Raw genomic sequence first — 144,179 nt, 5'->3', positions numbered from 1 at the left:
ATGAAGTGGTGAGATGATTTTGGGTCAAGTAGAGCAGCACAATGCACACAGAAGGCAGCTGCTGAGACAAGTGAAGCACTGCAATGCAACTACACCATTTATGGGGGAAAGGGCAAGTAATGAGGGTGAGAGAAGACAATTTCTGTGGCATTAAACCTGCAAATTAGGGGGAAATAGGGCTCACACCATATAATTCCTTCCTAAAGCTCTCATTTTTGTATCAAAGTCTGGAGCTCACGGGCAGAGAGCCTGGTAATGAGGAGGTAATGATGATCATCTTTAAATTTACCACTGGACTTGAATGGCACAGACAAGCTGAGACCTACAGCCTATCCTTTCGAAAGATAGGCTCTGTTATTGCAGAATTGAAGGAAACTGAATATTTGCTCTTATTTTTAAATACTTCTTCCCCCAAGCCCATAAGACATTAAAACCTTTAATTTTTATTATTTTTTTACATATTTTTTTCCTGCATGCAGGAGGTTCTTAGTCCAACCCCTTCAGTTATGGAAAGCTTTTAATATATTAGAGGCCTGATTCAGTAAATCATTTAAATAGTTGTTTTATTGTAAGTGCACCATGATATATACAACTCTGGGTTCCACATTCAGGGGCAAGGTAGCCTTGGACCTTTAAAATAAATAATGGGGCATTAGAAAAATTAATCTCCATTAAAAGATGCCCTGTTCCTTCATCCTGTGAGGCAGTGCAGAGAGAATTGCAGGAGGCTGGGTGTGCAGCCTGTAGTTACTGCCTGTTGTAGATATATATTATTATATTGGCTTTTTGCAAATACTAAAATGGATTCTTTATGTGTGGTGTTAAAGCAACTTTGCTATAAAGATATAATTTTTATTTCTGTTGATAACTAAGCTTAGACATAGTAGTGAAATAGCTGATATAATAGCTATAATATATATGTTATATATTATATATTATTGTAATGTAATACCATATAATTTATATTATATTATATTATATTATATTATATTATATTATATTATATTATATTATTCTTGTAAGCAATTCACTGACCTAAATGCAGTGTGTCTGCATAAACAAAATCTCTGATTTCATGCCATTAATACTGATGAAAAGGAGTGAGGAGAAAGCATCAGCTGTAGCTCAGTGAAGGCTGGGGCCACCTCAGCCACAGTGCATGGACTCCATTCTGCAGAGAGCAGCAATTTGAATACTATTTTAGAGATGCTCCAATTCCTTATGAACCCACATCTCTGATATTACACTTGAATGTACAATATTTGCATTCCACTTGCTAATTTATGTTGCTTATTCTCTCTAATCTTGACATCACAGCACAAATCCTTTTCATGCTCTATTTCCCATGCAGTGCAGCTTCTGTGGTTTGTAAGCAACATTGTTTTCCCCATTAAAGGTAATTTTCATAGTAGACCATGGAGTGGCTCTAACTTTCTCTCATGCCCTCCACTTTCCAGGAGGAGCCACACAAACAAAAAGCCAAAGGAATTTTTATGGATTACTGAAAAGGTGCTGGTAAATCCTGCTCTTCTTTTTCTAAGTTGGTGGGAGTTGTTACATTTACAGGATTGTGGATAAAACCACTCCTGACCAGTGGACACTCAAAGCAGGCATTAATGCATCATATTAGAATGTGAACATACCAAGGAATCCACTGAGGAAGAGGAGAGAAAGCAGCTGCTGAAGGCAGCCATACTCCTTCATGGATAAAATCAATGCAGAGGAAGTGAATCCTGGAGGTGATCTGGGAGCAAAAACAGGTCCATGAGGAAACCAGAATGAGTCTGTGAAGAACCACAGAGGGTGGCACGGATTTTGCAAGGAACTTTTCAATATCTGTAGTGTCCTCAGAAAAAGCCTTGCAATTCCTCAGACTCCTGGCTTCATGTAGCTGCAATGCAGGCCCATTTTTTCCAAAACAAAACTTAATGTACCTGACCTAAATCAGCACATCTGTCTCAGTGAAAAGCTGTCAGCTCATCCTGATGGACACTGACCAATATATCCACTCCTCCAGTGTGTGTTTGTTTGTTTTCTGTGATATCTGCAATGTCACATCAGAACTGGTAGATCTTAGCTTGTCCTGGCATAAGGTCTGGTTTGGCACCCAGAGAAAGCCATGTTGAGCCAAGGTTCATTCACTAGTTTTATATTTGCTGACTTTGCACTAAGAAATCATTTCAGGATCCATCTCCCAGTTCTATAGCCGGGAATTCAGGATAGACAACCTGCAAAATGCTGTAGAAGAAAACAGTCTGTGCTCTGTGGTACAATTTAGACCATCTGTGAAGACAAATCCTTCCAAGCTGTATTTTTGTTGCTGCTCTCTGACATCTTTCTGTGCTGGGATATGAGTTATGCAACAATGATTTTCAACAGATATCAACAAAAGTGACCTCAGATTCAGCAACCCCATAGCTCTTTATGCCTTGTCAGTGTGCATAGGCACAGGCAATGGTTGTTCCTATAAATCTACTTTTATCCCTTCAGTGTTTGCTTTCCCCTCATACAGGAAACAGCATGGGTTTTCCTTTTGGCTGTGGGGCAAAAAGTTTTATTTCTCTTTCATTTCCTTCTGAAGAAATCCTTCTAAACATATAATGAGACAGCAGCAATGCATTTTTGCAGGGCTTCTAATGAAAGACTCTTCATGAACTTTACTTTTTGTGGCATGCAGGGGAAGGAAATTTCCAGTGTTACTGTTCAAGTAAATATGTTTATAATACATCCTTAAGAGCTGCTGCATGGGTAGAGCTGCCTTAACAGCAGCACCTGTTTGGGTGGTGTTTGCAGGGGTCTTAGGATGAGGGAAGAAATGAGAATGTTGACTCCATGTTTCAGAAGGCTGATTTATTATTTTATGTTATATATTATATTAAAACTATACTAAAAGAATAGAAGAAAGGATTTCATCTGAAGGCTGGCTAAGGATAGAATAGGAATGATAATAAAATCTTGTGATTGACCCAGACAGTCCAGACAGCTGGGCTGTGATTGGCCATTAATTAGAAACAACCACATGAGCCCAATCCCAGATGCACCTGTTGCATTCCACAGCAGCAGATAACCATTGGTTACATTTTGTTCCTGAGGCCTCTCAGCTTCTCAGGAGGAAAAATCCTAAAGAAAGAAATTTCAGAAAATATCATGGCTACACCTGCTTTAAATGGCTGCTCATTTCTTCTGTGCTGTCTCTCGTGTGCTCAGGAGTGGTTCAAACAACAGAAACTGCTTCTGGCTTGTGTGAGAATTCCTGCAGATTCCTGCTGAGGCTGGTGGAGGTGCAGAACATTGGATTAGACCTCAGGGAACAGGGGTTGTATCTGTAACCTGTCAACTCATGAAATCAGGTTTGAAAGTTTAACTCTCCATCTGCTGAGGGAAAAATAAAGGGCCCAATACAAGGCTGGGACTCAGCTGCACAAATGTCACCCCTGACATTCCTTCAGCTGCCATTTCACACCAGCACAGCTCTGTCACAGGTCCTGTGATCCATCACAGCCTCTTCTGGATAGTTCTGGGTTTTAAGCAATTGAAGTTCAACTTTCAGGCCTTTGTACTGAGTTTCTGCCCCAAGCCCATCTGAGATTGACAGCAAATCTCTTGATTCCTGTACAAGACACAGGCAATGATCCTTTCTGTAAAGAGCAGGAGGCTCAGAGAAGAGCAGGAACTTCTCCATGTCCAGCTGGATCCCAGCACAGCAGGGTCAGTCCCAGCTGAGGATGATCCTCATCCTCATCCTCATCCTCATCCTCATCCTCATCCTCACTGAAAGCTCTCCCCTCTCTCTGTCCAGGCTGCCCTCACACTTTGGCCAACAGAACACCCTGGAGGCACTCCAGGGGTGCAGACAGGTATTTCTGCTCTAGGCTAAGAAACTTCAACCATTCTGGGATAAATTATTTGCATGCTGAGATTACTCCACTCCATGGCAGCAAGGTTAGTGTTCATTCAGAGCTCATACAGATGTTTTTCTCAAAATTGCCAAACTTTCCATTTGTTCACATCTTGTTCTCTGAGGTAGCACCATCTGTGTACCAAGTGGTTTGTAGTAGACAGCCATGGGTTTTCTCTTCTGGAAAAAGATGAATAAAAGATGGTGAAATTGTCCTATGATGGGTTAAATTGCCCTGTGATGGGTTAAATTTCTCTATTCCCTAGACTGAAACACTTCCTGCACAATGGTGAGCTTCAGATGGTTTTGTCTTACTTGACTTCAATATTGTATCCTGACTTGCAAACCAGAGCCCCAAAACATACAGACATTTATAGACAATATAGGCATATAAACATTATAGACAATATAGACATTTAAAGAATACCTCTCATCTGTGCCCTGAAAAGATAACTACACTAATTTTGCCTTTTTACCTTTATGTCACTAATTCAGAATTATAAAATGCCCAATTATACTGCACAGATTTCCATTCTTTCCTGCACAGCACTTAAAATGTTTTGTTCTCTTACCAGAAGATTATTTTTCAATATTTATAGTCTAGATGCTTTTTATGTGTCTTGGAATCCACAGACTCTCCAATAATTCCTTTCAAGAGTCCTTATTTCTAAAACCACCTTTGTGTGATTGCATTTCACACTGCACTCCAGAGTGCATCTTCACATCTTCCACATCTTCACACAGTTATCAGCTTTTGGGTTTTTTAATTTTATTTTTATCAACAGCAGCGCTTAGAGTTTAACAAACTCAGCTTGTAGTTTAGTGGGGAGCACACAATATGAGCTGCAACCAAGCCATTAGAACACTCTGGGGAGGAGGGTGTGTGACACAAATGTGAAGAGCTGGGACAACAAGGGCATTTTGGGGTCTGCAGGATTTAGAGCTTTGTGTTCCTTTGATCACTGAGCTGCAGCCAGTGCAGGACAGCTGATCTTCCCAAGAGCATTCAATTTAAAAAATGAGCTGGGAGATCACGGTCCAACACAAGGTTAAACTATTCCACTGAAAATGGACAGATGCAAACTTATCTGCCAGGTCTGGCTGACAACCCTGAGCACTGCCCCAGGGAGCTGGGTGCCTTTAATTCAGGCACAGACAGGGCATGGAGGCTTTGGGGGCTGTAATGGGAGAGCAGACAAAAAGGAAGGGTTATTTTACTGTGATATTCCCTGAAAAATCCCTTTGCCAGGATTTCTTCTCCTAGGAAGATGAGAAGCCTCAGCTTTGCTCCTCTAGAATGTGGTCTGAAGATCGTTTATCCAAACATGTAAATTGTTTTTCATTAATGGCCAATCACAGCCAGCTGTGCTGGACTCTCTGAGTCAGTCACAGGTTTTCATTTTCATTCTTTTCTAACCTTCTGATGTATCCTTCTCTTTCTTTAGTGTAGTTTTAGTATACTATATAATATAATATAACATAACATAACATAACGTAACATAACATAACATAACATAATATAATATAACATATATCATAATATATCAACCTTCTAAAAACATAGAGTCCAATTCTCATCTCTCACCTCGTCCTAGAAACCTCACAACACCCCATGTTATTCTCTACTGCTTCTTCCTGTGAAAAGAAACCAATGCAGGAGAGGAATTATCCCCTAAATGTGATGACCATGGACAAATTCGAGGTCAGGACACCAGGCTGGGCTGCAGCACCCCTGGAGCAGGCAGAGCCTGGCTGGTGGCTGTGAGAGCTCTGGTGATCATCAGGAAGGATGGACCTGTGCTGGAAACAGGACAGGAAAAAGGATTTTTCACAGGAAATATTTGTGGCTTGCAATTTAGCACAAAGCCTGTTAAAGCACAGCAGCAGTGTGTGACAGCCCAGAAACACTGTGCACAGCAACTTTGGGTGTTTATTTATGAAAACAATACAGTGTGGATCCAAGGGGAACCGATCAAGTTGCATAAAAGATTTATGAGTCCATTCTGTAGCTGTAATAATGCTTTTAGCACTTTCTCAGATCCTTTCTTATATTCCAACAGAGCAGCTTGTGCTGGTTTATCTTCTGGACTATAAACCATTTTATGCCTTCAGTATTTTGGAAGTGATAGCATGATAAAACAGATTTAAGTCACAAAATAATACACACATTTTCTGTTTGGAAATGTGTTAAATCTGTTTTTGAGAAACTAACTGCTTGTGAAGCTATTAGCAGAGTACTAGTAATACCCTAGAATGTCACTCTAAAAGTGATGGCAGGTTCTTGTTAACAAGTAATCTTCTTTTAATACAACTCTGTTGAAAAATTCATTATTGAAAAATCATGTTCAAGAAAAAAAGGTATTCCTCTCAGTTTAAGCAATTTTATTTTGTTTTTAATAATTAAATTAAAAGAGTTCCTTAAGTTTTAATAAAAAGAAAACCAAGGATCTGGGGATAGCTTTATTTTATTCTTCTTTAAAAATATACCTAAACCAAGGCTTTTCTAAATATTCAGCAGGTAAATATGCTAAAATTAACAACTCAAATTCAACATTTAAAATAATAATAATAATGGATCAGGGTGGTGCCATCCTGAGTTCCTGTTGGACCTGCCCTCAGATGGGCAATGTCAGTGCAGCTCTCCTGGGGAGGGAATTCAGGCACTGCAGCTGCTGGGGAGCCTTGGCAGAGGTGCCCAGGCTTTAACAGGTACATGAGCAATAATTCCTTCTGCAGTGCTTAGGAGAAAGCAATTTCATTTGTGACTACATAAATTTTCAGCTCGTTAATTAGGTTAAGAGAGGAAAAATGACATTAGGAACTTTGAGTGGAGCTGCAGCAGCTTCAAAATTGCAAAGAAATTGAAAGAATATTTATTTTATCCAGTAACTTTAGCAATCAGCTCTACTTCCAAACCAGAGCCCCGAAATACAGAGACATGTGTTCTTTCTTTTTTTTCTGACTTTAAATCATTTGTTTTCCATTTAGATTTATCAAACAGCTTGTGAAGTAGTTATCCAAATATATAACTTAGAATTATTTTGAAATCTGCCATTTTAGGAAGCATTTATCAGAGTGGCTGTACTCAGTACAGGTATCCCAGATCACGTACAGGAATTACCTCAGAGAAATCCCAAGTAGTTTAAGTCTTTTTGGAAAATGCCAGGTCCCAGTTCAGAGCTGCTTGTGCATGTCCAGTCATCCTGGCAGCTTTGGCGGGACCTGGGAACTGCCCTCAGCAGGGTCTGCCAAGGACTGGTGAGAGCCACTGCATCTCCCTGAAAGACTCCAGGAGTGTGGGGCATCCACCAGGAGTGGTTTTGATAATGCAGACAGGAGCTGAATGTAAATCAGAAATCAACTTCTCTCATGAATCTTTATCAGGTTCAATAGAGATTAATCCACTCCAAAACACACTCACACCCCCACACACAGAGAGACAAGGAAAGCCCTGACAAGTGGCCTTTGAATTCTCACCTGAGGTTCCTGACCAAGACAAGGAGAAAGTGAATGTTGCTGAGAATCCCTTTTAGCTTTCAACTGTGCACAGGTGATAATACCTCTGTTCATCTATTCCTACCTGGAATTTAAAGGATTTGGATCACCTCTGAAAGTAGTCAAGAGTTTTAGCTCAATACCTGGGGAAAGAAGGACCCCACCCTTGAATCCAAACCCACTGAAGCAACAAAGCTGGCAGGTGGCTTGACCTGTCCCTTGCTGATGAACATTGACAGCTGCTCTTTAAAATGCTTTCAGACCCAGGTAGCTGAACTTGTCCAAAGTATTCACCACATGCCAGGCAAACAGAAGTTTGGATGAAGCATCAAAGACCTCAAACACAACTCTAAATCATTCCTAGCAGCTAGGTTTTATATCTCAGCATGTTTCTGTAGGCACTCCCCCTCTTTCTGAGGCTTCTCCTTCCAGAAACCCAGCTTTAGGGGTTTAAATGTTTGCAGTAGATGAGCAAAGAAATAGTTTGTCTCAAATGCAGGCCAAGGCAAAAGAAATACACCAGCCTTGGTGCAATCCCTGTCCCCTTGCCCTTTGCTGGCAGCTCTCAGGTTTGTTACCTAGCCAGGGACCAGGCAGAGCTTGGAACTTTTGAACCAATGGCTCTGGGCAGTCTCAAACCAGAGCAGGAAGGGTTTGCTTGAGGACAGGCAGGACAAATAGTGACCTAGAACAGAGGCTGGACAGAGCTAAGGAATAAAGTAGGGATTTATTGAAAGGCCTCAATGGATCCACCTTGGGCAGCACAAGAGCCCAGCCAGGGCTGCACCCCAGGTGAACCCAAAATGGTCACAAAATGCACGACCAGGCACAGGGTCTCTCACTTTGATCAGTTCTGCTCCATTTGCAGATTGGAGTTCATTGTCCCATTCCAGCTTTAGCCCATGAAGTCCCACCCTGCTTGTTTTTCTCTCTTCAGCCCATGGTGTTTGTGCTCCTGGGCCTGAGATTTGGATCATTTGTCCTTGGTCCCCAGCTGGAGCAGGAATTGTTTTGTTTCCCTGCTCTGTGCAGAGAGCCCACCATCCCCTCATATGAAGCTCAGAAATACACACTAAAGCAGCACAGAATGTGAAAAATATAAAAGCTAAAACCTGAGGCATCAACAGGAGCAAGGAACATCCTGGTGTGCATAAACAGCTCCACTTATCTGACAGGGCTGTCACAAGTGCGGGGTGTGCCACACCAGTGTCAAGTAATTCCCAGCACACATATGGTGGGCACAACAGCCTCCAGCTGTATTTACCTTTTCCTTCTGCCCCTGGCCCTGCTTTCCCCCAGCAGCCAAGGGCTGGAGAGAGCAGTGGGGAAGCAGCCCCAGTGTTTGCTGCCCTGGCAGGGGGTTCCAGCTGCTGCCTGATGCAGCTCTGTGTTCCCACAGGAGCTGCTGCAGTCACTCAATGATTCTGCATGTAGAGCCAGCATCTGATCAGACTTTTAACCTGGAGGGGGAAGCAAAGGAAGATTCTGGTGAATTAAATTACCTTCTGCTGCATACAATCATCTGGCAGAACAGGGCTCAGCAGTAGCATTCATGTCGCCATTAATGGAAAACACTTCACATTGCACTCCAGAGATTTTGTTGTTGTTGTTTCCTTTGGTAAGGAAGTGATCCATTCAGATTGGAGCTGCCTGAACAAAGCCTAGGGGCTCAGACACCACCAGCAGCAGCTCTCTAAGTATCTCTGTCTTACTGTGTAATCTCTCACTGACTTGAAGGAAATGTGCCAATTGCTGCTGCTATAGGGCTCTGTGTTTATAAAACACATGCTCAGCTGAGTGGCCCTATGGGGCAACATGATTTATTTGCTGATTTACCTCAAGTAAATCATGATAATGCTTCAACGGCATTGTCTTGGCTTCAACAAAATGTGTCAAAAGCATTTTTAAATAGAACATTTAATCCATGCCTCACTCCCTCAAGTCATGAAGAAAAGAATTAAAAACATGACTATGTAATACATGGGTAGGAGTCAGAAAATTCTCATGAGAGAATTCCAAGAATCCAAGAATCCCCCACTTGCGAGGGAAAGTGAGGCATTTTCCAAATGCCTAAAGATATCTCAGGGTTTCTAATTAAGAGAAATTAAAGCTTGCCTTGGAAACTTTTGGTCATCTTGAAAAGTAAACTGAGACTACATAATAAAAATGATAATAATGATATCAGAGGACCCAAATCAACAATTCATCCTATCATTACAAACAGAATTGTCCTAGGGTGATGTTATGATGCTTGTATCCCCATTTGTGTGTTCTGTTTGTGCTGGATATCATGTTCTGTGCCTTTAAGACTGGCTCTGAAGAGCGAATGTTTTGTTTGGGTTTTCTTATCAGCCGCTCCCCCACGGCTGGCGGGACACACACACAGGGCAGTGCATGGTGCTGCTTTTGCTTTTTGCTTTGCTCTCTCGCTCTTGCTTCTGCTTTGCTCCTGCCTTGCTCTTGCTCCTGTTCGTTAGTTAGTTTGGCTAAGCAGCCCAAATTTTCCCTGGACTGTTTCTCCTTTCCCTTTTTTGGAACCACTTGAACCTGCTCCACACTGGGGCCTGGGAACACCGAGAGTTTGCACCTTGTGGCTGCAGCAGCTGCCCCAGCACAGGAGGGACTGAGAACAGAGCGAGCACCCCCAGAGAGACTTTCTGAATTTGTCATCTTTGTCAGAGCAGTGACAGAGTGGTGTCACCTGGAATTGTTCATTCTGTGTGCTGGGGGTGCTGTGCCTGGTACATAAACAGGTTCTTTCCACTTCTCTCCAAGGAATCCTTCCCAAACTGGTTGTGGGGAGGAGCCCCCCTTTGGAGATTCTCTCCCAAATTTGCCCTAAACCAGGACAAGACTGCTTCCCTCAAGCTGACAGGTGCAGGACACCTCTGAGGTAAAGATGGTTGTAGTGCTGACAGCAGAATGGTGACACCTGACTGACAGCCAGCAGAGCTGCCAGGCAGCTTGGACCCAGCTGGAGGAGCAAGCTGGGCTTCCAGAGGCTGCAGTCTGCTGGATGTGGAATTACATTTTCTGAGATGTGACACTGTTTCATGCCCTTGGTCCCTAAAATGTTCAAAGGGTAGTTTTACCCCTGGCTGAACAAGACTACCCCTTGAGCTATTTTATTAATGTTTCTTTATTGTTTAATGATAGCTTGCATAGCTTAAGGCTGCCTGCTCTGTTCAAATTAGCAGGCACACTTTGTGATGGAAAAAGTCATCTGCTTTTCTCACTGGAATCATTCACAAACCAAGGAGGGATGCTGCAGCCAGCCCTTAATTGAATTTTGTGGCATTCTGAATGATAATGAATGGGTCTCCTCTCCAAATCAGGAATGAGGAATTATTACACAGAAGAATAAACAGGATAAAAATGAAAATTAATGCTCTTGGAAAACAAATCAAGCACTTCTGCAAATCTGTTTACTGGCATTTCTGTTCATAGACTCATAGGTTAGAAGTCTCTGTTATTGAACCCAGACCCATCAAAGATGATCATTCCCTAATTCCAATGCCTTTTTTACTCCTGGTAAAAGACCATGAAGTTGCATAGAGCATTAAAAGCATCATTTTAAGAGATATGGTAAATAGACTGAGCTTATTAACTTTGGTATAAAGCAGGAACGTAGAAGGTGGATTATGGAGGGGAAGGCTCATGTTTACAGGTGTTTATCTAAGGTAATTAAACATTTGCTGGGGGACAGGAGTGTAAACCAAAAGTACAAGAAAATTGATTCATTCTCTAAAACTCTCACTTTTACAGTGAGATCTAAAAGTAGATCCTATCAAATTTGCTGTCTTTACAACATTTAGAGATGAAAATAGCAATTACCAGCGTTCTTTACATGTCAAAGGTTGCTAGACAAGGTTGGCTCAGCATTTTCACAACACAGAGCACTCAGGTCTTTCAAAATTCAGATCTTCGTCTTCATGGGGCATCAGAGGAGGCCTTCATAAAATCAGCAGAAACAACACAGGCAATGTAGTTTTGGACAGGTCTTTCTTTGGCAATGTTATGGAAGATGAAGGGTGGGAGACTTGCTTATTTTACAGTGTAGAATCTTCCCTAAGGTTATGAATTTGGAAAAACTTAATTTTTGTTGTTTTTCCTGGGAGAAAAAAAAACAAGTAAAGGATTCAATGCAGAAATTTCCTGATGTAGATCTACTGTACTACTTACTTACCACTTAGAATGTTACAAGAAGTCAATATTAGCAGCCCTGATGAGATTCAATGAGCTATGACACATTGTTCATGATTTAAGTCTCTTTTCAGAAGAACCTGTTCTTAACTATTGATTTTTTTCTTTGTTAATTAGTTGTCTTCACTATTAAGATTGGGAGCTATTTATTTCTTTTAAAAAACCATTCTTCTTAGAGTTTGTGGATGGAATATGTTAAAAGAGCTCCAGGTGACCTGAGGAAATATATTTTTTCCCTTGTCCCATTCTCACTTGCCACATCAACTGTCCTGTCTGAAACTGAGCTATCAAGTCCATTCTTTGAAAACTTTAGCTTGTAGTCTCTTGTAATAGTAAATTTACCTGAGTTTCAGAGACTTCACAAGTCTTTTTGTCCTAGCTGAAAACAAGCATCAGCAAAACTTCAGAAAACAAAACTAGAGTTAACACCTGCAGAACTGCAAAAAGAAAGCAATTGAATGGCTTTAAATTAGAAAAACACTTTCACCTCATTAAAAACCATAAAATGGATGAAGCATAGAGGATCACCCCAGCTGAAAGGTGAGGAATGTCTGTGAAATGCTAAAAAAAAAAGTTGGAGAGGCTTTTGCTTTTCCCAGAAAAGCTATTTTTGTGCACACCTGATGACTCAGGAGTCTGCAGGAATGCAGGAGCAGCTGATTCCCTCCTGGGTGCCAAAGACCCAGGTCTGTGGGATGTTTATTTTTATCATTTACAGTCCTTCATGTGTGTCTTTGATCCTCATGTCTGAGAGCACAGAAATGGGAAGGGCTGTTTTACCCTACCCATAATCTGCTTTATAGACAGCAGTCTGGCACATCTGCATCAGTGAAAAGGCTGTCAAAATACAACTTTCTCTCATGTCATGTAGAATTTGAAGCCAAATGCTTATATAGGAAGCACTGACTTGTGCTGTTGCAATTTCATCCCATAGAAGATTTGTCCTGAAGGGCATTTTGGTCCTCTCTGGTGTTTGTTAAGCACCTGCTTGGACTTTCCATTAGCAAACATCACCATCTAAAACCTTATGTTTTGCCAAAAGTTGTCTAGGAGCTGATTCAGGACAAGTGTCCTGGATTGCCAAGCAGATTGTATCTGTTTGCCATCTGTAGGGCAGTTATCTTCTGTTCAGTGAGCAGTTTCCTTTTCTCTTCCACACCCACTCCTCCCTCTGGAGAGACACCTGCTGATAACAGCTACTGAATGTCCCTGCATGGCTGATGAGAACTACAGCATCCCATTGGGAGATGTGAGCCCAGAGGGAGGAGCCAAGCATTCCTACCTGGATAGAATCTGGAGATTCTGGAACACCAGCACAGCTCCTGCACTGGATTCCCCAGAGGAGCAGCAGCTGCCTCTCCTTCCCCTGGATCTTCAGAGGCAGAGACTCCACCTTTCTCCAGGATCCCTGCTCCAGCAGAACCAGCCCTGACACTGCAGGAGGGCTGAGCCACAATTCCAATGGTTCTGCTGCCAACACCCTGACCCACAGGGTGTCAGGCTGGGTTCTGACTCTGGCAGTGTTGGTTTGGTTTACTGCATTGTTTATTTTATCTTTTTTTTTCCTTTCCCTATTAAAGAACTGTTATTTCCTGTTCCCATATTTTTTGCCAAAAGCCCCTTAATTTAAGATTTATAGCAATTCAGAGGGAGGGGGTTTGCATTTTCCATTTCAAGGGAGGCTCCTGCCTTCCTTAGCAGACTCCTGGCTTTCCAAACCAAGACAGATTCTGGCGCCCAACATGACAAGGGGCAAATCTCACCTGTACTGATTGTTGGGTACACTCAACAGAGAGATGCTCCTGTATAGCTCCCTGCTCATAGTGTGAGCACTGTCTGCAATAAACATATCTGAAAACCAGGCTGTGAACTAAATTAAGAAACTTAAAAGAGCTGGGACCTGCCCTAAGAGAAAAGACCACTTGTTTTGAAGAGGGTCATGGGGCCACAGACACTCAGCCCTGCCAGTACATCCTGGGGAATGTGGGGGATTCCTTCTAGCCTGGTACAAGGGTGAAAAAATTGGTTTGAAGGCCAAGGAATCAAAGGTCCTTACGTTTGGGAAGTTGCAAGCACTTGCATTGTCCCAGAACTGACTGTGCCCTGCTCTAAACCCTAGGATAAAGCAAGGACTGTTTGTGCCAGGGCCCATCCCCATGTGAGCAAGGGCAGGAAATTCTGATTCAGGGCATGTTCACACTTACCTGATAGATTTTTTTTTGTTTTTCTCTCCCTCTGTTGTCATCCTATTCTTAAACACAATGAGAGTGGTCGTATTAAATAATATCAGTACAAAACCATTTCAGAATTCACTGGAATTTATCTTTCTTTTTCCTCCCTTAAAAGAACTACTATCAAGTTCACATTTCACAATAAACATGTTTGAGCTTTTTCATAATCATGAGGAAAATTATTTTGGCCCATCAGGAGAGTATCAGCTTTGCATTAGCAAGTTGGCTTGAACACAAAATGATCTTTTTACATTCCATGTATCCATCTCTCTAGAATTAATCATCCATTCAGCTGGTAGTTTATTCAAAAATAAACACACAAACAAGGTGCAGTAGCAGTGTTTTCAGAATCCAAATATTTGCTTTCTACCTCTTTAAACCACCTACCCACCACAAGGGTGAAAGCTGCCAAGTGGCAGCTGAAAGCAACATTTTGTCTTCGATTAGTCATATCTGCAGCTATTTTTAAATGTTTGCTGCCTGTGAAATTGTGCTGCTGAGACAGACCTGTAACAACAGAGGGCAAACGAGGTCACTGCAAACCTGGGGCATGGCTGGCGTGTGAATGAGTTTGAATTCTGTTAGGAGCTCCCATTCTCCTGCTGAGATTCCATTTCCTGCTGGAGACAGATCACATTTGCTGAGCCAACTTCTGCCCCTGGGCCAGCAGGAGGGAGCTGTGCCCCAAGCTCTCACCCTGGGGGTACCATGGGGGAGCCCCCTCAGTATCACTTACTCACCTCCACCCCAAGTGCTGCAGAAGCCCTTTGTGCCCTCAGGTGTCACTGTCCCTGCTAATAATGAAGGGATGGGATTATTCTGGGGCTAAGAATGATTTATTGCTCAGGCAAACATCAGTCTCAGAGGCTTTGAGATTCTAGAGGAGCAAGCAGTCACCCATAGCTCCAGAGCAGTCACAAGTTCTCTGTTACAAGGCAATACAGAACTTTCTAACCCAATGGACAGTTACCACAGGGTTTATTTTGCTGTTCTCAGCTATCACCTTTCCTCACTTCTGTGCACTGTGGATACTTTTGTCCAATGGCTTCTCTCTCACATGCACACATATACTTCTGTTATAACCTCTAAACTCTTAGCTTGTTCTATACAACCACACCCCTACATTATAAACCCTTCACCATCTCATCAATGCACTTTCTCACTTAAGGCATATTCTTACTTACAACTATAGAAACAGAAGTTTATGATTTTTCTGCCTAATGTCTGTGTATTGTATTTTTACATCAATCCAAGCTTCTCCCAAGGCTGCAGATCAAACCCTTCCAAGTTTGTGGAAGTTTCTATTTTTCTGACTCCCACACTCGGGTGTCTGCCCCAAAGGCAGGGATTGGGGGGAAGGTTTCATTTCTCTCACCCTATAAGAAATTCATTTAGTGCTTATTAATGTGAGTCACTTGGGCTGGGGCTGGGCCAAGGGTGCCCAGAACAGCACCAATTAGAGAGTTTACAGACACCAAAGGACAAGATTGCTTATTGAGGCAGAGGCCAATTCATTAGTGAAGTGTTTATGCCACAGCTCCCTGTGAGTTCCAGGAGGAGTGGGGGAACTCTCCATGGTGAGAACTGACAAAAGCAATGCACAGAAATGTGCTAATCCTGGTTTGGGAGCTGGGTGTTGGTGGGTTTGCATGGGGCAGAGCAGGAGAATCATTCCCAGTGGGGCCTGATGAGCCTTGGCTTCACATCTGTCTTTAGGAACTCTCGAAAGCTCCCTGGAAATATTCCCAGTGAAAGGCACTGGAGGTGACAGACATCCCCAGCTGTTTTTTCAAGGTGGTGAATCCTCACGGGCTGTGTTATAAAAATGGCCTGGCCAAGAGAAGAGAGCACATCCCCTTCAATGGCATGCTCAGAATTAAGAGACTTGAGTGTTACAGTTGTGAATCATTTCCCCAGCACTCAAATAACTTCTACAACTATGTAAAAGGATTTCTAAAAATAGGGTCTTTGTCCAAAAGGAGGAAACAAGGTAAAGTATCCTCAAAAGCCTACTTAAGCTCTGCTTTCTATGTCACAGCACTGGCTTGCATTTGACATAGGGTTAAACAAATAGAAAGCTTTATTCTGTGCTGCAGATTTATTTCAAAGCTGGGAGTTTTTTAAGCACAGAATGACTCAGAACTGTAGGAGACTGACTGCTCTGTAACTAATATAATAGTTGTAAAACTTCCTTGCCAGAACCAGAATCTGTAAGGTAACTGCTGCTCAGCATTTCTTACCATACCAAATTTGCTTTGCTATCCAAATTTGTGACCCATTTATTATGATTTCATCTGGCAACAAAGAAAGTAAGGGTGGTCACAAATTCAACTTTCTTTATGACCTCAGAGGTGAATCAGCACAAAATCCACAGGTATTTCTGCTGGGGTTGCTTTTGGGACTGTCTGGAGAGCCTGCAATGCTTTTCATATTCTTTGGCAAATGCCATAGGGCTGTTGCTATGAAATGGGAAGTTTTTCTACTGGCTACCGGAGCTTCCTGTTGGTAGCCACAGGAGAGCAGAGTTCAGACACAATTGGCCACAGGCAGATAAGCCACAGATACACAAAATCTGTAGGTCGGACACTGCAACCTAATTAATACCTTGATTAACACCATTAGCACAAGGAGAAAGGTTTATCACAGAACTGAGAATTTATCTTTAGGTCCAAATCTGCTAAATTGAAGGCTACTTACTCAAAGTCAAATTTTCTTTTCTTTAAGTCCTCACATGAGCATGTTAAACTGATGTGTGCATAACTGACAATTGTACAAAATATCATATACTCCCAAAACAGCACTTCTGTACAAAAAGAAATTAGGATAGAATGGGATAATTAGAGTTGGAATTGGACCAACATCAATTTTCTGGTCCCAACACCTGACTATTGGGATATGTCAGCTGGCAGTCACGAGATTCTGGGCAGTTGAGTTGAGTTGGGTTCTTGTGCAGATTCAGTTTAGATGTAATGTAATATAATGTAATGTATTATAGAATAATATAGTATAATAAAGTAATTAATTAGCTTTCTGATATCCAGAGTCAGATGCATCATTCCTCCTGGGTGTTGGCCAAAAATATTACCAATAGGGATTGGTAATATAATAATAATAATAATAATAATAATAATAATAATAATAATAATAATAATAATAATAATAATAAATTCTATAATATAAATATATTATATGATAAATATAATAATATAATAAATAAAATAAAATAAATAAAATAATATATTATATAATAAATATATAAATATAAAAATATAATAATAATAATAATAATAATAATAATAATAATAATAATAATAATAATAATAATAATAATAAACAATAACACAAGACAGAAGATGGAGTTTGGACCTGGTCAGTATAAGAGATTTGATAACAGGATGCCTTGGCAAGAGCAAACAGAACTTTGAGGATTAAATCAAGATTGCAAGAAGATTCAATCAGACTGACTTACCAGAAACAGAAATGACACCAGACTTCTGCAAGCAAGAGATGTTTAAAATGTGTAAGTTTGTTTATGTGATCTTTAACCCAATCATTGTAGTAAGACATTACTAGTCTTCCTAAAATAAGGATATAAGCAGCTGTACTTCACAATAAATTCAGAGTCTTTGACCATCACACCAAGTCCCCATCTCTCTCATTTCATCTCTGACACCTGAGCTCTTCAGGCTGACCAAGACAAGTTCCAGCATGCACTAAACAAACCTCTCTTCCTTGTCTCACCTGCACACCTGAGAGCTCCCAGACAGAACACTGGTTAGGCAGAAAAATCATTCCTTGAAGTTAGAAGCTAGAAGAGGGTTAGAAGAATGAATTGCTAAAGTTTGCAAGATGGATCACAAAGGGAATGTGAGTCCCAATATAGGACTGCTCTCCTGCTGGTAAAGGAAGCACAGACTAAGGAACACAGGCCAGTACAGGATGTCAGAGCTGCCAATGAAATAGTGTGAGACTCAGACCCAGTCTCAAGTCCTTATACAAGTCCTTTTGACCCCAGTTAAGGAATCTGGTGAGTCCAGTGTTGTGGATGTGGGAGCTCTCTCTGCAGGCCTGCCCGGGGTACCTGGGGCTCGTGGGGGCTGCTGGAGTGGCCTCTTCCCCAAGCTGGTTCATCTCATGAACACCATCAGAGAGAAGGCAGCTTCTGTAAGAGAAATGGGATTAATTCCTCTTTCCCAGCCTCCTCTCCACCCTTAGTTGTGAGAACTTAAACAATTAGATCTATCCACCTTTCAATTCTCAGTTCATCCACATTTCTGAATGTGTGGATAGCCTCTCTGAGGGAAGCTTGAGAAAGCTCTAGAACAACTTAAATAGTCTTATTTATTGCAGAGTTCCCAAAGGTTGTCAAATTTAAACTGAATTCCTGTTTGGAAAGGAAATGAAAATAGGGAGGAAGGGGTTTGCTAGAATCAGAGGGTTTTTAATTAGTTTGTGGTGGAGGCAGTGGAATTAAGTGCTGTAATATCCCAGTGCCTCTCTGCACATTGTTCTCTCCAGGGTCAGCTCTGTGAATCTGCTGAGTGACAGAAGGAAAAGGTAACTTTATTTCTCTCCTCTCCCACATTCTAGTCTCCAATCAGCACACCACTGCTGGATTCTACTCTTACCTCTCCCTCTTGTTAGCTTTACAAGATCTCTATCCCCAGACAGAAGGGAAATGGCACTTGAGCAGTGCACCTCTCACTTCTGGGCTCTTTCACTGTAGCTACCAGACCAGTTTGCTCTGGTTGGTTCAGTATTTAACTCAGCAGTGACCTGCTCTATCTTTTGTATAAGAGAAACCACCTGGACCTCAGCAGCTTTTCTGTGTTCCCCCCTGACATCCAGCTGGATGTGGCTCCTGCAGCACTGGCTGCAGGGCTGGACACAGATGCTCCTTTTCCTTAAATGAAACATGGCCCAGTGTGGCATTCACATTCTCTGAAAAAATTCCTTTGCCCAGGGTTTTTCTCCTGGGAAGCTGAAAGGCAGCAAGAGAGGCCTCAGAGAAAAGGAAAACAATTCTTGTCTCATTTGCTTCTCCTGTGTTGTGCTCATGTGGAATGTGTTTGGAGATTGTTTACCCACAGGTGATTGTTTCATTTGTTCATAGACATTTCACTGCAGATATAAATATTTTTTTTCTGGCATTCACATTCTCTGAAAAATCCCTTCGCCCAGGATTTTTCTCCTGGGAAGCTGAGAAGCCTCAGAGAAAAGGAAAACAATTCTGATCTCATTTGCTTTTCCTGTGTTGTGCTCACATGTGGAATGTGTTTGGAGATTGTTTACCCACAGGTGATTGTTCCATTGCATTCTGCTGGGAGTTGTTTTCACTCTTTGGCCAATCAGGGCCAAGCTGTGTTGGGACTCTGGAGAGTCAAGAGTTTTCATTATTATCTTTTTAGCTTTGAGTAAAAGTATCCTTTCAGTATTCCTTAGTATAGTATTCTTTAATATAATATAGTATCATAAAATAATAAATTAACCTTCTGATGAGATGGAGCTGTCCTCATCATTCTCTTCCCTTGTCATGGACCTGCATTTGCAATAGCACAGTTAGTTTTTAGCTCTTGCACAGAGAATGGGCTAAAGAACAGTAATTGATGGCAAACTTTCCATCACCTTAATGCCAGGCATTTAAAAAAATGATTTGACCTAGTTCTTGAATAGGACTATCAAGTAATGTCATGTAGGTTAATATGTGGGAAAAAAAAATCAGTTAAAGAATTGTGTAGCCACACACTCTCCTTCCTTACAATCTCATACTTGTATCATGCTGTGCATGCTGCTAATTCAAAAGGCTGATATGGTCACAGACAACCCAGCTTCTAGGATTTACCATTCAAACACACTTGAAGTGGCATGAAAAATGCAATAAAATAATTCTTTTGGACAAGTTTAGAGAGAGGTATTCCCAAAAGACAGAATTCTGGCTCCCAGCCACATAAAGCTTACTTTGTCAATAACACAGTGAAGGAAGGCATGAATGAATTTTATTTCATTGGACAAGTGACTTGGAATACAGATAAGGCAGGGTGAGCATATAAACCTTTAAATAAATGTTTTAGCACTATCTGGAAGGGAGGAATGCAATTGATTCCAATCTTTTCTGACAGAAAATCAGTTCCTCTAAAGCTCTTGGGGCAACAAACACTAACTAAAAGTGTCTGTTACTAATAAAATCTTTAAGTACAACAAAACAAGATGTTGTCCTTTGCAATTAATAAGCTACAATTAATGCAAATTATTACTCTGCCGTTTTATTGAAATATTAAACTGTGATATTAGCTCTTTGTTTTACTATGATCTTAAGAGCCATGTAACTTTGAGGAGGGATCTTTAAAGAGCTCAAGGAAAACCCAGCAGAGCAACAGCTGATAAAGCCCCTAACAAAACACAGTGTAAACAGCAGCAGGAGGAATTCAAAACACTCTGTGCTGGGGTTTCTCTCTAATGAGCACTGCCATGGTACCTGGAACTGCTACAAACTGCTCGTAATAGAAAACACTCATCTGTGATGCCCAACAACATTCTCCTGTTTTGTGGAGGTTACTTCAGACAAAGTGGTTTTGAGGAAAATGTTGACCTTTTCCTTCTTCTCTGCCTGGTTAACATGAGCCCTGTGATATTCTCTGCAGCAGGAGAGCAAGCTGGAGCAGTACAAACTGCTGTTCTAATGCTGGTTTTGCTTTGCAAATACATGTTATGGGTTGGAATGAAAGGGTGGGGGGTATTTAGTGTTTTAGGAGAGCCATGTTTGGAATTTCTATAAGAGAAATTCACTCTAAGTGGCAATTTCTTTATACTATAAATCTAACTCAAACCAGTACACAAAATTGGAGTTGTATTTGCAAAACCACAGGTTTTTAAAATTTACAAATCAAACAACATTATTATCTTGGGGGCTTGAGGATGAATGGTATGGCTGGAAGAGGGGATTGTAGTCAGTCACAACATGAATTTCAAATAAAATGGAACTTCATTCCCACTACCAATCCCACATGAGCTCAAAGGAGTCACTATATTTTTAGCACTAAATATTCTTTTCCAAATGTCTTCCATAATGGAAACAAAAATTGCAGAATAGAAAAAAACCCTGATGTTCCTATAAATACACTCAGTATTTGCAATAATGATTTTAGCCTAAAATCTGTAGTACCAGTAGAATTGCTTCAGTAGTAATCTGTTTATTAGTTGGTAGAAAACACTCTTTGCACTGAATTTGCTTTCAGGTTACTACTTATTGAAAGAGACCCCTTCAGATTAGGTGAGCTAATGTGGTTAAAAGAAAGAAAAAAGTCACACAACTCCAAGTACATGTGCTTGCAATTCTTATTACCTAATAAAGAGCACTCAGGGTCTGTTTCTGTGCCTTTCCAGCCCACAAATTACAGAATATCAGGATTTTAAATTCTGCCTTCCCATCTTAATTGTTCTTTTTGTAAAACTATTCAACCTTCAGACATTGGTGTGACCAGGCTTTGGCACCATACACATGAAGAACACAAGTGGTGAGTTCAATATTTAGGAACAGAAAATTGTATCTCTGTTTTCATATTTCTACAGTGAGAGAGGCAATAGAATCTATTTCACAATCTTGTTGCAGAATCAAACCTCCAGCACTCAGGGTAGCTTTTCTGAAGGGGCTGGCTTTTAGTTTTGCCTAAAAAAGCATTCAGCAATTGCATGGGGGAAAAAAATCAAGTTTTAAACGATGGCCAACATCTCCTTGCATCTGATGGATGAGTCTGTTTGGTAATCTATGTTCCTGCACTACTTAACCCAAAATAATTGCATAAAATCACCAGGAATCCAGACTTCTCTCAGAAACCTCTAAGAAATACATCTGAGAACTCTAAACACCAGCAAAGGGTGGGACACAGAAGCACAACCCTTCTGCACTCTCCTCTCTGAGCTGCTTATTTCTGGCAACAGGTTCTACTTATATATGTGTGTGTATGAATATATATATATATATACATATATATATGTTTCTTTTTTTGTTTCTTCATTTTTTTTCCAAAGAAATTTCTGGTTTTGAATGCCACTACAAAGTCAAGTTTACATTTGGCAGTGAGAGTATCTGATAGTAATATCTGTAAAAGAAACACTCTTGTACTTAGGAAGCATTTTTAATCAAGACTTTTAACATTCCATCAGCATGAGCAGAATTTCCTGCCTTGTGACAAAGTGCTTCAAATTTTAGGTCCCAAAAATGTTTTCAGATAATTTCTTTTATCTTTTCTGCCTTTTTACCTTCCAAAAGTTTTTCTTGATTACAAAACCAGAGACTTCCCTAACTAATTTTCATCCATCTCTCTTGTCTGCAGATCCCATCAGTGGCCAGGGGGATCTTTGGTTTTATACAAAGCTGTTCAACAAAGGAGTGATTCTACAGGCAGTGTACATCCTTAAAATCTCATACCTTCTAGGAATTCCTTAAATAATGAGAGATTACTGATTGACATACCATGGAAAGCTTTCAATAGAATAATTTGACAAGTGTTTCCATCTTCACCTGAAGGATACTTCCGTTAAAAATAATTTTTTTAATCAAGTTCTCCTTAGTGCTGAAGAGTAGGCTAGTTGTGCTTTGGTAAAGAGCTGGCTGAGACAAATGACTGGATGAAGGAGTAATCTCAAATATGACTTGAGTAAACAATTAAATAAAAAAGGTATTGATTAATTATAAACAGAAAAATATTACTTTCTCCATATGCCAGAACATAAAACACTTATGTGTTTATGAATAATAATAATAATATTATAAATTTTATGAATAATAATAATAATAATAATAATAATAATAAAAACTCCTTTAAAGTGCTTTTAAGCATTTAAGTGCTCTTTTAAAGAACTCCCTTAGTAGAAAAACATGCAGCCTGGAACTCCAGGTTAGGGCATGTGTTTGGCAGCTGCCAGCAGCTCCTGTGAGCTCTGGGTCCTGCCAGCACAGGGTGTGCACAGGTCTTGTATTTGTGGGGTGCCCCATGGCAGGAAGGAATGATGAATCTGACCCCATGTTCTCAGAAGGCTAATTTGTTATTTATGATACTATATTATATTAAAGAATGCTGTACTAAAGCATACAGAAAGGATACTTACAGAAGGCTAAAAACATAATAATGAAAAGTCCTGACTCTTTCCAGAGTCCTGACACAGCTTGACCATAATTGGCCAATGAGTCAAAACAATTCACAGAATCCAATGAAACAATCACCTGTGGGTAAACAATCTCCAAACACATTCCAAAGCAGCAAAACACAGGAGAAGCAAATGAGATAAGAATTGTTTTCCTTTTTCTCTGAGACTTCTCAGCTTCCCAGGAGCAGAATCTTGGGCAAAGGGATTTTTCCAGAAAATATGACTGCCACACACAGGGAGCACACTCAGCTGATGCCTGGTGCCATCAGACAGTGAGCAACTAACGTGGGATGGAAGCAAAGAACTCTCCTGGGTGGAGGAGCCAGGGTAGTGTTGGATATATCCAGAGTGGGTGGAGTCCATAACCAACTCCCTTTACAACAGGATTCTGTTTCCTCTAGGACCTATTTTGGTGCTATGATGCCAGACAGGTGGGAAGAATGATGTGCAGAACTCCATGATATCAGAATCTCGGGTTTGGTGTTGCTGAAATGGCTCCTGAGGCATTAAAGAGTCTTTTTTCCCAGCACCGAGACCAAAGAAGTCAAGATTCCTCGGCTCTGCTTTTCAAGGTTGTTTATTTTCTCTTATCTGTTCCATTCTTTCTCTGACCTGCTGAGATCTGTCCAGCAGGTCGGGTTGTGGCACAGTCCCTGCCCTTGGGGTGCTGTTGGCTTTTTATACTGAGAACTGTGTGTGCTTTATTTACAATAATTTCCCAATACCCATCACCTATGTTAGACAGTCTGGCTCTGCTCTAAACCAATCCAGAAGTGTCACCATCACAGCAGAAGATGGAGGACAAGAAGAAGAAGAAGGATAGGACATCCCCAAATTCCTCCATCTTGCCTCATGGACCCCCATTCTAAATCCCCAAAATTCTACATTTTCACCCTGTGACAAATTCACTATTATTCTACTCAAACTCTTGTGGCTTGTAACTCTTCACACAGAGTTGGTAATTGTTTCCATGGGCTAAAATCAAAGGCACAGGTGTTTGTGACTCTGTGCCAAGGTCTCTGAGCCCCCTGCCAGGATCTCAAGTCCTCCGGGGCAGTCAGAGCAATGTCCTGGGTTCTGACATCAGAAGGTTAATTAATTACTTTATTTTACTATATTATACTATAACTATATTACACTATATTACACAAACAAGAACAATTACTAACTAACTAACTAACCAGAAAACTTGTGACTCTCTGAGTCCTGACACACACACGTGGATCCAATCGGTCCATGAATCTAAAACACCATCACCAGATTCCAATTAAGCAATCACTTTGGGCAAACAATTTCTAGAACACATTCTACATGGGTATAAACATAGGAGCAGTAAATGAGATAAGAATTTTTTTTATCATTCTTTTCTCTGCTTCTCTCACAGCTTCTCTCAGGAGAATCTCGAGAAAGTTAAATCTCTCTCTGTTCAGAGGGCATGTGAATACCACAAGGAGCAGCTGGGCTCACTCCAGAAGGCAGCATGGAAGGACACTCGTGCTTGCAGTATGGAAAGCTGTCCTACACCAAATCAGGGAGGTGAGTAAGATTTCTTCCACTGGAGGCATCTTCCTGGACTTGATGGAGCAACTCTTTCATTTCACATCCCTGAAGTGCTGCCTCTGATTCCCTGCCATCCTCCTGCTCTGCTGCACTCCTTCACTAACAAGGAAGCTTGTGATAATGATTTTTCCAAATATAGCTAGTTGAAATATTAAATGAATGCAAATCAAGTATTTGTGCATACACAGAGGGAGGGATTTGGTTTTGATCAACTGAAGCTTTTTTCCAAATGTTAAGTCTCGAGACATTTCTGCTCACTTCATAAAATAATTAAAGCTTGTGGTGAGGGAGTTTTATTGTTTGAGGTTTTTTTTACTAGCTGTATCAAATAATAAGGAAAAGCACCATTAAGATTTCAACATATGCAGTTGAGCATGCTTTCCTAACAACTAAGCCAAACTGTTACATTTTTTGTCAGCAGGCAGTGATTTACGTGGATGACCCTGACTCCCTGCTCCTGTGAGTCTTTAAACAGCTCCACTTTCAGCTGCAGCAGATTCCAGAAGTAAGTAATCAATCTTGAACATGTTGTTTCACAAAAATGACTGGGTGATTCCAGAGCTGTGCTTTCCCCACAGTGAGAACAGCAGGCTCCTGCTGCATGGAGCCAGTTGTCATTGCTGACTGCCTTTGTGGAGCCAGTGGGACACAGCACTGCAGCCTGCAAGGACATCCCTCTGTGTCCCCTGCAGCTGGGGAATGGCACTAAATCAGCAGCCCAGTGGGGCTGGGAGGAAGGATTCTCAGAGCACAATCTGTTCCCAGGCAGATCATTTGGGATGATTTTAGTGTGTGATCCACACTGGCAGCCCTTGGGTGCCCAAAACACCAGGCTGAGGCAGCTCAGAGCAAGCACTGCTCCCACTGCTCACCCTCCCTGCCCAGCAGAGCTGAACCCCTGCCTGGCACAGGGCAGTGGCACTGAATTCACCTGCAATTTACTCCAACTCAGGGAGTGAAGTCAAATCCATGAGCAGTTTCACCATGTGCAGAAGCATACTGTAGCACAGCTTTGGGCAGACAGGTGGTGTTGATGCCTCAGGTTTTAGCTTTTATATTTAGTTAACAAATTTGAGGCATTTGATACTAAATCAGTGAGGTCTCATTTACTTCTAGTCTTAATTCCAGCATCCTCACAAGGATCCAATAAATGTAAAACCTGGCTTAGCTGTAGTAACTTATTCTACCAGTTGCAAAGTCTTACAACAGAGTGTGACTGTTATTCCAATACTGAAAGAGAAAAGTAATTACATACCTTAAGAACGAAAACTTCTTGTCCTTTAGAAGCATTTCCTTCTACCTGATATTTGCTATCTCATGATTTACTACTGAAGAGAGTTTAAATTAATATTAAATATAATTCTGTGTTTAGCAAAGTGGCATCAAGGCATTAAGAAAAGGCATTGCTGAGTAAGAAAAATCCATCTGAAGAAAATAGGCTACAGATAAAAATCTGTCATGGTTTCCACACCACAGGGATTTTTTGTATTTTTTTGGTCAGCTGAACTGACTATTTGAACAGGTCTCCTGTTTTAACCCCTCATCACATCAACAACATTAACTAACAAATAAAAGGATATTTTGTTCTCAAAGCCACTCTCACTGGCTGACACTAGGATATTTTATTTTATAACAGGAACAGTTTTACAGTAAACATTGGGACATTAGCATACAGCTACTTTAATTTCCAGGAGAAACTTGGAAGGATGCACAGCATTTGACATGGTTTTGGGATATTGCTCTGCATCTGCAACACTGCTCTGACACAGGACAGGACACTGTGTGATTAAAATTAAAGCCTCAAAATACAGAATCCACGTGTGTTACCACAGGAACAAAATGCTAGCAAGTTGAGGTTGCTTTGTAAAAAGTCATCATTTTTGTTTACTGTATCTGTTAAATTATTTAGGAAACCTCTGCATAATTTATTTCTTTCAACAAGATACTTTCATGCACAAATAATGTTAAATGTGAGTGTGTGGATTTGGGGACTTGGAATGCTGGTTTTTAAGGGAAAAAGTTTCAGGATTTTTGAATAGGTAACTTTGTAGAAACTAACACTGAGCAGCAGCAATAATCTGAGCAGACAGCATTGCTTGTTTTTCAAAAGGGCTTGTTCATAACCTGAATGTGGTTATTGTAGGTAATTACATTTGAAAATCAGATTGGTTGCATCCTTGAAGCATCCAGAATAAAAATTTGTGAAAGGTTAAGAAGAGAAATGAAGACAAGGTATTTCCTCTAGTTACAACAGCATCACTAAAGTCAGCAGAGCCAGGACCCTGGCTTTGAGCACTGCCACACATTCATCCTTTACAATTCTCCTCAGAGTTTCATAACACACTCCCTGAGAGAGCTCTTGGCTGTACCAACACATTTCCAGAGTGTCCATGCTCACTTCAAAGCTACCCTGATCAGGACCTATTTCTGATATGTGCACAGACAAGACCGCCTGCTTTGGGGTACAAAATGTTTGACTATTGGGACACAAGCTCTACTTGCTCCTAATTTCAAGTATTAGAGACCTTGCCCATTTTCTTTATTTCATTTATTTATTTATTTATTGAGGTGCCAATCAGGTACATCAGTGAGCTCTACCCAACTCAGTGCAGGGCCCCCCTCTCGTGTCTTGCTGTTCCTGTGCAGCCAGAGCAAAGCCTGTGGTGGTGGGAGAAGGAGCTGGCCCTTCCTCTCCATCCTTTTGTCAACACAGTGCCATCCTTGTACCTGATAGCCTGGGCCCTGCCTCCAGCTCTGCCAAATAACCTCCCTGACAGATAGCTCAGGAAATATCTCAGGAAATATCTCAGGAAATCTCTCCCCAGTCCCAATTCCTTTGATGTAGTGATTGAGCAACAGGAGATCCTCTGGGCTGCTTGGATCAACCAAGACAGGAATATCTTTTTGCTGTGGTTGGATTTGAAACTTCCCAGAGAACTTTGCCCATAGAAGTCAAGTGAAGAAATGTAGCTGAAATGGAAGAACAGCCATGTGAGGGAGCAGCTTGGAGAGGCTGCAGATCACAGCTCAGAACTAACTTTGTGTATAAATCCCAATCTAAACTGGGTTCTGGTTTGGATCTGGCCAGAGCAGTTCAGCAAGTACCAGAAGATGTGGGATTCAACACAAGTTCATGTAATTTCAGCTCAGACTTGTGTCTTACTGACACATCACTGACTGCACACACTGGGGGAGAAGGTCCACAGAGTATGGGAGATGTAATGAGAATTAAGTGTGGGCAGCTATAACCAAAGATAATGAAGTTCCAAACACTGGCCACAGCCATTCAAGAGAAAAGACTCAAACCATGAAGAAATGTAGAGTTAAACACCTGCAGTTTAAAAGCTATACTTTCATTTACAAATTACTTTATATGTCCCATTTTCATTAGATACTCATCTTTCCTCTTTATGTACAACACTTGGACAAATGGCTGTAGAATAAAATGGGTTCTCTTTAAAAAGAGCACCTCTGAGGGCTGAATTTACAACTGCCTTTTCTCAGGTTGCCACTAAAACTTTTTTATCCTCCTAAACCTAGTATTGCCCTCTTCTGTGAAGAGAACTAAGGAAGGAAAGGCAGCATCCCTGCTCTGGCTCAGCTCCATGCAGCCACTGAAAATGCAGGAAGGCACCAGTGGCCCAGCATCCCTCTCCCCTCCCAGGCACACTCAGCCCTCTCATTTGTGAAGTTAATTTAGTGAGGTTAAATGACACCATTTTCCTGACTGCATTTTCTCACCTCCAGCTGGAGCCCTGTCAGGGTTCCCAGGTAGGGCAAGGAACTCTCTCCCTGCCTTGTTTTCATACATGCTACAAAAGGGATTGCATTGCCCTCCCCCCCCAACCCCAATTACCAGGCTGTGAAAATAACTCCAATTAAGTGGTTAGCCATAATAGCATGGCAGCTCTTCAGGAAACTGCCTGTCTAAATAGAGATGTAGGGAAGGCAGTTTTCCCTCTAATAGTGATGCATTTTCAATTTATGCAATACAAAGTGCATTGGTCTGCAGTGTCCCTGGCTACTGATGATTAATAGCCCATACACTGCAAGGGGCTACAAAGAAAAGTGCCAAGGGAAGCAGATGCAGCAGGTTTTATATTATCATGACTGCAACAAACTCATTCAGTGGTGTCAGCTCTGACTGCAGGATTCTGATTATGAAATATGATGCGTGTTGAATTTAATGGCTTTCTCTGCCCTTCTGGTGAGTTCACTGCTTTCCAATGTCATTTTGTGTTCTCATCTGAGTGGTAATAAAAGGAATATCATTGACTGTGCTAGCTCTGTAACCACTGTGTGTTTTACAATAAATTGTGTTTCAGGACCCTTCTACCCAGGAGAGTGTGCAGGGCCAGAAAGTAATATCCCCCAGTTCTCCAATATGAAGGGTTTCTCTGAGAGAACAGGAAATTATGCAGGACTGCCCTTCTCTTGAGGCATCCCTTATGTGAGCAGGACATCTCTTTTTCAAGTGGTTATGTAGCAAAAAGGTCAGTTTGAATTATAAATATTATCCAAGAAAGAAAAAAAATTTCCAAATAAGCAGCTACTACTATGAAGAAGAAATTATGACACCTTGATAAAAAGAGGATAAAAGTTGTTTAAAAATAAAATGTAAATAAAGAACACATGTAGGAATATAAAGTCAGGGGAGACATCTAAAGAGAGGCTTTTTTATCCAGAAACTCATTATTCCATCCAACCTGTCAGTGTGGCCTGCACCAAGTTAAGACTTTACCTGCTGGAGAGCAGCAAGTGTAGCTATGAAACCCCTAATGCCTGCAAATTCAATATATTGCTTTCTCAGCCAAAATAAGCCTCCCAAAAATGCATTGTGCCACTATCAGTGTTGATGTGTGCACACACCAGACTGCTCCACACTGACCAACACTGTCCCAAGATGGGGTGGCTCCATCCCTGCAGGTACAGAGCAGATCTGTGAGGGGAGAAAAGACTCAAAGCTGAGATAGTTTGCATCACCTAGAAGGATTGCAGAGTTTCCATCATCTCTGCCCACGTGCATTTCCTGCCTGCAACATCAGGGGCTCAGTCACTCCCACAGCTGCATTGGTCAGAGAAGAGCAATCTAATAGAGAAATTATATATACAGATATAATATTTATTATATAATATATATTATATAATGTATTAAATTACATCTAATCAAACATAATTATGTATTATTTATATGTATGTATGTATGTATAAAATTATATAATAATATATAATTAAGAGAGAAGTCTCTTGCAAGATTCCTGGATCAATCCCCCAGTCCTATCTTCCCCCTTGGAATCTGCTGCAGCCAGCATGGAGCCCTGCAGCAGCAGGCAGAGCAGTGACTGAGGGAGCTGGAACACCAGCCCCATCATGTAGGCAGGATGAGACACAAGCACATTGTTCCTCTTTCTCCCAGGAAAAGGCACAAACTGAAGTTTACTCACTTCTGCACTTCACAGTTTCATGGCTGGCCAGCTCTAGAGAGCAGCAATGGAACAGCAAGAGCAGCTTCTCACACCAAGCAGAGCCAAACCCACCGAGGCACCAAGTGCTTGAAACACAAAAAGCTTTTTCTCTTTGTAAATGCACGTTCCTGTGTTCACCTGTGCTGTTTTCTTAACTACAGCCCCCTCTGATGGAGTATTGCTGTTTCTAGAAATGTAGGGAATGTTCTTCAAAGCAGGAGGGCAGAAAATCATCCCTGCACATTTTGGTACTGAATCCAGGCCTGAGGCTTTATTTTTAAAGTGATTGAACCAAACTGCAGAGGTTGTCCCTGAGAATTTACAGTTAAGGTGGAAGCTTTACTTTACAGAAGTAAATCTGTACATTTGTCTGTTTTTTGGAAGAGAAAGAGCACCAACAAACCAGGACACAGTGCCCCAACACCATGGAGAGGTGCACACAACTGCATTCAGCCCACCTGAATTCTCCTTAAACTTGGTACATTTGTATTCAGCAATTCAATTGTATTGCACACCACTTCATTTATTAGGTTTCATAAAGAACCTAGGAATGAAACTTCCACTTTTAGGACAATCCAGAATGTTTTTAACCTTGTTTTTGTCTCAAGTTGAAATGTCACTGGTATGCTCAATCAGATTTTATATATGAACACTTTAAAACCTTTGCCTAAAGGACAAATGAGAGTTGTCTTTTGTCTTTTCAGATTATACTTCATATATTTTCACATAAAAATGTATTGGAACAAGATTTAAAACTGTTATACATTTTATTGAACTCTACCTCCAGAGGGAGAAGAAAAGCATGTTAACATTTAACATGGTGGTTTTGTCTTTCTCCCTTCCCTCCACTGTTTGCTGAAAAACTTGCAACAGTTGAAAGGTAAAAATGTCAGGCAGAAATCTGTGATCTGCCTCAAAATTAAGTCATATATTGCTGCAATACTACAGAGGCTTTGTCCTCTCTGGGATTCTCAGGCTCAGTTAAAGAACAATCAAACAGGGTAAGAATATCCCCAGAGGAAGGGAACATAGAGAACAAGGGCCCTGAGAGCATTCAGGGCCCTTGACAAGCCCATGGTGCTGTTACCTTCTGCAATCATGACCTGCCATGTACAGAGGACCCCCAACAAAGGAAATGATTGGCAGCTGACTCCATTGATCCAGAATGCTGAACAATTGCTTTATTAAACTATATTACATTATACTGCACTATATTAAAGAATACTGTACTGCAAAGAATACTAAAGAAAAACCTGTGACTGTCTGAGACAGCCAGGACATAGCTTTGAGCCAACTGGCCAAGGAAACAAAACAATCCTGAGAATCCAGCTGACAAATCACTTCAGGTGAACAATCTCCATAACACATTCCACATGTGCAAAAAAACAGGAGCAGCAAGCAGAGATAAGAATTGTTTTACTCCTCTTGTCTCTGTGCTTCTCCAGGAGAAAACCCTGAGAGAGAGAATTATCTGTCTCTGTTTAGAGAACGTGAATGCTACAAAAACCTTGTGCTTTGGTTTACTTTGGAGCTCCAGGACAATCCTGCCTGTCCTGGGCAGGGCACAGGGACACCAGATCCAGCCCCTGCACCACTGGCTGCAAATGCTGAGCACCAAGCAGAGGTGAGCAAGGCAGGGCACAGGGACACCAGATCCAGCCCCTGCACCACTGGCTGCAGGGACTGAGCACCAAGCAGAGCTCCCCCAGGATGCAACCCATGCTCCTCCTGTGTGTTTAGGGGCTGGTATCTGTGGGAAATTCAGGATTCCTGGACAACTGACCAATATGAATCAGCAGAAGCTGTTTATTGTTTGCATTAAACACTTATTTATACATTCTAACCTCACTGCACACTCTGGTCACTCATTTCTTATTGGTGCCTTTGCTTGTCCACGTGTTCTGCATGCACCTCTCAGAATGTGTGATTGGTCACAGTCCAGGGGCTCACAGCTCTCTGCTATCTATTTAGTCTTGGAATTTGGTTTCTTAGCTTCTTTTTTCTTACTTTAGCACAGTTTGTGTCTTAGCAACCTTGATGAATTCCAGAGGGCCCTGAGAAAATTCTGATAAGAACAGTTACAAGGGAAATGGCTGGTGCACACTGCAGTCTGAGTTGATCAGATACATTGCTGCAGGTATCTGCTGTGTGCAGGGTCTGTCTTGGACAAGGCACAAAGACAGCTGGCACTGGAACAGCAGCCCTGGGACAAACTGCATCCTGGAGTTTGTGCTGCACCACAGCTCAGGAAGTGCTTAAATTTAGCTGTCTTCATGAGCTGTGAGACTGAGTCAGCACTGAGAGGGCCAGAGCACAACAAATGCAGTCCAAGATGTTCTTCCCAGGCCAGCAGAGACTCTGCACAGTGAAAATGAGCTCAGAAGGCCAAGGCAGAGAGTTTCAAGCAGGTGAAGAAAGGCTTAGTGTGGCTGAGATAAAAGCTCAGCAGTTGGGATGCTGAGGAAGGAAGGAAGGAAGGAAGGAAGGAAGGAAGGAAGGAAGGAAGGAAGGAAGGAAGGAAGGAAGGAAGGGAGGGAGGGAGGGAGGGAGGGAGGGAGGGAGGGAAGGGAAGGGAAGGGAAGGGAAGGGAAGGGAAGGGAAGGGAAGGGAAGGGAAGGGAAGGGAAGGGAAGGGAAGGGAAGGGAAGGGAAGGGAAGGGAAGGGAAGGGAAGGGAAGGGAAGGGAAGGGAAGGGAAGGGAAGGGAAGGGAAGGGAAGGGCTGCTCCCTGTGTTGCCCAGTATCAGGCACATTCCTTATTCTCAATGTATTTCTTATGTCTGAAGTTGCAAATCAAATTCCACAAAGCCTTTAAGCACCTGCCTTTTTGTGATCATTTCAGTGGGGCCCTAGAGCAGCATGTTTGAATTAGAGTAACCCAGCACATTTACATCCAACTTTCAGACCACTCACCTCAACATCACCACAGGGCACACTCCATGCTTATCCCATTCCCTAAAATCCTGTCTGTGGAAGCCCTGGTGTTTCTGCACAGCTCATTCCTCAATCTGGAAGCCTTTTCCCTCAGATGAACAACAATTAGCCAGGTTTGTGACCAAGATCAGCATTTTGGGAGCTCCTGCACTCTGCCATCAGGAGAGTGGAGGTGGATTTCATTCACCTGGAATGCCCCCAAGTGCTCATTAGTAACACCCACAGCCTCCCCAGCCTTGCTGTTTGATTTATGAGAGCTCAGGATGGTGAAATGCCAGACCACCAGGGATGGTTTGCTAGTTTGGGCTGGGCAGAATTTTGTACCAGTTATGGCTGTACAAGGGCATGTGCCAAGAATTGTTATTTTGTTGTTTTTCCTTCAATGCTGTACTGAAACATCCTGGTAGGGATAGAGGGAGGTCCTTCCATGCAATTCTTCAAAGTAAATTAATAACAAAACCAACAAAATTTCCTCCTTTTTTTTTTTAACATTAGATTTTCTCCCGAAACTTTGTTGTAATACTGCTTAGAAAAACACAGCTATGAAACCTGACTGCTTTAAGAGCAATTCTGGAATTTGCTCTTCACTTACAACATTCTGACATATTTAAATGTATCATTAGACTCTTTATAAAGCCACCCAGAGAGCAAAGTGTCAGTTTAACTGGGGAGGGCAAAAGGAGTCCCATATTCAAGGAAGACCCCCAAGATCTTTCCCTGTGTCCCTGGGGGAGCAGAGAACAGAGCAGGGAACAGAGCAGGAATTTTACATTTTATTCTTCTTTCACACCCCCCAGCCATGGCTATTTTAAAGCAGACAAGCACCTCCTTGCTCTGAGCCTGAGCTAGCAGGGCAGCCTCTCAGCCCCAGGAGAATAGATGTACAGGGCAGGGAAGATTAATATTCTTGGAGGTTTTCCTTAGTCTGCAGGAAGCCAGCACAAAGGCACTAATAACCTCTTCAAGCAGAGAACATTTCTCCTGGGGATAATAGCTCAAGGATAGAAAGAGAGAGCTTTTATACTATAAAAGAACATTATCTTTCTTCTATGAAAACTAACTGGTTTTGGCTCTTTAAGTGCAGAACTGAGCTACCTTGGTTTTACCTCTGCTTTTGCACCTGTGTAAGGACAATTTTGAAATGTCAACAAAATATTTTTTAAGGAGTCTCTCCTATGCCTCCTCGTTTGCACTTGTTTCATAACACAGGAATAGGAATTAAAGGCCTTCACTATGGTTCAGGCAGCTTGCCAACACCTATTTTATAGCAATAAAATACATACAAATTAAGGAATCTCATGTGGAAAATTCATTCAACAGCCTCAAAAGCCAAGTGAATGCTAATTACTTCAAACACAATGTGGTGGCAATCAGGCAAGATTGGATCATGCTTTTAAATGTATGTCTAAATTTTTAAGAACCACGATAATTATGAATTATGAAAATAACTCAGACAATTCAACAGCAAATACAGTGTTTGTGGAGTAAGAGAGAGCTTTAAGGAACAGAAAAGTCTTAATTCCAACACCTGCATAGGAATAATCAAGGGCAAATATGGGGCTGATATTTTATTTACTTACTCCTAGACATCATTTTATACTTTTGGGTGGCTCATGGGTGCCTTGAGTTATGGAGCAAGTGGAAGCACGTAACATAAAATCAAAGTAACAGGATTTATCCTGCCTACTAAAACCAATGAAAGTTCTCTCTAGTTCATGTTCACATAAATTGCAGTATAAAAGCAAATTTGCCTTCCTATTTCTCTGTGTGTTTTCTTCAATCTGGAAAACAATCTCCACGCTCATCCACTTATGCGATGGCAGCTGAATAAACACAGTGGGTTCATTTCCCACAGGTAAAGCTGAGCAGAACTTCTGGGATAATTAACCACCAGAGCAGCACACCTCAGGGTATGCTTGAAATTCCATCTGGGAAATCCTTAGGTCTATACATTTTGCTGCAAACATGCCAAACCACAACCAGCTGTGAGGGGCTAGAAAACCTCTTGTATAATGCTGAGTGTCAAACTGGCTGACAACAATGATTTTATAGGTGAGCATGAAATCAAACACAGGAAGTTCTAGGGGAGATGGAGTGGAAGGGGAAGTTTTCAAAGGACAGCTTGGCATCTGTCTCCCTTGGAAGACAAATTATGCCTGAGACTTTGAAAAATCTCACAGCCATCCAGCACACTGGAGCCAACTGTGTATTCATTACTTGCTCAAGGATTCAAGCTCTGTTTTGCTGTGGATTATATTGGAACATGTACAGGTTTCCTTTACTTGGATTTGCTTTTCCCAAAGACATGCTCAAGGATTGAAGAGAGAATCTGCCACAGTAGAAGCCTATGACATTAAGAATGGCACCAAAAAGTCAGTAAAGGAAGAAAAAGGTTCATTTCATTTTAGAAGAGCCTGGGGACACTGGTGACATTTTCAACAGAACAACTCAAATTTTGGAACTCATTGCCACAAGATGCTGTGGGTGTAAAATAAAAACACAAAGAGGGATTGGACACACATCACAGAATACAAATCCCTAAAAAACCCAACAGTGCTAACATAGCTTCTGGCTCAGGAGAGTTCTGCTCCTCTCCTGCCTATGAACTGCAGAGACTTCTCTGGGGAGAGTTCTGGGCACAGTTCCCTCAGCTCCAGCCCCTTTTCCTGCATTCCTAAATACTTGAGGAAGGAAATACTTGTTGATATTTTTAAAATTATATTTCCCTCAATTTACTGTTAATAAAAGATCAGTTGAGGTCAGGTGTAGGGAACTATAACATCCCCACTTCATTCCAGACTTTATTCTTTACTGACTTTTCAGCCTCTGGCAAAAACACCTACTGTGAAACAGGAAAGAAATTAAAGTTCTGGCAGTTCATAAATTTCAAAACTAAAAAAGGAAGATATTAGAAAGCATAGTAACAAAAGTAGAAATGTGATAGAAGGTGAGCAGTGAGGAAAAAAGTGGATAAACTGACTGTAATCCTTCTCATAGAATAACAAATTTTCATGGAATATTTCATAGATTATTTTAAAAGAGTGGAAGATTGTGCTGTCTCAAAATTAAAATGATTTAATGATGTTTTGCTGCTTCTAACTTGCAACATAAATTTCTTGTTTCTCACTTACTACATTTTTTCTGTGCTTTCATACCTGAGCTACACATACCTTCTATCAGCATCATTCTCCTAGTGAAAAACTAAAAGAAGATATTTTCTTCCTTGCAATCCTAATACCTTGTAACAAGAAATTTAAACCAACCTTGTTTTTGAAAAAGTTCTGTGCCTCTCACACCCCTCCAGTATTAAATCAGAACTTGAATTCTCTTGCAGCACTGGCAACAGCAAATCCAGTGTGACATCTCCTTTGTTTCAGGATTGTCATTCCATACACAGTCACTGCTGAACTGTTCCTGGCACTACCAAATAAATGCTCTGTAGTTCTGTCTTAGGCTGAAAGATGTGGCTGGGTGTGTGTGTTCTATCCCCATCAGTCAGAGCTGGGGCAGTTCTCTGCTGTTCTTGGGGCAGTTTTTTCTTGATCTCTCCCCCAGCCAATCCTCCCTGCAGGAGATCTCTGCTGTCCATGGCCACTGAGTGTCCCTGCAGGGCTGATCCAATTCCAGCATCCCATGGGGAGATGCTGCATTGCCCAGGGCAGGAGCCAAGCATTCCTACCTGGATCCAATGTGAGCCTGGCACAGCCCAGCAGCCTTTGCCCAGGGCATTGCCAGAGGAGCAGCTTCTGCTGCCCTGCATGGCCAGAGGGAGCCCAGGCCCATCTGCAGCAGCCCTGGAGCTGCAGAGGAAAACTCCCCCCTTGTGCAGGATCCCTGCTCCAGCAGAGCCACAGCTGGCACTGCAGGAGGGCTGAGCCCCCATGGGATGGGGCTGTGCCACCCCCTGACACACAGGGGACAGGGACTGCTCTGATTCTATCAATGGTTTGTTTTCTTTTTTGTACTATTGCATTGGTATTTTTAATTTTCCTAGAAAAAACAGTTATTCCTAATCCCATATCTTTGCCTGAGAGCCCCATAATTCAAAATTATAATAATTCAGAGGGAGGGGTTTTACATTTTCCATTTCAAGGGAGGCTCCTGCCTTCCTTAGCAGACACCTGGCTTTTCAAACTGAGACAATTTACTGTAGAGTAACAAAAAAACCCAAACAAAATGTTCAAGACATGATGTGAAAATGACCACAAATATTTCTGGTGAGATAGTGGAAGTGGCAGATGATGTCTTGATTGTGGAGAGAAAAATCCAAGGAGTTTGTAAGGGTAACTCCTGCTTCCCTGCTAAGAGATGAAACTCCAATACCAGTCTTGATTTTCTAGGGGCCTCTGCATATGTGTGTGGTTTAATTTAAAGAGCCTGGATTTTCACAAAATAGATACCAAAATTGATTCTGCCTACTTCAGGTTGAACATGGGGAAATGCTGACTGACAGAATCACCTGAGGGTAATAAATCTGCCAAGTGTTTTGTTAAACAGCCATTCAGCCTGAAATGCACCCTGGCATTCTGGAATAACAATGGGCTACTGTAACGTGTGGTGCATTAATTATAGAGTTGACAAGAAAATTACCCTTCAAGCCAAGATTACTAAAAACTTTACCAGGCTTTTTTCCCCTCTGCTGTTAAATACAGTGTTCAGTGTAGCCCTCCCAGAGGTTCTGCCCACCTCCCCCTGCAGAGTTAAGCAGCATGGCAATAAGGTCCAAGGGATCTGCACTAATATGTCACTGAGAACATTGTTTGCTTCCCCAAATTTCATTGTAGCTGCTAAATGATAAATATCAGCATTTAAAAATGGCCTTGGCTTTCCTCGGTGTAAGTTTTTCTGATAAAATAAAGCAGAATAAAATGTTGCTTCAATATGTGACTGGATTTACATCCTTCAACAGGAATCCTTGTGGAACCCTGGCAATCTGTCTGTGAAAAAATCCCACCCTGGCTTTCAAACACTCAAGTACTGGTGAGAGAGAAGGAACTCCAGTCCCGGAGGCAATGCAAAATTACCAATCCATCAGAATAAGGACACAACAGAAATGAAAATGCTCTTTTATGAACAGAACACAATTTGTGTCTTCTCCAGGCAAAAACTCCTCTCTGGTGCCTCTGGCAGTCCCTGAAACTGCTGCAGCTCAGGGCTAAATCTGGACATCCTCAGCAGGCAGAGCAGGGGTGCTTCAGCCCAGGCCACCTCACCTGAGTGTGCCACAGGGACCTACAGGCAGCAAAGCCTCTGAAACAGGGGAATTCTTCCCCAGGTACCTACAGGCAGCAAAGCCTCTGAAACAGGGGAAATCTTCCCCCAGGTACCTACAGGCAGCAAAGCCTCCTTTGTAAGAGCCTAAATGAGAGATGTGGGACTCCAGGCAGCTCTCCAGTTTATTCCACCCAAGACATTACAGCAGTCCAGGGTTGTGGGTGACAGAGCTGTGCCCACAGCTGTCAGCTCCAGCTGCAGGCAGGCCCTGAGACCCTGAGTTTAGGTTACAATGCATTATAGACTTTGGGTTTGGTTACAATGCATTATAGACTTTTCTTTTGGTTACAGTGCATTATAGACTTTTCTTTTGGTTACAATGCATTCTATATTTTTCTTTGCTGAGCATCTTAATGCAGTAGAACCAATCTGTACCTTAACTTTTATCTATAGCCTATCATAACTGCTGTAATTGCCATATTCATGTTACCATTCTCCAATCACTAAAATTTGGTACATTACAGTTTAAGCTAGAAGTTGTTTTTCAGTTTTCTTGCAGTGGAAAATTCTGAGACCTTTTTTCTACTTGCCACATTTGCTGCCTTGTTTGCCTGTGCTCTCTTCCTGCTTGGTAAAAACATCTTCTTGTTTGGGGTGGGTTTATCCTTTGCTCTAAGCCATAAAACCCCTTCTAACTAACACAGCCTTTGCCTCCTTGGTTATCCAGTGAGACTGGCTCAGCAATTCTTTTCTTCTATATCAAAACTTGCTTCCATCTCTATTCCTTCATCAGACTCTACATTTAAAAATCTTTCTGCCAAGCACACATACCTGTGAGACTTTCTTGTCAAACTTTCACCCTTCCCAACACTCCTTGAAACAGGGAAATTCTTCTCCAGGTGCCTACAGGCAGCAAAGCCTCTTTGAAACAGGGGAATTCTTCCCCAGAGCCATCCTGACTGCAGGATGTACAAACAGATCCCAAGGTCCTGAGGTGCTCTAAGTGCAAGGGAGGACTTTTCTCTGGTATAATTCCTCCCAGGGTGCATTTATTCAGAAATTTGGGGATGTGAAAAATTCTGTGTATGAAAAAACTCCTTCATCACAGATGACTAATTCTTAATTTTATTACATTAACTTCCTAAATACGATTACCAGTAATGCATTTGCTTTTTTGAATTAGAATCTCTCTCAACACCCAGCCCAATTCTCCAGTGAGTGTTCAGCATTCATGCACTGCTGCTGATATGGAAAAGCATTTCTAGTATTGCCAAGACAGAAGTGCTTACTACCAAAGAAATGTTTCAAAACTGTACTAAAATATTCTCTGTAGAGTTGACAACGACGTGTTAGGACTAAAGAAAATATTACATGTGCCATAAGTTGAATTAAAACTCAAAGATAAGCACAAAGCTGAGCACTCAGTTTCCTACAATTTGAGGTAAAAGCATGACTTATAATCAAACACATCTGGAAAATGACACCACTGAGATTTGTCACCCTGAGGAAGAGTCTGTAAGGACACATTTTTAGCATAATTCCAAGCTTCCTTTAAACTGGGTACAGAGACATTCCTGGGGTTTACAGCATAATTTTAAAAAGTTACATCTTTTATAGTCTCTTTTACTGTAGGTTCTGTAAACTTACTGTCACAATAAATGAGCAGCCAATATGGATTAAAAGACCACTCTAGTTTCAACTCTCATAAACCCCACTTTAATAAACCCCATTACTCTAATGTGGTATGTATTTCCTTTTAAAACCAATTTCTTTTCCTTAGACATGTCTCAATGCCTTTTGGGTTAATTCTTGGATCAAAAGCCCACATAGCTCAAGCAAAATCTTGCCATTTACCTCAGCAAAGGTATCTGTATCTGTATCTGTCTCTCCTCTTCAGAAGTTGTGAGGAGCTGGGTACCATAACAGCATTTTCTTTCAGGGAAAGCTTCAGATGAAGCAATGGTGTGGACTGGATGCTTGAAGAAAGCAAATGAAATAAATTCTGCAATCCTGGTGACCACGAGGGACTGCAGCACCAAAGAGGAGACATTTCTGAGCAGCAGGATCAGTGAGCTAACATCCACAGAGGTGTCCTCTCAGAGCTGCTGTCAATGACCCAGTGTGGCCAAGGTCTGGATGCCTCTGCCCTTGAGGCAAGCACAGCCTGGATGCTACAGCTCAAGTCCTCTTGTAGAAGTCAAACCTGTCTGCTTTCTGTCCCAGCTGGAAAATGGCTTAAAACTTTTGTGGTAACTGCACATTTCTGGAAGGAAAAGCATAAAAGTTCCCAAATGAAAGTGCTCTGAGTGGAGAACTTCCATAGGGTGAGGTCTGGCTGATGGGAAGGGAATTGGAGACAGAATGCAAAGGGTGCATTGTGGTTACACAAACAGCAAGGAGAGAAAGGAGGCTTTGTGCAGGGTAAATCAGTGCCTGTGCAGCACTGAAATATGAAATTCAAAGCCTCTCATTTCAAGTGTCTGAAAGCCTCTTCTTGTCTCTCCTACCCCACTTCCAAAAGTGCCCATCCACAGATGGGGTCCCACCTCACCAGCTCTGAGGCAGAGTTTGAACATTGAAGAGTTCCAGCTGTCAGGGCTTGTCCTGGTTTAAATATATTTCCATCTTCTGCAGATTTCTTTCTCCCCAAAGATAGCTATTACACACTTTAGAGAAGGGCTCAGGTTTCCTTTAATCTCTGTGCATCACCTCAGCATTTCATAAGGCATCAAGAGAACAGAGAATGGACCAAAGGACAGGCCTCAAGTCTTCCTCACAATTTTCACTTGCCAAGCTTTGCTTTATTGCCATCCTCTTGATGACTGAGTGTGTTCCACAGACACCACAGGCAGCCACATTGCCCAGGTGCACTTGTCAGATTCTATGAAACCTCAGCACATTGTTTTTGCCAGTGCTCCACTATGGTTATCTGACCTGCCCAACATGAACCCGAGCACTTGAGTCACAGCTTTACCAGACCTGCAGTTTTGAGGATTCAGCTGTGACTGCAGATTCCAAGAAGCAGCTTGAAAACTGCCCAACACTCTGAAGGTGCTCAAACATAAAATCCACAGCCCAAACCACACAGCCACTGGGTCATGGCTGCCCAACATGCTCCAGGGATGTCTAAAGATGCTTTTGTCACAGATCTCTTCTTCAAGTAATCACTTACTCTTTTTTTCAAAAACAAGGTGAAGAGATTGAAAGTCTCTATCTCCCTTTACATTGCATGATTTTCAAATCTTCCCTGTAACCCTTTCCCAAACTCCCCAATCTGCCAGCATGCACACATCAAACTTGGGCACACATCTCTGCTACTCAAATGAGAGCACTTGGAAACTAATCAGCACAGTTCTATGGAGCATTTTTCCATTTTTCAGCTCTCATGGCTGCACACACTCTGTTTGTCTGTCCTTCCTTTGAAGTGGGCTTGCTTTGGTGGGAAGGAAAATAATGTAAATGCCTGCTTTGACATGGAGTTGAATTTGTGCTTGCAGTAGATACTGCAATTCCATTAGCTCTGCTCCCAAAATGAGGTGGGTTTAAGATTTTAATACTTGGGGACAAGGGAAGACATCAACATAAAAAAAAAAAACAAAAAAAACCAAAAAAAAAACAAAAAACCAAAAAAAAACAAACATTTCCTAACTTCAGAAAAGAAATTAACTCCCTGTGAAGCTCTGCACTGGCAAAAGTCCCCAAGAGCTCCATTCTAAGGGGCAGAGGATGCTGCACATGCTGAGGAGGAATCTTGGCTGTGATCACTTTGAAGAGATCAGGTTACAAAATGGAAAATCTCTTTCCAACAGGCAGCATAATTCCAGTTGGCCATTACTTCACAAAACTTCCAGGGATTACAGGCAATTTTAGGAGGCAACAGAGCAGCTATAAAACATCTGGCTGTATTTCACAGGGTGATCATTCCCTTCCTGGGTCCCCCTCAGAGCTCTGCATGAGCAGCCCTGCTTGCTGGTGGATACTGCTGATCTCCAGAGCCCACATGGTGCTGTCCCAAATCAGAAATGCCACAGCAATCAAATCACCAGAGATATTTGTGACAGGAATCACATCATTCCCATTTTTCCTTTCCCCCAAAGCACATTTTCTATGTGTCTTTCATGGGAATGCCCTCTGCCCTGTCACTGCCAGAAGCAGCCAGGCTTGCTGTGACTGAGCACAGCACAGCCCAGGCCCAATGGCTGCACTGACATGAGCTGGAAATGCTTTAATTGCATTAAAAGCTTAACCCCACTCACTAGGATGGTTAAAAGACTAAAAAAATCCAAAAAACCAAAAAAAACCCAAACAAACAAACAAAAAACCTCAAACAAAAAGCAAAACAATACAAAAGAGAGGGGAAAAAAGCTTGCAGAAAGAGAGAAAGCACAAGAGGAGGTTAAAACCAAGCAGTAATTTTAAAGAACCATAGCAATCAGTGACAGCTGGAGTCTCCAGGTGCCCATGTGGGCAGCACTAAAGCCTCTCCTCTTCCCTGTCTCAGACACAGACATTTTCACCCTCTCCCAGTAATGCAGTAAACGAGCATTACACTCATTACATGAGTGCAACAGTGAAAAACAATGAAAGCAGCTTGGCATTTTTATAAGACAGTTCAAATAAAAATTAATGGTACATGTAATAATAATTCCAAGTGTATTTTGTTTCCATTTACATCCAACTAAGAGGCAATTTTTGGTGCATTTGGTTTTACAGCTCTGTGTATGTGCAGCAAAGTAAAAATTCTGCACATGGGAAAATAAATAAGTGGCTATATGACTGGTTGACAGCAAGATTTGTAGAGCTAATTAGTTCAATGAATAGGAAAGGCACTCAAAACTAACAGCTCATCAAATAGTTCTTCATACAAGAGATATCTGTCACCCTGCCTGTAGTGAATAAATATTTTCACTGTCTTCCAGAGATCAATGCCAGCATAAGCAAATAAAAACAGAACTAAACAAAGCACCAAGGCCAAAAGAACCTGACACCCGGGCTTCTCAGAGTCTCTGTGGTCAGGACAACCCCAAGATGCATTAGAAAGTCTCTTTTCCCAGACAGCAGCTGAAGAAGGAGTCAGGATTCTTCTGTTCTGGTTCTCAAGGTTGTTTCTTGTTTCTTATCTATAAAATTCTTTCTCTGACCCGCTGAGGTCTGTCCAGCAGGTTGGGTTGTGGCACACTGACACCCTCAGGGCGGTGTTGGCTTTTTATACTTTTTGTACTTTATTTACAATAATTTCCCAATACCCATCCCCTATGTTAGACAGTCTGGCTCTACTTTAAACCAAACCAGAAGTGTCACCATCCCAGCAGAAGATGGAGGCTAGGAAGAAGGAGAAAGAAGGACAAGGCACACTCAAATCCCTCCATCTTGGGACCCTGAACCCCAAAATTCTATATTTTCACCCTGTGACAAACTAACTATCATTCTACTTAAATGTTTGTGGCTTGCAGATCCTCATATAAGGTTGGTAATTTTTTTCCATGGGTCAAGATCAAAGGCACAGGGGTCTTGGGCTCTGTGCCAAGGTCTCTGGGCCCCCTGGCTGGGGTTTGAGCCCTCCAGGGCAGGCAGAGGAATTTCCTGGGTTCCAACACAGGCTGACCTCACCAGTGGCAGCTCAGTGGGATCACAGCATCATCAAGGTTGGAAAAGACCTTCAAGGTGATTGAATCCAACAACCAAACCAACATGACCATGATCACCCTACACCACGTCTCCAAGTGCCACATCCAGGTACCTCTGGAGCACTCCCAGACATGATGATGCACCACTTCCCTTATTCTTATGGCTTTTTTTAAATTAATCTGAATCTCCCCTGGAACAACTTGAGGCCATTTCCTCTAGTCCTTTCACCTGAGACATGGCAGGAGAGGCTGAGTCCCACCTGGCTGCACCATCCTTTCAGGTGATTGTAGGGAATGAGAAGGTTCCCCCTGAGCATCCACTTCTTGAGACTGAACAACCCCAGCTCCCCCAGCCACTCCTGACAGGAGATGTTTTCTAGGCTTCCCCAGCCCCATGGCCTTTCTCTGGACACCAGAGCACCTCCAGCACCTCAGAGTCTTTTCTGAAGTGAGTACCTCAAACTGAACCCAGAGCTGGAGGTGCTTCACCAGTGCCAGTACAGGTGGATGGTCACTGTGGTCACTGCCCTGCTCCTGCTGGCCACACTGTGGCTGATCCAGGCCAGGATGCCCCTCACTTTCCTGGCCACCTGGGCACTCACAGGCTCACATCCAGCCATTGTCAACCACCACCCCAAGCCCCTTCCTCCTGAACAGCTCTCAGGCCATTCCTCCTCCTTCCTACAGTGCTGAAACCCCAGTGCAGGACCCAGCTCTTGACCTTTCTGAAGGTTCTGAGCTGTCCTGAGCTCACTGCTCCAGCCTGCCCAGAACCCTCTGCAGAGCCTTCCTGCCCACCCAGCTTTGTGTCATCTGCAGACTTACTGGGGGTGCCTCAATCCCCTCATTCTAATCACTGATGTAGATATTAAACAGCTGACCCCAAAACTGAGCCCTGGGGAGCCCCATCAGCCACCAGCCACACTCAGCACCACTCCCTGGGCCCAGTTTTTCAGCCAGGGAGGTTTTCACCCAGTGAAGTAGAAGAAGTTGTTGGAAATGCCAAGCTAGAAAGTCCCTTCTGCTGTGGTCCAAACCAGCTTCCTGTGATCCAAGACAGATGAGGGTCAGAATCACAGTCACTGACACAGCTTAAATACTGTAATATACATAAACACTCTTCTTGGTGTCAGTGTGGGGCCAAAGGCCATCATTTTGGCTAGTCAGACAATGTCCAGTGTGGGTTATACCACAGTGTGTTATTATCACCCTGAAGGAAGCAACAGGCAGGGAACAGAGGCTTCTCACAGCCCCTCTGCTCTCAGTCTGTCCTGCCAGACCCAGCTCACAGCACAGCCTGCTGGCTTTGCTGGCACTCAGGATGCCTCTGCAGGTGACCCTGGATGCATTCCAGCAGGAGACACTCATTAAATTACAAAAGCAGCCACGTCTCAACTTGCTGATCCCTGCATGTGCAGCTGGGACTGCAGGGGAAGGCAGAAGCCAAGGGAATTCCATGCCCATGCAGGCAGCCAGCATTGCTGACAGCTCAGGGCAGAGCAGCAGCTCAGCACCATGAACCCAGGGACATGGGCACTTTCCAGGCACTCAGGTGCAAGATCTGTTCCAAGACTCAGGGTCCTGGAACAAGTGGAGCCCCTGAACAGAAGATCTGTGCCTACAATGTATTAAGCTGCATTTTTCAGTGCTGCTCCTGCTGTTACATTTAGAGAAGTGAGAGGAGGTGTGTCCCAGGCATCTTTTATGGAAAATCCTTTCCTTAGGATTTTCCTCCTGAGAAGCTGAGAGGCCTCAGGAACAAAATGTAAACATTGATTATCTGCTGCTGTGGAATGCAACAGGTGCATCTGGGATTGGGCTCATGTGGTTGTTTCTAATTAATGGCCAATCACAGCCCAGCTGGCTCAGACAGAGAATCCAAGCCACAAGCCTTTGTTATCATTCTTTCCTTTTCTATTCTTAGCCAGCCTCCTGATGAAATCCTTTCTCCTATTCTTTTAGTATAGTTTTAATGTGATATATATCATAAAATAATAAATCAAGCCTTCTGAAACATGGAGTCAGATCCTCATCTCTTCCCTCATCCTCAGACCCCTGTGAACATGGTCACAGAGGTGGACCCCTAAAGAGGTTGGAAAAACTTCTTCCCTTCTTCTACATTAAAAAGAGGCACTCCCACATCCTGGGCAGCTGCCATTGACATAAAACTTAAAATCTACAATGCAAAACACCTTGAAGCTGGTACAGGGCTGACTGAACTGCCTGTCCTGGCAGCCAAGGGTTGTCCTCAGTTCACTGTCCCAGTTCAGACCCTGTTGTCAAGCCAGGACCAATTCATACACCTCAACCTATTTCACATCCCACTGGAGGGGAAACAGAAGATATTTATTTATGTTTGCCAATTTTCTCACACCACAACATGTGAGTTGAACCCAGCACCTCACTGCTATTAAGAGCCAGGAGTTTGTGGCTCAGCCCCCTGAGCCAGCTGCCAGGCTGGCTGCAAACTGGAGCATTTCAGATGTCCACAAAACAGCTCCTGGGTGTAAGAACTGTGTGTGCTCCTTTTGGGCATCGAGTCCTTCTTCGTGCGGTTCTTTGCATTGTGTTGAAAATTATGATTAATTAGGAAGACAGAGCACATCCCCAGAGCACACTGTAGAAATGGCAACACCTCATGCAGACATTTGAGGTCAACTAATTTACCATGAGGGTTCTTTGCAGAAATGTTGCTTCATCAAACACAAACAGGTTCAAGCAAGTGCTTCTGTGTCAGGGGACCCAACGGGGCCATGTACTGCAGATTAAGGAATCACTCAGGCTTTGAAATAATAACAGATGAAATGATAAAAATTATCAGTGTTCTAGGAAGGCTACTGATAACACTGTGTCTCACTTGAGCTTCTAAAACCCACAAATATCACCTTATTCAATACCTTTGTCTAAAAAATTAGGCTCTCAGGGATAGTTTTGTTTCTCAGAAGGGCGTGTATGAAATACATCATTGTGAGAGACAAACTAAGTGACAAGATATTGTTCTGGGCAGAACAGTTAGTTACAGTTAGCAAAAGAAAGTACTTGTCTACCTGTATTTTATAGTCCTTGAGGCAGAGGAGAAACAAACATCCTAAATAACAAAGGCAAAAAAGAGAAGAGGAAAAATAAAGCAGCAATGAGCATACACCTGAAACCAACAGCAAGGACCCAAATCTTCTCCTTCTGGCAGCAAGTACTGAGTGGGACAGAGGAGGAAAAGGACAAACTTTAGAAGCAGCTGGTGGGAGAGAATCACTCCCACAAATACCATGAGAGAATGAAACTCCCTCAAAAGGAGCAGGAAAGCTCCTGCAGCTCCCAGCAGCCAATACCAGCAGTACTGGCCCTGGTATGGAGAAATGGAACACTGTTAAAGAGCCCAAAGTGATTCATGGCTTATCCAATTTTATTATTGACAGTCAAGTAAACCCTTGGATCCTCTGGCAAGCGATGTTTCTAATGGATTTGAAATTGTGATATAGCTATTATTCAATCAGCTCAGTCTTGCAAACTACATCAATATCTGAAACTGTTCCAAGAGACATAATGAGACCGTAGCAGTTACAGATTTAAAAGAGGAGAAAAAGTAAACCATCTGTTTGCTTATGTCTAGTAATAGAGAACATACCCTTGCCATCTCTTTTGATTTTGACACTGTACTCCTTTGAAGAACTACTCTGAAGAAAAATGCTCAAGCTGCAGCTGACTTTCATCATACTCCCCAAATCTTAGTCTTCTTTTAAAGCAAATCATTACAATTCTCTTCATCTTTTTATGCCTGTAATCTAGAGTTCCAAGCACACTCTTGGATATAGAGGCCATTTGGGACAAACATAAATTGATGGAACATTGGCCTTGTCTTCTGAGCATTTCAAAATGATGATACATCATTTCAGTATTTGAATTCTTCTAAACCTGAGGCATGGTAGTGAAGAAAAGCAGAACTGAGCAAACTCACATCTGAACAGTTATTTGTGATTTAACTTTGAGCATTTTATCAAATCTTCCTTAACAAAGCAATACAACAGGAGCATTTCCACTGGGATATTGAAACTGGCTCTGGAAAGCACAGTACAAAAAAGGTTACTCATAGTTCCTATTTTACTTTCCTAGTGCTGACCCAGCCCACACTCAGTTCAATAACCTTTCTCAGGTTTGCTAAGGTGACCAGCATGATGAAAGTCCACATTCACAACTAATGTATTTCATGACAACTTGTTTGTACTCTGGTCACCCTCCCATATTGAATTCTTCTTGTGTGTGAAAAGGTGGCCATGGCCAGCTCCACAACTGTAATTAAGGTTCACAGACTTACTATTTCCATCATAAAGCCCAATTTCCAGGGTTTAAGAAGTCAGCAGCTCCAACTGCACATGTTAGCAGCAGAGTCACAGTTTTTTCTTATCTATTTATAAAAGCAGTTTAAATCCACTCAACTATTGCTGGAGACCTATAAACCATGGCCTGCATGTTCCTCTTCAGCTGTTTAGAACTTGAACACTCTGAACATGAAATTCTCCTCTGGAGAAAGCAGAGCTGTATTTCAGGGCAGGCATTAGAAACACCTCCCCACCAACAAACCTAGGGGATTATTCCCACTGCTTCCTGTTTATCCACAGCCTCCAGGATTTCAGAAGTTCTGTTCTGTTCTCTTCAGTTCTCTTCTCTCAGAAGTTCAGTTCTGTTCTCTTGCAGGAGAACAGAATGTCACCATTGAGCAAGAATTGACACAAATTCACAAGAAGGCTGGTTTGCACAACAGCAGCTTTAATATGAAAATTCTCTTGTTTTATAGATAGGTTCGACACATTCTACTTGATTGGCCAATTATCAAAAACATCTTTCTCACAAACAGTCCTTGAGAAGAACAGAAAAACAGAGTAGGAAAACACCACCTGCAGGTTGTTTATACTAACAAGTTATCATTGTTTCTCTACAACTCCCTAAAAAGTCTCACAAGTCCACTGGGAGAAAACAAATCCTGTTTTCTCGCTCTCTGACCAGGCTGTCACATCCACAACAGAAGATCTTTACTTAGTTTTGACACAAGCATGCCAAAATTCAGAAATATGGTAATTCAGGGTGCACCAACCTTCATAACCTGATTATGTCAAGTTCTTAGAACAGGCAAGACCTGTAAGGTGTATATTGCACAGCTCCAGGGGTTGTGCCTGGGTCCTGGAGCAAGAGGCAGTGCCACCAGTCTCTGCCCATGTTGGGGAAGATGAAACAGGAAAGCCTTACAAATATGATTGTCTGGCAAAAGATTTTGAGAATATGGAAACTCTAAGTGAGATTGAAATGAAAGCAAGCTTTGAGATACCTCAGTTACTGAACAACTGGAAAACAATGGCGTGGCCAGCTGAAGGTGATCCCCTTTTGATGGAACAACACCCTCTGCTTGCAGACAGGCCCAAGGGTCAGAGCAGACCCTACAGCTTGGCAGAAGGGGCCCAAAGAGGAGTTTGAAGGGTTTAAAATGTAACACAGTGTGGTAATGTAATGATTCTTATAGGCTGTATGTAAATGCTATAGGATTTGTATCTTGTACTAGATTGGTGAGTGATAATGAGAATATTCAACGCAGAAAATGATTCATTGTATTGTAACGAGAACTTCATTCTTACCCTTTTGCTCTCCACCCTCTCATCCTCTCTCCCCTCTCTTCTCTCAGTCCTGCTCTGAGCTGTGGCTGCAGCTCCCAGCAGGGCCCTGCACCCAGGCCCTTTGCAATAAACCCCAAGTTCCAGCCCTGGCTGCAGAGATCTCTGCTCTCCATCCATCCCCACCATCCTACCCCCATTGCTCCTACATGCCCACACCCACAGCAAGAGGCACATGCAGCTGTGCTGAAGACAGATGCCTGTTGCAATTTCAGGCTCCTTCCTGCTCCAAGATCAGGGTGAATAATACTCAGGAGATGTTGTTTTTGAAGTCTCACTCTGAGGTTTATTATCCTTATCTATTACAAACTCACAAAATGGGAGCTCTCTCTAACCAGTTGAGAAAGTGCCCTAAAATGGTGTCTGTTCAAGGCTATTTAAGCCCCAATTATCCAATAAACAGTTGACATTTATATTATTTATGTTTCTAACCCAATTATGATCCCCTAAAACCTGCAATGTGGGCATCTTTCACCCAATTAGAGAAAATCACCCAGATCCAGAAGGAAGAAGGTGCAAAAAAGACATCTAATCCACATCCAAAATTCTCCATCTTGGCTCCCATATATCATCATATACTAAAACCCCAAATCTAAGTCTTTTTCAGCCTGTGAGATCACACAATACTATCCAAACTGCACACACACTGTTTCTGTGCTATCACTCAATTTTTGAAGCCTTTTCCAAGGTCTCAGGTCAAACCAGGTGTTTACTTGAGGGTTGGCACCTTTAAATTCAGAAAGCTCAAAGTTTTCAGCCATCAGAGTTCCAACAGATGCCCATGCTGGAAACCTCTGAGTTGGTACAACCCAACAGAACAAGCCCCAAGGAGGTGGGAAAAGTGGAAAACATTCTTCCAGTTCCTCCCTGGTGCAAACACCAAATCTGCATCTGGTCCCCCAGTGGCCAACATTCTTACAATGAACACTGCCAGCCTGCTGCTACTTCCCCCTTATCACTGAGTTAGGAGACAATTACATCACAAAAGACAAAGGTGGAACCTGTCAGTTGGGAAAGTATTAAAAAAATGCATACAATTAGGTAGAAATACTAAATGTAATACATATATGTGCAGAAATGGAAAAGAAGTTTGCAGAACAGTGCTAATCCTTGGTATGCCATGGATCCAGCTCTGCTCCTGACACAAACCACACCAGCATCCCTCACAGTGAGGTTCTGGCACTGGGGGAGTCACTGACAGGTCACCACCCAGCAAGTTTGACTTACCACACTGCCCAGATTCAGCTGGGCTTTGGCCTCACAGGTTGTTCTCAGTGCTGAGAGAAAATTAACTGTATTCTGTATCAGAAACAGTACAAGCACCTGAAATGAAGCACTGGCGGAGATATGTCCTCTTTTTTTTTTTTCCCAGCAAAACCATTCATATGAAATATAAAGGAAAAATAAAGGAAACCCTTTATTTAAACCTATAAACCTTTATTTATGATGCTTTTTGCACCATGAAGCAACACCGGATTCCTTAAGGACTGGAATTTTTAAAGCAGTATGGGTGGGTGGTCTACACAAGTCCCACAAAAATGCACCAACTTGGTGGAATAATTTCTGAAACACCAGCTCTGGAAGAGCAGTGATAAGGGCAAACTTTGAGATAGTGAAAGCCAACACAGACCTTTCCACTCAGGCTGTAACATCAGCTGGGAGTTGGCAGGTTTCATCTTTTCAGGTGTCAGAGCTTTGGTCTGTGCAAAAAGGTGAAGTACATAATCCTCCTGCACAAAAGAGAAAATTAATTAGTTTCTCAGACATGATAATGAAACCTCAAGCCCTGAGAATGCTAATCCCCACCCTCAGTGAGTCCATCTTGTGCCAGAGGTGCCTCAATGGCAGTGTCTGTCTGCACAAAAGTCAGGAGGCTCGGGAGAGCCCAGCACAGCTCAGGGAGGGTTTGTCCAGCTGGGTGTCTGCTGCTTTGCCAGGGCAGCACAGGGACTGCACATGGACCTTTGTGCACAGAGGAGCTGCAGGGGAGCCCAGAGTGAAGCTGAGCCCGTGGGAAGGAGCTGTGGGCTGGCCCAGAGGGAGTGCAGGCAAACACAGCAAGTACTCTGCAGGTTTTGTCAGTGAAAAGCAAAGAATATCCCAAAACAGCAGAGAGACAGTGCTCAGATTCTGGTTCAATGGATCATGGAGGAAAGAAAAAAACTGATCAAAACACTACACTCTGTATCTTTCTACAGTTATTAAAGAAGCAGAACTTACTGTTTTGGAGTAAGTTCCACCACCTGATACTACTAGGGGCTTCAGATTATTTTAGTTTGGAGTAATTCCTGCAAACTAAAATAGCAAACAAAATAAATCCAAACTGTTAGAGCCCAGCACTAACAGATCCACAAGGGGTTGAGGAAAGCCTTCTGCAGTATGAAAAGGAATAAAAAGTGATCAGTGAAATATTTCAAGAAGAAAAAAGTCCAGCCTTGGTAGTAAGATTCTTAATATGGCAACAACCAATCCTGCTGGTATGAGCAGCCTGTGTGACCACCATCTACCTGGAACATGACTTTTAGTCTTCAATATTTATTCCACATCAGTGAAAATTTAAAGCATCTTCTATCAAGGCAGTCTAATTATACCAGTAAAAAACAGAATGAAATAGTCAAATCCAAGGATTTGGTTCTCTGTCCTGCATTGACACCTTCTCTTGGTTAAGTTATGATTGCAAAAGCCAACAATGATGAAGCTCATCAGAACTGATACAATGAGCAGTCTAACTTGCTCCACTGTCTTCACTGTGTTATGCAATGTTCAATATTGATTTTGATTCTGCTAGACTTCTATTGGAGTTATCTGTTCCAGCCAGCTGCCAAATATACCTGCTCAGTAATGTGTCCAAATTCATTAACGGTTTTGTTTTAATCATATTTCATTTTCAAGTTTAATTTTATCCACACATTAGCTTCATATTACTTATGCAAATAAAAGCTTTATGACTATATTAGCAATAATTCATTATCATTCCCTACTGGCTTAGTGAAGGAATTTGTAACTTTGGAGTACATCCAGAGCTTTTAATTGAAGATACTAAGGGAAGTCTACATTTAGTTAGAATCATTTGCACATACTAATTAAATATGATTAGCATAAGTCTCTCAATCTCTTTCCAGGCTCAGTGATTGATTGTCTGGGATAGGACTTCTCCTCAAGCTCTGTCTGAAGGATGCTGTATGAAGATGGAATCCAAAGAGCACCCTGGGGAAGTGATGCCTAGAGAAGGCTGACCTAGAACAGAGGCTGGACAGAGCTCAAGAATAAAGCAGGGATTTATTAAAAGGCCTCAATGGATCCACCTTGGGCAGCACAAGAGCCCAGCCAGGGCTGCACCCAAGATGAACCAAAATGGTCACAAAATGCACGACCGGGCACGGGGCCTCTCACTTTTATCAGTTCTGCTCCATTTGCAGATTGGAGTTCATTGTCCAGTTCCAGCTCCAGCCCATGCAGTCCCATCCTTGTTTTTCTCTCTTCAGCCCACGGTGTTTGTGCTCCTGGGCCTGAGATTTGGATCATTTGTCCTTGGTCCCCAGCTGGAGCAGGAATTGTTTTGTTTCCCTACTCTGTGCAGAGAGCTCACCATCCCATAATATGAAGGTCAGAACTACACACTAAAGCAGCACAGAATGTGAAAAATATAAAAGCTCAAACCTGAGGCATCAGAAGGAGGCTGTGACTGTTGGAGCTGGGATCCAGGGCAGGAAGGTGATCTGTTTATTGAAAGTTACTGCTCCATCTTCACCATTATAGCAGAGGTAACACTGGGCCCTTCCTCATCTGTCCACCCCTCACCATCTCTAAGCAGTGGGAGACAGGAAAGGAGTGGCTCTGGCCAGGGTTCTTTTCCTCCCAGGGACTGACTCCAGGTGATAAGTGGTAGCAGGTAAGGAAGGAAATCCCAAAACTGTATGATCTGGTTGCAAAAGTAACTAAAACTAAACTAACTAAACTAACTAAAACTAAAATGCTTTAGTTACTGGGACCAAGGGAGACTGTTTTGGTGCAACTTTTTTCTGTTTCTTTACATCTTCATAACTGGCCACAGGTAGAGAACTTATAATGATAGAGTGCAAACTTACAGAACAGATTGTTCTGTAAGTTCCCTATTTCCCTGTTCCCTATTTCCACAGAGGTCCTACAGGGCTGTGTCTTCTAAATTCCAGTGTTTCCATCTCCCTACCAAAGATTGGACCCTAAATCACTTCAAAAAACATGAAGAAAATTGCAATGACTATATTCCTTTCTTTATGCTCTAAATGATCTCCTGTTGGATCAGGAACTGTCATCTGTTTGCTTTAGTATGTTCCTAGTCCCATAAGGACTGTGGGTATCTCCCCATCTCCTCAAGAAGATGTTTTAATTAGCCAATTATATTAGTAAAAAGCAAGTTAATTTCTAGGCCAAAGAATGGCATGGCACAGATATTAAAATCAAATTAGCAAGACATAGAAATGTTTTCCTTTGACATGCAAAAGTGACCTCCTGCCCAGATAATCAGCATTGTGTCTGGGTGTGATCTGGAGCAGTAAAAGCACACACAGTGCTGAGTGATGAACATGGTGACAGGTATATGAACTTCCCTCTACTATCTCCAGCCCTTTTAACTTGGTTTATTGGTAATCCCCATGTGTCCTTTCAATGTATGCTTTAAAAAACAAACAGCAGTGTTTGCAAACCAGGAGCAAAGCACAAACACCAAAAAGAGAAGGGGGAGGGAGGGAGTAGATCTTACAGCTCAACTTTACAGTGACTTCTTCTTCCCTCAAAACTACGAGTTTACATCGAAGGAGAGAATTAGAATGTTTGATCCAGGATGATGGGCACTTTTGATTGCCAAATAGTGAAAGCTGAATCTTTTAAACTGCACCTAGAATCTACCTTCTGAGGTAGAAACCAACTGAAAAACCATTTATTTGGGCATTCAAACCAGACATTCACAAAACAACTAGCTGCTTTGAAAAACGTATTTCCACCTTTCCTCCCAAAGAAAACAGCAGGCTGCTCTTCCCTGCCCTGCTCCCAGAGCCCAGCTGTGCTGCACACTGAGCTGCTGCTTTGAAAAGCAGCATGGATTTGTCTGGATAACACTTTTATCCTTCAAAGGCTGGGGCAGCAGAGCGCCTGCCTTGGCAAAGCTCACACATCAGCTCTGCTTAACCCCTGAACTCCAAAACCTTATCACAGCCTGGCCTGGGTTCTGAGGGTAAAACCACCCCTGACCAAAGCAGGGCCAGCAGGGCTGGGCAGTGAGGAGGTGAAGGGGCAGAAATGGGCTCAGGTGGCAGCTTTAGGGGCTAGCAGAACATTCTCTGCTCTACCATGTACTGCAGCAGCTCCAGCCCCGTGTCAGGCTGGGGTAACTGCTCCCCTCACAGCTTCTGAGAGCCCAGAGATGCCCTGGGCTGGCATGGACACGCTCTGACCTGCTCTAATACACAAGGAGAATCATTTCCCTACAGAAAATACGAGCTCTGAAAAGTGCAGTGCGTCCACATATCTGAAGCCACGTTTAATCTCTTCAAAATTACTGTAAGGGAAGGATTAGAAGGCTGCAGGGATCATTTCTGCCTCCCTGGCATTAGTGCCTCGTGTTTCTGGCTGTATTTACTGTGCTGCTGAACAGAGATTCAGAGAAGACTGACAATCCAGAAGAAAGGCAAACCAAATACAAAGCATGTCAGTACTCTTCTGATGTTGCTGCTGTCAACACTGCTAGTTCCTCCTCTGAACAGAATAGAATTGTACATATTTTATTTTGTCTGAAGGCTCATAATGTCTTTGTACAAGTTTTGATCCATAATTTCTTCTCTTTACCTCACCTGGTGTCCCACTCACTTCCTACCCAGAAAAAAACCATGCACTGGATCAAACCACATGATCCATCTGCTAAACAAAAGCTGGATGAAAATCTCAGTTTGCCATGTGCTTCCTGACAAAAATGCCCACAGGAATATCCATGTACTTCCATGTACTTTGGGAACCACTGATACTCAAAACCCATGACCCAGGGCTCGCTACATTTGCTCCTGCTGAATACTTGGCATCAGTGCTTTCTTAATTGCCTGTGCCCAAAAGGAGACTAACATCTCTCATGAAGACCACAGCATTTTTTGTATCTATTGAAATGAACTTGGAATTTCTTTTGCCACTTCCTACAGTAAATAAAATATTCTGAAATTGCTGTTCAGTAATTTTGCAGAATTTCATTCAAGGTACCTGCTTGCCACTTTCCCTATGATATTATTTCTAAATTCACTCACCCTGAATCCTTTTCAGTTCCACAAGGTGACCCCCACATTTTGCTTCATTTTTGTTCTTACCATTTTGCTCCTCCTCTGAGTCAAAGTGGAGTCATGGACACCAAAACTGAGTTTTAAGACACCTAAAGCCATGCTCAGACAGAGGGAACGCTGCTGGAAGCACAGTGGAGGCAGTGATTCCTGGCTGTGTTAGTGTCCTGTTTCTGAGGTGATGGAATGCTCTGGCAGGAACAGAGGGGATGTTTCCAGCATTTGGATATATGATGTGACATGATAGTTTGGTTTGAAAAGTCAGGTGCCTGCTAAGGAAGGCAGGAGCCTCCCTTGAAATGGAGAATGTAAAACCCCCTCCATCTGAATTATTATAATTTTGAAATTAAGGGGCTCTCAGGCAAAGATATGGGAATAGGAATAACAGTTCCTTATTAGGAAAATTAAAATACAGATGCAATAGTACAAAATAGAAAACAAATCATTGATAGAATCAGAGCAGTCCCTGTCCCCTGTGTGTCAGGGGGTGGCACAGCCCCATCCCATGGGGGCTCAGCCCTCCTGCAGTGCCAGCTGTGGCTCTGCTGGAGCAGGGATCCTGCACAAGGGGGGAGTTTTCCTCTGCAGCTCCAGGGCTGCTGCAGATGGGCCTGGGCTCCCTCTGGCCATGCAGGGCAGCAGAAGCTGCTCCTCTGGCAATGCCCTGGGCAAAGGCTGCTGGGCTGTGCCAGGCTCACATTGGATCCAGGTAGGAATGCTTGGCTCCTGCCCTGGGCAATGCAGCATCTCCCCATGGGATGCTGGAATTGGATCAGCCCTGCAGGGACACTCAGTGGCCATGGACAGCAGAGATCTCCTGCAGGGAGGATTGGCTGGGGCAGAGATCAAGAAAACTGCCCCAAGAACAGCAGAGAACTGCCCCAGCTCTAAGAGATTGAAATAGAATCCACACACCAGTTAAATCTTTCAGCCTAAGACCCAGGAGCATTTCCCAGCCTAGCAGCAGGGTTTGCCCAGTGATCCTCACACACATCCAACAAAGGCTCTGACACCAGCATAAGTTCCCTGCCAGCACCTGCAGCCCTCTGGCACACAGGTGAGCTCAGGGAGAGCACACTGAGATGCAGCTCTGCCACTCCTGTCACCACCACCAACAGATGGAGCATGGGCATCACTGGGAGCTCTGTGGAAAAGCCACAACCACTGCTGAGGTGAGGACTCCAGAGGTGACCCCAGCACCGTGGTGGCACAGCAATGTCCCTGTCACCGTGGGCCTGGGTGACTGCCACAGGGAAGGCTCTGACACGGGGTGCAGGGTGTGTGCATTGGCTCTGGGAAATCCCTTCAGGACCTGCAGCTCAGGTTTGTCATTAGCAATGGCAGCTCCTGCTGCAGCATGGCCAGGCCTTACTCGGGGGAAAGGGGTGAGGAAATAAAGCAGGGATTTGTCACAGACATATTTTCTGAAAAATCCTTTTGCCAGGATCTTTTCTCCTGAGAAGCTGAGAAGCTTCAGCTTCTCCATGTTTTGCTGCTTTGGAATGGGATTTGGAGAACTGTTTACCCAGCATGTGAAATTGTTTTTACTTGATGACCAATGACAGCCAGCTGTGTTGAGGCTGTGAGCAGTCACAAGATTTTATTATCATTCCATTCTTTTTCCTTGCTAGCCTTCTGATGAAATCCTTTCTTCTATTGCTTTAGTATAGTTTTAATATAATTTTCTTTCAATATAATATATATAATAAAATGATAAATCAGCCATCTGAAACATGGAGTCAAGATTCTCATCTCTTCCCTTGTTCTGGGACCTCTGTGAACACCACCACAGGGATTCACCAGGCCTGGAGCAAGGAATGGCACTGCCATCCATGGCAATGTCTTGCCACCATCAGAACAGTCCTGTGGGACTCATGGCACTCAGCTGGATGATCTGGGGCTGCTGCACCTCAGCACAGGACTGTGAGAAGAACAGAGACAAAAAATGAGAGCACACCATGCAGGAGCAGTCTGTGGCTGCTCTGCAATCTACATTCTGCTGCCATGGTTTTGGGATGAACTTCCCTCCCCCAGTGTTTAGCTACAAAATGTATGAGTAAAGAATGCTAAATTATATGCAAGTCACATTAAGAACAATCAGTGGCATGTAATAAGGAATCTAATAGTTCATAAATGAGATGCAAATTCATTTTTATGGGTGCACTATAATAAGCCAATTATTTCAGAGTTCTTCAATTATGCAGTTTCAAAAAGCTGAATTGCTTTAAATTTTTTTTTAAGAAGCTTTAGGTTTTTTTCTATGGTGTACAAAGAAAAGGAAATATATCTGCCTTGATCGCAACATTAAATAAAAAGCAACCAAAAATCAAAACCCAACTCCCAAACATGATGCCAGGCTGCAAGCAGGAGCCATACAAACAGAAGAATAAGCCAGCTGGCAAAGCACAAGTGCAGCAGACATGCAGACATGGAGCTCTGTGCTGCCCCAATGCCACGTCCTGAAATGCCAGAAACTGGATAGAAGAGAAAGTAGCTGTCAGTTTAGTTTAGAAAATACCCCAGCAAACTAGTAGAGAAAGAAGGTCATGTAAAGGCAGAACTTCTCTCCATTGTGCACTTTGTGGAAAAAAGTGCAAGAACCCAGCCAGATTCCCTGACCTCCATGACAGCACAAAATGCATCCTGCACTACTTTAAAAGACAGAGAATTTGTGAATGCCTCATCCCTGGAGGAGGTCAAGGCCAAGGATGGAAGGAGTTCTGAGCACCCTGGTCTAATGGAAGGTGTCTCTCCCCATGGCAGGAGATGGGAACAAGGTGATCTTTGAAGTCCCTTCAAACCCAAACTATACCATGGTTCTATGATTCTGTGGTTCTGTGGTTCAATTCTGCCCCTAGTTTGACCCAACATTTTTTTCAAAGTTAGTAAAGAAGCAAAGTGAGGCTTAAGAAGGCTTGAAGGGAAAACAAGCTACACAAGCCTCAAAGGGGTGAAGTGTTGCCAGGTGAACTATTTGCTTAGCTGGTACAGAAAAGGCAATGGCAATTTTTCAAAATCACTACCTATGGAGCCATACACTCAAACTACAACTAACATTAACCAAGAAGGGAACAAAACCCACACTTCATTGATCACAATAATCAATCACACCAGTTATGCCAACTCTTCTCTATATTTGGAAAGTAGCACTGACTTCATTGGGTGGTCAGGTATAACTCTGTGGTCAGCAACCACCAAAGGGACCTCTGGGACAAGAAAAGATCTGCACCAGTGGGAGGGGAAAGATGCTGATGACTTTGGGGAAAGGATTATCATATGTATGTTCCTTCTGGGAAAAACAATTAATATTTATGTAAGCTACAGTATAGAAACACCAGCCTTGCCTGTACTTAGCATCAAGATATTTCAGAGGAAATTTCCTCTCATGCATCCAGGGCCAAATAAAGAATGCCTGCTTCTTAATGCTACACTGCTGTTAAAGAGTTTTATTTCACTGAATATTTGGTAACAAAGCCACAGCAGGAAAGTGAGAAATATATCAACCCTGGCTTAACTTTTCTGAGTATATAGAGGCCATATAAAGAATAAAGCTATTCTTACTGCTGGAATACTTACACAAGCTTCTGGGCACATAGGCTTTTCTTTTCAGATCTGAGACAGAAGCAGAAAACTTGAAATCCTCATTGCGTGGTTGCTCTCCAGTTAAATCTTTTTTGGAAGTGTGCTGCTTCTGATTCAAATTCAGCATGCTTCCATGCCTTAAGCACAGCAGCCAGCCTAGTAAAAGAGACAGCTTCTACTTGGTTATCTTATCTTAGTACAAGTGCACCACCAAAAATAGTTAATGGGTTTCCCTACCCTCACAGAGAAGCCCTATGGTTTCAGGATGCTGAAAAGCAGGAAAATTCATTTTCCCCTTCCTCTCCATGCCCAGTGTCAGCTCCTACCAGTTTTGCTACTAGGCCTAGTCTGTTGTCTCTGCCAAATCTTCTTGGCAAAAACATCCCAACAGATCAAGTGTCTGAGGAGCAGCAAAAGAGGCAATAAAGCTAAATTATAATATAGTCTTCCACACTGCTTAAGTTGCCTAGAGATAGTACAAATTCAACATCCAGATATAGAATCAATTGCTTAGCTTTAAAAATGCTTTTAGACTAAGGTTTAGAACAATGCACATCAGAGTTTGAACACTTTCCTATAGAAATCCACATGTGTTGCTTGCAATGGGAAAACAGTGCTCATTTTAACAAGGGTCGTGTTCAAAATCAGAAATATAAGAAGGTGCTGTGACACATCTAACTTCTGGATCAGGATTTTTGTGTCTAGAGACTGTGCAAGATTCCAAGGTGGCTTTGAAGAAGGATATCACTGAGCAGAGCTGGCTTGAGAGCAGAGTGCCAGAATCTGCAGCAAGCTGACCTTCCAGGACAGAATAATTTTAATAGTATTCTGGCCTTATAATGCTATAAACTATATCATGAATACATACATCAGTCTTGGGTAAGAAGCTTAATAATAAACTAGTTAATTTTTTTTTCCTTTAGCCAAAAGCCAGTACAAGCCATAGCTTTATTTACAAAAGGTTAAACATTTCTTTAATTGGATTGCTGGCATTTAAGTGTGCAGCAGAATATCCTTCAGCAGTGTCCCTTGTATTTGTGAGTGGAGAAGCGCCTAGAGAAATGCCAAGGGAAGATTTAATTTTAATAAAAAAGAGAAGCTTAAGATGCCTTTGGAGGCTTATGTTACATCTCAAAACTACCATGAACTAATGAATTTAATCTAAAAGGTCCCCAACCACAGGACTGAAGGGAAATGGCAACCCTGGTGTAGCTTGACAAAGCTGACATTCTGTGTGTTAGCAGTGGTAGTTCTGTGCTTATGTTCTCTCATGAATACACACACACATCTAAAGTTTTTCATAATTCAAAATATATATTTTTAATGAGAAATATAGTTGCCCTACAGCATCCTAAAGAGAGTTCAAAGAACCATTTGTGTCAGGAACTTGCAGAAAAATAGAGGGAAAGGAAAATCCTCAGCCCCTCCTCTCCTGAGTCAGTCCTTTGGAAAACATTAAACACTGAAATTGTACTGCCTGGAAGAAAAACCCCTTTTGAGAAAAACACCCCCCTTGTTGGCTCACACTGGGGCCAAGGAGAGGAGCCCATTCTGCACATGCTGAGGGCCCTCAGCACCCCCAGCTCAGGTATTATCTCACAGATATCACACACACAGGGTGGCATTTCATGTGCATTTCCCTCCCTAGAAAGCAGGGTGGGAATGTGTGAGGAAAGAAAAGAGGGTCTATAAATTACACAAAAGACCTTTAACTAGAGGGATAGGTTTCATTACTGGAGCATGTTACTTGATGGTCAGAATTAAAAACAGCTTCTAGAAAGTGGATTGCATTTAACTTTCCATTTAGGGGAACAGAAAAGAAAAAACTATTTCAGAGACTGCCTCAGTTACCTGGTAAGGTAAAGCACAATGCCAAGTTTGCACCAACACAGTAGGGGACTGTCAGCTAAGTTATCATCAACCAGGTACCCCTACTTCAGCATTGCATTTGGCTTTCCAAAATGTGATCATTGCAGCATTGCCTTCATGCTACAATGGATTTGAGAGTCAGAATTACCTATTTCACTACCACCTTAGACAGCATGAGTCTCTAATGCTTGTGTAATGATTGAGCTCCAACAATCAGAAGCTGAAGAGAGAGAAGAGTGAGAACTGGAGTGTCGAGCTTGGGAGGTCCCCAGGATGAGGTGAGAGATGAGAAATCTGACTCCATGTTCTCAGAAAGCTGATTTATTATTTATATTATATTATATCTATACTAAAGAAAGAGAAGGATACAGACAGAAGGCTTAACAAGAATGAATAATAAAAACTTGAGACTCCTCAGAGCCCAACAGAGCTGATGGTAATTGGTCATTAAGTAAAACAATTCCCATGGAACCAATCAAACAATGACCAGTTGGTAAACAATCTCCAGCCACATTGCAAAGCAGCAAAACAGGGAGAAGCAAATGAGATAATATTGTTTTTTTTTCTCTGAGGCTTCTCATCTTGCCAGGAGAAGAAATCCTGGTGAAGGGATTTTTCAGAAAATATCACAGTGACACTGGAGAATGTCAGTGAGGAAGGAAAATCTTGTGATGTATCCTGACCTCTGCTGGGGCCAAGTGCAGCAGCCAGCCACCTTTACCTGCTGGCCATCTGTAAGGCCCCAGATCTCCCTCAACAAGGCTCTTAAAAAGGCTTCATGTTCTTTTATGTATCCTGAGTCAGACACACAGGAGAAAATACTGACTAGATATTCCTCAGGAAGTCTAAAGAACAAAATCTTTACTGACAAGCCAGAAAATCAGAGAACTTGGGCAAATTTTAGAGCAACACTCAATCAACATAAAGCACTTCACAAAGCATTAACTTAGCAAAGTCTAAGCCCATTCAATTTAGCAAACTCCAACACATCCAATTTTAAGTTAATCAGACTTTGAGAAGAAGAAATTAGAAGAAGAAAGAAAAAGAGGGAAACAGAGAAGAAATTGGTTTTTTCCATCATTCTAAACCAACCCATCTATTTGATCTTTAAAAAAGGACACTTATTCATGCAGGGTTTGTCCTCCTGTCCTGCTGCAATTCCATGGCCAGCTCATAGAAGACACAGCTTCTGCTTGTGGGACAATATCAGTGAGGGAAAAGAACAACCACAGCAACAGCAGCTTTGGTTTCCTCTATTCTTTGAGTCACAATTATTTGTGGCCAAGATTTGTTCTTTGAGTCACAATTATTTGACCCCAGTCACCACACTCTGTACTGGATTTTTACATCTAATGAGGTTTCAGGCTGCTGCTTTTCACTGTTATTCTTAATCAAGTTTTATTGATTATTGGGGGACAGCATCAATGGAGAGAACATTACAAACAAATGGAAAAGCTGCCCAGAAGCTACTGGGAATGTTTTCATGTTTTAGAAAAAAACACACCCAGTGTTAAAAACTAGCACCATTGCCTCTCCTATTCAATCCTGTGAACTGCCTGTGAGATATTCGGATATCCTGCATTCTATTTTCACCTCTAACCCAAACAGTCCCTGGCTGAAAACCTGCTGGATGTGAAGACTGAACCAGCTGAGCCAAGAGCTGCAGGCAGATCACACATTCTCAGCTTGATGTGGGCAGTTTAAAAAGTGTTTATTTATACATCCTCTCTCCCACATAGGCAGCAGGAACCTGCAGAAAGCTGAAGGAAAGGTTGGTAGAACTTTATTTATCTTGTAGATTTTATAACCAACTCAATCAACTAAGAGTTAAAGGCACAGAAGTCACCTAGCCAGGTACCATCCTATCAGAGCTTGTAGAAAATTATCAACTTAGAAAAACCAGATCTGTTATTCTCATTATGGTCTGTTAAATTAAAAGGCATTTAGTATTCTAAATTATTTAAGATCCATGGCGTAAATCACCTAAACTGTAAGTCCCTCATGGCAGGATATGTATTATCAAGGTAATGCTAGAGTAGAAAATAAGGGAATTGTGGTATTTAGGACACACAGGATAGAAGTGCCTGAGGGACTGAGCTAAATTTAAAAAATATCTGCTAGCTCTTAAATGGCCATTATTATCTAGAGTGGCTGTTTAAATGGAAGCAGGGTGGCAGCAGTGACCTGCACTGAGATGTGCATTTCCATGGACAGTGCTGGGAAAGGAATGAGTCTGTTTGCAAGCCAGGAGCCCATTAAACATGGCAATCTGTTAACATGTAGGCCCCAGCTCATATTATCACAGGACTCTTCAACCTCTTCCAATTCCTTTCTAGATAGAAATTGCAATTTCCCAACATAGTTCCAAGTAAGCAAAGAGCTGCTGCTACTCTGCCTCTACCACCTTCATCACTCTTCTTTATTCCAAAGGATTACTTTTACCATGGGATATTCTATGCCTTGTAAAAATATCCTTCAAAGACAGTATGTTTGAACTCTTGATTTCTTGATCATAAGATTCCCTACTGTATTGCACAGGATTAATGACTAACTGCTTTCTATGAAGAACAAACACATAACAAAGGGTTGTCTGCACAGGATGGGAAAAAACCTTCCTTAATTTCATATAATTTATGACTGCCTTATGCCATGAATAAAATGTATCTCTCCTTGTACACCTTAGGAGAGTTCTACAGTTAAGAGTCAAGAAAAGAAAAACATAACACCAAATTTCTCCTTCCTGAAATTATACTGATCTACAACAGATTCTCTTGTCTCTGCAATTCAGAATGACCAGTCACTACAGGAGAGAGATTTAAGTAAATAAATCTAGCACAAACTTAAGTGCTTGTGAAATGCACCAAAATCTGTGTCATAATCTTGAGTATTTCATCCACTTCTACACCTTTTCCTAAGCTTCTGGTTATCTTTCTGAAGAAAAGAAAGCTTTTATTTCACATTAGTTATCAATTGTAGATATGATGTGCTCCTTCCTGTGACCCTGTTGGATAGGGATGATGTTACAGGGATGCAGGTGAGTGGGAATGGGCTGGTGTTCCCCTGCCCAGCACTGATCAACTGTGCTGTGAGAAGCACTTGTAGAAGAAAAGACAACACTGAGCACTTGGCACTGAGTGAACCCTCCAGGCATCCAGGAGCAAACCCATTGCCATGCTTTGGCTGGTGCTGGGGTTTAGGAATGCTATTTCCTAGACAAGTGCCCCTACTGAGACTGAACCACACAGGAATCCACACAGCAGCTTTCCATTTTCAGTGTATCCCTACAACAGGACAAGAACTGCCAGTAAAGAGAGTAAAGAGGGTGTATCACTCTTCATTTTCTGCTAGGTGGTTGTATGGTGGGGCCTCCTCAGCACATGTCACCTTCTGTCAATGATGATGATGACAATAGTTGAAAATTTTCACCATCAGGCCAGTCCATGGTGACTCCCAGGATCCCAGGGTGGTTGGGGTTTCCTGTTCAAGCTCTCTGTGTGATCAGTGCTATCCTCACAGTCCCTGTAGCATCAGTGTGTGCTGCAGGACCTTTCCCTTGAACACCCAGCCCAGCACTGGTAGCTGGGGTGCCAAAAGCAGCTCTGCTTTGGTGCCAGTCACTTCTGAAGCAGCTCAAACCCCTTCAGAAGCAGGCAGGATCTCTGTTTCAGCTGGGGTGTAGCTGGCCTCAGATATTTCATATTCCCAGCTGCAGAAGCCCAGGGGTTGTTCTGGAATCTCTCCAGGGCTCCAGGAAGGACCATTCTCCCCAGCTGTGGTGCAGAGCACATCCTTTGCATCCTGTCCTGTCCTGACTGACCAAGGGCTACTGCATGAACAACCTCCTGTTTAATTTGTTCAAAAACTTGTTGCTGTTCATGACCCCACCTAAACTCATTCTTTTTCCATGTGATAGAGAAGGTTTACAATCCTCCACCAAGAATCTGAACCATGCTCTTCTCTTGCTCCCTGCTTTCACTTCCCCCTCTCTTCCACAGCAAGATGGAGAACTGGAGGAATAAAAGGCAAAAATCACAGGTTGAGGTAGGAATAATTTCCTAGGGCCATGAGATAAGAAAATGAACCATAACAGCAAAAATATTAATAACATAAGTGTACAAAAGAGAGTGACTGATGGGCCAAAATGCTCACCAGGACCTTGCAACCTGACTGCAGCCACACTGCCCCAAACCAGAGCCCTTTCTTCTGCATAAAGGTTCCCTTCCCTTGCCCCTGGCAATTCTGACAAGTGGTACAGAATAAACTCTGTGTGCCAGCCATGCCCCCTCAGGCTACTGCCAAAACTAACCCTGTCCTGGCCAGAACCAGGACACTGGGATGCAGATGTACTGAGAAACCTGAAGTAGCAGCAGATTGTTTGTGCTTTGGAGATCACTGCAGTGCTCTAAGGACTCATCCTCTGCTCTTCTCATTAGGGACTGCAAAGAGAGAGCACACTGCTCACAGCTGTGCATTACCTGGCAGCACAGGTTCTGACACCTTTCCAGTGCTCCTGCACTGGCAGTGCTGTGTCTGAGTGCCATTGAACAGGGAACATTTTGTAGCTATCCACATTACAAGAGGCAGCAAGGCAGAGCTCAATCAGGCATGGACAGGGAATGTTTTCCAGCTGGTACTGCTCATGCTCATGGCTGGGTGATTGTGTTACATTTCTCTGCCCTTTGTTGCTCTTTGTTCAGAGATGGTGGGATGGAATTCACCATATCTTTAAACTGTCACTTAGTGACACAGCTGCACTACTCATGTGCTTATCTTCTGGTTTGCAGCTTTTTTTCGCCCTGCTTTGTTTCTCCTACAATGTACATGTATTAACAGCTTTCTCATGAATTGGCTTTTTTTTAAACATGTGCATTAATTCCTAAATTACAATGTGTCATATCCTTTCAACTGCTCATGAATGTCTTTGTAACTATGGTATTTTATGGCAATTTAACTCTGGAGATTACAAATAAAATTATCAGCTAAAAACAGAATGATTAGTAAGCCAAGATAAATGCTGTCAATTAATCATCATTTCATACATTGTACCAAGGTTTTAAATTTTCATGTTAACATAGCAGATGCAAATTTCTGAGGTGAAAATAGTTGTAGCAATTGTAACACTACAAACTATCAATCCTTAAACACAAACAAAACACAGATGGGAAATTTTCAGCTAACCTTTCGGTGCCAGGCACCTTCACAGAACAGCAGCCATTTCTGAGCAGATATTTGCCAAATGGCCACACTCTGACTGTTACTGTACTTTGATTTTCCAGTTCCAGGTCAAGAAGGGTGCTGGTGACCCAGCACACACCGCAGGCACAGCTCTCCATAGTGAGATGTGAAAGAATGAACCTCCCCTGTCTGCAGAGCTTTTTTGGGACAGGACATGCTGTACCCTCTGAGTCCTGCAGTGCTTGTCCCAAGGGACAATTAATCCTCATTTAATTTAATCCTTAGATGTAAAGAGAACATTTTCTTCTGCAAAATAACGGGGGAAAATCTTTCAATATTAAGAGAAACAGAGGTGTACCCTGACATCCCCTAGCACATATACAAACATATTCCTCCTGTGTCCACATACAGATGCACACACACTTGCTTCACATTTTAAATTATATTGCATTGACTCAACTAGACAGAAAATGTGCAGGGTTACTCCCAGACAAAGATTAATCTTCCTTTGATATATTCAATACTTCACATGCTCCACATTATCTGGTGAGTATATATGCCTTGCCTTCAAGAATGTGATGTACTGTGCCATACATCATCATCTAATTTATTGAGTGTGCTCCTGCAGCATGCACTGCACATCCCTGCCCAGGGTCAGGATCACATGCCAATCTGCAGTCTTGCTTCCTCCAGCCCTGGGACTCCTCCAAGTGCCACAACTGCTGCAGTCTGTACAGCCAGCCCTGTTCACACCACTCACCTGCACAGCCCAGCCTGGCTTTTTTCTGAACACAAGTACATAAGGTTAAACCAGAAACAACCCATGACACTCATTAAAGGCAATAGCTTGGGAAAACCATTAAGTAAGAGGAAAGATTGATTCTGCTTCCAGCAGAAGCACTGGAACAAGCAAAGCTGGATCTATGCACTCAGTCACTGGCAGCCAGATAGACTCCTGGCTTTATTTAACAGGATGAAAACTCACTTGGGGCAGTTGAGTGCTCCTTTTGACACTGTTCCCCACTAGTATGACAGCTGTCTTTTAAACATGAGGAATTGAGAGATAGATGACCCTGACTCATCCAAATGAGCCCCATCTTCTGAGACATTTCTATAGAAATAGAGCAGAACATTTTCCTTGTTCCTACCCAGATCCTCTCAAACACCCACTCTGCTCCAGTGCTCTTCAAGTCACAGGCCAAGAGGTGCTAACAGCCATTGTGGTGAGAAATGGGAGGAGGGAAAAATGAGCAGATACAAAGATCTGTCCTCTGTGTGCAGTTCAGTTTGCTATTGAAGACGTGGGGCTTCTGCAGAGAGGCAGCCTGGAGTAAACATCCCATGGAGTGTGCCCTGGTGGCCAAGGAGGCCAATGGCTCCTGCTGGATCAGGAATGGTGTGGCCAGCAGGAGCAGGGAGGTCATTCTGCCCCTGCACTGGGCACTGCTGAGGGCACACCTGGAGTGCTGTGTCCAGTTCTGGCCCCTCAGCTTGGGAAGGACCTTGGGACGCTCGAGCGCGTCCAGAGGAGGCAACGAGGCTGGAGAGGGGCTGGGAACACAAACCCTGTGAGGAGCCACTGAGGGAGCTGGGGGTGCTCAGCCTGGAGAAAAGGAGACTCAGGGGTGACCTCATCACTCTACAACTCCCTGAAAGGTGCCTGTGCTCAGCTGGGGCTGGGCTCTCTCTCCAGCAGCACTGACACAACCAGAGCACACAGCCTCAAGCTGCACCAAGGGAAATACAGGCTGGATATTAGGAAAAAGTTTCTTACAGAAAGGTTGATAAACTTCTGGAATGGCTGCCCAGGGAGGTGGTGGAGTCACCATCCCTGGGGGTGTTTAACAAAGCCTGGATGTGGCACTGGATGCCAGAGTTTAGCTGAACTGTTGGGGCTGGTTGGACTTGATTATTTTGAAGGTCTCTTCCAACCCAGTGATTCTGTGAATTCTCTAAGCACAGAGCAATTGTCACAGAACGGACATAACCCATCGTGCTGTGGCTGAAAAGACTGACTCCTCACACACCTCTCTTTGGTGCATTGCTGAGCATTGCTGTCTACAGCTGCACTTAAATAGAAGCATGTTGCATAAATATTGATACTTGCTGTGATTCATATTGCTATTTATATTAGCAATGAATTGGGTTCACATAGAAATAATTAGCACAGCATGCACGGGTCCTATTTGCTACTAATTATATTACAGTTCATTTCACCAACAGCAATGTGTCACCAAGTCAATAGCAACCAATGATAAATACAGAGAATGTATTATTTTAAAATAATCCCTGTGTAACTACCTGTGTTATTATGAAATACTATTAGGAAGTCCCTGCATAATTGCTTCAGGTGAGTTCCTGACCAGAGTTAATAATGCTAACATAACTTGTAAATACAAGGATTAAAAAAGTGTTACTCAGTGGTTTTGTTTGTTCATTTTCTGGCTTTTATTCTTTTTCCCATTATTTCCCTTTGCACTTTTAGACTCAGGGGTGACTGGGCAGATCAAAGCACCAGTTCTACCATCACTCCCAGCAGTGTGATCACTCACTCCTGGAGCAAGGTGGTGTCATTCAAATCCCCCCATAAGAAAGCACCTTCAGCCACTCCCCCTTCCCCCAGAGCTCTGGATGTACTTTTAGAAAACACCTCAGAGAACAGACAGACTCGGGCAACTGTGGCCTGTCACCACATTTTTCTTCACAGAGAAAAACAAGACAATTTTTCTCAAAAATATTTCTGGGTTTCACATTCCCTGAACCTCAGAAAAAGAAAAAACAATTCTGATCTCATTTACTACTCCTGTGTTATTCACAAGTAGAATGCATCATAGAAGATTGTTTACCAAAAAGGAATTGATAATTAGATTCTGGTGTAAGTGTTTTGATTCACTGACCAATTTAATCCAGGTGTGTGTGTGTCAGGACTGTTGGCTGACAGTCACAAAATTCTGTGCAGTTGTGTGCAGCTGAGTGCTTGACAGATTCAGTTTAAATGTAATGTAATATGGATGTAATATAGTATAGAATAATATAGCATAATAAAGTAATTAATTAACCTTCTGATAAGATGGAGTCCTCCTCATCATTCATTCCTCTTCCTTGTGGGGGGCAAAAATATCCACTAGAGTGGCCCAATCACACCACCCAGGCAGGGGCAAAAATATCCACTGCAGTGGCCCAATCACACCACCCAGGCAGGGGCACAAATATCCATTATAGTGGCCCTGTCACACCACCCAGGCAGGGGCAAAAATATCCACCAGAGTGGCCCAATCACACCACCCAGGCAGGGGCAAAAATATCCACTATAGTGGCCCAATCACACCACCCAGGCAGGGGCACAAATATCCATTATAGTGGCCCAATCACACCACCCAGGCAGGGGCAAAAATATGCATTATAGTGTCCTAATCACACCACCCAGGCAGGGGCACAAATATCCACTATAGTGGCCCAATCACACCACCCAGGCAGGGGCAAAAATATGCATTATAGTGGCCCAATCACACCACCCAGGCAGGGGCACAAATATCCACTGCAGTGGCCCAATCACACCACACAGGGAGGGGCACAAATATCCACCAGAGTGGCCCAATCACACCACCCAGGCAGGGGCAAAAATATCCACTATAGTGGCCCAATCACACCACCCAGGCAGGGGCAAAAATATCCATTAGAGTGGCCCAATCACACCACCCAGGCAGCAGCGTGAATGTAACAAACATGTAATAAAGCCAGCCAGCAAAATCCTCCCCAGAGCCCGCCTCCTGCATCTGCCCAGCCTCACTCATCTCCCAGCTCCCCTGAGTGAGCCATTTAGCCAGGCTCGTGGCCATCTGGAAAGGCAGGACACTGCCACTGCTCCAGGACTCACAGGCTAGCAGGAGACTTTGTTTACTGGAGTTTGTGAAGAAAACTGCGATTTTTGGGATGAAATGAGTTGTCATCGGCTCCATTCTGCAAGATGCTAGCTCTGGCCAGGATCCAGGAAAGCACTTAAGCACTCGGTTATCCCTTGAAAAAGTAGAGCAACTTTTTCTGCTAACTGTATCACAGCAAATATATTTAAAAGAGCTTGAAAAAGGAGCACAGACAAAACTGGGCAATGTAATACAAGTGCTGGATTCCAAAGATGAGGAAAATGCTTTTATATTGCTCTCTAGAACAGACTTCTCACTTTTGGCTTCTGGTGGCGCCTGCAACATTTAAAAAGATGAAAAGGGCCACACGTCAAAGCTGGAATAAAAAACTTCGCATTCACAGATCATTTTAAGACAGGAAATTCAAACTTCTCTTTGCTCATCACTTATTAGTTAAGACAAACTCGGATATAAGTTAATATTTCTTGCCAATATCTGTCAAACCCACCACCAGCTAAGGAACACTGAATATCCCTGAGCAGGGTGTGCAGCCATCCATCAGTGTTTGCTCCCACACAGAGCAGCTCCGTGGTGTGCTACTGCCCCCGTGTGCAATAACCATTCCTAACAGCCGTCCCAGAGCTGCCAAATGCTGCCCTGGTTTCATCCTCACAGAGCTGGAGTGCCAGGGAGGAAACATCCTGCAGCCCTGCAGCTGAAAAATCAAAGGAATATTTCAGCTCAGGGATGACTGAGTGCTCACCTGTCAATGACAGGACACTGTCCCTTCTAGATTATTCTGTAAGAACTTCATAGATCTGGGGCAGACATAAACCAAAGGAATATTTCAGTTCAGGGATGACTGAGTGCTCACCTGTCAATGACAGGACACTGTCCCTTCTTGATTATTCTCTAAGAATTTCATAGATGTGGGGCAGACATAAACCAAAGGAATATTTCAGTTCAGGGATGACTGAGTGCTCACCTGTCAATGGCAGGACACTTTCCCTTCTAGATTATTCTCTAAGAATTTCATAGATGTGGGGCAGACATAAACCAAAGGAATATTTCAGCTCAGGGATGACTGAGTGCTCACCTGTCAATGGCAGGACACTGTCCCTTCTAGATTATTCTGTAAGAATTTCATAGATGTGGGGCAGACATAAACCAAAGGAATATTTCAGTTCAGGGATGACTGAGTGCTCACCTGTCAATGACAGGACACTGTCCCTTCTAGATTATTCTGTAAGAATTTCATAGATGTGGGGCAGACATAAACCAAAGGAATATTTCAGTTCAGGGATGACTGAGTGCTCACCTGTCAATGACAGGACACTGTCCCTTCTTGATTATTCTGTAAGAATTTCATAGATGTGGGGCAGACATAAACCAAAGGAATATTTCAGTTCAGGGATGACTGAGTGCTCACCTGTCAATGACAGGACACTGTCCCTTCTTGATTATTCTGTAAGAATTTCATAGATGTGGGGCAGACATAAACCAAAGGAATATTTCAGTTCAGGGATGACTGAGTGCTCACCTGTCAATGACAGGACACTGTCCCTTCTTGATTATTCTGTAAGAATTTCATAGATGTGGGGCAGACATAAACCAAAGGAATATTTCAGTTCAGGGATGACTGAGTGCTCACCTGTCAATGACAGGACACTGTCCCTTCTAGATTACCCTGCAAGAACTTCATGAGAGATGTGGGACAGACATTTGTAACAATCTTGTTGCAGCACAGAAAACAATGGATCTTGAGACAGCTGGGATGAGATTTTTTTGGAACAGCTCAACTCTTATTTAGGTACAAAAATACTAAAAATTTGAAAGTTTTCAGTGCATTACCTGAAGTGCTTTTGAAAAATGTATTTGGCAGTGTTACTTCATGAAGAGCAGGCCTTTTTGGAAAAAAGAGGGAAGAAAAAGAAGAGCTTTTAAACATGATGCTGAGGGTGGTCCAGGGCCTGGAAGAGCTCTGGAAATGCCTTAATGGTTGGTACAAACACCAATAGGAGAGAACCCAGACAACTCATCACAGGAGCAGCAGAAACTCTGATCAGCCACTCTGCAGCAAAGGTTTCTCTCCAAGCAGAAAGTAAAATACTTTCCTGTCCTGTCAGGCTTTCTCACCCAGTGATCTCCATCTGCAGACACAGCTTAAAGTGAAAATCCTGACAAGGAATCAAAAAATCCTCAAGAGAGACAAATTCAGTTTTGTTATTTCATTCTTTTTCAAGCAAAACCAACACTTCTAGCTTTAAATGTTGATAGCAATGTCAAGTAATAATAAGGCCCACATTGTCATTTTTTTAAATGTTAAAACGGGGCATATTGAAATTCATCATGAAAGGAAATAGCTGCAGAAAATCTACTTCCTTCTCATGCCTACAAATTCAGTTTTATAATCAGAAGGGTTTGATTAAAAACAACATAATGGCAAAAATTCTCAACAGCTGTACTTGGTACCTTGAGAAATGAGCTACTCAGCAAGCACTTTGTTTAGTTTAGAGAAAGATGAACTGGCTAAAATTTTCTTCTCTTGCTTTCTAAACAGCTCTTTCTCCCATCCAACATGCATGAAAGCAGAGCCCAAGGCTCCAAGCCTGCCCCAGCTCCACTGGCAGCACCCATCTCAGTGGCCTTGTCCCCAGCACTGGCCTTGCAAAGGGCCAAGGGAACAGGGACACTTCCCACCATCAGAGCATCTCATGGCTCTCTGTCCTGGAGATTGGCACAAGCCACGTTCTAGATGTGCCCAACATGGTTTGTGCCAATCTCCCAGGTGAAATCCCACTTTCAACACATTTTTAAGGAGTTGGGAAGCAGCAGAGCAGAGGCCAGCTGTCCTTCTCTGCCCTCAGAGCCCAGAATTCAAGAGCACCCAGGGCCATCCCTGGAGCAGGACTCCTGCTGTCACAGGATCAGACAAGGCAGCCTGAGTAGGCAAGGACAAGTGTCTGACAAGAACATGGGCCTCTGATTTTTCTCAGAACACAGGAGAGCCTATCTCTCAGTCTCAAATCACAGGAACTTGCCCTTTTTTCAGCAGAAGTTTGGGACTGAGGACTCCTCTGTTTGCATTTGAGATCCTTTCCAAAGGGGAATTGAACCACTTGCACTATCTTTTCAATCAAGTCCTCAGAGCCCAGGGCTTCCCTTGTTCTAAGGGAGCCACCAAAACTACCAAGAAAATGACAGGTGGTTTGATTTACCCACAAGCAGTAGAGTAACTTACACTGACAAAGGAAAGCTTTTAGGAGTTGCACTGGAGGGAAAACAAAAAGCATTATTTTACTGCAATGGTCTCATATTCAGGCTCAGGCTATGGGGAAGGTCTTTAACAGTGTCAGCACTGAGCTGGGCCTCTGCCACACTGCAGGAGCTGCTCTGTTTGGAGCTAACACTGTCCCAGCTCAGGCTGTAGCTGCTCTGCAGGAGGGAACAGTGTGAGCCCCAGGCAGGTGACAGCAGGAGGGACAATGTCCCAGTGGGCCTACAACAACCATGGGAAGAGAAGTCTCAGTCTCATACCTGCTACTGCCCATGCATAAAAGACATGGAAACCAGCTACAGTTTAAAGTTCCAAAACAGTATCTCATTGTCTTAGGTAGGAAATGGGGCTGTGTGTTCTGTCCCCATGTGTCAGAGCTGGGGCAGTTCTCTGCTGTTCTTGGGGCAGTTTTCTTGATCTCTCCCCCAGCCAATCCTCCCTGCAGGAGATCTCTGCTGTCCATGGCCACTGAGTGTCCCTGCAGGGCTGATCCAATTCCAGCATCCCATGGGGAGATGCTGCATTGCCCAGGGCAGGAGCCAAGCATTCCTACCTGGATCCAATGTGAGCCTGGCACAGCCCAGCAGCCTTTGCCCAGGGCATTGCCAGAGGAGCAGCTTCTGCTGCCCTGCATGGCCAGAGGGAGCCCAGGCCCATCTGCAGCAGCCCTGGAGCTGCAGAGGAAAACTCCCCCCTTGTGCAGGATCCCTGCTCCAGCAGAGCCACAGCTGGCACTGCAGGAGGGCTGAGCCCCCATGGGATGGGGCTGTGCCACCCCCTGACACACAGGGGATGAGCTCCTGCTCTTACTCTGGCAGTGCTGTTCTGTATTAATGCATTTTCTTTTTTTTTTTTTTTTTTTCTTTTTTTCCCTAATAAGGAACTGTTACTTCTATTCCCATATCTTTGCCTGAGAGCCCCTTAATTTCAAAATTATAATAATTCAGAGGGAGGAGGTTTATATTTTCCATTTCAAGGGAGGCTCCTGCCTTCCTCAGCACACACCTGGCTTTTCAAACCAAAGCACGCATCTTCTGGCCAGTCCCAACCTTAACAATGCAGTAATTCAAACAGCAGTGGGCTTTGCTGTGCCCTTTCCAACTAGCAGAAATATTTATTTATATTCCCATTTCACTCATAGAAACTGTCTTTCAAGACAAATTAAGCCTTTGAGTGCACAATTAATTCCCAATGTGAAGGACTCACAGAGTCCAAGGGATGATGAAGAGCAGCAAACCCACCAGGTAGAAGCAGCTGCACAGGGAAGGTGATGGGAGCTGCAGAACATCCCAGCCAGGCAGCCCATGGCTCACACACACACATAAGGAAGACAGATGATGTGTGCTTCCCCACAGAACTTCACTAACACATTCAGCTTTGTGAAAATACGCAGCCTAAGCATTTTTCAGTTTTGTTTGTTTGTTTTGGTTTGGTATTTTTTAAATAAGATATTTTCCACTAACAAAACTGATTTTTAAGTATGGAACAGTCATTTGCCAGGTTTTCAAAGCCATCTGTTTTCAAAGCCTACCTTCCTTGTTGTTTACCACAGGCTGTCTATCTGTTTTAACAACCTCCACTGGGATTTCACATACCTCATTATGCAAAATCACTACTTATGCATTCACTCCAGCACTTGTCTAACTAATCTGCACTCACAACACCTCCCACAGAAGATGCACCATCCCTCTTCAGAGGCTGCAGATCAAAAACAATAGTAGCTGGTGTCATAGCAAGACAAAACACAGCCTCCTGTGAATTACTGTTGTGATACAGGCCTAATCCACGACTCCTCAGAGCTGCTAAAGTATAATAGAGAAATACCATATCACAAGAGATTTTGTATCATATACACAAGATAAAAAGCATCTATTTTTAATGTTGAGACTTGTACTTTTCTTCATCAAGAGGATTCTAAGCATTTTGATGTGCCTGGCAATCTGATGAGCACCCTCCATCTCCCCTGGAACTCCTCATGCTCCACTGTTTGGTTCACCCAGGCACCCTTTTCTTGCCAGATTTCCATTTCTAACAGCAGCCTCACCTTGGACAGAGCAGCTTCAAGGTTCACAGCCCTCCTCCTCCTCCACAAAATCACCAGGCCATTGACAACAAGAGACTTCCCAAACTGCCCTGGAGCCCAGGCCCATGTGGGGACCCTTTCACCAGCACTGATAAAATCCACCACATCCAGAGCTTGCTGGGGGATGCTTTAATCCACACATTATTAACACAAGGCTATAATGTCTGGTACCATTATGGCTGTGGCACAGAATACCCTCAGGCAGGTTAAAATACAGAGAGAAAAAGGCATATAAATTTCTCTATTGGTATATTAGATCCACCATATACACTATTTACCAAATAATAAATAGAAATTAAGCAGAATTTATTAACATTATTTCCTTTAAAATAATTCTATAGCTCATCTTCCTCAGAAAACACAGCTACTATCTCTATTTGTCCCTATACTGCAAAATTTGAGAGCTAAGTGTGAGTGCAAAACTTGCCATCTTACATCTTTAAACACACCTCTGAATCACAGCTGCAATGGCACTGCTATGGTGAGATGGTATCTAAAATTCAGAAAGGCAAAATGACTTTAAATTATGTTTATTTTACATGGGGAGCAAGGAGAAATCCTGTTGAGCAAAGCACAAGAGATTGAGGCTTGCAATAGAAAAAAAAAAAAAAGTGAAATTTCATGGTTTAGTTAGGATTTCCCAGAAAAAATCTCACACATCAGTTGCATAAAAGGCTTTTCATCTACAAAGCCAAAACCACATTTTGGGTGAGGTAAGCATCATGTTACTATCCCATTTCATATCTAAGCAGACAAGAGATTGGAAATAAAACCAGGGCACCTGAACCACATGTAAGCATCCAAACCCTGCACCCTGCTGCCCTCAGCTCCATTTCCTACCCTGGGGTGCCACTGCCTCAGAGCCTCAGGGCATTCCTTGGTGCCACTGCTGTGGCCTGACACACCCAACAGTTCCATGCTCAGGGCCTGCCAGGATCAGGTAATAAGTGACATACACTCCATGCATTTACAGAATAAATAATAATCTTTATTAAGAATGCCATACTTTTATACCCTAGTTTGCTACAGGCACACTTGATTGGTCCTTTAATTAAAACACCATCACCATGGCTAATTAAGAAACCACCCTTTGACCAACACATAACACATTCCACATGTTCACAACAAGAGGTGCAGCAAGTGAAGATAAGAATTGTTTCTCACAGCCTTTCCCAGAAAGATGCCAGGGTTTCTCTCTGCTGTGTTTCTCTGTGAGCAGAGAGCTGCTGTGGCACCATGGCAGGGCCTCCCTGCTCAGGGTGCCAGAGGGGATGAGGGCACACACTGCCCACTTGGACAGTCACTGCTGGAAGGGGTTTTAAGAGCCAGGGAGGAGTCTGGCTCTGATTTGCCTCAAAATGCACCCCACAGAGCCCAGACAGCATTGCAACAAGTCTGTCAATATCTTGTAGGTGCCTTGGTCGGACCAAAATCAAAATGTGGAGTGATTGCTCATGGAGTGGGACTCCAGAAGAGAAATCCCTGTGATGGCCATGCTTATGTCTTGCAGCATGACAGAACAAACTCCCAGTCACTGTGTGTATTTCTTTGTGTCTTTGCCTTCCTGTGACACAAAAAGGAAATTGCCCTAAACACTCACTGTTGCAAATCATTCTATGGTTAAATATGCTTTTATTTATAAACCCTCTTATATTGGAAAAGACTGAATTTACATAGCTGCATTACCATTTTTCTATGTAAGAAAAAAAGATTCATTCTACTACTTCATTCAAACCTACTATTTTGAAACACTAATTAAGTTTGTACACACCTGTATGATACATCTTCACTACATCATGAACTACTGTTTCTTTTCCCTGCATTTGTTTTACTTGGCTGGTTTGTTGTTCTCCACAGTGCAGTTTCAACAAGTACCTGCATTTTGCCAGGGGAACACCTCATTTACTGCTAGCTGATACAACTCTGCCAGCACAGATGTTCACTGGAACAGCTCTAAATGGTTGATCTGTCTTGAACACTTATGAAATGTGTCAGGCCCATCACTAGGATTAAACTGTCAGGAACTAGCACAGGAGATGGCAGGTATGGATCAGGATTCTGTTGGGGTAGGCACTGGGTAAATGCAGACTAAAGAGCAGGCCTTGTACAAAGTTGTCCAAATTATTTCTATGAATGCTATCTACAAAAAGGATCAGATTAACTTTCAGCTTTGTTAAATACTGGCTTCACTGGAAACAAATCCTGTTTCTACACACTCTGCTAGAAACAGCAGCCTAGCTATCCAAGAGGCATTGTGATTTCAACAGCTGAGAACAGAGGTTGGATGGCCCTGGGGCAAAACTCCATTCTTTTGGATTACAGCTTGGATAATTAGCACAGACACATGAAATGTTTTCTATTTAAAGTGATACACTCTCATCAGGAACAGTTCTATTCCTCATTGCACTTTTCCTAACAGCACAAAGTAGCAGAAAACATCTTATCACTGTTCTTAAATATTCCTTGTTACCTCACTCCTGACATGATTTGGAAAACTGCTAGGATGGGAATAGAAACTGCATTAAACATAAACTAAACAGAAACCTAGCTGATGGAGAAAAACATTACAGAAACAAACATGCTCTAAAAAATGAACTGTGCTGTCAGGAGCCCCACACCTGCACTGTCAGAAGGGTTAAAGCAGCAACTCTGGGACACTGTGGAGGTGGATCCAGTGATGCCTTGTGAAGGCTGGCCTAGAACAGAGACTAGAGGGAGCTAAAGAATAAAGCAGGGATTTATTAAGAGGATTCAATAGATCCATCTTGGGCAGCACAACCTAAAATGGTCACAAAATGCATGACTGGTCTTGAGGTCTCTCACTTTGATCAGTTCTGCTCCATTTGCATATTGGAGTTCATTGTCCAATTCCAGCTCCAGCCCATGCAGTCCCATCCTTGTTTTTCTCTCCTCAGCCCACGCTGTTTGTGCTCCTGGGCCTGAGATTTGGATCATTTGTCCTTGGTGCCCAGCTGGAGCAGGAATTGTTTTGTCTCCCTGCTCTGTGCACAGAGCTCACCATCCCATAATATGAAGCCCAGACCCACACACTGAAGCAGAACAGAATCTGAAAAATATAAAAGCTCAAACCTGAGGCACCAGTGTTGTCACCTGCACTATCAGAAGAGTTAAAGCAGCAGCTCTGGGACACCTTGGAGGTGGATCCAGTGCCCCAAACCTGCCAGGGCTGTGTGTTCTGCCAGGACAAGCCCTCAGGGTGGATTTATCCCAGAGGCAGCACCTCTCCTTCAGGCTGCTGGTCCAGTGGCATCACCAGCTGCACCCCTGCCCCATCCCTCCAGAGCAGACCCCACTTCTCCCTTGCCCTGAAGAACCACCTAAGGTGCCCATCAGCACAATGGGGTTGCCAGAGCTGACACATTTTCATCATAAAGTGGCCAGAGGAGGGAGGAGCACCCCTCAAGTGCACTGTTGGCACTACAGCAATAGAACTTTTTTTTTTTAAGACTTAAATGTGGGATTTCTGTCAACATTTATTTAACAAGACCTCACCCCCATTTTCTCTCTGACCTTGAAAGCACTCCTCATTCCAATATTTAAGCATCACACTAAAACAAAATATCAAATGGCCCAAATTACAGCAGAGAGGATGGATATAAATATCAGTCTTTTTGATTCTAATGGAGCTTGAAATTAACACCACTTTTCTATTTCAGCACCATTTTTCAGAGAGTTTAAATTCTATGGGACAGGGACCACTTCCTCCAAGGTCTGCAGAGTGTGAGGCTAAAAGATGGGTTTTGGCTACTGCAGAGGTGATCAGAGAAGCCACTAAATCCTGCCATAGCAGAAAGCACAGGGAGTATGCAAGAAATATTTAGTCTATACTTATAAATGGAAAGATAGTTCTCTGCAGTTCTTAGCCATTTGCAAGCAGAGTAATCTTCAGTACACCAGATGAAAAATCTTCATTAAATAATCAAGTGGTAAAGATTAAGCTATAAAATGCAGTAACTGAACAAACTCCAAGAGTTGGGATTACAGATCAGTTTTAGAATTAACTCTGACAGCAACCACTGGGGAGAAATCATACTAAAGATTTTGGTCATTTCTTGGTTTATCCTTCGGGGTCCCTTGAGTCCCAATACCATAGGATCTAACAGGTTTAATCCTACTCTGTATACAGAGTATATAGAATATATATAGTGTATAATGTATATACACTGTATATAGAGTATATTAAATACCTGCCTCTATTCTGGATATAGAATCATATATCACAGAGTTGTTTAGGTTGGAAGAGGCCTTTAAGATCCAGTCCAGCCAGTAACCCAGCACTGCCAGGCCCACCACTAACCCATGCCCAAGTGCCACACCTATGTGTATTTTTAAAACTTCCAGGGGCAGTGACTCCACCACTGTCCTGGGCAGTCTGTGCCAGGGCTGGGCAGCTCTTTCAGTGAAGAAACTTCCCCTAAAATCCAATCCAAACCTCCCCTGGTGCTACTTGAAGCCATTTCCTCTAGTATCTATCATTTGTTCCCAGAAAGCAGAGCCTGTCCCCCCCAGCAGTCCCCTCCTGGCAGGAGTTGTGCAGAGCCAAAGGTCCCTCCTGAGCCTCCTTTTCTCCAGGCTAAGCCTCATCAGACTGGTGCTCCAGAACTTTCCCCAGCTCTGTTCCCTTCTCTGGACACACTCCAGCCCTCCAATATCTTATATCCTTGTACTTAGCTAGAAGAGCCTCTACTGCCATCTTGCAAATGGGAACACTAATAAGATTATTCTCTATGCTGATCCAACCCACAGCAACATTAGGACACCTCTCCTACAGGTATCTGCAAAAATAGGAGATGGGGAAAAGTCTCAAATCTGAAGAATGTAGGGAGCTCAAGTCTCATTGAACATCAGGATTTCTGCTCCTAGGTTAGATAATTTTTTTAATTATTTCAGGAGCCCTGAAGGACTCCTCTGCCCCAAAATGGTTGCCAAAGCTTTCTCTGGTCCTGCACAGCTCTTCCAGCCAACCTAATCAATTCCAGTTCATCAACCATATGAAGTTCAACAATGGAAAGTTCTGGATTCTGCTCCTGGGTATAGGAAACCCTGGGTGTGGGTACAGCCTGGGGAAGTGTGGGAAATGGATTTGTAGAGAGTTCTCAGGGCCTGACAGAAGGCCCACACAGTGTGCATCCACATGCATTTCCTACACACAAATCCATTTCCTACAGGGAAGGAGATGCTGGACAGCAGCACCTCACAAAGGGACCTGGGGGTCCTGCTCGGTGGCCAGAGGGATCAGAGCCAGCAGTGCCCTGGGGCCAGCAGGGCCATCCCTGTCCTGGGGCTCCAGGCCCAGCAGGGCCAGTGGGGCCAGGGAGGGATTGTCCTGCTCTGCCCTGGGGCCTCACCTCGAGTGCTGTGGGCAGGTTTGGGCAGCACAGTGTGAGGGAGAAATTCAACTGTTCGAGAGAGTGCAAAGGAGGCCACGGGGACAGCGAGGCCGTGAGGGGAGGCCGTGTGAGGAGCTCTGAGGGCCCTGGGGCTGGGCAGCCGGGGAAGAGGAGACTGAGGGGACTCATTGCAGCCTGCAGCTCCCTGGTGAGGGGAAGAGGAGGGGCAGACACTGATCCCTGCTTGGTGTGACAGTGGTGGCACCTGAGGGATGGCCTGGAGCTGTGGCAGGGGGGTTAAGGTTGAATGTTAGAAACAGGTTCTTCCCCCAGAGGGTGGCTGGGCCCTGAACAGGCTGCCCAGGGCAGTGCTCACAGCAACAGCACCAAGGCTGGCAGAGCTCCAGGAGTGTTTGGACAATGCTCAGGCACATGGTGTGATCCTTAGGGATGTCCTGTGCTGGGCCAGGAGTTGGACTCAGTGATCCTTGTGGGTCCCTTCCAATTCAGCAAATTCTGGGATTCTGAGGTGAGCAAGAGAAGACCTGCTGCTCACTCTGCTCCACTCCCTGCTGTTGGGGAAGATGAAACAGGAAAGCCTCATAAATATGATTGTCTGGCAACAGATTTTGAGAATATAGAAACTATAAGTGAGATTGAAATGAAAGCAAGCTTTGAGATACCTCAGTTACTGAACAACTGGAAAACAATGGCATGGCCAGCTGAAGGTGATCCCCTTTTGATGGAACAACACCCTCTGCTTGCAGACAGGCCCAAGGCTCAGAGCAGACCCTACAGCTTGGCAGAAGGGGCCCAAAGAGGAGTTTTTGGGTTTCAAATGTAACACAGTATGGTAATGTAATGATTCTTATAGGCTGTATGTAAATGCTGTAGGATTTGTATATTGTACTAGATTGATTAGTGAGAATGAGACTATTCAACACAGAATAAGATTTATTGTATTGTAACAGGAACTTTGCTCTCTTACCCTATTACTCTCTTACCCTCTCATCCTCTCTCCCCCTCTCTTCTCTCAGTCCTGCTCTGAGCTGTGGCTGGCAGCTCCCAGCAGGGCCCTGCCCCCAGGCCCTTTGCAATAAACCCCAAGTTCCTGACCTGGCTGCAGAGATCTCTGCTCTCTGTCCATCCCACCCCCATTGCTCCTACACCTGCATATCTGGGACTGGCTTTGCAAAATAAAAATCTTGCTAAGTAAATATGGTTAGGTAAACTAATAAAAATCCACAGTATTCAGCAATCATTCTTCCCTGACAAAGTTTAAACCCAGGGAAAGTGCTTCCTGATTTCTCTTTGCAGAGTGTGGTCAACCAAAGCTGAAGACTCCTGGATACATGTGGGTAGAAGACAGAAATACCATCACCAGTAGGAAACATTTGTGATGCACTGCAGGAAACCTGCAGTGAAGGGCACAGCTCACTTGATGTGCTCATTTTTAATACCAATAAACATTCCAGCTTCCTAATAGCCCTTCAGAGTCCTCTGGTGTCAGAAATCTGGCAACAAGACTGAACCTGTGATGTGTTCATCTTCAAATCTTGACATCACTGAAATTTATTAATCAAATGTGAGTTTGGAGTAATATTTGTGCTCCATTCTAATTCTAGAAATCAGTGGTCTGAAACTGTCAGCATTAGAATGATTGACTCCTTTTATAACTTAACTCTCAGCTCCATCAATATTAAAAGAAAGGTAATTTCTAATTTAACCTAATTTTTAAAGAACATAATTCTATAACCTTTGTTATATAATATCTTTTTATTTTACTTCAAAAACATCTATTTTAAGTAATAAAGTAGCCTAATATGAAAGTCTATATTTAGTTTACCCTTTTTTTTTTAAAGCAAAAAAGCCATTTTGCATAAATGGAGGCAATCAGCCAGCTTTGGTCTAATTCCTCTGAACTCAAAAATCACCCCAGGAAAAAAATAACCAGAATACATTCTATGCAGTTGAGAACTGAGGGCTTTGGGTAGGCCAGTGGCTGTCACCACAAGCCCTACTGCCAGTGTATGGAGTTCTCTCAGTTTTAGAGACTGAGCATATTCATGATTTTTGAAAAGCCAACATTATAGCTTCCAATCCCAGGGTATATGTCAGCTGACTTCAATTAAAATAGTTCAGCTTGGGTTTTAAATCAAGCTCCAGCTCAGATTCCTTGCTTCTAAGGTTCTGGTCCCATGTGAACATGTAATGCACCATGAAAGAGAACAGGGCAGCAAAATCAGAACATATGTGATTTAAGAGGCACACTGCAACCATTTAAAAATCAATTATCTCTTATCAAAATACTAAAGGGAGAAAACCACCCACTCTAAACCTTAACATCCAGACCCCTTACCCTAGAAATTCAAAACATGTTCAAGAAGAAGGATTTGTAGGATATTTTTCTCACAAGTCCTAGCAAACAAGGCTGTGGGAGAAAACAAAGGCAGTTACCACCACATTCAACCCACTCACTGCCACAGACCACTGACAATCTCCTTGCTGGCTAAAATTCAGAGTATTGCACCTAACACCAGACTGAAAGCTTTCCATGATTTCCATCTTCTTCACCTAAAATTCAGAGTATTGCACCTAACACCAGACTGAAAGCTTTCCATGATTCATGAGCTTCAAATGATTTTAAAAATTTTCTCTAATTTATCCCATTTTCAAATGGAAGGAAAAAAAATCCTCCTTTCCATAATAATTGGCCTATTCATAGAATTTTATAGGATAACAATCAAAAAATTAATCAAAGCCAAACTTCCATCAATTTACTCCTTCATCTGCCTAGGTGCACTTTTATGCTCATGACCTGCCTTGTATCTTCTTGTTTTCATTATGTCTTTCTTCCCTAACAGTTCCTAAAAGATTATATCCCCTTCAGGATACCCATGAAGGAATGCAGATGTTGCACCACACATGGTGACTAACACCACAGTGAAATCAAAACTGAAACATGGATATATGGACCAACATTTGACTTTTCTGTTAAGCTCACCTTAAATAAGTATGTAACAAGCATCAGGATTTGTGCTTCTGGGATTTAAACCTGGGGAGATTGTTGTTGTGTCTCAAGTTGATTTACATGTAAGTAATATTTTATTTACTTTAGAAAATGGGTGTTTTGCTCTATTTCAGCACTGGAGGGGGTGATGCAGTTTTTAATTAGTTTAGTGGTTTGATTTTTTCAATGTCAAGAAAACAAATAGAGCAATATAAAAATAATAACAAAACAGCTAACATGGGGGTCTATAATGTACCCATAAAAGGAGCACTTTCAAAGCACTTGCAAAGTTCCAGCCACATGATTCCCATTAACTGTAATGAGCACTGGACAGATAAATCCACACATGTTGCTTTGAAGATTTATACTAAATTGGCCTCATCTTTGTTAGCACTAAAGGAATACTGATGCTGTACAATATAAAAGAGAAGTCTTTCAATTTGCCCCCTGCAATCTTCTTCATTATCCCCAGAATTCTCCTGTAGCCAGTCATACCACAGATTCATAATCTCTCCAATTTAACAGACAGTTAAAAATATTAACTATAGCACACCAGTCACTCTCTGTAGAATCAAGTGCTAAAATGCTCCTTTGTTTAAGCACAGGCCCAGCTAGTTCTGCTCTGCAGCACATCAAAGGCCTGAACAAGTGGAACAGCTCAGGGAGAAAGCTGCTGCTCTAGAAGCCAATCCATAATACCTTGCCAGGTCTTTAATTGCTATGCATGTACATTTGGCTTAAACTTCTGCTGCTTTGAAGTGAAGACATTAGCTTCAATTAATTCCAAAATGACCTCAAGTTATGGGCTTTGGGAAAAGAAAAAAAAAAAAGAAGAAAACCAGAAAATGGCAGAGGACCAGTGTGAGCTGCTTGCCCTTTTATTTTCTTATTTTCTCCCTTTCTCTTCTTGGCTGTTTAAGGACAGGGTTTGGTATTTGTTGTAGACATCTTTTATGAAAAATCCTTTCCTTGGGATTTTAGGATTCCTGAGAAGCTGAGAGGCCTCAGGAAGAAAATGTAACCAATGGTTATCTGCTGCTGTGGAATGCAACAGGTGCATCTGGGATTGGTCTCATGTGGTTGTTTCTAATTAAGGGCCAATCACAGTCAGCTGGCTCAGACAGAGTCCAAGACAGAGCCTTTGTTATCATTCTTTGCTATTCTATTCTTAGCCAGCCTTCTGGTGAAATCCTTTATTCTATTCTTTTAGTATAGTTTTAATGTAATATATATCATAAAATAATAAATCAAGCCTTCTGAAACATGGAGTCAGATCCTCATCTCTTCCCTCATCCTCAGACCCCTGTGAACACGGTCACAGGTATTCATGGCCATTAAACACACCCTGGAAATGAAGCCTCTTCTCTGCTCCTCTGACCAGAAGAGCCACAGGCTGCACAAGCTGGGGACTGCCCAGTGCCATCCTGCTGGCCCAGCACATGCAGCACAAATGTCCTTCACCTGAGGCTCCCATCCAACATCAACCACTGGAAATCACAAGGACAAAACCCCAGAATCCATGGGGTTCTTCAACTATCCAAAGCTGTCCTTCAACTAAAGGACTTTGGAAATGGAGATTTACACAAGTAAACTGTTGGAATCCAAAACGCAGGGAATTCTCAAAACCTGTAAGCCAAAGCTCAGAATTAAACACAGGATTTGATCTGAGACCTTGGAAAAGGCTTCCAAACTTAGGGTGCTAGAAGTGAGAATGTGTATTTATAGTTTAAAGCAGAGACATGTTAAGTAGAGGAAAGTTTAGAGTTTTGGGTTTTGTGTCATCATATGATTGGCTAAGAAAGCTTACACTGCAGCATGAGTCCATAAGATGAAATATTTAAGGATTGGGTCAAAAATATAAATATCCTTGTTGGCAGTGTTTTATTGGTTAATAAATCCTTAAAAGGTCTTGTAACTAGGGGTCTTGTGACCTTCTGAGCCATGTGGTGAAGATGTGAGCTGAACTCACCCTTCCTGCCTTTGTAGAAGATAAGAAAACTAAATTGCATCATCTAAAGCAACTCAGAGGTCCTGTCTCTAAGCCATTCAAAATTAAAATATTTACACCTGGAAAAACAAAACAAAAGCAGATCAAAACCAAAAACCCCCACAATATCCTTGCAATTGTACATGCACAGACACGACCATTTGGAAAAATCTCTACAAGACCAGGCACACTTGTTAATACAGAAGGAGGAAGAATGTTTTCCTGAGCTCCATCAGCCATGGAAAAACATAACTGTACCTTACAGACAATTTCCTAAACAACACACATATGTTAAATTACAAATATACATTGCCACTGACTCTACCAGCAAACTGTTCCCAAAATTCTATTATAAACTGCCCTAAAGGCTAAAACCTTTTCCTAAATGAAGCTTTTCCTAAGTATTCCCCCCTCCTTCAGCCCTTTCTCCAGGTACATCACAGACACAATTGTCCCCTGCCCCAGTGCTCATTCTGAATAAGCCCAGCTTCCCACTTTCAGCTCAGAACCCCTCTGTATTTCCTGCAGTTGCTGCTATATTAACTCATTTGTCTTGAATGCAGGTGACCTGACATGTGCCCAGGATTCCAGGCACACTCTCATTCCTGTTTCACACAACAGCAGAATAAATACCACGACTATACCATCCATGTTTTGCTGGGACATAGAATTGCTCTGATGTTCCTCTTCAGCTTCTTCAAAATTACAAAACCCACCTTAAAAATTAAATCCTTATTACTAGCCCTTTATGATTCATGTGAGTTTTATACTAATATATTTAATAGTCTATTATTTCACCCCATAAAACCAACCTCTGGTCCCAGTGTAATGTTCTGGTCTTTTGCCCTATTTGACAAAGCTCCCACCCATTGCATTGCCAGTGAGTAATGCCAGCACCTTCCAAGCCATTCCTGCTGGGATTAGTCAGTCACACACTGCTTTGGAGGGATTCCAACTTCATGGGCCCCCAGCCCAACGCCAACACAAAATTGGGCTGTTTTCTAGCTGGTTTCTTGTACCCATTTCTGGTTTTACTAATAATTTCTCCCATGGTTTGTAGCTAACATCTTCATTAAATACAAATTGATTGGATCTTTGATACTTCAAAATCCATTCATGGCTTCAAAAACAATACTAGTATGACCTTCTGGTTAATGCTACTTTGTTTATTTTAATTATGGGCTTTGTTGCATATTAGAAGAAAGCAGCCTTTCATGTTTCTCTGCTCTTGAGATAAGACTGATTGCTCTCTCCTTAATGAATCCTGGGTCTGCAGGTGAGGGAGCCCAAGCATAGGCTGGAGGTACACCAAGCCCTTTTTCCCACTATGAAAAATGTTCTGCTTTCAAAGCTCTGCTGCTCTTGGTCAAAAGCTCCAAAGATGCAGTGACTGCCAGTGAAAGGCTTTAGAAAAACAGGGCAATTGTGCATCCCAATGAAACACAGAAGGATAGAATGGAAGTGGCTGGTACCCATTCTCTCAAATCCTGGCAGTGGCAGGACCCCTTGGAGCTGTAAGAAAAGAGCCTCAACTGGATGCCAGTAACTGATGTAATCTCAAAAACTTGACTCTGACCATTCCCATCTTCTTCCTCCTACTCACAAATGCTGAATTCCTAAATACCTATATCCATGGAAGAGAAACACCCAACCCTGCTCTAACTTGCCATCCTTTATACAGCCAAAGAAAAAGCTCAGAGAAAAGATTTCTCATGTTGGGCTGGACAAGAGCACTTTTGGGTGGTATGATGTGGATTTTTTTGATGCCTCACATATTAATTTGCATTTTTTGATGTCCCACATATTAGTATGCATCCCATGAAGCAGCAATGCTGCCATATCCATGCTGGGTGAATGTCATGAGCCCACACAGTTCAGACAGAGCAGGGAAAGCATACACAAGCTCTTGAACCAAGAGTTCTGGCTCTGCAGCACAGGAACTTGGATCACACAGCCCCTCACTTCCCTGCATCCATGTAAAACACCAACAGCTGTATTCCTTCTCTTTCCAAACCCTGCTGTAGTGTGTTGTTGGGATGCAACTGCATCTTGGAACCCAAAACCTGCTTAAGGATCCTACTATGCCAAATTCACCCACAAAGAACAAGAAGATATTACAAATATCTTCAACTCTACAAATAAAGATACTACAAATATAATTTCAAGCAATTCTGAAAGAAATGGAAAAGCAATTTAAATTAGCCTTATACCTAACCGTTGGAACAAGAGCTTTCAAGTCATTCTACATTTAAATGTTTGAAAACAATCATATAAAATTATCATGCCAAATCAGACAAAGGAGCTGATGCCACAGCTCTTCTGACTACATCATCTTCAACAGCAGAAGAAAGTTCAGTCTGAGTAGAATCCCCTTGGATTTTCTTCAGTAAGGAAGTTACTGACACAGATTTCTGGTTTAGTTTACAAGACAACTTATTTCCTAAGTTTAGAGAAGTATTTTGCATTTCCCATTCTGCTATTCCCATTAACTTTAATATGTTGCTGAGGAAATGTGTAGTTTACCAATCATATCATCATCAAACTCCTTCTTTCCCCAAGCACAAATTTAGTAAATCATACCTGTAATTCAATCCTTAATCAAGAGATCCTTGAGCCTGACTCCTGAGACTCACTTAATGCATTCTGTTATGCACAGTATCAAAATAAAGCTGCTGTAGCTTCATGCCCCTGTCTTCTGCCTTGCCACCATTACAAACCTAAAATAAAATACTGTCTGGTTTTTGTCTTCCAGTTGGTTAAGAAATTAATTTCCAATCAAAATATTGGTTACAATAAGAATACAGACAGCATAAATGGTTCCAAGCCTCAGTAAGTTCTGTATTTCTAATGTTCTGTGCCCAGAATTGAAAGCAGAATTTGGTAACAAATTTTGCTTTGTCATTGAAAGCAAGAGATGACAGTTATACCTGTGCAAATTAAGTCTGGGAAGCTTATAAGGAACACTATCCACCCCCAGAAAAATCACCAACCAACCAACCATGCAATCAACCAACCATATCAGATTGGAGTCAGTGAACCCTACTGACATATTTTTAAAAGGATATTTAATTCTGTTTGTCACCGCATAAGTGAAATGCTTTCATTTTTTAATTTAAATTGTATTGCACTGAAAAAACATGCATGCACACTTAATTAAGCTTAGAGACTGAGGTGGGAAATCAATTAAAAATAAACCAAATTATTTATTTCCTCCCTGAGATTTCTTTCAGCAGTGTTGGGGGAAAAAACAGCCCAAAGTTTTAAGCTGACTCCAAGGAGGAGCTTTCCTCAGTCTGAGGTGGTCTGGGATAAGAGGCAGCAAGAGCCAAAGTGGTCCCTGTGGAACACAGGCAGAGGAAACTCCACAAAGCCCTGCTTAATGAAACAGCTTGGTGTGAAGGAAAAAAGCTTTGAGTATGAGTGCCAAAGCCTGGGGTAAACTGATACAACAGGATATTCCTAGGTCTGATATGGCAATTCAAAAATCTGAATCCTGGTGATATCATTACATTAAAAATCCATGTTTTATTGACAGTCCAGAGAGGGGAATAACCTGCATGGAAAGGGAACTTGTTTCTGTGATGTGAAAAAAAAACAAAACAAAAGGAAATTTTAAAGGAATGCATTTTGTATACATAAAATTATATTCACACCTACATATGTGAAAACACAATATTGCAAACACATTTAATATGACTAAAAATGTTCTGCCACAAATCTAGACTGGGTGATCTCCTATTAGGAACAAAAGATTTTGCATAACTAATAAAAGATTAACTCCATTTAATATTGATGCTTTCTCAATTTGAAGAGGATACACCAAAATAAATGAAGTAAATAAGGAGGGCAAGTTGTTCCTTTGAATTTGTATTTTCTCTTAGTAAGCAACTTATTTGTATAAAGATTTTAAATAAATAAAGATAAAACATTCTGCTTTCCAGATTGGCAGCAATGTTGGAAATGATCCCACATAAATAACATTTCCAAGTGGCAACATGGACAAAAGCAATCAGTACCCCATGTCTGTGTGCAGTACAAAGTGAACATTTTAATGCAATCAATAATCCCAAGGTAAAGAGATGATGGCTGCACAGCAAGACTCAGTAGGATATAGATTTCAGGTTGCAAGTCAACAAAGATGTAATAACTCAGCCCAGCTGCAGCATATTCCTCAGACACTACTTAAAAGCTCATTCACCACCAAGGAACATTCTCAGGAGCAGATCAAACCACTGAAGGATGATTTTCTCCATGTGCCACAGAATAAACAGCAGAAAATACCATCACTGGAGCCCAAACCACGCAGACTCTGAGTCACAGGAGATGTTTAAATCTGAGCAAGCAAAGTGACACATCCTACCCTGCCTGAGGCTCTGAGCAGGAATAACTCAGCACAGAGCAGTGAGGTCTGCTCCTCCCACCAGTGATCCTCCCTAATCAGTGACCACACTAACAGAAATCCACATATTATCCTCCTCATGCACCCATCCCCAGGGAACAGCACCCAAAATACCAAGCAGCACCTGACACGTAACCTGTGTGTGAAATTCCACCAGCATCTGAAACCAAACTCTGTGAAGTGCTGGTCTGACATGTCTGATTTCACACAGTAAAATTCCTTCAAGTCATGCTGAAACCTCTGCCAAAATTTGTGAGGAGTTTCCAGAGCTCTGTGGCAACTGCAGTTCTCACTACACAGGTACAAAGCTGTTGTGTTTTAACTCTGCAGGGCTGGTTGCTCCAGAACAGAGGAGCTGTCCCTGAAGAGATGTGAAATCACTCCTGACTGAACACATTGAAGCACAATGTTGCTGAGTACAGTGAGTACTCAGCAACACATCCCTAGGATAAAAAATGTCATGGCATTTTTCTGTATGCTGATCCTCTCCAGAGTTTAAAAAGAGCTGGAATCTTGGCTGGTCTGTACAGCACTTGTGAAATTGTTAACTCAGTTTTTCAGGGCAAAATTCTTTCAACTCCACACACCTACATCTTTTGTGTTCCATTTATTTCCCCAGGCCACATTTTCTGCAGCTGCTGCTGCTGTCTCAGAGCCACTTCAGACTCCATTCCCATCAGCTCTGACCAAAGTATCTGCCTAGGCATGAATCCAAGGGCCTCAGTTACTCTTTTAGTGCCCTTACTGGATGTGGCAGGCCTGTGCTCAGCAGTCAGCCTCAGTTCATGCCTGGAGCTTTGCTCTCTCTCCCTTTCTCTTCCTCAAATCCCTTCCAATAATCCTTCCCTTCTCAAGACAAGCACAACTGATGGGCATCCTTTAAACTGCACAGTGAGTGCTTCTGTTCCTGCAAGCAGGAATCAGAATAGGTGATTTGTATAAGCAGAACATGAATGACAAAACATTTTATATAATTTTATATATTAGATATAAATTTTATATAATTTTCCTGTCCATTACTTGGAAACCAGGACTACTACTAAGGCAAAAACAGGCAACCCTCATTGTAGGAAAGTTTCATGGAACACTACTTCGTTCATGTACACTAATTTTTTTTTCATGTACACTAATCTGTACTTTTTTTTAATCTCCTTACATTTATGAACTCCACAAAGAATCAATGCTAATAAATCACTTACATATACAAGACAGAGTGTAACAGCTTACAGCATGTGTCTTCTGATTGCTCACTGCATAAACTACATTGCAGATTTTTTTTTAAAGATTTTTCTCTTGTGTTTGAGAATAGCAGGCACGATATCTGCATTATCCAGATCATCTCAAGCAAAGAAATTGAAACAACTGGCAACCACCACTGAAGCTGTAATAAGAGGCACAGGTCCCTGTAGTCACTCAGAAACTTTTCAATGGAATATTCTCTACTAGAAGAAAAAAATAAAAATCAATTTCATCAAAACAGTTCATTAATTTGGACAAAATTCTGATGAAAACCAAGCAGATTTCCATTGGAAAGTTACTTCATTTCCTCATAGCTCTGCAGCAATCATCCCAGCATGCTGTGGAAACCTGGGGATAAAGAAGTCCTAAATTCACTACCAGCTAACTCACAAGCCAGGACTGCAAGGCTCCCTGCCAGCTTGGGAAATCACCAGGCAAACTGCCTTGAATTTACTGAAACTTCCCTGCTTCTAAAGCCTTCAGCTCCTCAGAAGCTGTATAGCAATAAGCAATGACTTCAGGACTCTCAGTCTTCAGGGTTTTGGGCACTCCAGAAATCTGGTGGAAGTCTCCATACATTTATTAAAAGAATCTATGTATTTGAAAAAGTAAACACCCAAGGAGAGACAAAGCATTTTATTCACAGGCTACTGATGTTTCTGCTGTGTTTTACTGAGCCAGAGAGGATGACACAAAGCCAAACCCAGGAGAAAAGAGTTAACTTTGCAACTCCAGAACTGACTGCATGCTATTTAACCATGGAGTATCAAAGAATAAGGATTAATCCCAAGCCTGGTAATAGAGCAAAGGGCATCAGAGTTCAAATCCTAACATGCACATTGACTGTCCTTCAGCACAGTCATCTTTCTTTGTGTTAACTTTTCTAATCTCATATCTTAGGGCTTGTAAAAGAATCAGTATTTATTGACCACTGCCTTGGCTCCCTCAGTCTCTTACCAGTCCCTCCTGCACTGGAAAATGCCAAATTCCAGCCCTGGTGTGATCTCCCAGAGTTCTTCTGGGTTTTCAGTCCAGAGCAGGTTTGAACAGTTCCAAGAAAAAGAAAAGCCACAGTCCAGGGAACTTCACTGCCTCAGCTGGCTTAAAAAAAAAAAAAAAAAAAAAAAAAAACTAAAGAGAAAATAAAACTTTAAAAATCCTAAAAAGCAAAGGAGAGCTCTGTCCCGCTGTCTGTCCATCCACAAAGAGTCCAGGAGAAGGAAGGCTGAAGCTCTCCTCTCCCTGGTTTTGAATCCAGCCCCTCAGACATTCCACTGCTTCTCCTTCTCACCCCCTCTTCACTCTCAGACCTAGTTTTAAAGGTGCAAAACTTATTTCTGGACTAAACAGACAAACGGGGATACAATTCAACATCATAAAGTCACCCTAGGACACTCCCTTACACAGATGAGCCTTCAAGAGTATAATGAAGAAAAATAACAAAAAATTACTCAGAATGCTGACAAACTACCAAACCAACTCTCTGCACTTTTACTTCAGTCCTACAAGGTCCTTGTATTACTTGCTAGAAAATCCCACAACTTCAACTCACTGACTGCATGGGCTACTGTTTACAAGATTATAAAAAAAATTATAAATTCCCAGTTTGCTAGTTTAATATCACAGTTTAACCTGTCATCAGCTAAGAGGGGCAAAATAACTTAGTTGATTGAGTAAATTTGATTACCTTTGCCCCTTGCTGATGAATGTAAGCTATTTTATAAATTAAAAAGCTATTAGACTAGTGAAAACAATTCTGAACAGTAATCTCTTGATACAGTATTTCCATGTTTAAAGATCAGCTGGCAGAAGCATGACTGCTAATACAGGCTGCCTGAAAATTCAAAACTGGAGATAATGGTCAATTCCTCCACTATTCTTGTCTAATTAGAGAATTCTGCTTCAGTTGAAATCCATTTAAGTGAGCAACCTCCATATATTGAAAAGAATGATTAAGAAAACATTAGGTCAGATTAAGAATCTTTATGATGTGAGTAGGCAATTACAGAAGCCATCTCTGATTTCCACCTCCGCCTCTTCTATTGTATTTTTTTCTCTGTCAATACAGAACTGTGGCAAGAACTGAAATCAATAATAATTCCCCTCCCCACTTTATCTATTTTTTAAACTGTTAAAAACAATGGTCTTGTGAGAAAGCACAAACATCTGCTCTCTAGAAAGGGTGAGGAAAGAACAAATATTAGCATTCCCTCTCTACAAAACTGGTAGCAGAATGTGCTGGAGTGCTGTCCCCAAAGGAATTGTTGGTTTGCTGTAGTTTGTGGACAGCCAATTGGCAAACTAAAAATTAGGTCTGGTTTTCATAAAACCAGCCCTACACATACACATTCATGAATAAGAACAAGTGTTTAGTGTTCCAAAAACATCTTCTAATGGCCATTATCTGATGGTTGAGCACTGAAAAGTCCCAAAAATAAAGTAAAACATGATTATCTCCAGCAAATTGGATGAAGTGAGCTTTGCCTAGTGCTCTGGGTAAGACTGGGTAAGAGCAAAGGGCAGACAAGCCTGGCAACACCACCAAAGAAGGAAAATGTTCACAAGTTGGCCAGCATACCATCTTTAAATTGATAAATAAAGCCCCTAGGAAGCAGTTATTGAAAAGTCAGCACTGTGAAGCCCAAGGCTACACTTTTACATCTCTATAATTCCTTTACCTACCAAACCAATCAAAAGCATCATGGAATTTGTAAAATCTAACAATTCCACAGTGGTAAGAAACCATTTTCCATGAGACACAATTGCATCATTTTATCATCAGGCAGAAATACAATCCCATATGTGAATAATACTGGCAAATAAATTAAGTTTTCTTGTGCTTTCAAGAATATGTTATTCTTTTTAGTTTGATGGATCAAAGGAAAGCATTTTAAAAGTTCAGGGAATTTTGTGACTACTGATGGACTTTCACACATGCTGATAGTTAAGACAGGGTCATGGTTGTATCACTTGCAATGGCACAGCCTCTTAACAATTTCCCTTTCTTCCTTAATCACATATAGTTAACAAGAGCAAAGTAAAAGTTAGAATTTCAGGTATTTGCAATGTTTCCTCAATAGCCTTTCATTTCTATTTGGGCTGAAACTTGATCTATTCTGAATAATGGAAACAATGTTCAAAGCATACATCCCCCCAGCATTACACTCAGTTAATGGTCCTTGACTTGTGATATTGTGATTTTTATACTCCATATAAAGGTCTCCTTTAGGTTAGAAAAAAAGGAAATGTGTCTTAACATTTGAAGCAAAGCCAAATAATGCTGTACTGCTGGGCAATTTTCAAAGCCACATTAAAAGAGGATCATAAGAAAAAGAGGCATCAGTACAAAAACACTACATGGCTCCTTCTCTGTGCTCCAGGATTTTGTTAAGATACTCTTTTAATCCAGCCATTTACTGCAACAGGCTTTATAACACATATTAAATATTATTGCCTCCTCTAACTGACACATCAGGTTTGGTGAATCTTGATCCTTCAGTTCCCCAGAAGCCATATTAGACTGTTACAAAAGTGTTAAGAATATTGTGAAAACCATAACAAAAATGTCTATTTCCCTGATGGATAAATTCTTTTTTTGCATGGTGGATGGTTCAAGATATTCCTGCACAGTGAGATTTTCATGAGGGACCTAAACCACAAGGAGATTCTCTCAGACATTTCAGTGTCACCTCTGAAGATGTGCTCAAGCAAAGTCTTTCCCCAGACCACCACAGCTGGCACAAAACAAATCTCAGGACACCCCTGCTGCAAGGACTCTGATGCTTTTCTGCAAAATCTCCTCATTTCATTATTTCCATCTCAGCAGCTGATTGCCTCTTGAAGCTTGCCTGACTCACCATCTGCCTTCTCTTCCTTTTGGGTCAAGGTCTTTTATGGGTGACATAAGAGCAAGGTGAAATTATTGCTGTGAGCACAGGGGTGAGGCATGGTCAGACTCACCCCAAAGTTCTTCAATGCTGAGGCTTCACCACCTCTTAGACCACAGAGACCAGGAAAAGTGATCTGAAGCCCAGAAGTGGAGGAGCTGTAGTACTTAGCCATCAAAGGGCTGAGAAAGAGCCTTGCAAAAACCACAAGCTTTAGCAGATCTGGAGTGGTTTTCTTCCATTTATTTTAATTCCTTTGATTTCATCTCCTCTGGGAATAATTAAATACTGTTTTCCATACCCTAGTATCATTGGTAAAACTCATCAAGGAAATTTAAAAAAAGGATAAGCAAGATATTTGATTTTTCATCTATCTAAATTTGCCATAAACCACTTCACAAAGTCACTTTAAAATTATAAATAAAAGAGGATCATTCAACTTTCTTGAAAATCATTATTCCTCTCTTCAGTAAGTCAGCATCAGCTGATCTCCAGAAAATAATGTCTTTTCCATGTCCAGGATCTATTTTTCAGATCACTTGGCTGGGTTAGCTTGTGTTTCCTCACATTCCTCCTACTCATCCATCTCTGTCTCAGACATAAAAGAGACCAGATAAAAGCAGCATTTCCTCGAGCTTCAGGCAAAGCAGGAAAGGGAACTCGTGACTGCCCATTTGCTCAAGTCATGCAGCAGCTTCAGCACCTGAACAAGTTCATGAACATGTAAGACCTACAGATTGTAGAAAAATTTGATCCTTGAGCAGCACAGGAGCTCCAGATATAGCCCTGAGAGAGGAATATTGGCCTCATTTGCACTGCATCAAGGTACCCCACACGGGGCAGCACCAGCCAAGCCCCATCCCTGCTCCCCCTTGTCTGAGACAAGGGGCTGCCCCAGGAGCCCCCTGCACCAGGCAGGGACAGGCAGCACATGGGCAAGGCCAGTTTCTTGCTCATCTCAATAAAATCCACAGGTCCAGGAGCCAGGGAACATCTGGCCCCTAAGCCAGGCTAAAGCAGCCCAGGGTTCCAGAGGAGGTTCCTGCCACACACACCAAGGCACAGGCAGCACCACAAGGCTGAAAATGCCTTTTACATTTGAAGTGAATTAGGGCTGGGTTTGCTCCTTAAACCTAAAGGTCAAAAATCCTTATCCAGACACTGTGTTCCAGAGCCTGGAAACACAAGTTCTGTGTTCTCCACAGCATAGGTTACCTAAACTCAGAATTTATTCCTGGCTTCCCTGTGTGTGCATGCACGTGTGTGCATATGTTTAATACACATATTAAATTTTAAATAGATTGCTTTTAACTAATCACATCAAGTGGCATTTGTGCAATGTAAATATTTGCTTTGTTCCTTCAGCCCTCTTTCAATTACACAGAAAATTTCAGAAAAAATGAAATTACAGCAGGCCAAATATTAAAAGGTGGGGAGGGAAAAGAGTGAGAAACTAAGCTTCAAAGGGAATTCTACACTTTGATTTCACTTTGCATATTCCAAATGCTCACATTTTGCTACACAGATGTCAAACCAGGAGGCAGGTAATAAAGCAGGTTTCTTTAAGATTTAAAAAAAAATACATTTAAATGATCAAATTAAACCATATTCCAAGCATTGCAGAAATAACTGACATATTATTAGTTCTTCCCTAAACGTTATTGAACCATCTCTTTCCATTGTAGCAGGGGTCTGTCAGCTCTGCAGGGCCTTGCCAAAAATAAAGAAAGGATGGCAGCATTCCCCATCTGCTGATGAGTCCAATCTAAGGGAAGACAAAACACTGATTTTATTTACCTCTGTTCCAATTATTGTCAGGCAATACAAACAGTCATCATGACACACAGCCAGGTTTATTCATGTGCCCAGCAAGCCAGGCCAGGCATAATAAAGAGATTACACACTCTGTTTGGAATACAGGCAACTTGGAATGGCTTTTATTGAAACTTAAGCATGGGAAATATTGGGTAGTAGATTTAGGTATCACACAATCAGAAATATGTTTGGCTCCAAAACACAACACATGGCACCCTCAAAGAATGAGGGTGACTATTATTACAGCACAACAGGCTGCCTTTCTCTCCCTGCCAAAGAGAAGCTTGGAATAGCACAGAGCACATGGCACTTTAAACTTGGAGGAGAGAGCCTGGGAAGAGCTTTACAGAGTAGGAAGGGAAAAAAATTTCAAAGTACTGCAAAGTATCTGTGCCCCTGAAAGACAGCTCCTCATAAACCACCACCAGTCTCTCTACTGGAGTCACCCTAGAAGAGAAAGGACTCCAGCATCAAGAAATGGGACAGAAGGGGCAGAGCTGTGCAATATGTTTGTTGCAATAACTGAGGCACCATAATGATTTCAAAATTTAAATTCTTTTAAAGACAGAATGGAAAGGAAATTACAGCAGATATTACAAAAATTGAAAGTTTGAATCTTTTTAAATGTAGATTAAGGCTCTGTTGATAAGTCTAGCCAATTTGCTGTCCAGGACACTCTTACCCCACTTGGCCAGCTGAGACCTTAAATTACCAGCAGGCCCAGTTCTTGAAGGTGTGCCCAAAATCATAGAGCCCAAAACCTTGAACATGGCACCAGCTCTGCAGCCAGGCATTCACCTGGTTCACCTCCTTTTTCTCAAATTTTCTTCTCTAACTAGGAAGATGAAGCAGACCCTCATCTCCTGACCCTCCGAATATCGTTCCAAGGGATACAAGGTCCCACTTGGTATTTCTAGCATCACCCCTCTGCAGTGGCATGTTGTCATCTTATTATGAAAGTTCCATACCTTTTGGTGATTTCTCATGGGCATCTCCTCAAAGCACTCACTCCTTCTTCTTCACAGCACAGCCAACAAACTCCAAACTCTCTTCTCAACCAGGTAACTCACTCTTCTTTAGCACTCATCCTTGCTAGACACAGCTGTGGCCTGTTAAGGGCAGGCCTATTACTAATCTTTGATAATTAGTGCAGCTGCAACTCCTCAGGGGTGAGATTACCTTCTGCACTATCTTTATTTCCTTACATTCTATCCCCCCCCACAATTCCCCCTTTTCTTTTAATTACAAAGTTGCAGCATCTCTAGAAAGATATGTTCAAGTAAATTGATATGATAACAAAGTCACATACCTCACTTAGGACTAACAGTTATATTCACAGTGTCATTCACCCCTACCTGAAAGAGTGGGAAGAGATGAGAGTGCAGAGGCTTGACCAGCCTCAGAGCCTCTTGTGACAGTCTGGAACCAAGCTCCCAGCAGGCAGACTTCCCTAGAGACTGTCTGGATGGCAAATGGGGCCTCTCAGTAGGAAGTCTCCAATTCCTCACCCCCTTTCTGGGAGCACCAGTTTAGTGGGGTTACATGATCAGATTGATGTTGCATGGTTGGCCTTTCCTGGGACTTCCTGTTTACTCTCTCCCTCTTCATTCTCCAGCCCCAGGAGAATCTGTCACATCAGGACATTTCAGGGGGGAAAAGAATGTTCCTCCTCCTGCCCTAAGCAGAGGTGAAAAAACAATTTCCTTTGTGTTGTGAGTTAGTTGAGTCAGTCAGCCCAGGGCTGGAAGCAAATTTATCTTCCCCATGACACCCACTGTGCCTTCAGACCCCAGAGGGACTGTCACTTCTCATGGAAGTTTTGGTCTGGGCAGGTTTTTCAGCTCCTGGGAGGCCATCCTGGGTGGAGGTGGCCACTCTGGCATTGTACCCTGTGATCCTCCCTGTGGAATGTGCCAGGCTCAGTGAGTATCACTGGATAATTTAATTCAAAAATGTCATCCAAGGTGGAATTGTGCATCATCAAGGTTTTTGTTTTCAGTCATCATATTTGACCACAATCCTTGGCAAGCTGTGAGATCTTTGGGCTTCAGCTTTGTGCCCTCCAACAAAAGAATAATTCACCATTAACACCATTTCCAGCCAAGAGACAACAGAATTCAGAGTCCCCTTGGCCCTAGCCCTGGGCACTTCTGTTTCAGCTGGAGAGTATTTACACTTCTCAAATGTGCACTGGAACCAAGCTGTGAAACATCCTGAAAAATCTGGTAGGCATAAAATCTCGAAGTTTGGAAAAGCATGAATTTCACTCAAATTTCTGATTCTTGGGAATTATCCTGCCAAGCAGCAAACTAATGACTGCTCCTGATTACAATTCAATCTGATAAAAACCCTGCAGAATACCCACACATACTTGGAACAGAAAAGGGAAATGCAGTTATCTGAAATTCTCCATTTATTCAGAGCACAGTACTGCTGAAACCTGGGCCTGAATGTCTCTCACCAGTGCTCACAAGCTGGTGTTGTAATTGATGCCAAAAATTCAGCAGCTTTATCATATGCATTTTTTCCTACTGACAAAGTATTCCATGGAGCTGTATTTCAATTCTGATTCCATATGTCACTTCAATTTCTGATCAGAGCCTGAACATAAAAAAATTATAGCCCACCTCAATGGACTAATAAAAAAGGATCATTTCTTTTTACATATCAACATTTATTAGTCTCAATCATTTCAGAAATATAATCATTATAGTCCCTTTTACTGAGAACAGCTCCCCACACACACTCATCCCAGGGGCTCCTCTGTACAGATGTTCTTTTTCCTTTTATTTCTGAGGGTGCCATGTTTGTTGCACAGCAAAATCAGCCATCGTGCAGTATTGAGAGAAAAAGTAATTAAAAAAAAACTGGGGTTTTTTCCTATTCCCCATTACCCTTTTCTTTAAATATTACTGTTATTTCCTGCTGTGCTCCCCAAATAAAAAGTCAAAGGCAGGAAAGGTTTCAAGCCAGAAGGAATGATTGGGTTGACCATCCTGAACTCTGCATTTCCCAGGTATTTGGTTTCAGGAGGAGCTGATGAGTTTAAGCAGAGCACAGCTCCCAGCTGGCTCAGCAAATATTCCAGAAGCATACAAGGGCCTGGCTGGAAAACATCAGTACTTAGGTTAATCTTGGTTTTCAGAATCACTGATCATATCTCTTTGGTTTATAGTCTCTCAAAACTTTCCCAGAGAAATTGATTGATCCTTCCTACTGAAAACCCAAGACAGACAGGATGCTGTTTTCAAAAAGACTTTTACAAATCCCATCAATACTGGAATAAAACCAGAAAAAACAAGGCAGCTTTATTGATTTACACATTAAAATAACATATGCTTTTCTGTGCATGTGCAGTCTCCCTTAAGTGAAAACTGAACTTCTAAAGATAATCTAATATTGAGTCTATAAGTGTTATCCATCAGTTCTCCTTCCTTCTTTTTTTTTTTTGACAGCCACAAAAATTAGAGATAACATGCTTAATTAGTGTAGAATGAGGTAAAAATCACTTTCTGGACTGAAACATGTAGTGCAAACAATTACTGAGTTCCTTGTTAACTACAGGTCATTTAAGTCCACCTGGAAAGTGAACACCTGTATGGTGTCTGCAACATGCAAAAACTTTTAACTCTAAATCTTCATCTTACTAAAGACACTGGGACCAGTTCTACTGCTTCCATTTAAACATTTTTTCACTCAAAATTCATGTCCTGGTAATTCAAGCCATCTCAGCTCAAAACAATCTTATCTCAGCAGTAACTGATCCAAGTATTGCATGAGTCAGAACAGAAACAAAACATGGTTTCCATTTTCTGAGGATAACTTTCCAAATTTGTGAGTCAAAGCAAAAATGTTTAAGAATCACACTTAAGCTATATCTTAGTTTCCCTGCAGACCAAAGCTAAGATAAATTAACTGCATAGTTCTGCTTCACACATTGCTGTTATCTCCAAAATTCACATCTTCTACAGGAAGTATTTACTAAGTACATCATCCTATTCCCTATGAATCTTGAGTAAAGAGGACTGGAATAACCTCTATGTGCTATATACACAACTTGATCAGAAAACAATTCCATTCATCAAGATTTGGTTTGAGTTTTCTGTTAGGGTGGTTTGGTTTTGTTTTGGCTTGGGGTTTTTGGTTCTTTTTGGGTTGGTTTTGTTTTTTTGATACAGGCTCAGCAAGATTTTCAAAACTTGAGGTTAAGGCAGATCAAAGAGCATGAATCAACTGAAAAGCAGCTGCCAGGTGAAACACCAGAAAGTGGATAAATCACTCATTAGTGGTCCTACAAGCATGGCTCTACCTCAGCACCAGGCTGCCCCAGGAAACCAGGAATGCCCAGGACTGCACTGGGTCCCAGCCCAGAGTGGGCTCCCAGCCCTGGTTCAGAGGAAAAGCCCCACAATCACCTTACTCTGCACAGTTCTGTCCATGCTGGAGACACAAACCGCAGCAGTTCTTGACTCACAGCAGGTACAACAAGGAGCCCTGACCTGCCCTGTGCCAGCAGGATGAGGGCAGTACTGGCAGTTCTTACACTTTACATGTCACAGGTTCCATCCAACTTAAATTTACACTGCCTGTGTTTAGTAGAAGATGCAGAACAACTACTCCAACACATAGCAGACTACTCAGCTCCATAAACACTGGAACAGACTTTGGCAGCAATCTTGTCAATCTCCTGTCAGCACTCTGCCAAATGCCCTCCTGCAGGAGCTCCTGTGGTGCCACACGTGTGCTGGCAGCTCCTGTCTCTGGTCTCCCCAGGCTCTGTATCATGGCTCACCCAAGCAGAGCAGCATTCTGTGTGCCCTGCAGCCCTGGCACTGGGGGCACACAGCAGATGCTCCCCCATCACATCCACACGAGCCACTGCAGCACTGCCCCAGCTGAAGGCAATGCTCTGCAGAAAAGGGACTGCAATGAAATTGTGTTTGCTTTGCCTTGAAGGTTCATGAGCAGGCCTGTGACCACAATGCAATTTAAAACATCCACAAACTAATGCCCTTTGCCTGGTGACTCCTGGTCTTCCCATGGAGCAATGGCCTAAGGAAAGAAAGGCACTGACAAAACTCCCTGTCTTAGGTTGAAAGATGTGGCTGGGGGTGTCTGTTCTGTCCCCATCAGTCAGAGCTGGGGCAGTTCTCTGCTGTTCTTGGGGCAGTTTTCTTGATCTCTCCCCCAGCCAATCCTCCCTGCAGGAGATCTCTGCTGTCCATGGCCACTGAGTGTCCCTGCAGGGCTGATCCAATTCCAGCATCCCATGGGGAGATGCTGCATTGCCCAGGGCAGGAGCCAAGCATTCCTACCTGGATCCAATGTGAGCCTGGCACAGCCCAGCAGCCTTTGCCCAGGGCATTGCCAGAGGAGCAGCTTCTGCTGCCCTGCATGGCCAGAGGGAGCCCAGGCCCATCTGCAGCAGCCCTGGAGCTGCAGAGGAAAACTCCCCCCTTGTGCAGGATCCCTGCTCCAGCAGAGCCACAGCTGGCACTGCAGGAGGGCTGAGCCCCCATGGGATGGGGCTGTGCCACCCCCTGACACACAGGGGACAGGGCCTGCTCTCACTCTGCCAGTGCTGTTTTGTATTACAGCATTTTTATTTTGAGTTTTCCTAATAAAGAACTGTTACTTCTATTCCCATATCTTTGCCTGAGAGCCCCTCAATTTCAAAATTATAATAATTCAGAGGGAGGGAGGTTACATTTTCCATTTCAAGGGAGGCTCCTGCCTTCCTTAGCACACACCTGGCTTTGCAAACCAAGACATTCCCTCACTGCCCCAGTGCCACTCCCTTAAACCAGTGAAGTGTTTCTGGTGGCTTGAATGGTGGCAGACTCAGTGCCAAGGAAGCAGCTCCTCTTTTGAAACCACACTGTTTAAGGATGCCCGGCACAATGCAACAGAAAGAGAAAAAAGGAAACTGAAATTTGAGGTTATATACATATGTATGAATATATATATATAGTTCTCATGTACACACTACAGATGTGTACCCTCCTTCCAGATTAGTTTAAGTTAGGCTCTAATTTACAGAGATCATCTCTGTTCAGGACAGTATTCGAACTCATAGCTCTACACTTCAGAAAAAGTCCCTTATTACTTTAAAAATTAAAAAAAAAAAATCAAATTTTAAGTTCATTTTTAACCAGCAAGAAAAAAATGCTGAAACCTCCTCTTCAACAAAGGAAAGGAAGCCAATATGAACAAAGAATGAAAATAAGTCAGTACCATCCATTTTCATTTTTCTGTGAAGGTCACCAGTGCTTCTTACAGCTTTTCCTGGCAGGGAGAGCTGATTTCTGTGGGCTCTGCACTCCCCAGGAATATCTCACCAAATTCAGCCACTCTGGAGCAGCAGCACTGCTGTGACATGCAAGTTTGCTCCCTGCTAACTCTGCCAAGGAATTGCTGGTTTCTGACAGATGTTTCTGTTTAAAGCCACGAGGAACCGTATGGATCATTCCACCTCAGCTGTCTCAAGAGCCAGCCCAGTAACTCCAAGAGCCAGGAATTTGCCAGGAACAAATGAAAAAGCTAATTAGATCAACAGACAAAACTTGGATCGAGATTAGAGGATCTGACACGACAATGGGATTAGACTATTTACAAGACATAACAAGGTTTGGCTATTTATCATTTCACAACCAATTTTTGCAGTGACAAATTAGCATGAAAAATGCAGATATGAGAATATCCTTGTTTCAGTTTAGTGTGTGCTCCCTACTGATGCCAAGCTCCCCAGAATCACAGTCTGTTCTTTGAGAAAAGCCACTGCAAGAGCAAAAGAAAGTAAGAACTGGAGGTATAGTAATGGAAATAAAAATTTAAAAATCCTTACAACCAGGTGCTGATAGTTTCAAGCATACAAAAAGGCAAATAAAAGGTAAATAAATCATTGCAAAAAAACCACAGTTTGGAGCTATGTGGAAAAAACAATGCACATAAACAGCTGATTCTTTGCAGCTGGATAGACTTTGCAATGACAGTGTCATTTTTGGTTTCTTTACTTTGTCATTCTCTGACTCATGAAGCCTAAGAGATTGCAAAGGCATTTACAGTTTATCACTAACAAAACTGCAACACCAAGCAAAGTCATTGAATAATGATACAGCATAAAATAGAAACATTTCCCCCTTATAAACAGGTCTCATGTAGAAGCACCTGTAATAGGAAGAAAAAAACTTTCATAGCAGAAGAAATTGCAACCTTGACCATCTGAATTTATTATTTCAAAGCAATAGAACATCAGCTGATGTCAGTGAATGCAGGGAGTGCTCCAGCCCAAGGTGTAACTGTCTAACAGGATGGACATTGATATTTTAGCACAGCAGCCAGGCAGAGATGGGTGGAACATACAATACAAGTGGAACTACTACAAGTGGAACAGCAATAGAAGAGAGAAAAAAGCTGAGGTTTGCCCCTCAAACTTCATCACATCCTAAACTTTAATTGAAATTAGTAGTGTATTTAAAGGACTTATGTTAGCATCAGCAGTGGTCAGTGCTGAGAGCACTAAAAGCATAGATTGCAGCAGTAATACTTATTCCTAAATACATTGCTTAATCCTTTCATACATGTTCCAAAAAAACCTGCTCTTTGTCAAATTAGGTACAGCTTTTTGATACAATTAGCTTTTTACCTGGAGCTCTGGTAGTACTGATATGAAAGGAATCTAGATACACATCAGTTCTGATTTAAGTCCTGCATGTAAGAAATAGATGAAAAAATAAATCCTTCTCTCAAGCTCATCCTCCAGTAAATCCTATTAACAAAAGATATTCTGAGATAATTCCAACAAGGTGTGAGCATCCCTCCTTTCCTCTGTGACTTTTGATATTGCACATCATCTTGCCAATGGAGTAGCATCCCTGTCAGTGCTAGCACCTATAAATGCCATATTTCTACAATACTTCTATTGCTCTTCACTAAATACTCAATTTTCTTCCTCTTTTTTTCCTAAAAGTAAATACCCACATAAATGAAATGGAGAGAAGATGGAAACTATGAGAGAGGAGAAGCATTTAAACAAAAATAGGGGTTTTTTTAAGAAATACATGCTCTCCAAGCAAGAACAACATTTCAACAAGACAAGAGAAAAAGAAGGAGTTGAGTGAACAGCCAAGCTATGAAAAAAACAGGTTTCATGTGCAGTAAGGTCCCCTGTCAGTGCATTGAAGGAAGGGGTTTTCTCCCCAGTCTGGTTGCAGGAAACTGATAATGATAACTTATCACTGAAGGGGTATCAGGGACAGTTAAAAGGTGATACAGAGACTTTATCATTAGAAGGCATGAAAAGACACTTTATTGTTAGAAATTTACAGTTCTTATAAAAACAATGGTGGACTTAAGACTTGATTGGTTTTTAGGAATCTTCTCTTACACTATTGGTGAACTATGAATAGCACACTTTGGAGAATTATATTTATAAACAATGGTTACAGAAAGAGAGATAATAATTGTTTGAATTTTTTTTTCTTTTACATTTCTTACAGCTTCTACACAGTTTCCCAGGATTTTCCTGGGAGAACTGTGTCTCTCTCTGTTCAGAGGATGTGTAATTACTACAATAAATCCCTTCCTGCCCCATTACACTTAGTGGAAGCTGGCTCATGTGGACCCAAATTTCCAGTGGGCAGGAAGAGCAGACAGACACCTGTAGTCATTCACCAAGCATTGGCACAGCATTCTCATCTCCTCAGGACACCCTCCAGAAACCTCCAAAACCACCCACCTCAGGGAACTGAGCTAAGGATGGCATTTTTCAGGCATGTGGCCCATTCCCATGGTCCTGGACAGAAAGATCACTGAGCTCTCAGGTGCTGCACACTCATGGTGCTGAGTCCAGGACCCCCAGCAACCACACGGGCTCCAAATCAGACATGGGCTCCAAATCAGACATGGGCTCCAAAATCAGACATGGGCTCCAAATCAGACATGGGCTCCAAAATCAGACATGGGCTCCAAATCAGACATGGGCTCCAAATCAGACATTGGCTCCAAAATCAGACATGGGCTCCAAAATCAGCCATGGGCTCCAAATCAGACATGGGCTCCAAAATCAGACATGGGCTCCAAAATCAGGCATGGGCTCCAAAATCAGACATGGGCTCCAAAATCAGACATGGGCTCCAAAATCAGGCATGGGCTCCAAATCAGACATGGGCTCCAAATCAGATCCCCTACAGCTCAGAACTCTGCTTTCAGACACCTTCAGTGCTGAAAGCTGGCAATCCCATCTCACAGCTGCTGTAGGAAGGTAACACAGACTATTAGTATCTCTATAATATTCCTCCCATTCAAATATTAGCAGCTACAGTGGTAAACAACATTAAACTACACTAATATGTGTGCCTAATAAAAACCTCCACACAGTTAAAATCCATCAATTACATCCCAGCACCAAAGCTATGAACTTTAACTTCTTTCTTTTCAGATTCAACTGAATCTGAAACCTGCTATTTAAGGAACATTTGTTTTTCATAAAGCATTTGTGGAACAGGGGTGATTTTTTTTTTTTTTTTAATTTTATGGTGCTTTTCTGTAGTACCTGGGTGTCACCATCCTATTTTCTGGAAAAATCCCTTGCCCAGGATTTTTCTCCTGAGAAGCTGAGAAGCCTCAAAGAAAAATGAAAATAATAATTCTCTGATTTGCTTCTCCTGTGTTTTGCTACTTTGGAATGTGTTTAGACATTGTTTACCATCAGGTGATTGTTTCATTAGTTTCATGTGAATTGTTTTAACTTAACGGCCAACTGGGACCAAGCTGTGTCAAGGCTCTGGAAAGGGTCACAAGTTTTCATGAGTATCTTTTTAGCCTTCTGTAAGTATCCTTTCTCTATTCTTTAGTACAGTTTAGTACAGTATTCTTTTATATATATAGTATCATAAAATAATAAATTAACCTTCTAAAAACATGGAGTCAGATTCATCATTCCCTCCTTCCTCTGGGCACTCCACCAATACAACACCTGGGTTCCTGTCAATCACTAGTAAGTGCAGCTTGAGAATTCCCCTCTTTATAGAGAGCTGCATCTTGCACCAATGCAGTTCTGGGGCTGCAGGTCCTTGTCTCTCTGCACCTGCCCTCTGTGCTGTGAGGAATGCCACCCATTGGCATCTTAGCTGCTTCTGATGCTCAGCACACAAATGTCTTCATCATAAAAAATAAAGTCTTTTTATAGTCATTGTAACTCATGAGAGCAAAAGCTGCTAAGAAAGGCTTCTCCAGTTAACAGCTTAAATGTGACAATTTTAGCAGCCACATATGTACCCAGTATGGTTCCATTTTCCCCATAGATGTTTTTCTGATCCTAGGTAGGCAAAGCACTCACTTGTCCTGATTCTGAAGCAGTGCAAGCTAGTCTCCTTCAATCTCAATTAGCCAGTAGGAAATTTATTTAGAAAGCTGACAGGAACTATTTGGGGGATTAATGATCACTGATTTATGAATATTGAATAGCATTTCAATAATCCAAGCAGAGTGATCACTTGTAGATGAAGCCAGTTCTCCCAGCCATTATAGTCTGTAGCAATCACTCAAAGGCAGTTAAATGATTCTGATTTATGACCTTAACCTACAGGGCCCAGTACATTTGCTCTATCAGTGTGTAAATTCTAAAAACGCAATTCCCTGCACCTCTAGAGAGCCAATTTAAGTCAACATTATGCATGAGCTGAGCATGCTTGAATTCTCAGATCTCTTATTTCACTCATTAAATTTGCACTGAACATCTTGCAATTAAAATTTCATATAGATTTTTTTCTTATGATTGACATTTGGCCTTGGCAAAATGAGTTTAAATTTTGTTTCTTTAAAGATTTAGAAGGAGATGGATTGATCTAGACATTGTTTTCTGCAAGATGATGATGATGGAGCACTAAAGCTTTTATTAGCATTTTGAAAAGCCTCCCTTCTTGCTGGAAGACTGTCTGCCACTGGTAGAGTGAAAGCAATTCAGTAACCACAGCCAAAGCTACAGCTAATATAGCTCAAACATGTTGCTGCAGTCCATGTGACCCTTTCCTGTTTTTAGGCCAACATCTTTAACTGGGGTGGAACAAATTGGGCCTTCCAGTACAAACCAATATGTGCTCATCTGCAATGGATAAACAGCAGTTCTAGTATGTAATTTTGAAAATAAGCCCAGGACAACTGGAAAGAGCAGAGAAGTATGAAAGTGATTTCAAGTCCTGATCTGAAATTAACTGCTTGGATTGACTCAACGCTCAATTTGTGGTGCTGAAATCAGACAACTCATTTTCTCTCATGTTCTGTCCCTCAGGCAAGGAGTTCAAAACCAGTGGTACCCTTCTGTGATCCCATGCTTACAGCACACCTGCAGGAGATGGATCATACAGCAAGGAGCTCACAGTGCAGGGAAAACACAATGGCTGAGGAGAGAAGAATCATTTATGCCTCAATACACCAATGGCTCCCAAGGACTGCAGAGTTAAGTGCCCATGGACAGACTGTGCTGCACAGGACAGCTCCAGGAAACACAAGATCTTTTTGCAGAAAAGCAGCTCCTGGCACAATGACATATCAATTTCTTATAAGACTTGGATTATTAGGGTCATGCCAATAGCAAATAGCCATGCATGTGCTCCACAAGACATGCTAGTATTCATCTTGTACCTTATGAAGCAAATCAAGAGGAAATGTTTCAAAAACCTAAGGAGCTGATTAAAGGAAGCATCCCCTATGTAGGAGAAACATGAATACACATTTACAATCACCATTTAGACCCACTGGTTGTATGTGGATGGAAACTGCACCAAAGATAACATTTTAACTGCTTTCCCAACCTGCTGGCCAGGTTATTCACATTTCAGTGCAGATATTCACAGAGCTGGGGCAGCACCCATGCTCACATGCTGAACATGCAAGTGGTAAGAGAAGGCCCCCTCCTTCACAATCACAGGAGCTGCAGACTGGCATCCAAGCAAAGGAACAATGCTTAAAGCCCATATTATCTACCACTTCCAGTTTAACCAGTCTCCATTCCATCCAGCTGAGCACAGTTTGCCCATCAGCAAATTATAAACAAAGAAAATAAGCAAAAATTTGTCTCACTAAGGGAAGAGACCAATGGAGTACCTATATTCCATTATGTAGCTAAAGGAAAAATCCAGTGTACTAGCCATGGAGAGTATCAATCTTGCAACAATGCCATGGCATATTTTACTGCAGAATAGTAAAGTCTTTACAGTCACAGCATAATTACACTAACACACCAGTATTTTAATATCATCTCTCTGAAATGAAATTTTGTTTCCATGTCCAGTCAATAATTCTGTCTCATCTCAGTGATGAATAGCGCTAAGTGAATAATTGTTATGAATAATTTATTCACTGCATTTCACCTTTCACGTCTCTTCGAACATTTTGTGAAATTCTGCAGGTATACATTACACAAAACTATTCACTAATAACTCATGCTTGCAGACCATGTGTTGACAGTTCATTGAAAATATTCAGACTGATTTGCCACTTGGTTACATTTACAAGGTGTTGTAGCTGCTCCATCACTGGTTAGGCTCAGCTCAACCAAGCTGCACTCTCAGTTGCTCAGACAGCTACAATTCTAGTTCAGTCTCAGTTTACAATGTACATTATGCTTAATTTCTCCCACTTCAATCTTTCAGCTGGAGTGACAATCACATAATGAAGCCATGACCCAGTGGAAGTTGATTCAGAATAATTCACCTGTATTAGAATTAGGTAGGCAAGTGTCTGGGAATGGAGTAAGAGGGGAAGAGGTGCCAGAAGGAAAGGCAGGCCTGGAGCTGAGAGTGGAGCATTCAGGATCTCAGGGCACTCCTGTGTTGAAATATGATTGGCTCTGACCTCAGTACCATACAAACTAAGAACACTCACTCCATCCAAGCTACATTTGACCATGGTCTGACTCCTGCTGTGGAGTCACCAGCTGAACACACTGCAGCCACCAGCCCCACCAAGCTGGACAGGGCCCTGACCTCCACAGCCCCTGGATCAGCCATTGTGGTGCTACAGAACAGCACATGCTCTTCTGTAGGGATTGATGAGACTCCCCTCACAAGGACAGAGCACAGATGGGCACAGCACACCTTTAAGATAGCCTGGCTAATACTCCACAACTGGGATGAGGGAGAAAGTTGTTATGATTTGGTGGGGGAGAGGCTTTTTTGGTTTATTTCTTTGATTCTACTTCTTACTACATGGCTTTGGAGGCTCCATAGGTAATGTAATTTGACCAAAATAAAAGCATTGCATGAAGCTAAATTAAAAATACAGACTATGAATAAACAATTCAGTAAATGTTTAGTCTGGCCACCAAAGTATGGTTATATATAACCCACAATTCATTTTATATTGCTGAGTTGCTCTAAAAATATCAGATAACTTCAGTAAACAACTAACAGTTACACAGTTTACTGAAGTCCTGAAGAAACTGAAGTCCTCAGAATGATGATGCTCTATTTCTTACCTGTATTATAAAACCATCAAGATTTACAGAACTGCAAAGAATAATTCTTTAGCTTCACACCCTCGTGTAATTACCTTAAGAATTTAAATGTCATCAATGACACAATATGGTCATAAGTAATTAACCACCTAATTAGAATCTAGAAATGAAAAGTAATTCATGTTCAGACAAAATTGTCCTTCACAGCTCGATTTCAGTAGCCCATGAACCAAAGCAATACTGAAATTGGAAGAAATAAAGAGACACTGAACACTTTTGATGGGAATGTGCAATGCAAAGCAGAAAGGAACAGCAGGCCAGGACCCCCATGCTGATTAGTGCTCAGTTTAATCAATGCTGAGATGGCATCAGCAAGAGATGGCATGTGTCACTTTGCTGTGTTAGAACTAAGCCAGAAGGAGAGAGATGAGGGGGATTGGGAACACCAGAATTCCTCCAGTACTGGAAAAGTCTTTGCCTGTTCTGAACGCACACAGTTAAAGCCAGACACCACTAAAATAAGGTGGAGGGAGAAGAATGCTTGAAAAATTTCAAATATTAAGTTGAAGTCATGTTTGTTCTCCTGTCCAGCACTCTGTATTTGGTGAGGAAAAGCAGCAACACCTCATTGTGTGGCAAAGCATTCCAAGATTTAAAGATCACAAATTGCAGTTCATCAGGGAGAAATCCATGCATTTTTAAGTCCTGTCAAGCTTTCCAAAAGCACTAGCTGCTGAAAGTTGTCATATTCTCAATTTAAAGAACTAACAGAAGAGTTGTTACTGTCAGTTTATGTGGATTCAGAGACAAGGCTCTGCAGCAGGTTAAGACAAATTATTGTGAAAAAACCAAATAAAAAATGTACAGTAGCATGACTCTGAGTTCAGGCAGTGGAGGGAGCTCCCAGATTTAAGTCAAAGTGCTAGAGAATTATTACTGTCCAAATTTACATAGGCCTTTCATTAATATTTATCATCATTAATTCTAAACCTTAGATGAACAGAAGAACTTCATTTTAATTGCAGGGTAATACTCTGCACTTGACAAAGGCTCTGTGTGTGCATATTGGTTGGGAAACCCTGAAATGTGTGTGAGGCCAAACAGTTCCTGCACAGACAGACCAAGGCCCCAGTCTGTTACAAAGCCCAGAGGCACATTTGCACACCTGAGTACTTGGGGTGTGACACTGATGTCACAGGTTAATTCCTGCACACGTGAGCTCCTCAAGAGATGACTTAGGACATGGGTTAGGGCATGGCTTGGACTCAATGATCCTGAAGGTCTCTTCCAACCAAGTCATTCTGTGAATTCTGTGACTTCCTAGGTTTTGCTAGAGGCCTCTCCTGATGGCCCATACAGGGCCAGTGATGTGTTTTGACCTCCAAAACATGCAGAGCTTTTCATAGAATAAGAGCCACTGACAACTTCTTCAAATCCTCTTCTCTTAGGAAACACTGGCAGAAGGCACACATCTGGTTTTTAGAGATGCTACATACTTAATTCATATCAAGTTTTTCCAGTATTCTGAACAATCAATCCCATAGTCTCTTTATCTCTTCTCCCCATCTGAAATAATCAGAGCTCCATTCTTCTTAATTTATATTTTATAGAAATTCCTGCAGAACTGTTTTAATCTTTCAATACAAAATAAAACTGTCTGCTATAACTACCCAGAATGATCTTTTGTATCCACTCCATACCAGATTCAAGCAATCTGAAACTTTAGTGCACATCCTAAAAAAGCAAGGTTTTGCCTCTCCAGGTGTGTTCATTCACAAACCATTTGGAGACAAGCAGAAAACACAACATTAATCTCTGATTATGTTCCTGCCTTGCTGCCTTGCCTTTCCCACCAGCCAGGCAGCAGCCCCAGACACTGGCAGCCGTGCTTTGGGTGCACAATGAGGCACTGCAGTGATTGCAGATTTCTTCCTGTTAGATTTGGATATTTCTCACTTGTCAGACTACTTTGCTAAGTTTCTGTCTGCTCCTTTTTAATCACCACTATAATTTCAATCTTCTCCACCTACTGTGGACCATAAATTAAAAATATGAGCAATATAATCAGGGGAAGTATTTATTATAATGTTTTTTCTGATTTGAAATGCCCATAGCTTGCCATGCTGACTGATGTTCTTTGGTCAGTAAATAATGCCACCTGCTAAGCCAAGAATGTGCTCAGAATGAACATACACTCCTAGGTGGTTCACAAAGAGCATTATTTTCCCTTCCAGTTCCATGCTTTTCCTTTCCTTAAAATTTTCAGCAGCCTTGTTTCATGTTTAGGAACAGAGAATGCGCAGACCCCCCACAGATCTGCACAACCACTATTGCACAAGCTAATTAATCCAGAATTTCTCCTCCCACCCAGCACAGAAGGCATAAACAAGTATTAAATGAGTTACACTCCACACAGATGGAAAGCCAAAACTTGGTAAAACTCACTAACTCTTCATCCCTTCTTCTGCTGAACTATACCACACTCTTTCTGGGGCAGGAAAGAGGAGCACAGTAGTTAATAAGAAGACCATGGTATGGAAAGGGTAATCCAGGTGACTGCAGCTCATCTTTTTACCCCACTATTTGTTATTTCACAGAATAGGAGTCACTGAGGGTGGAAGATCACTTAGATCTGAGATCACTTAGTCCAATCCCCCTACAGCATGCTCAGTGCTGTGTCTTGTTGGGTTTTGAGTATCTCCAAGGATTTCCCTTTCACACAGCCAGTGTTTGATCACCCTCTTACAGTAAAATAGCTTTTTCTTAGGATTAAATAGAATTTCCTGTACTTCTGTTTGCACCCACTAAAATCCTATTTTGCGTATCTTAATCAAACCTCTCCTTTTAAGTGACTTTTCTTAAAACTAAATATGCCAGGGGTCATTATCTGCACCAAAGGGGAGTGGAAGTAGTTCCATTAGGATTTATAATTCCACATCACACCAGCCAGCACAGATCAGTGATCAAACATGTTGTACACCATGAAAAGCTGCAGCCCTGGGGAGTTTCTCCTGCCTCCTGGTGATCTTCAAGAGGCATTTCCCTCTAAAGACTTTGTCACTAGCTGCTTTTAAGTAGTCCAGATCAATGTTGCTCCTCATTCAGGTCAGGGGCATTTCTTATTTGCCATAATGGTCAAAAAAGATGTTTAATTACATCATCTTCACATGAGCAGAGGTGGATTACAAATGCTGCTTGTTTTCCAGTGCCATTCTAGAAGCAGATTAGAAGTGACAAGAAAACAAAGAATTATACTGAAAGTGACCCTACAGATGTTAATAAACACTTATCACAAATTTTCTCCAAGAAAAATGGTTTGTAATGATTTGAGAGTTCTGCCATCACCAGGCATAAGCAGCACTGGAATATTAATTGTGCAATTCTATGCTTACCAGAACAGTGAGGAACAGAACTAACAGATTCACTAAGGACTCTTCCATAACTGTACTGCAAGTTCAGAAATGCAAATTCAACTGATTATCACATGTACTAAGAACTGTCAATTTAAAGTTATCAATTAGAAGAAAAGCATCCACATTAGTTTCTTATCATTTTATGGAACAAACAAAAAAACTCCCAAGTACAATATATGTTTTACTTTACAAAGGGCAAGTCCTTCACATTCTTCACTTTTCTCACTGTGTGGAATTTACTCCAATTTACTGTCCTATTTTCTTTTGTTGTTACTATTAACTACCTATGGCAAAACAAAAAAAGAAGAAAATAATTCTGCATTAACTCTTCAATTTTGTTAGGAAGAGACTCTCATCCCAAAAAGCCTTACAAAAGAAGAAAAGAAACAGATCTGAGTCTAGTAATAAATTCATATCCCCAAGTGAGACCAGGAAAATAATTTCTTATTATACATTAAATGTCATTGGGGTTCACCATGCCCATGAAGGCTATGAACCACATGGATCCAGAGGACAAAAGGAACAAGGCCATGCATGCACAGATTTCCTCTCAAACATGCCCAACAGGCTTCCCTGGAAGGTCTCACATCTCCCTACTCCCTGCCAAGCTTTTCTTTTTCTCCATCTGCCTTTTCTCTATTAACTAATTTTTCTACCCTGAAAAGATTCTAAGGCTGTTCCACTTTTAAATAATGAACTAGAAATTGCACAGTTGTTTAAAACACAGGGCTAACATAATAAAATTGATTTTTCTCTGGGGAAGAAAACTAAAAAGCAACAAATGCTCTTCTGCAACAAGTACAAAGAGGAAGTTATATAAATAGTCAAAGCTTTCTGTAAACTGGGTCATTTTTTAAACTATTTTGTTAATTTCTACTACTGTTAAACAGAAAAAAATTTAATTCCCATATCATGAACAAAAAAAAAAATCCATACTTTTATAATAATATATATATAATATATATATAATATATATAATATATATATTATATATAATATATATAATATATATAATATATATAATATATATTATATATTATAATATATATAATATAATATAATAATATATATAATAATATATATAATATATATAATATATATAATATATATAATATATATATTATATATAATAATATATATAATATATATAATATATATAATATATATATATATTATATATATATATATATATATATATATATAATATTCACAGATTAATTAAATCAAATATCCCAAACTACTGATATTATGAAAAAGTCATTTGGTCATTTGGAAACCTTCTATTCAATACTGTTGGATGGCACCTGATAGCCCTTGCTCTAGGGACCCTGTCCAAGCCTGGTCTGTGCCTGGGCAGGTTGAGGACAATCACAAGGCCTGGAATGGGTTCTCAATGAGTTTCCCAGGGTGCCAAGAATTTAAGGTTTGTGCCTGATGACCAAATGTACAAAGGAAGAGGACAGGAGTCCAGTCTAACAGCAACAGGCTTCTCACCACACCTCTGACACAGGAAGAGGAATCCCCAAGGGCAATCAAATCCCCTGCTGGAGCTCCTGATGGGGAATTCCTCTGCAGGACTTCCCCATGAGCTGCAGGCCACCAGGGCTCTCCACACAGCAACCAGGGCAGGCTGGGCAGACCTCAAGCAGCACAAGCTACAGAAAGAGAGAAAGTAAACCGGAAGAAAAGTGAAGATTTCCTCCTCCCTGAAGTGAGAGGCATTAAAATTAGAACTGAGGAAAGAATTAACTCAAACTAATTTTTCAAGTGCACAAAACATCTGAGAAAGCAGGTTCTGGGTACAAACACCCAGGTTTGCAGACCTGAGCAAACAGCCATGGCAGGCATTATGCCCTGTGCACACAGCTCTGCTGGTAAGTGAAAGAACAGACAAATTAGGACACAGCCTGTATCAGGGTGGTACACAGGCTGCAGCTACATTTCTCTTCACAGAGAAAAGCAAAGCTCAAGTCTTCTCAAGAATATTTCTGGGTTTCACATTCTCTGAACCTCAGAGAAGGGAAGGACAATTCTTATCTCGTTTGCTGTGCCTGTGTTTGTGCAAAAGTAGAATGCAATATGGAGATTGTTTACCCACAGTGATGGTGCTTTGTTTCCTTGGCCTGTCAGGACCAGGGGTATGTGTGTGTGTGTTGGGACTGTGGGCTGACAGTCACCAGATGCAGTTGAGTGCTTGGCAGATTCAGCTTAGATGTAGTGTAACATAGTGTAATATAATACAGAATAATATAGTATAATAAAGTAATTAATTTGACTTTTGATAAGATGGACTCAGATGCATCATTCCTCCCTGCCATGGGGAACCCAGCAAATACTATACAGGCAGTTCTGCACAAGTCACCCAACAGGTATTTTCAACTCATAGGAAAATATTTGATACTTTTATTTAAAGAATAGCCAGGAGTCCTTTAGAGATTCACAGTGAGATTCCCAGCAGGGAGAAGAGGCTGCTGAGTAAGGGTCCCAGCAGTGGCACCCTGAGTTTTTAAGATTTTCTAAGCCTTCTGATGTTGACATTCTTGTAGTGAATTTTCTCACACACTTTCTGTAAATAACTTATTGTTTTGCATTCCTTTATGGAGGAGGAGAAAGTTGATGGACTGTTGGTTTAACCAGTGGCATTGGAGAGGTGGCACTGTCACCCTCCAATCCACTGTCACTCTTGGAAAACTATAAATGTTGGAGTCAGAAAATAAACGGCCCTTTTTTCTCTTTCACCTTGAGAACGGTGTGAGCCTGTGTTCCTTTGTGTCCTATAGCGACACAGCAGCTCTCTGCTTTCAGGGTGAATTCACAGCACAGCAGCTCCCACTTTGGGCTGTAAGAGCCCTCAAACACCCCTCACTTGGCAAAGACAGGACAGACCCCACTCCCACCACACTTTCTGTCAGAGGATCCCAGGCACTTTCCCCCTGCCAATGCCCAGCAGCCGCTGCTCTCAGGCTGCACTGAGCAGGAGCCCCAGCTGGGATGCACTGTCCAGTGTGCAAAATTCCTGGGGTTTGAGTATGTACCAGCTAATCATGGATATGAAGAGTCAGCCAGACACCCAAGTGTCTACTGTCTGGGTAAATGTTTCTGTGATTTGTAAAGGGCAGGGGAGGAGAAGGACAGAATCACAGAAGAGTAAAGCCCATGTTTTCTCTCTCTCTCTCCCCCTTTGATCAAAACAATTCCTTTTAATTGCAATACACTTTGCAACTATAATGTCAATCTTCTTGGATGAGAAAAATAGACTCCCTGCTAAGAACTAAATTACCTATTTAAATAATTCTTTCAAAAGATGCTCCAAGTTTTTAAATTATCAGCTCAAAATGTGGCATAAATAAAATACCAACAGTGGAAACCCATGTGTAAATCATGCTATTATGCAGAGTTATACCAAAAAGTACACCAAGCAACTGGAGCAGACCTTCCATCATTTGTTTTTTTGGTGTTCAACACAGTCACAAATGATAAACTTTTTCATTTCTCACAAATCTAAAATGCCACTGGGAACATGAAAGGCAAGATGGAGTCCTTTGAATATGGTGGCATTGAAGTTAGTGGGAGATTAAAATGCAGAAGAAATTCTGGATCTGGACATAAGGGTATTTGACATAGAATTATAATAGTCATAAAAATGTAAGGATATTTATTCAAAAATGCTTCAGTATCTCAGAAGTTATTGCTTTTCCATATTACTTCCTCAAGCTGGATCACTGCTGCTTCTACTCTCCCTAATCTTTCCTTTGTAATTCTTCTTTTAAGCATTTATAAAAAATTTGCACAGATGGGGAAAGAAGCTGAAGATCTGAAGCAAAATTAATTTAATAAGGTGGGGACTAGAATTCCATTACTGGTTAAGGCAGCCTCTTTTCATGCTGTATATTGTAACCAGGAACAATTAATTTTGAAGTCCTTGATCTTTGGGAGCTTTTTCATTAAGATTATCATTAATAATGATAGCAAGTCCTGCTCACTCTCCCCACTTGCCTCCTGCTAGCTGTAAGCACTCCAGCACCTCAAGGGACACTCAAAATCCAGCACACAAAGCTGGATTTAAAAGCTGCTGCTATCTGTGCTGGCCTGTGGGCAGGCAGGGGGTGCCAGGAGCTCTGCACACCCCCAGGACAGCCTAGCCCTGGGCTGGGTGCCATGTGCAGCAAAGTGTTGTATTCACTGGCAACCCCAATGAGGGGAGAGAGAGTGACAAGGAGGACTCCATTGATATCAGAAGGCTAATTAATTACTTTATTAGACTATATTATTCTATACTTACATTACATCTAAACTGAATCTGCCCAGCACTCAACTGCACACAACTGCCCAGAATCTCTGACTGTCCTGACACACACACCTGGTCCTGACAGGCCAAGGAACCAAAACACCATCACTGTGGGGAAACAATCTCCATATTTCATTCTACTTTGGCACAAACACAGGCACAGCAAATGATAAGAATTGTTTTGATCATTCTCTGAGGTTCAGAGAACGTGAATCTCAGAAATATTCTTGGGAAGATGTGCCTTGCTTTTCTCTGTGAAGGTGAATTTCTCTGTGAATGATGAGGAAGACTCCCTGGATATCAGAAGGCTAATTAATTACTTTAATATACTATACTATTCTATAATATGTTACATTACATCTAAACTGAATCTGCCAAGCATTCAACTGCACACAACTGCACTCATCTGGTGACTGTCAGCCCAGAGACCCAACACACACACACACACCTGGCCCTGACAGGCCAAGGAAACAAAACACCATCACATGGGTAAACAATCTCCATATTGCATTTTGTAATTCTACATTCTACTTTTGCACAAACACAGGCACAGCAAATGAAATAAGAATATTCTTGGGAAGAATTGTGCCTTGCTTTTCTCTGTGAAGAGAAATGTGGGGCTACAGGAAAGGGCTGAGGCACAAGGATCCTGCTGGTGTGACATGAGGAGGTGTGGGGAGCTTCAGAGCTCATTCCTGTGCTGAGAGCTGGAGTGACAGAGCAGCACTTTTCTTACTCCAGCCTTCTGTGCAGAGGGCACAGCCTGAAGCACAGAGACAGCATGGTGCTCTGCTGACAGTGAATGGATCAGTGCCACCTCAGCTGGCACATGTAGTTGAGATGGAGACAATACAAAACAGCACACTCCATTTCCAGCAGGCTTCAAAACCCCAGTTTTTTATAGCATGCACTCTTTTTTATTCTCACAAGACTCTTAAGTTTACACTTTACTCATTGGTCATGAGAGACAAAGTGCTTATTGGAATAGGCTGTTGCAGGTTTCTCTTACTTATCCTTCTTTCTTTCTTGGTTTCTACATCAACAGCCTTGGTAGAAAATTCTTTCAGGGGTAAACATGGATCCTCTTATCAAATTTCTCTCTGGCTCACAGAAGTCACTGTAAAACCTCTTCCATATGCATGGTCCCAAGGCTGCCAGCCACATTCTCAACAGATGGGCCTGGAGTTCAGGATGGCAATTTGCCTTAGAGTGAAAAACACACAGATCACGAGTTCAGTCCCATCATCCAAACAAGACTTGGCCACATCCAGTAAGGTGCAAGTCATGTGGGTTTTGACTTGAGTCTTTCCACATGCTGTTCACACGTTGGCAGCAGCTGTGTCTGTGTCTGTGTGCAGCCCCTGCCCAGTGCACAGGCTGGTGGTGAGAGCTGGGACAGGACTGCATGCACTGCAAACCCTGCTCCAAACACAGCTCAGAGCAGGCAGCCACAGAGCTCTGGACCATCTGGCCAGGAGCAGTAGCTCTGAAAATAAGTGCAGCATCCTCCAATATCCCTGGACTACACATTGGACTGCAGTTTGACATCCAGACTGCCATGTGTCAGACAGACTTGCCCCTCCACCTCCCATCCAAGAGCTATTGCCACAGGATTCTCTTCATGGCTGTGCCTCATTGGTCCTTACTCTCACAACAGGAACAACTTCCTGCCTACCTTCCTTTTCAAGGACCTCTCCATCTCATACAACCTGTTCACACATCTCCTAACACCTCCAGGACATGACAATAACAAACCCCAAATCTATTCTCATTTCAATTTTTTTCAAAATCCCTTTACATATTCCAGCCTTTTGAAGCTGTGTCTTTCTGGATGCCTAACTTGGAAAACAAACAAGGACCTAAAAGGCCCTGAATTATCAGCAGCTGCTGTAACAAGGAAAAGAGGCAAACATATGAATGTATCTCCAAAACTACACTCAATTCAATTTACCCATGTTGCATCCCTTCTCCATATGGAAGTATGAAAACAGGGAAAATGCAAGGCCTCTGTTTCCTTTTGGGTTCTAGCCATGCAAAGGGGGAGGTAACATCCAGCACAATGTGCAAATTCAGCATTACTTGTGTTGGCAACCCAAAAGTAGCCCCTGGGTTTGTCACTCCATAAGGCTGCAGATTGACCATCTGGGGTGACTTCTCAGTGCCACACATGGGGATTTTTGAATTCCTATTTCTTCTTAAACATTATCCACTCCTGTATTCTTGTGGACAGCAGTCCATAGAAGCACCTCATGAGCACATCTCCCCAGGTTCCTGTAGAGTTCCTTTCTTCCTAACTTTAAAGAAAGGAACAAAAGCATAATACACATTTCACTTGCAAACAGGATTCCTCAGAGGAAAGAATTTCATTCTATCTTCCACACTTTTTTTTAATTCATGTGCAAAATATGGCTTGCATGCACAAAAAGGACCCTAAAGATAAATAATCCCCACCGTTTGCTGGCTCAATTATTACAAGTCAGTAATATAACCTCACTATTGAGGTTATAAACCTTTATTTTTAGCAATCTGGCATAAATGTTGCTTGTAAGCAGTTACCTTCCTGAACTGATGAATCATTAGGTCAGCTGAATCTCTTTCAATTTAAAAATTCTTTCAACATACACTCTTTCTATATATACTCTTTCAACATTCCCTATAACTGTGTAAATGGTGCTAAGCCAAACCAAACTCTGCAGCAAACCTGATGCTGAAGGGGCTGCATAGGACACCTTATGCTTTTGAGCTCCAACTGGTATGAAATGTGCTACATTCAAAATTATCATCGCTCTGATGAGCAATAATCACTCATTTACCTTAGGTATAATTCCCTTTTTCTCTGGTAGCTGAACCCATCAACTATTTTAACTGCCTCACCTCACCTGACTTACCTGTTCCATTAAAACACTCCATTTTAAACACTGAAATACTCTCCAGACTCAGGGAATCAGTGTGCCAGGGTAATTCCTGGAAAGCTATATCCTGTTTCTCCAACAATCTTTGTAAAAGGCCAAGTCAGCTAAAATAGAAACTTTTGTACAGATAAATAATACCTTTATTTCAATGGAAATATTTTTAATGCAATGATAACCAAAGAAATTGGTGCTAAAGCAATACCACAACATTCATATTTGATATTTGACTTTTATAAGAATTCAGAATTCCATAATTAGTTAATATGGGGGGTTTTTCTGCAGGCAGATAATTTTACTTTGTATACCTTGTTGCACAAAACTATCATTAACAAGATATATTACCTAATTATGCTGGTCTGCTCTACTTCTGAGCAGGATTGCAGCTATAAATTTCACAAGGGCTGTGTGTACTGTGTGCAAAGGCTTCTGACAGAACCCCATGGCCACAAAGAACAGAATCTGGAGAGACAGTGTCATTCCATTTGACAAACTGACTGCTATCACTGTCAGCATAATGGTCCCAGGTCTGCAGCAGAAGAGAACAACATTGATTGGCAACATCAAAAGGGTCAAGATAAATTAAATATTTATGGCTCTGGGCTGTGCTGACAGCTCCTGATTTCTTCTCAGAGCTGATGCATTTCTTCTGAAAGGTGTCCCACTAAAGCTGCAGTTTCCAAGGTTCCAAGTTTATTTCCCAGGCTGCTGCCAGCCCTGCCAGCCTCTAGGAGGGCATTGCTGAACCCTCTGCCCTTTCCCATTCCCCTAAGCCAGAACCATGCAGTCCTTCCTGTAGGGGAAGTAAAATTATTTGCTTCACTAAAAGCATAATAACCCAGCAATGGTCATACAGAAGAAAAGAGAGGTGGCTTTTTATATATAAAAAGAGTTTTGTACATCTGCTTTCTGTTTTTTCACCTGGAGGAAATTTTGTGAAAAACCTCACTGTCCCAAAATTTAGGGTTGTTGAGTTTTTTTTTAAATTACTTGATTTCAAGTGAGACTGACTCCTGGCTCCAAGCTGAATTTGCACATTCCCAAAGACTACAAATTGTATTACTACACCCATATTTCACAGAAGCAGGTAAATTAAATTATTAGCATAACATGCAAGCCACACAAAACAAAGCCAGGAATATAATAACTGTCAGGAAAGGATATTTGCTGTAGATTAGCTCTTGTTTTAACAAGCCTGATTTTTTGTTCCAGTTGATTCTAAGTTAGGGCAATAGAGTAAATTTCTTAATTTAAAACCTCTAAACTAGCACCTGAGAATACAGCATGACTAAAGTACACATCAAATGGATTAAAAATACCTACCTAGCTTGAAAACACAGACATCAATGAGCACTTGACATCTGAGGCACCATTATTAGCAAGTTCCTGAAAGGATTGGGATGAAATCCCTTACAAAGGAATGCATCCATCAGTGAGAACTAACTAAAGCAAACTGAGCAGAGGGAGTTGAGATTACAAATACCTGCAGACTGATAAATGAGGAAGAGATGAGACTCTGACAAAGAAATTAGAGCCACTTGAGAAACAAGACCCATTTGAACAAAATATGTTTTCAATCAAAACTCACAAAAATGTTCATCTGGGGAAAATCCTAGAAATTCCAAGTTGGAAGGTTTATGAATCATCTAAGCCCATCTTTCTACTGAGATCTAAGACATTCAGACAGCTATTTGTCTAACTTCTTGAAAAACTCTAATGACTGAGATTTCACAGGCCTGGCAAGTAAATCTTGTCTTGAAAAAGTCACATCTAGACTAAAACATTCTCAGCTGCAATTTCAGATCACATTTGCTTCTCAGCCAGCCCCCAGTGGCTGGAAACACGAGGCACATTTGTCCTTGCAACACCCCCTTCCAACAACCTGCCAGCTCGTCCTTCCTCAGTCTGCTCTTCATCACACACCATTTGTTCCATTTTGCTTCCCTGGTCCTGCTTTTAAGACTAAGGAAAAACACCCAGAAAAATAGCACTGGAAACAGACTGGGGCTGGTGGTAAAGGGACAATGTGAGCACCAGGCACAGTTCTGTGGCAAAGGCTTTGATCCATTTGTTCAAAACATTAAAAAGGGGAGTGGAGAAGTCTGCCTCTACCTATAGCTTTAGTTTCCACATTTAAAAAGAGGATACTGACGTAAAGACATTTCAAAAGAGAAGATTCACCTCTTTCTTGGTCACCTGCTTCACTGTAAAGGATTAATTACCTTATCCCTAATTTGACTTTACCTGATTTCAGTTCATAGTAACTGCTTCTCATTCTTTTTGAGCCAGATTAAACCATCCTCTAGAACTCTGTGTCTTCTCCATATGAAAATACTTTATTCCCCTTAGGAGCCCTTGTACCACTCGGAGGGAGCTGATGAGGATGCAGCCCAACCCTGTGGCTCCCCTTCCACACCCACAGCCCTCAGACCAACTCCTCACCACTTGTGCAAACAGCTCCAAGGCTCCTCACACACCACAAGCCTCAAACTTCACTGTCAAAATCATGGTGCTTCCAAGGCCAAGAGTTCCACTGAAAGCTGGCCCAGTTCTCCCCGTCTCCTCAGTGATATTTTAATTCATGCACATAAGCTGGTACATTGAAAGACTGACTTCAAGTTATTTGCATTTTTCCCACCAGTTCCTCCAGTAAGGGAATTCATAACAATGCTGTGCTTCATTCCCTGAGCTGCACACAGAAGAAAATATTTTCTTTAGAAAACACAATGCAAGATTACTAGGTAATAGTTAATGTCCTAATTAACTGCACAATATCTTCAATATTTTCCATTACATTACTGCAAATAAAGTTAGGACAGAGAAATTATTTTCTGCATTGATGACATCTGGTACCAGCAATTTGCAGTTATTTTGACTAGTACAGTATTTAAATTACTAACAACACATAAAACTCTGAGCTAACAGCAGTCTGTGGCAGCAAGAAACACACTTTGTCAAAATTATATTTCCACAGGACCAGATTAATTACATTACAATTAATAGGGTTTTTTTAGTAAATGGCTCCAACAGACATGTATAGCAAATAATTTGTGTATAAATTACTCCCTCTCCTGCTCTAGATGTTATCAGCTCCAAAAAGCCACTTACAAATATGTGAATTCACTGTCATTCTCTATCATAGTATGTGAAAATGTGGGCAAAATTTTGTTAAAATAAGATACATCTTTTGCAAATACCATGTGTCTGCTTCTCCCTCCAAGGCAGCATGCAGACTGGGCAGGAAGCAAGCAGTGTTTGCTGGAACAAATGTTGATGTTCCTTCTTGGCAAGGATCCCTTCCTTAAGACAAGCAGTTTTAAGACACCATCATGGATCTACATCATCAGAACAGCATGCACATAAAAATATTTTGCTAAGGATTCTTTGGAAAAAAAACACTTCAGTTCCCAGCTCTGCTCACCCAGCCCAGGTGCTGTGGATTCTGCCTTGCCTCTGTGGCGGCCTTTGCCCACCCTGACTCCCTGCTTGTGACTCCTGCTGCTCCCTGACATGGGAACACTTTCCCACAGCTCAGACACACAAAAGAACAATTTCCCCTGGGGGTCCAGTGCAAGAAGTCAGCTCACACCCCAGGCTTTTGCTCACAGACTGTTTTGAACAATTATTCTCCTGCAGGAACACTAAACCCATGCTGCTGCTGCTTCCTGCTGTTCCTGGCTCCCTCTGGCCCCTGCAGCCACATCCCCACTTTGGTGCTGGCTCTGCCATCCACCAAGCATCTCCATGAGCTGCTCCAGCCCTCCAACCCTGCAGAAAACCAACTTTCTGCTGGGCTTTGCCCCATTTTAACCAGGCTGTTCTGGCTGACAGAGGGGCTGACAGGCACAGCCACACAGGGAGAATGAGCAGAACCACCAATCCCAGTGGTGAATTCACCCAGCCCACCCTGGGAAACCTTCATAACAAACCAAAGCCAAGCAGATTATCACTGACAGATTATCACTGTGCATGTAAGCTTTCAGCAGAACTCACAACATTTCAAAAGAAAAGGCTTGCTAAAAAAATAGTAAAACCCTCCATAATTGATTTATGATAGTTCTTATCCCTAATAATTATATTACCTCCAGCACCTGAAAAACAGGTTATATAATATTTTCTTTAGAAGGAGAAACAAAATAAACCCACAAAATTTTCTACAGAAGTTACAAGACAATGTATTGAAAACCACCAGCCACATCAGAAATTGTAACAGCAACATGTTCCTGTACAAAGATTTTCACATCTAAACAATTCAGTCACATTGCAAAAGCATCATTTTTCTTTTATAAATATGCCCACAAATTATTTCTATTCTTACATTACAGCCAGCTCAATACATGCCCATCACAATCTGCAAGATGGCTCACTTTTATAAAGATACAGAACAAAGGACAACAATAGTACATAATTGCTTTACAAATGGCTTTAGAGAGTAATTATATCATTAGTCCTGAGTGGTTCCAGCTTCCAAGTGTACTGCCACTAATCTTTTGAATACATTTTTGTTAGGAACTAAGTGGATATCACTAGAGAAAAGGCTTGCCAAGTGAAGAGCACTCCACTGGAGAACTCCATCTCCATGCAGTTCATTGAAAAGGAGGAATTTCCTACACCCATTGCCCTGGAGACAGCCAAAGGAGGAGCACTGACAGCTGCCTCCATGTACAGCTCCACTGTTCCAAAGCTTTACACCTTGAACTGAATCTGCCTTGATGCAATCATTTGTGGGCAGAAAACCTCCTAACAGCCTGCCTACCAAGCAAGACAGATCAGTCAGAAAAGGCCAGTAGGACACAGGGATCAGAACTTCTTCATGGCTCTGGATGTCCTCTAGGGCTCACAGACTCTGCAGCCAACTCTACAAGAGCTGTGTCCAGACCTCCCCAAGTGCCCACCTCAGACTCCAAGGAATGTCATCTGCATCTGGGCTGGCACACACCTGAGGTTCTGCAGGAATGTCATCTGCAGCTGGGCTGGCACACACCTGAGGCTCCAAGGAATGTCATCTGCAGCTGGGCTAGCACACACCTGAGGCTCTGTACAGGAATGTCATCTGCACTGGGCTAGCACACACCTGAGACTCTGTGCAGGAATGTCATCTGCAGCTGGGCTAGCACACACCTGAGGCTCCAAATAATGTCATCTGCAGCTGGGCTAGCACACACCTGAGGCTCTGTGCAGGAATGTCATCTGCAGCTGGGCTAGCACACACATGAGGTTCTGTGTAGGAATGTCATCTGCAGCTGGGCTAGCACACACCTGAGGCTCCAAGGAATGTCATCTGCAGCTGGGCTGGCACACACCTGAGGCTCCAAGGAATGTCATCTGCAGCTGGGCTAGCACACACCTGAGGCTGCAGGGAATGTCACCTGCAGCTGGGCTGGCACACACCTGAGACTCCAAGGAATGTCATCTGCAGCTGGGCTGGCACACACCTGAGGCTCTGTACAGGAATGTCATCTGCAGCTGGGCTAGCACACACCTGAGGCTCCAAGGAATGTCATCTGCAGCTGGGCTAGCACACACCTGAGGCTCTGTACAGGAATGTCATCTGCAGCTGGGCTGGCACACAGCTGAGACTCCAAGGAATGTCATCTGCAGCTGGGCTAGCACACACCTGAGGCTCTGTACAGGAATGTCATCTGCAGCTGGGCTAGCACACACCTGAGGTTGTGCAGGAATTTCATCTGCAGCTGGGCTAGCACACACCTGAGGTTGTGCAGGAATGTCATCTGCAGCTGGGCTAGCACACACCTGAGGCTCCATGGAATGTCATCTGCAGCTGGGCTGGCACACACCTGAGGCTCCAGGGAATGTCATCTGCACTGGGCTAGCACACACCTGAGGCTCCAGGGAATGCCATCTGCAGCTGGGCTGGCACACACCTGAGGCTCCATGGAATGTCATCTGCACTGGGCTAGCACACACCTGAGACTCCAAGGAATGTCATCTGCAGCTGGGCTGGCACACACCTGAGGCTCTGTACAGGAATGTCATCTGCAGCTGGCCTAGCACACACCTGAGGCTCCAAGGAATGTCACCTGCACTGGGCTAGCACACACCTGAGGCTCTGTGCAGGAATGTCACCTGCAGCTAGGCTGGCACACACCTCAGACTCCAAGGAATGTCATCTGCAGCTGGGCTGGCACACACCTGAGGTTCTGCAGGAATGCCATCTGCAGCTGGGCTAGCACACACCTGAGGTTCTGGCACACACCTGCAGTGGCCAGTATCTGTTACCTGCTACTCAACTCCAGCATTCACACATCTGGCAGGTCAAAAAGAGCAGATATTAAATCAGTTCAGTACCTGCTCCTTCTTTAAATAGTTACTTCTACAAGACCATTTTTTGTCTGACACTACTAACTATAAAGCAACACTTGGACATGAAATCTTTCAATTTCTCAGTGCCCTTGTCCTTCTTCTAAATACTATCTTTTCAGCTTGACTCTATGAATGGAAGTCCCTTCCAGCTTATTGAAAACACCTAGAGCTGCCAATTCTACTTCTGACTTGAAATACAAAGCAATTATAAACTGCTTTGCTTTGCCTTCCTCCTGCCAATGGAATGCCTCAGATAACTTCCCCATAAAGACTGCATGTTTTACAGCACACAGGCAGGACAGGAATAAACACCTTATTATTGAAGTACTGGAGGTGCTGCTACTGTGTACAGCAGAAAGGCCAGTCAAGCTAGCACTGAAAGCAAAAAGGTCAAGTTCCCTTGAAATTATTCAGTGCACAGGTGAAAATGGCTTCAGATTTCAGTTCCATCTCCCAAACTGTCTTTGGCAGAGATTGCAGTTACCTCTTATTTCAAAATAAGAACCATATTAATCATGTGCAGCTCAGTAATCATGTCACCATGTCATGACAGCCAAATTTAATAATAAACTGCATTTTATAACACCTACTAAAATTTATAAAATATATATTGCTCAGGAATGACTTGCTTTAAAAAAGAGAGAACAAGCATCATTTGCATACACATAATTTCTGAAGATAATACAGATATCATGGAGCCACAGAACAGCCAAGGTTCGAAGGGACCCCTAGAGATTATTCAGTTCCAGTTTGCTTAAGAAGGGTCAGCAGGACACTGTCCAGGCTTTGACTGTCTCCAAGGTCACATTGTCTCTCTGAAACTAGGGAGGAAAGGACCAACCATTTCCCTCAACCTTCTGGCTATACTCTCCCATTGCCCTCTGCTGGCTCAGGCTCAGCTTCTGGTCCATGAGAACCCCTAAAGATTTTCTGCCAAGCTATTTTCATGCTCACATAGCATGCATTGGGCGTTTCTTCTCAGTTGCAGGACTTTTCACTGAACTTCATGAGGTTCCCATTGACCCCATTGTCCCACCATCCTTGTCATTAATGACAATGTGACACCAGCATTGCCCCAGTATCACCTGACTCTGCTTCCACATCCTATATGTTTTCAATGTTTGTGTTTGGTCAGGAGCTCCACATTCACCCATGCAGACCTTCTGTCACCTCTGCTCAATTTCCTGCTCATCTAGTTGGCCCATTCCTGAGCTTGGAGAATGTAATCCTTAAATATTAACCAAGTAGGCCCACAGGTGCAAGTCTGCTCTCCTGGAGCCTACAGTTGCAATCCTACATTTTGCCTTGTTTCATTCTGTAGAGAGCTTTTTGGATAATTAGCTAGCTGAGAAAAGCCACTTTGATGTGATATCGTTAGATAAGGATAGGGGAAACAAGCTGAGAATTATGTAACCAGTGTCCAATCACTGACAAAGGTCATAGTGACCTTCGCTGAAACAGGAAGATGGGGGAGAAAATTGCTTGCCAGAAAATGTAGATATCCTAGGTAGAGAAGCTGGAAGAATGCAAACATAGAAACAAAATAATCATTAGAGCATAGAAGTAGGCGTGGTTGATCTAAGTGTGCTTTAACCAATAATGAGCTCAGCTTTTGCAATATGTATAAGCTTCATTAACACCAATATAAATATGTGTGAGCTTTCAATAAACTTTGAGATTTGCCATTCACGCATATTGTGTGAGGCATTTCTTCCACCATTCACAACATCATTCCCTTGGGTGTCGGGTCCGTCTGTCTGTCTGTCTCTGCCCCGACACGGGTAGGGTGGTTCTTGGGTGGCACGCGATGCAAAGGACGAGTCTGGACTCTTCAGCTTTTTGATCTTCAGGTTGTTTATTGTTTCTTATCTACAAAATTTTCTGTCTGCCCAACAGAGGTCTGATCTGCAAGCAGTCACAGGCACTCTCTGACCACCCACGGGGCGGTCGTGTCTTTTTATACTAAAATCTACGTACATGATATTTACCTTTATTTCCCAATGCTTTTCACCCATGTTAGCAAGTGCATCTTCACGAGAAACCAATCCCCAAGTGCCAACATCATCACAGGAGATGGAAGACAAGAAGAAGAAAGAAGAAGGACAAGACACACCCTGATCCCTCCATCTTGTCTCCATAACCCCCCTGTACCAAAAACCTTAAAGTTTATATCTCACCCTCTAAATGTGTCTCTTTCACACCTTTTACTCTAAAGTGATTCTCTTGTCCTCAAACTCTTGTTACTTCTGTGGATGGATCAAAATCAAGCCACCAAGCACTCTTGGCAACATTCCAGGATTTCCGAGACCCCCAAGGGTTCTCCTGGCATCTCTGGACATCGGGAACGATGTGCTGAGATCCCACACTTGGGATTCTGACCTCCACCATCTCAACCTTGCTGTGTCTGAGATCACCTCCCCAGACTCACATACCCAAATAGTTCTTTCTCCTTTGTAAGTATGAGGAGCAGAGCAGCTCCCCTTGTCAGCTCCTTGATCGCTTTGCTGAGGAATTTTTCAACAATGCACTTGAGAAACCACTTGATTGCTTGTGTCTTGCTGGGATGAGCAGATGTTGGGGTGGGCAAAGTTTCCCGTGAGGAGAGGGAAATACAAAGCTTCTTCCAGGTGGCTGAAGATCACCTGATCTTCTTCCTAATCAGGGAGTGCATGACAGACACCCACCACAGTACTGGTAATACAGGTCCTCCTGGTCATTTTGACCTGAAACTCTCCTCTGGCTCATCATCCACCTCAAGGCAGAGCTCCAGGCATTCCTGCTGCTCTCCCACACAAAGGGCAAACTCCACTGCCACCCCCAGCTTGACCTTCCTGAAGGGCTTCCATTGCTGCAGTCCCGTGCTGGGAATATCTTAGCTCATCCCTGTGATGCAAGGAGCCAACAGACATAATATCCACAAGTGAGAGCACCTCCCCCACCATGCTGTCCTCTCAAAAATTCTTCATTTGCCTGTTAAAATCCTTTAAACAGCAATTAAATAAGATCCCTGGGGTATATCTTCCCCAGTCCCTTTGATCACTGGTTACAAATGCCTCACATGCACTGTTTAATGCAGTTTGTACCTGGCAGGTGTGAACAGAGCCATTAAATTGTCATATTCAATCCTCTGAGGCCATCAATGCAGCACAACATGAGCCAGAGTGTCAGGGGTTCAGTCATGTACAGGGGATGGAGCACAGGACAATGAAGGTGAAAAATCATTTTGGGGAAAGCTGAGCTGAAACACTCTCTGCACAGGTCCAGACAGCAATCTGCAGAAATGCTGCTGAGGTGATCCCTCAGGTTAGAGACCCAGCTGAGATAGTATTTCAGCAATCTGGACTGTTTTGCAGACAAGGTATTTTTATCTCACTGTAATTAAAAGACACCTGAGCAATCCCTGGAAAACTTCTAGCACTGTAGTTGGTTCCCCCTCCTGCTGACAAAACAAGAACAAACTGTATTATCTCAGCTGTGCAATGAGAACAGGAGTTATGGAGCTATGCTGAAGGGAAACATCCCTCAGTGTTTAACCAGAGGGAACAGAACCATGTGAAAGCTAAGAAATAATCTACTTGGTAATTACAATTAATAGCATTTACCTCTTACTGGGAGCTTTACATTTCTTAAATATTTTCCAAACATTAATTAATTACTAAGGCAGGGGAGGAAATGTTGTTGCATTATGTAGAAAAATAAGTATGTTGTGATAAATTAATTATTGTGTAAGCATCACTGTTCCTTGAGCCATTCCATATGTATAACCAAGGGGTACATGTGGGTTTAGCTTATTTTTCTCTGCTGTAGGGGCAGACAGCCCTGTTGGATTTTTTTTTTTTTTTTGGTCCACTTACTTCCAGCCTAAGTTGCCAAATATGGATTGTTCTGCAATAAGAAGTGAGCCAAAAGTCAAACTTGTTTTTAATGTAGACTTGGACAAATACCGAGTTCCAGAAACCTACATTCTAAATTTCCCAGAGTTTAAAATACCATAATAGCCAAAAAAAATTTCCCCAGGTTTCCAAAACAATGAGACAACACATAGCTCTTGCCACCTCAACAGGCCATTCCACAAACCAAGGACACCATTTGCACTGCACAACCACTACTTCCAAAAGCAGAAACCTTTACTTTTATAGGGGTTTTTTTAATAGGTTTTTCCTAATATTTTTTCTAACTATCCAAACAAATGTTTTGAAATTAATAAAGGCTGAGAATCCTAGAAATAATTAGAAATACTAAAAGCCATACTACCGCTTTTCATCAAAGTACCAGTACTGACACTCTAACAGAAAAAGGAAATTTACTTGCCTGATCAGAGGACTTCCAAGTGAGAACTTCATGAAACACTGATTGTTTCAGGCAAAAAAAATTATCCATTCTCAGGGAAACAGCCTAAAGAGAATAACTTTTATTTTTCTCCATCATTTCTAAACATACTTCTAATACTTGGGCACTCATAACTCCTCCAAACACTTCTCACCACTTTTCAAAGATTTCTTTTTCATCTTTGCATGGATTAGCTCAATTCACCTCTTGAAAGGAGTTCTATTTCCTTGGGAAACTGCTATTAAATCTTCTCAGAATCATCTTCCTTGGATAAGTCTGTTTCAACTGTTATAACCCCAATAAGGCACATGACATAACTGAGACAAAAAATTTAAAGCCAATTGCAGAACTCAAATCTTCCAGGTTCCAACAGAGCTCGTCTAAATCCAGGCAGAACTTCAATAGTTTCTATAATGGAATTAAACTATGATACTGAAAATAGCAAAAGGAATTTCCATCCAGAGCTCCTCACCACAGACTTCTCAACAAGTAAAACCAAAATGCAATTAGTGTTTTGCTTGTTCTCAGTGTCTGAACCCCGTGGTGATGGATACTTTATAAATACACAGAACCAGCAACACTCAGTATCCCTCTTCCACCTAGTTTTCATCTTTGCACTCAAGAATACTTTGAAAAAAAAAATGTTTCCAAGCTTAACATGAGGGAGACTATGGTTTACTTTTGTAACTGTCATTTTACTATAAATGCTGAACCTGAAAATCCAATTAAAAATCCAATACTTTCTGCTTGATCTCATCAGATTTCATCCTGCTTGACAATCTGAAGCAAATTAAACTTTAACTTTCATTTAAAGACCGAAAGAGAATTGGTGAAATTTAAGGAAGGCACTTGAGAGGAGGACAGTGGTGTCTGACTCATACTTTTAAGGCTTTTATGTGCTAAGCATTCAAATTCCCTATTTTGTATAGGATTGTTCAGGTCTGAATTCTAATTTTTCCCTTTTGTTAATTTCATTTTAAAAAAGTTTTATAAAACTGACAAGCAATGGCTACATCTGCTCCATTGAAACCAAGGAGGCAAATTAGGGTATTAGGAACTCCTTTATTTCCCTGACTCACCAGATCCTTCAGAAAGTTAAAGAAAACACAGGGACCAGTTTTTCATAGGCTCTCAAACACAAAGATTGAGGGAAAATTAGACAACCTGAGCCTAATGCTTCTATTCTACCTCATACAAAATCTCTTTACACATGATCCAACAATAGAAAATGGCACTTTGAGTTGTATCACCAAGGAAAATCTTGTAAAATCCCTTTCAATATATTGTCAAAATCAGCATGCTCTGTGACTAGATGACTGTCAGGGTGATCTATAGCCCCCAGACAGCACTGTAATATAAACTAAATTGCCTGAGTCACAAGCAATGATAGAGTCATTCTACAGGAAATTGGAAATCAATTCTTGTCATCACTGTACATAACTCCTTTATCAGAGTTCCAGTTGGCCAGTGGAACACAAGGGAAGGAGCTGGGAACTGACAATCATGGCAAGCTGAACAGTCTGCACACATATTGAAGCACAGGAGCTCTGTTTCTGGAATAGCAAAGTGCATAGGGAATGGGAGAGATGAGAGCAGCCTGACTGGGAAATATCAAAGGTGTGCTGCATCCTGTTCCACCAGGAGGATGTATGTAGCTTGGGTTTGGGCCTGAAAATTGAGGCCAGTAAAGTCTTTGTGCAATGAATCCTGGCAGAACAGAGGGACAATCTTTTGCTAAATCTCACACTGGAAATCTGTCAGACTGGCACTGGGAGATTCCTTCGTTATCACCATCCAGGTGTTGCAGAAACCAGAGCACCAATATCAGCATTGACATGCTCATAAAGTTTGGCTCTCTGCAACACTTGTGCCAGACTCAGTTGTTGGAATCAAGTGATTAAATCAGTTTTTGTTACCAAGTAGATTTTTAAGCTGTGGGAAGAACCAATAGTTTGATTCTAAAAGTGCAAAGAAAATGAAGAGTCTAACACAATGTTATTCTTACAGCATGCAACCACTCTTTGAACAATGTTTTTCTGTGTAGATGCTCTACTGTGCCTCATTTTACCTGGACTAACCAGCTAAGTTCATTAAAATTAAGTACAAAGTCTGCTTTTCTAAAAAAAAGGCAATACAGACAATTCTCTGTGAAACAAAGAACATTTTCTATTCCCATTTCTTGTACAAAAGCCAACTCATTTAGCTCCCACACACCTAGAAGGAAGCCATTGCCACTTTTACACACAAGCTCACTTTCAACTGCTTAATACAGCAGGATGCAGGAATATGATCAACTCATGCAGTGTCCAGCACAGCATGTTTCTTATTTTAATGCAGAAGTCCTAATCTAAAATAAGGACTCCTTCCAAAATACAAAATCCCAGAATTATCTGGGATATTAAAGATTAAATAGTTCCAAGTCCCTGCCATGGCAGTGACACCTTCCACTATCCCAGATTGCTCCAAGCCCCATCCAGCCTGGCCTTGGGCACTTCCAGGGATCCAGGAGCAGCCACAGCTGCTCTGAGCACCCTGTGTCAGGGCCTGCCCAGCCTCATAGGGAAGAATTTCTTCCTGCTATCTCAATCTAAACCTTCAGGTAACTGGAAAGCTGCAGTTAGGTCATCCTTAAGCCCTGGCTGAATAATCTTTGCCTTTCTTTATAGGAGAACTTCTCCAGCCCTCTCTCTAATCAACTTGGTGGCCTCCTCTGGACTTGCTGCAGCAGGTCCATGTCCTTCCTGTGCTGGGGACCCCAGAGCTGGATGTGTCAAATATAGTTTAGTACAAAGCATTCTGCTTAAGGGGCACAAACTTTGCTTCCCTCTTCTCTGGCCTGTTTGGGAGAAGGTGTGCTTTCTTCACATAACAAAAATTTATTATGAGACTAACATTGAGGATTACTCTTCATGAGACGTAAAAAGCAGGGACCATGAAGCCAACACCACCAGCAAATGACCCCCATGCACCAAACTAACCTGCAAAGGGGCTGAGCATACCCTGCCAGCTCTGCTCTAACACTGGCTGCACCAATGTCTGGCACTAGTCAGGCAAATGGAGAGCCAACAAGATATCAGAGAACAGCTGAGGAGTTAAATGCTATCATCTTGGGTTAATTAGCTGAATTTAGTTTACATCAGCCACTGATCTTTTTATCCTTAGTATGATACTGTTTATATTCTTGAAAGTAGGCCTGGACAAAGAACTCATTCATAATCAACTTTTGAAGCATATGCATATTTTTCAGCTTGTCTGCCTCACTATTCAGAAATATGGTCATTCCACATTTGTGTTTTGTTTTTCAAGTAGTTGAGAAATGAATGCACATTTTGTGGTGGGATAATTGCAAGATTTAAATAATTTATGATGAAAAGTGCACCTTCTTTTCTTTTTCTTGAAAAGCAAGCTGAAATCCACAGTATCCCAGAAAGATGGTCACTTTCATTGACAAAGTCTTACTTTTAATTACACTATCCCCCCTTAATGATAGGTCATTATTCACTAAACTATTACAAAATTAATCTGGTAGATAGAAATTTAGTCAGGTGTTTGTTTGTTTAACAACATTACCCAGTTTTGAGTCCATGAATCAAAGGAAATGGGGTTTTAATTAAGGCCTGCAGAATAAGAAGGGCATGAAAGCAGAACATTTAATTTGCAGAGCATAGTTGCACAATGTGTATTCCTTTGTGGCAAAGCCAACATGAGAAGTTCCTGCTCCACTCCACCTCTCCCTTCTTGCCCTCATTAAAATGCTGCAGTTTTCTGCTCTTTCCCTCAGCTGTACCAATATAACTGCATGCTGTGATAAATGTTCATCTCTGAAACATCTGGAATATCATTCACTATCCCTGCAACAGCATTGGTATTCTTTTATTTGCTTCCAGTACATCTCCATAAACACCACACCGTGAAAGCAGCAAATGCTGACCTGGGAAGTGATTTATCTGCACAAAACCCAACTCAAGGATCAGTGTCCATAATGAACCATTGCAATAATAATGTCCTGGTTTGTTCTGGGCTGGCACATTGGCCCAACAAATCAATCCAATATGAGCAGCTTGTTCTTTAACAGCACTGTACAAGCCACTACCCCCAAAAGTTCACACTTAATTCCACTGGGTTGGAAAGGGCCAAGACTAAAGGCCACCCAAGTCCATTACCAGGGTGACACTCATGGGTTTGGACATGTGAGTTGTCTGGTGGCTCACAATTTTTTTGGACAGTCTGAGTTTGAAAATCCCAACAAAGATTTCAGCCACCACAGAAAGTTGAGCAGTGTTGATGTCACTGAGGAAAAGTGGCCAGCTCAGACCAGAGATTTTGCAGTAGCAGATGTGTCATTCTTGACCTGGGCTCTTACACACACAGCTGCTGTTATCATCCTATTGCAAAGCTCCCAAACCTTCTCGGTGATTTCTCATGGGCATCTCCTTGCAGCACTGACTCCTCATCTCTCATGACACAGCCAACAAACTCCAGCTCTCTCCTCACCCAGCTAACCCACTCTTTTGTAGCATTCTTCTTCTTATTGGACACAGCTGTGGCCTATTAAGGGCAGGCCTTTGCTAATCTTTGGTGATTAGTGCTGCTGCAACTCCTCAGGTGTAGATTACCTTCTGCACTATCTTTATTTTCTTACATTCTATCCCCCCACAAGCTACCAAAATGCACCAAGATTAAAGAAGTGGTTAGTAGTGACAAAAACAAATGGATTCTAGAAAAGTTGCAGAAGTCCATAGAGAATGAAAAGTTCTCTGCCAACAGCATCTGTCAGGCAGCAGTTGCAGAGCTTTAACCATCTTGCAACAATAGAAAGGCAGAACCACATTGCCTCATAGGTTGCACTATGCACAGACAGAAGGTAAGAAATGATCCAAAAAGCATCAGAGTGTTAGAAACAGCTCAAGCAAAAGAGGATTATTGCTTACAGAAAACTAACTGAAAAAGAATCTCATTTTCTTCATTACTGGATTTGATCCACACCCCTCCTTTCCCTCTCCAAACCAAGGTTTAACTCCCAGCATCAGTTAAAGAATCCAGGAGTGAACTATACCTTAACCAAATTTTGCAAGTCATGAATCTTCTCTACAACTGTCTTCATAACCATGGCAAAATACTTTATTGCTGCAATAATCCCCTTTAAAGGAGGTTGCTAAAGTGAACAGGCATGATAGAACAGTAACCAGTCTCCATTTTGTTTCTGTCCTTAATTTAGACACTTTGTTAACTGCTAGTTATTGCTGAAGCACTGTGAATTTTGCTTGGTAAGTTATTTTAAAGACTGTTTCTCCATATCTTAAAAGGTCTGAAACAGAGGTTAGAAAAACCAATAAACTTAAAAGTATGGAAAGTACAGTCACAGAGAAACCTTTTATCAATGCACAGCATTGCAGTGAGACACATCCCAACGTGAAAAAGTAATTTGCATGTTTACTGATGCATTGTGGATATTTGTTCAAAGCCTTTAACATAAGCTGTTAGTTACACAGCCCTGATTCATTTAAGTTCTCAAAGTTTTAATTAGTTCTGAGAAAATGTTTTATGGAGAAGTCACAAGTTTCCATGAAGCAGCAACTTCCCCTCTTTCTTCCTGTGATTCAAACCCTCGTGGCAAAAGTCCTGCCTATAAGACTTGGGCCAAGAACACACCAAACACAAAGATGCAGCACTGGCTGCTGTTCAGCACCCTGCAGTTTTTAGCACCCAAACTACTTTACAAAGACAACACACTCATCCACATTTTGTGGATTAACCCAATCTACAGATAAATAAACTCATATCTTATAGACCAACAGCCATGGTAACAACCAGGAAAGAAAAAGCAGGAAAAAAACCAGCAGCAAATGTTTTCCAAGTGTCAGAAGAGCACGGCTGTGACAGTGTGGAGGCCAGCAAGTGAGCAGGTGAGCCTGCAAGGGCCCTCTGCAAACCTGTGACTGCATTTCCAGGAGCACAGATGGGAGCAGAGCAGCTCACATTGATCCACACATCAGCACTGACACTGGGCACAGGGAGCTCACTGCCCTGGTCAGCCCTGGGCACAGGGCATTCACTGCTCTGGTCAGCACTGACACTGGGCACAGGGCATTCACTGCTCTGGTCAGCTCTGACACTGGGCACAGGGCATTCACTGCTCTGGTCAGCCCTGGGCACAGGGCATTCACTGCTCTGGTCAGCTCTGACACTGGGCACAGGGCATTCACTGCCCTGGTCAGCCCTGGCACTGGGCATTCACTGCTCTGGTCAGCACTGACACTGGGCACAGGGCATTCACTGCTTTGGTCAGCCCTGGGCACAGGGCATTCACTGCTCTGGTCAGCTCTGACACTGGGCACAAGGCATTCACTGCTCTGGTCAGCCCTGGGCACAGGGCATTCACTGCTCTGGTCAGCTCTGACACTGGGCACAGGGCATTCACTGCTCTGGTCAGCCCTGGGCACAGGGCATTCACTGCTCTGGTCAGCTCTGACACTGGGCACAAGGCATTCACTGCCCTGGTCAGCTCTGACACTGGGCATTCACTGCCCTGGTCAGCTCTGACACTGGGCACAGGGCATTCACTGCCCTGGTCAGCTCTGACACTGGGCACAGGGCATTCACTGCTCTGGTCAGCCCTGACACTGGGCACAGAGCATTCACTTCTGCCACCTGCAATCCAGCCACCCACTGCCCACATGGCACTGGTGCAGTGTCCCAGCCCAGGGGGTCACTGAGGCACACCCAGCTGGATGGAATTGGACTATTTTCTATGTAGTTCTACAGCAATCATGGCTTTACCTGCCCTTTTTCTGCCATCCCATTGCCTTCATTCCAGTGGCACTCTAGGGATGATGCTGAAAGCTGACTTCAGCATGTGTGATTTTGCTGCCTTAAGTTTTAGCTTTTATATTTTTCAGATTCTGTGCTGCTTTAGGGTGTACCTCTGAGCTTCATATTAAGTGTTAGCAAGTTCTCTTCACAGGGTGAAAGAGACAAACTCTTCAAAACAATCCTTTTCCAACTTGTCCAAGGACAACAGTTACAAGCTCCAGGCCCAAAAAGTATAAACAACAGTGAATTTAAGAGAGGAAACCAAGGAGGATAGAACTTCATAACCTAAAGCTGTAATTGGACAATTAACTCCAATATGCAAATGGAGCAGAAGTTATAAAAGTGAGAGACCCTGTGACCAGTTGTGCATTTTGGGACCATTTTGGTTCACCTGGGGTGTAGCCCTGACTGGGCTCTTGTGCTGCCCAAGGTGGATCTATTGAGGCCTTTTAATAATTGCCTACTTTATTCTTTAACTCCATCTAGCCTCTGTTCTAGGTCAGCCTTCTCAAGGCATCAATCTGATGAGATCACACACATTTCTTTTTAGCATGTTAATTCTTATTCTCTTCTTTTACAAAATTTAGCCATTGGAGTGCATTCTTGTGGCAATTCAAAAAGTGACTTTTCTGAAAGTTGCACCTACCACATGAATTAAGTAGAACAAACCACTCTCAAACTTTTAAAAGCCCAACAAGGGTATTATTGTGCCTATGCTTTTAGAATCTTCTACAGAATCTTTGACTTTTGAGTAATATCTAATTCTTTTTTCCCCATTTGCTTTTGGATTTCCACTTTTCACTTCCATACCCTATTTAGGACTAGAGCAGCAGAAGGGAGAAAAATGGCTCATGTCTTGCTGTCTGTAGCCTGGCAAGTGGGAAACACTTGGCAGGATCATTTGGCAAAAATTGCAATTCTGTGAGGATTTAATTTCTGCATCAAAACAACCACTATCCTGTAAATCTGAATAACTAAGCATCCACATCTTATCAACACTAAAAATACACTTCTGTGTTCCATCATAACTGTTAGAGATATCTATTGTAATAATTCATAGGTTTTCATAGCTTGAATACAAAACGATGCTAGGAAGCTCTGAACAGAGGAAAAGCATAACCCAGGGGAGTCAGAAAAGTGAATTAAAGGTTTATTTAATAAGTGTCTTTAAAGCTTCCTTTGTCTGAAAATCATGTCAGGCACAGACGCAATCATTTATAAACCACTTGCAAGCAGCTGCATCACTCAATGTACCTGTGAGCTCAGCACACAGGGTCAGGGCAGAATTCCACCTTCACCCTCTCTTTTCCCACCCCAATGTAAATTTCCTTCAGTTTTTCCTGGATCTGTCCCAATATGTCTTATTGCCTGTTCCTATCAGCTGACAGATGTGTGCCCTCTCAGTGCCATCCTATCTATATGTTTTCAGTAAGCCAAACAACCAAAATAGTGAAAGTCCTAAATCAAAGTGAAAGAAGAAGAAAGGATGATAGACTTCACCAGTTAGAAAGAAAAGCAGAGCAAACTGCATGTGATGCTTCTTTGTTACCATAGCACACCCAAAATTTCACACAAGTGAGGAAAACCTACCTGAAGGAAGCTCCTTTTTTCCAAGCTCTGAACTCAGCACCACTGGTGACATATCACTCTTGACAGCAAGGTTCCCTGAGCTGGGGTAAACCAAGCAGCTAAGCACTCAAACATCAGCCCTTGTTAGCCTTTCCCCCAGCAAAGAAAACCCATCTGGATAGGACCATCTGATCATACCTAACTGATGTTACAGCGCCACTGTATCTCAAATAAGAGAAAAAAATTCATTCTGTAGTTAAACCACAGAATCCTCCTTAAAACCTGAGCACTACTTGAGCCTTCACAGTCAGCTGTGGTTGAGAGACTTTCAACAAGCACTGGCTGCTCACAGATTAACCCCTAAACACAGTTAAAGAAATTCAGTAGGGATGCAAAGAGCTGAGCTGGAGAATTTAAGTTACCACTGAGTTACCCAAGTACATGGAGTCTGCAATCTCCTTAATTACCCACATCCCTCTATCATTGATCTGCCCTTAAGAATCACACCCAAAAAAGGGAACATGGTAAAACACCTACATGTCACTGGGCCTCTCCTGCCTCTATATATCAAGTGAAATCAATCATTTCAGACTTTGCTCTGCTAATGCAACTCTTCACATTGCTCTGCTAAAAGCAAGATGATGACAATTACTGAATGCCATTGCAGGACTTACAAACTACTGAAGAAAACACTATCTGCTACAATGTCATCACATGTGATGGTGGCTAAACCATTCATATTTACCAACCAGGACCACACAGATGCTCAATTGTTGAAGTCTGGCTGAGGGTTTGCTTGCTAAGCTGCTCTAACATCTTCACTCAGGATTTTAGGAATAAGTGGTAAGAATTCCCCCTGAACAAAGATCAGGAGGTTGGTGTTTCTAATTATTTTGGATGTTTTTGATTATCAAGCCTCAGTAGGACCTGTGTTGCACTATGATGCTCCAAAGAAAAGGTATCATGTATATTTTTAATGCTTCTACTCATGTTCTTTGACTGCATGTGCTACATCCCATCACTGTACCATGACCATCTCCTGACAGGTATTTGCCTCTGTGGTATTCAATATGTGACTTGGATACAACAGACTAAGGCTTGCAGAGGCAAAAGGAAGAGTAAAAAACAATTTTACAGGACACTCTCCCTCTCCATATACTGGAACAGATTGTATCTGTGGGAATCCTTAAAATCAGAGGGTTTTTTGGGAAAGTAGCAAAAGGCAGGCCTCAGAGACAGCAGAACTGCAATTAGAGCTAAGCAGTAGCCATAAGGTTTATCAGCAGAAAAGTTATATGAGAAGTAGAAAGCAAGGACAAATAGAACAATGGTCTGTGTATTACTGCTCATCTAGAATAACTCCCTGAGTTACAGAAAATTATATCTAGGGAGATATTAGGAAGTTCTAAGCTTAATAATGGAGCTCTGTGCATTGTATTTTAAGGCTTACAAGCAGATACTGTATTCTAAATAAGCAAGCATTGTTTAACCAAAGGTACCTGTGCTTATAGTGGTTGGATAGAACTACTATCAATGTACTTTTGCTTTGTGTGATTGGTCAAAAAACTTATAAAGTGAGTTGTAACATTGAGTTCTTCGTCTGCTGCCTGGGATGTGAGCTGCTGGCATCTTCCCATTGCCATAACCATGTAACAAGACTGATGCTGGAAAATAAAACAGCTCAAGGCAGGTTCCCAGCAGTCCTGTCCCATTTGTGATTTGTACACAGACCCCTGGCCAGCACTGGAATGTGTACACACAGCAGTGTAAGGTGCAGAGGACCCCAATTCCCCCTAAGGGCTGATGCTGCAGCCCAGCCATCCTTCACTGTGAGTCTCACTCCGCGGAGCAGGAGGCAGTTTTCCTTCCCCATCCCTGCAAGTGCTGGCCATGAGTCGGCAGTGCCAGCTCCCTGCGGGCCGGCCCTGCCGGTGGATGCGGCTCCGTGGAAGGCGCTGCCTCCGGCCGCAGGAGCGGAGCGTGGAGCCCGAGCGCCATCAGCCGGGGATGCGCTGCCCCTGCCCCGCACACACCGCGCTGAGCACAGCGTCCGTCCCGCCAGCAGCAGCACAGGCCTTACATTGTTACACACTTCATGTAATTATGTCTAGAATTAAAAAAAAAAAAAATTATTTTTACCTTTTTACCGCTATTTCCCCCGTCTTTCTAGTATAAATTCCATTAATTCTGCCTTTGCCCTAAATCTCACAGAAAGGGATTTTTCAAAAGCGCTAGATCTTCAAGTGAGTTCTGGAAAAATCCTTCATCCAGAAAGATACAAACAAATCCCTAACCTGCTTTGCTACTACAGTGAGAAAGATAAGCATAAATCCAGCTATAACTCAAATTCAGTCTTTTTACAAGCTAAAGTCTATTACAAGCTAAAGTCTATTGAAAAGGAAGATTGATGGCTGCTTTTCTGCACATTACCAGTACTATTAACTCAAGATATTTCTTAACTGTTAACTTAGAGAGCTATTCCTGCTGGTGAGGGTTTATCTCTGCCTCCCTTGAAGTCAAGTAGGACGTGATGTCTTCCATCTCACTTCCTCATTCTCTGAGGCACCCTACAAACCTGCCAGGGGAGAACTGCAGAACACAGGTCTCCCCAAAAAGAGCACTGAAAACACACATTGCTAGCTAGAAGCTGGGAAATCAAACTATAAAGAACTTGCAATCCTGTTGCCCTGAAAAGCATGAAACAGCTTTCTACTCACAGCTTCTACAGCTTGATCTGCCTGCCCTGATGCTCAGCACTCCCTCTCCTCTTCCCCATTCAAGCACACACTCTGGGCATCTGTATCATGAGACAGAGACACAACTAGGGAAATTTCCCCTCCTGCACTTCCAGAACACAGAGGAACTACCACAGTCCACTCTCCTAGACTCAGCTTTAGCACACCACGAATGCACACCTTGCTCACTGTATTTTATGCTGGCATCAGAGATGTATTGTATTTTATGCTGGCTCACCCTGACCAGCAGCTCAGTGCAGCAGGCACAGCTCACACAGCTACTGGGATCAGTCACTGCCCCCAATATCTGAGATGTCTCAAACACAAACCCACTGGGATGCCTCCATTCTCTAAATACAGCACATGAACTGAACTATGTGTCTTCTGCACTCATCACTTGTTATCCCCCACCACTTCCCCTAAGAAAACTTAAGCTGGACAACACCTGAGTTTTGCATGTACTGCTGCTACAGAGCCAAAGTGAGGGGAAGAAATTTTAATACACAAGACAGGTAAGAAGCAGTCAGGCCTTCCAGCTGCCCAACAGGCCATAAGCAACCAAAAGCTGCTTGCAACACAACAAACCTAAATCATGCAGCAGGCTTTTGATATCTGGCTGAGACAGATTTGAAGTTTCAGATCATCCTAGTTCATGTCTGTTTCTAAAGGCCTGATGAGGACACAAAGCTGTTCAAACTTCCTTTGCTTGCCTTATTTCACATGGTCCCAGACTGCTGCAAAGCAAGGGCACAGCACAGGGCAATGAGGATTACATCTCTGCAGAACTCAGCCCAGGATCCAGCTTAGATCCACTGAATCTTAATCACAGAGCACTGGAACTGATGGTCAGGGGCTGCATAGCTTGGAGTGACTAATGAAGTTCTAATGGAGCATTTATCAAGTGATTTTTAAAGTAAACATCATTGATTTCCTTGCAAAATGCAGCACTTTAATGACATATTTGGGAGTGGCTCAGCTACCCAGTCCCTGGGGAGCCAGGACACCACACAGAGTAAACCTGTCAGCCACTGCAGTCTGTGTTGATCCAGCTGTTCTCTCCAGCTGAATTTAAGGA

The sequence above is a fragment of the Agelaius phoeniceus genome, chromosome 20 (assembly GCF_051311805.1).
Source record: "Agelaius phoeniceus isolate bAgePho1 chromosome 20, bAgePho1.hap1, whole genome shotgun sequence".
In the NCBI taxonomy this organism is placed as follows: domain Eukaryota; kingdom Metazoa; phylum Chordata; class Aves; order Passeriformes; family Icteridae; genus Agelaius; species Agelaius phoeniceus.
This window is presented reverse-complemented; position numbering follows the sequence as displayed.